The 144179-nt window shown below is 42.8% G+C and overlaps 2 protein-coding genes across 6 annotated transcripts in view; both read right to left on the bottom strand.

The window, feature by feature from the left end:
* Positions 1 to 30389: 30389 nt before the first annotated feature.
* LOC122940960 (cytochrome P450 4V2) lies at positions 30390 to 86577 on the bottom strand. The gene is made up of 11 exons (XM_044297910.1): positions 86248 to 86577; positions 81643 to 81755; positions 68620 to 68705; positions 56182 to 56372; positions 42846 to 42915; positions 41937 to 42063; positions 38855 to 39052; positions 37742 to 37844; positions 34934 to 35068; positions 34532 to 34711; positions 30390 to 31934 (listed from the first exon to the last, which is right to left on the bottom strand). Exons 1-11 carry the CDS (start codon positions 86444 to 86446, stop codon positions 31759 to 31761), a joined length of 1578 nt encoding a protein of 525 aa, XP_044153845.1. The 5' UTR covers positions 86447 to 86577; the 3' UTR covers positions 30390 to 31758.
* A 27515-nt stretch (positions 86578 to 114092) lies between these two features.
* The window catches only part of FAM149A (family with sequence similarity 149 member A), a 201731-nt gene continuing 171644 nt past the window's right edge, over positions 114093 to 144179 (bottom strand). For 3 of the 5 annotated variants that reach the window (XM_044297878.1, XM_044297869.1, XM_044297897.1), the window contains 4 exons: positions 138115 to 138238; positions 136254 to 136382; positions 126116 to 126194; positions 119206 to 120470 (listed from right to left, as the gene is read on the bottom strand). In XM_044297878.1, coding sequence (XP_044153813.1) covers positions 120397 to 120470; positions 126116 to 126194; positions 136254 to 136382; positions 138115 to 138238 — 406 coding nt within the window. In that variant the 3' untranslated portion in view covers positions 119206 to 120396. Of the gene's footprint in view, positions 118324 to 119205; positions 120471 to 126115; positions 126195 to 136253; positions 136383 to 138114; positions 138239 to 144179 lie in introns of those variants that run through there. The other 2 variants (XR_006390399.1, XM_044297889.1) reach the window with 2 other exon arrangements.

The following is a 144179-nucleotide window of genomic DNA, read 5'->3' as shown; positions in this document are numbered from 1 at the left end:
TGGCCAAAAAATGAACAGACTATTGCTGGTTAAATGCACTTGGTGTGACAGCTTCACCCTGATGTAGGCTTTAGCCAAAAAACAACCACACCATTGAGGGTTAAATGCACTTGGTGACAGGCGCAGCTTGCCCCTGATTTTGTATATGGCCAAAAAATGAACAGACTATTGCTGGTTAAATGCACTTGGTGTGACAGCTTCACCCTGATGTAGGCTTTAGCCAGAAAACAACCACACCATTGAGGGTTAAATGCACTTGGTGACAGGCGCAGCTTGCCCCTGATTTTGTATATGGCCAAAAAATGAACAGACTATTGCTGGTTAAATGCACTTGGTGTGACAGCTTCACCCTGATGTAGGCTTTAGCCAAAAAACAACCACACCATTGAGGGTTAAATGCACTTGGTGACAGGCGCAGCTTGCCCCTGATTTTGTATATGGCCAAAAAATGAACAGACTATTGCTGGTTAAATGCACTTGGTGTGACAGCTTCACCCTGATGTAGGCTTTAGCCAAAAAACAACCACACCATTGAGGGTTAAATGCACTTGGTCGCAGCTTGTGCTGGCGCACCACAAGACACAAAATGGCCGCCGATCACCCCAGAAAAATGAGACTGACAAACGGTCTGTGCAGCCTAAAAACAGTGAGCAATTGAGGATCAGCAGCTCAATGATCCACAGCTGCAGATCGATCAGTTAATCAAGTCCTTTGGAGGAGTTAATCTGCCTAATCTCGCCCTACTGTCGCAGCCGCAACCTCTCCCTACGCTAATCAGAGCAGAGTGACGGGCGGCGCTATGTGACTCCAGCTTAAATAGAGGCTGGGTCACATGGTGCTCTGGCCAATCACAGCCATGCCAATAGTAGGCATGGCTGTGATGGCCTCTTGGGGCAAGTAGTATGACGCTTGTTGATTGGCTGCTTTGCAGCCTTTCAAAAAGCGCCAAGAAAGCGTCACAAAAGCGCGAAGAAAGCGACGAACACCGAACCCGAACCCGGACTTTTACGAAAATGTCCGGGTTCGGGTCCGTGTCACGGACACCCCAAAATTCGGTACGAACCCGAACTATACAGTTCGAGTTCGCTCATCCCTAGTTTTCACCTGTTTCTGTTTAAATAGGCCCCTCTCTTAACTTAGGCTACTTTCACACTGGCGTTTCTGGGTCCGCTTGTGAGATCCATTCGGGGGTCTCACAAGCGGACCCAAATGGATCAGTTCAGCCCCAATGCATTCTGAATGGATAAGAATCCGCTCAAAATGCATCAGTTTGCCTGCGTTCGGTCTCCGTTCCGCTTTGGAGGCGTACACCAAAACGCTGCATGCATCGTTTTGGTGGCTCCCTGATGGGGAGCACAGGGCTTCACTGTTCCATAGTCTTTCATAACAATAACGTTCAATTTTCTGTGTGCATCAAACAGATGCCTTTTCATATAGGAAACCCCTAACCTTCCATTTATAGAAAACCCATGAGTTTTAATTTATAGGCCTCATAATAAAATGTCTGGAAAACAGAAGTGTGCAAAATGAAAGACCCAAGACTCATCATCCAAGAGTCAGAATTTGGTTAGTCGCGGCAGTAGCAGCACCAGCCATCTGACCAGTATTAGCAGAAGTAGTAGCCCAAAGATCTCCCAGGCTCCTGAAAGACACAACATTATTATTGAGGACAAAGAGGATGCAATTGTGGACTGGATGGCTCATTCCTCCTCTCAGTCACAGCAGGGTGTAGTATAAGCCACTTCTGAGTCTGACACAGTTCCTTAGAGCCAAGTATCATAGCATTTTCCTGCTCCTCCTTCTTGTAAGAAGGAGAAACTTCCCAGTTTCAGTTACATCCTCTCGGTATTCATTGCCACCTCCTAGTGGGACACCTTCTCTTTGCCTAAGAAGACAACAAAAGTCTACTGCATGCTAGTATCATTGTGGCGAAAGCCACTTCGCCACGGTGTTTTGGAGGGGGCTGTTTGCCCGCCTCCTGCCCCTGGATTGCGGGCCCTCTCATCAGCCAGGCCTCATTTGTTCACAAAGGACTTGGACTAACTTGAACCCCTGGTCTAATTTGTGCTATTTTGGGATGTTAAATGTCTATGTGTATTGAAAAGGGTGGGGCATTGTATACAGTACAGACCAAAAGTTTGAACACACCATCTCATTCAAAGAGTTTTCTTTATTTTCATGACTATGAAAATTGTAGATTCACACTGAAGGCATCAAAACTATGAATTAACACATGTGGAATTATATACATAACAAAAAAGTGTGAAACAACTGAAAATATGTCATATTCTAGGTTCTTCAAAGTAGCCACCTATGGCTTTGATTACTGCTTTGGCATTGCTCTTGGCATTCTCTTGATGAGCTTCAAGAGGTAGTCACCTGAAATGGTTTTCACTTCACAGGTGTGCCCTGTCAGGTTTAATAAGTGGGATTTCTTGCCTTATAAATGGGGTTGGGACCATCAGTTGCGTTGTGGAGAAGTCAGGTGGATACACAGCTGATAGTCCTACCGAATAGACTGTTAGAATTTGTATTATGGCAAGAAAAAAGCAGCTAAGTAAAGAAAAACGAGTGGCCATCATTACTTTAAGAAATGAAGGTCAGTCAGTCCGAAAAATTGGGAAAACTTTGAAAGTGTCCCCAAGTGCAGTCACAAAAACCATCAAGCGCTACAAAGAAACTGGCTCACATGCGGACCGCCCCAGGAAAGGAAGACCAAGAATCACCTCTGCTGCGGAGGATAAGTTCATCCGAGTCACCCGCCTCAGAAATCGCAGGTTAACAGCAGCTCAGATTAGAGACCAGGTCAATGCCACACAGAGTTCTAGCAGCAGACACATCTCTAGAACAACTGTTAAGAGGAGACTGTGTGAATCAGGCCTTCATGGTAGAATATCTGCTAGGAAACCACTGCTAAGGACAGGCAACAAGCAGAAGAGACTTGTTTGGGCTAAAGAACACAAGGAATGGACATTAGACCAGTGGAAATCTGTGCTTTGGTCTGATGATTCCAAATTTGAGATCTTTAGTTCCAACCACAGTGTCTTTGTGCGACGCAGAAAAGGTGAACGGATGGACTCTACATGCCTGGTTCCCACCGTGAAGCATTGAGGAGGAGGTGTGATGGTGTGGGGGTGCTTTGCTGGTGACACTGTTGGGGATTTATTCAAAATTTAAGGCATACTGAACCAGCATGGCTACCACAGCATCTTGCAGCAGCATGCTATTCCATCCGGTTTGCGTTTAGTTGGACCATAATTTATTTTTCAACAGGACAATGACCCCAAACACACCTCCAGGCTGTGTAAGGGCTATTTGACCATGAAGGAGAGTGATGGGGTGCTGCGACAGATGACCTGGCCTCCACAGTCACCGGACCTGAACACAATCGAGATGGTTTGGGGTGAGCTGGACCGCAGAGTGAAGGCAAAAGGGCCAACAAGTGCTAAGCATGTCTGGGAACTCCTTCAAGACTGTTGGAAGACCATTTCAGATGACTACCTCTTGAATCTCATTAAGAAAATACCAAGAGTGTGCAAAGCAGTAATCAAAGCAAAAGGTGGCTACTTTGAAGAACCTAGAATATGACATATTTTTAGTAGTTTCACACTTTTTTGTTATGTATATAATTCCACATGTGTTAATTCATAGTTTTGATGCCTTCAGTGTGAATCTACAATTTTCATAGTCATGAAAATAAAGAAAACTCTTTGAATGAGAAGGTGTGTCCAAACTTTTGGTCTGTACTGTACGTTGAGTAGTGAGGTCTGTTCCATTGTCTCTCTGTGTGTATTGGCGATGTCCTTTGACCTGAGAGATAATTGAATTACTTCTCGGTTGTCTCCAGGACAGAGGATATTGTGTATTTGCCTGCCTGTGATGATTACATCAACCCAGTGTGAGGTAATTGTAGCACGGGCAGAGGGGAGGATTTTGTGTGGGAGTGTCTGAGTGTATTGTACGTGGTTATTGGCTGTTTTTACAAAACCCTGTGGGTGGTAGCCTTGTTGGAAGATGTGTATAAACTAAGGCTTGTGTGTTCAAATAAAAAGTTCCTGTTTTACCCTTTACCATGTTGAGGCTGGTGTTTGGGTAACTGATCGACACTGGGGGATTGCTGAAGATTTGCTATACTCCCCTGGCATAACTACTAGCTCTTGTAAGAGCTGTTCCTGCTCTCGGGATTTAAGAGAGGTTCACCCACTGGAGCCTTGTCGTAGGTCCAGGGTGGGTAGGAGACGGCGAGATCTCAACCAAGCTTCGGCGGTTCGTGGGGTCTGCAGCGCTAACGGTGTCAAGTGGAGTGCTTGGAGTCCTCGGGAAGCACTAGGAGCATCTATCGATGGAGGAACCCGGTTGGGGTGCCAGGAGATCCGTTACAATCATAACTTAGTGCTTCCCTTGGTCAGACTACTTCTGCTACATAGTTCTGTTTTCTGCCATTAAAGGACCAAGGCCGTGTGCACAGTCTGACTGGAAGATACCTAGCTAGCATTATTTCTTCAAAAAGCCATTCTGTCCTTGTACTCTGATGTGAAAGAGAAAGTGGGACACTCCTTGCAATTCTTTCTGTGCGCCAATGTGCACACCATGGTGGACACATAGAGCAGGTGTTACAGGCAGGGACATTACAGTTCTTAAAGAGCTCAGTTCAGTTATTGCTGCGCCCTTGTTTATCATTTTTTTATGCAGAAATACTTTAGGTACTGGTACAGTGCCAAGTGATTGGTGCAAGGCAAATGTAGTGCCCATATTCAAAAAAGGATCTAGGTCCTCTACAAGTAAATATAGACCAGTTAGTTTAACTTCTGTTGTGGGAAAAATGTTTGAAGGGCTCTTAAGGGACTATATACAGGACTATGGGACTGTTAATAATATCATAAGTGATAACCAACATGGGTTTACCAAGGACAAAAAGTTGTCAGACTAACCTCATTTGTCTTTATGAGGAGGTAAGTAGAAGCCTGGATAGAGGGGCGACTGTAGATCTAGTGTTTCTGGATTTTGCAAATGCTTTTGATACTGTCCCTCATAGATGTTTAGGTAACATAAGGTGTATAGGCTTGGTAAGTATATTTTGTAATTGGATTGAAAACTGGCTGAAGGGCCGTGTCCAGAGAGTCGTGGACAATGATTCCTATTCAGAATGGTCCCGGGTCATAAGTGGTGTACCCCAATGTTCAGTGCTGGGACTTTTATTATTTAATTTATTTAATAATGATATTGAGGATGGGATTGATAGCGCCATTTCTATTTTTGCAGATGACACTAAGCAATGTAACATAGTAACATAGTATATAAGGCTGAAAAAAGACATCTGTTCATCCAGTTCGGCCTGTTATCCTGCACGTTGATCTAGGGGAAGGCAAAAAAAACTTGTGATGTAGGAGACAATTCCCCCACTTAAGGGGGAAAATATTCCTTCCCGACTCCAATCAGGCAATCAGACTAACTCCCTGGATCAATGACCCCTCTCTAGTAGATATAGCCTATAATATTATTACACTCCAGAAATTCATCTAAGACCCTCTTAAATTCTTTTATTGTACTCACCATCACCACCTCCTCAGGCAAAGAGTTCCATAGTCTCACTGCTCTTACCGTAAAGATCCTCTTCTATGTTTGTGTACAAACCTTCTTTCCTCCAGACGCAGAGGATGTCCCCTTGTCACAGTCACTGTCCTGGGGATAAATAGATGATGGGAGAGATCTCTGTACTGACCCCTGATATATTTATACATAGTCATTTGATCTCCCATCAGTCGTCTTTTTTCTAAAGTGAATAACCCTAATGTTGATAATTTTTCAGGGTATTGTAGTTGCCCTATTCCAGTTATTACTTTAGTTGCCCTCCTCTGAACCCTCTCTAGCTCTGCTATGTCTGCCTTGTTCGCAGGAGTCCAGAACTGTACACAGTACTCCATGTGTGGTCTGACTAGTGATTTGTAAAGTGGTAGTACTATGTTCTTATCATGGGCATCTATGCCCCTTTTGGTGCAACCCATTATCTTATTGGCCTTGGCAGCAGCTGTCTGACACTGGTTTTTACTGCTTAGTTTGCTGTTTATTAAAATTCCTAGGTCCTTTTCCATGTCAGTGTTACCCAGTGTTTTACCATTTAGTATGTACGGGTGACTTGCATTATTCCTTCCCATGTGCATAACCTTACATTTGTCAGTGTTAAACCTCATCTGATACTTCTCTGCCCAAGCCCCCGATCTATCCAGATCCATCTGTAGCTGTATATTGTCCTCTTCAGTGTTAATTACTTTACACAGTTTAGTGTTATCTGCAAAAATGTATATTTTATTGTGCAAGTCTTCTACAAGATCATCAATAAATATATTGAAGAGAATAGGCCCAATGCTGATGCAGTACTGTACAGTCTATGAAATATGTCCATAAACTACAAACTGACTTAAACACTCTGAGTGATTTGGCATCAACTTGGCAAATGAGGTTTAATATATATATATATATATATATATATATATATATAAATATATAAATAATTATGCATTTTGGTAGTAATAATCTCTGTGCATCATATGTCCTAGGGGATGTAACATTGGAAGAGCCACTTATAGAGAAGGATTTGGGTGTCCTTGTAGATCGTAGATTAAATAACAGCATACAATGTCAATGAGCTGCTTCTAAGGCTACCATGATATTGGCATGCATTAAATGAGGCATTGACTCGCGGGGCCGGAATGTCATATTACCACTTTACAAAGCGTTGGTGCGACTTAATCTGGAATATGCAGTTCAGTTCTGGTCACCAGTACATAGAAAGTATGTTTTGGAACTGGAAAAGGTACAAAGGAGAGTGACTAAACTGATAAGGGGCATGGAGGGTCTTGGTTATGAAGAAAGATTAAAGGAATAAAATGTATTTAGTCCTTGAAAAGAGATGTCTAAAGGGGGACATGATTAAACTATACAAATATATAAATGGGCCATACAAAAAGTATGGTGAAAAACTGTTTCATGTAAAGTACCTTCCAAAGATAAGGGGGCACTGCCTCTGACTGGAGAAGAAAAAGGTCCGTCTCCAGAAGCGTCAAAGTTTCTTTACTTTGAGAATGGTGAATCTGGGGAACAGACTTCCTCAGGAAGTGGTCACTTCAGCATGAGCCAAGGACAGTTTTAAAAAGGGTTTAGATGAATTCTTAAAAGTTAATGACATTAATGCTTATGAAAATGTGTAGAAACCTTCCTTCTGGGATTCACGTCCCTACCTATCCCTTGGTTAAACTTGATGGACTTCTTTCAACTGTATTAACTATGTAACTATGACTTTCACGGTCCACTTGAACACCTTTCCACCTCCACACTATACTGCTGCTGTTCCCAATTAAAAGCGAGAATTTTTCTAGGCTTGTTCACAATGAAAAAAACTATTTAAAGGGGACAGTAGACTACGATAAAATATCACTTTTAATTCAACAGGAGATAAAAAAAAAAGCCCCTATAGACAAACAAACATATAATACAAACACACCCTCAGCCTAAGAACATGGCCGATACCATGTGAGGCTGGGATGTCAACGTTGGTACTAGTGGTGGGCTAGGCAAGGATAAAGACGTGAGGGATAGAGTCGGGTATTAACATAATGAATGTACGGACCCTAGTGAAACCCTACGTGTCCTAGTCCGCCCTATTGATATATCCAGAGGACGGGTTCCAAAAAACCCTGCAAGGGGTGGCCCAGACAGGAACTCTGATCCTACGCTGAAAGCCCTAGTAAGGCCCTAATCAGTGTTAAAGATGTGTGAATTTTATTCTATATTTTGTATATCTAGGATTGTAATGAGTTAACTTTTTCTACTTCCAAGTGCCCACCCACCCCCCTCTTTGTTTCAAGACTGGAGAGGAGAGAGAGGGGGGCAAAGACCTGTGCTGTGGGAAGTGTCTGATTTATCATCTTTCTTTGAGGTTTCCCATAGAGTGTGGTGGAATGCGTAAGCCAATCATATGGCTTGATAATATGTATATATTATTAACTGCCTATAGAGAAGCACCTCTTTGAAGTGTCACATATGATGTAGGCAGTATTCTTGTTAGAATAAACTCCATTACAAAATGGCGATGGTAACCAGATGTTTACATTAGTTCACATTCCAAAGGAGGACCCAGTGCGCAGAAGCCAGGGTGCTATCTCCTCTCTCTTATCTCTTCTTCCTTTTTGACCAATGAAACAATGTTTTAGCCTCAGTGAGGACTGCCCTCTTCTGAAAATGTATATACGCTTACCCCCATGTATTTAAAGTTAGAGATTGCTTTGACCAACTTCTGTGTCAGTGTTCAGTCTCTCAGCCACGCGTGGATATTAACCCCTGGGGGGGGTACATTGATCTGGAACACCAGAGTGTATCTAAAATACCCTAATTTAGGGTGGTTTTAACAAATGGCACCCCAGATTGGACTCTGAGCGAACGTAGCGTCAAACAGCTGACAAGACGGGCCCCTGAGCTTGACGAACGGCAGAGGAGAGAGGATTGCAACCTCAAAGAAAGGTGAGAAAACTTTTTATCTCATCTGCCTTTCTGCTATTTACTTCGTCATGCTCAGATAGCTCGGTCTGCTGTGAGGTGGTACCGATGTAAGTATAGTAGTTGGCTGTAATGCTGAAAGCTTAGAGTCTATTGAACCAATACTCTGAAATCATAGATCACTCTGGTGTGTATATGTTTTGTGTGTGTCTGTGATTTATGTGAGGAGTGAGTTGAGCACAGATGGTAAAACCACAGACAAAGGGAGGGGACAGTAACCTCCTGGTTTGGAAGGAGGCGCTGTAGCGCCGAGGTGTGGGACAAAGGAACTCCGGCTGACCTGACCAGGGAGATGCATAGAGCCGTATGACCTTTTGATCTAATGGAAGACTGCGGAGACTACCTGACCTGACCCTAGGAAGATGGTAGAACCTCTCATGACCTTTTGATCTAGGGGAAGACTGCGGTGATATTCTCTACCTGACCTGACCCCAGGAAGACGCGACGGAGCCCGCCTGACCCCTGGTTTTGGGGAAGACGTGCGGGAAGTCCCGACTGACTAGTCAGACGTGATAGTCAGATTTGAGAAAACCAGAGGGGAGGGTTAATCCTTTGTCTGCGGAAGAAAGGGCTAAAGGTGCTGATCACTCCTCTGTTTTGTGTGTGTGACAGTCTGAAATACTGTTTTGATATGGGTCAGTCCCAGCATTATGAAGAAGGAGAAAATACAGCCCCTAGCTAGTAGCGCGGGAAGAATTGAAAGTTAAAATGTGAAAAAGAATATTAGAGAAAGTATAGACTCGGACAGAGGTTGCCCCCTGGCAACAGGGATGAAGATCTGTAAGAATCTGTGAAGTTAGAGCTTACAGACTGTGGGCATCAGAACTCCCGTGATTTTGAGGGGGGGGGAGTTCTAATGAGTGAGAAACAGAGCAGTGTCAGGATGTTAATTGATGGCATTAACAAGAAAGAAAGAAAGTGCCCCAGTGTCTGCAATCAGAATGGCGCTTGTGTTAAATGTTCCGAAACGAACCGGTTAAGTTTTGTTACCCTAATAATATGTGTGTGTTTAACTAGGGAATATCCTAGAGATTACAGCAGTAAAAGATGGTCAGTTAATGGATAGGTGTTGTATCCAGTGTGAGCTACAGAGACTCACTTCCCCCACCTTAACAGAAACATTCCTGAGATAAGGGGAGCAGGCGAAGAAAAAAGGGAGGAGGGAATGAGGGAATGATGCAGACTAAGTGATGTGTAATATATTATACAAGACAAAGAATTGTTCAATAATTTTCTTTCTTCTTTCTTCTTTCCCAAGCAGTGTACTGTGGGAATCCAGCTTTTAACAAAATGACTGTATGATTATAACATGTATATTGTCTTACAGTGACAGACCATCAGCAATTCTGGGTGTGGTGTGGCTATCTGTTTCCAGGAAAGCTGTGTTTGTCTGTGCTGCAAGTTTTGGGATGAAACAATGTGGGTTGGAAGATATAAATGATTCAGTGGAATGTGAATGGGTGTGGCTTTGAGTTGTGATTGAGGCGAATATGTGTAAAGACTGATTATGAGCTGTTAATGAAAATGAGTACATGAAAATGTATATGAATGCGTATGGAGTACGATATTTGTTTTTTTAAATAATATGCGCATTGAGGATTTTATTTTATTTTTCTTGGAAGCTTTTGGTTTTTATTGGTGCCAACAGCATTTATCAAGCTGTACATTTTTTATTTATTTATTTATTTTATTTTTAAATTGAAGTCAATGAAAAGTTTCTTATGGGCCCTTTGTGTGTTCACGTCTGTATTGTCAGATCTGTTTGTTTCAATGTTTGAAGTTATGTGTTACATGTTAAGTGTTGTGCTAAACATCAGAGCTCTGTTCTTATGGACAGCTGGCATACTAATAACAGAAAGAAGGAGGACCAGAGCGTCCGACTGAAAGGGGTGGACGTTACAGACAACGACAGCCCTTGTGCCCATCCCCTAGTTATAAGACACTCCCACGGAAGATGAGAAGTCCTGTTTTCCAGTCTATTAATTCCGTGTTAGAAAAAGTTGGATACTTCTGTAAGCCAAAATGCAGAGTAACATCAAGCGGCATTGGGTGGTTCAGTGGTGCCAACCATAGGTAGTGTTTCTTTGGCATTGCTTCAGTCCTGATGTCAAACGCCTCATTGAAGTGAGGGAAAAGTAAGTCTGCCACCCTATGGTGGGCCTGCAGAGTCTGTGGGACCCAGATCCCAGAAGAGAGAGTGTTGTGGTGTGTGTGGTACTCCTCGTCCACACCACACGAGAGGATTGTATTCTATGTTGACCATGCCCGGATCACTGTCCGTCCCCACAGACACCCATGTTTTTTTTTGTCATAAGGAGAACACAAAGACAGGAGAGGGGGGGGAGTTAGATCAAGATTAGGAAACAGGAAATCCAGTATCGGCTCTACTTTTTTTTTTTTTTTTGGTCAGATTCAGTCTGGCCCAATGATATCCCTCACTCTGGGTGATAAAGAAGTAGTCCCGTCTTTGATTGATACTGGAGCAGCCAAGACAGTTGTACACAGCAAACATGGCCTCCCCTGATTTACTCTCCAAGGACACCAGCCTTTGGGTAGAAGTGGATGGGAAAGTAGTACGCTCCCTTTTTTTCAACAGGAACCATCCATATTAGATTTGCCCCTAACCAAGATGCGCTTGCCCGTTTGCTGGTCAGTGGTAACGCCCCTTGTTGTCTCCTAGGTGCAGATTTGTTTGCAAAAGTACATGCTGGTATCTCATATCAGGAGGACGGCACTGTGAAGCTTACAGGTGCCCTCAACGACCAAGAACTTTGTTTGTTGGCCATTGGTGATAAAATTCCCTGGTCCATGTTTGTATCAGTACTCCCAGAAGCTGAGAAAAACAAACCACTCACCATTGGATGGTACATGACCTACATGCCGTTAATGAAGCCACAGTTTCTAACACCCACATCGTGCCCAACACACACAGACACCTTGTCGGCTCAGGTTCCCATTACCTCTACTCACTCCACTGTGATTGATTTGTCCTTTAGTCCCTACCGCCTCACAGATGAGGTGGTAGATGCTTTTTATGCCAAGAACTGGCAATTTTGTGTTCCCCCACACTGAGCCTATCAGATTATTACATTTAGATTGTATTGTTAATGAAGTGAGTGGCCATGACTCAGCAATCCTCACCCAACTGCATGGCCAGCAATAACGCCCAATAGCATAATATTCAGTCAGACTTGATCCCGTGGCCAGAGGGGCCCCTTTCTGCATCAGAGCTGTATAGATAGTTCTGGACCACAAAGTGATGGTGATATTACATCTATCCTCATGAACGTACAATCCAAATGATTGTTTTGTTGCCCATTATTGTTCCATTTTGTTGCCTGACAATGTTGCTCTCCAAAGGTGTAATACTTTGGACCCAGCCACCCTGTTGCCTCTGGACCAAGGGGGGGGGGGGGGAAGAGTTAGGGCACCGCACTTTAAACTTTTCTTCCAGATTCAAAGGAAGAGGCTCCGGACTGTTTGCAGATGATGTCAGAAGAGGTAGTGGGATTTGGTAAATCAGCCATTAGGTAATCTAGATCATGTGCTCTTTGTGGATGGATCGAGGTATGGCCAGTATGGCAGGTACTACACAGGTTGGGCAGTGGTGATTAAACGTGAACTACCACACATGTCTGCTCAAGAAGTGGAGCTAAAAGACTCTGAAGATGGCTTGCAGATATGCAGATGGAAAAACAGCCACCATTTACACTGATTCCAGGTGTGCTTTGGGATAGCCCATGACTATGGGCCCATATGGAAAGCCAGAGACTCCTTGATCGCTTCAGGTAAACCCATTGAAAATGGGGAAGCAGTGAGGTCTCTGATGGAAGCCCTCTTGTCACTAACATGAGGGGTGATGATAGCAACGAAAGGCCACTGTAAACAGATGCAGAGGAGGCAAAGGGGAAAGCCACGGCAATACAGGCGGCAAAAATGGCTGACAAATTACCTAAGCAGACCCCTGTCTTAAGTGGCCACAGTTCAGGTCCCTGAAATAACTCCTCCTGTCTCCCGAAAGTTCTTAAGACCTTACAGAACCAGATGGGGAAGGAGGAAAGGGACTGGTGGATGAAAAAGGGGGGACTACAAATAAGAAGGGAAACTTTACCTTCCCAGGTCCCTCTACTCCACGATGGCACAGGCAACCCATGGAGTGATGCACCAGACAAAAACTGCTATGTGTGATTTAGTACGTAGCATATGGTACGCCCCAGGGTTCAGCACTGTAACAGTCAGACATACTCAAGGATAAATGACTTGTGCCCAGAACAACGTGGGCAAGGTGGTTAAGGTACCAAAGAAACACGTCTTGCTTTTTGTATCTGTTTCAATGTTTGCAGACTACCTTCAAATACCCAAGGTGGGCATGTATGAGTATGTATTGATATGTGATGACTTGTTTTCAGGATGGCTAAAACCGTACCCAAAGAAGTAAAGAAGATTATGGCCGAAGTTGTGTGCAAGTATGGGGTACCTTAGATCATTGAAAGTGACACAGGTGTTCACTTCACAGGTGAAGTGATGCAGGAGATGACGAAGGTTTTGGGTGTAGGACAGGCCTTACATGCTTCATACCATCCACAAAGCAGCAGTAGGGTAGGAAAAAGGAACTGAATGGGACACTAAGTTAAAGATTCAAAGCCTTAATAGAGTGCCTGCTGGTAGCCCTCTTTTAGTAAGGTATACACCTAACCGTGAGACAGGCCTTTGTCCCTATAAGGTCCTTTTTGGGTCAGCCCCTAGAATAGGATTTTATTTCCCACAGCAGCTCCAGATGCAACATGGTTGTCTGACAGATTATGTGATCAGTTTTGTATAAGCATTTGACTAAAGTACATTTTCGAGTTTTTGCTTCACTTCCAGGTTTTGATAAAGTACCAGGAACCCACCCACTTGTGTCTGGAGATTGGGTGGTAGAAAAAGACACGTTAGAAAAGTACCAAAACCCTGGTTTGATGGTCCATTCCGAGTGTTGTTGACCACAAGCACAGTGAAGCTCAAAGAAAAGCATAATTGGATTGATTTCAAGGAAGTGTTGGGACTGGTTTTCCCTTGTGTGACTGTTGATCATGACTCAAAAGAATATGCAAAAATTGTATAAAAACTTCGATCCAGAAAATCAGGAGCACTGATGACCTCCAGTCCCCCCATATAATGTCAAAGCCAGTTAGGGAAAGATCATCTGACTTCCCCTTGCTCAAATCCAGTGTCACGGGAGGCTGTTCGCTAGGTATGGCTTGTCATGGAATCTGGTGAAGAGGAGCATTGGGACAGATGTTTAGGTTTAGGGAGAGAATTAAATTCAAGGGGGGACTGTTAAAGATGTGTGAATTTTATTCTATATTTTGTATATCTAGGATTGTAATGAGTTAACTTTTTCTACTTCCAAGTGCCCACCTACCCCCCTCTTTGTTTCAAGACTGGAGAGGAGAGAGAGGCGGGGTCAAAGAGCTGTGCTGTGGGAAGTGTCTGATTTCTCATCTTTCTTTAAGGTTTCCCATAGAGTGTGGTGGAATGCGTAAGCCAATCATATGGCTTGATGATATGTATATATTATTCACTGCCTATAGAGAAGCACCTCTTTGAAGTGTCACATATGACGAAGGCAGTATTCTTGTTAGAATAAACTCCATTACAAAATGGCGATGGTAACAAGATGTTTACATTAGTTCACTTTCCAAAGTAGGACCCAGTGCGCAGAAGCCAGGGTGCTATCTCCTCTCTCTTATCTCTTCTTCCTTTTTGACCAATGAAACAATGTTTTAGCCTCAGTGAGGAGTGCCCTCTTCTGAAAATGTATATACGCTTACCCCCATGTAATTAAAGTTAGAGATTGCTTTGACCAACTTCTGTGTCAGTGTTCAGTCTCTCAGCCACGCTTGGATATTAACCCCTGGGGGGGGGTACATTGATCTGGAACACCAGAGTGTATCTAAAATACCCTAATTTAGGGTGGTTTTAACATCAGCGACAAACCAAGTATCTGATGGATAATATCAAATTGTAACCACACATTGAATAGGACTGAAGGATAGATAACACAGTCAGGCCCAAACAAGTGAAAGAAAGACAAATATTCAAGTGTCCCGTTTCTTCAACATAAGCCCCAAGATTCTTCAGGGGACACGGGGCGTAGTTGCTCCAACTGGCGTATGGCCCAGCGGCTGGGGGATAGCTGTATAATGGCTACAGTCAGTATGTGGCTGAGCCTGAAACACAACAACAAAAGACAAAAAAACACTTAAGTATAGTAACCAATCAATCACCACCAAACATCCAAAATAGGACGGTGGGGGAATAGTGACTTACTGTTTTGGTGGCTGCAGTCAGCGTATGGCTGTAGACCCTAATGCAGAGAGGACCCACAGTAATGGTGTCCGCCAGGGTAGATGGAGCGGCAGCATATGGGGCTGAACTGCCCCATTATAAAGGCTGAGGAGCCAGGTGAGACGCATCACCAGCAATTTCCATCAGCTGACAGACGTCTGTTAATGATGTCAGAAGATGCGCCTCTACCTAGCGGTCATGTGATCAAGACAACAAAGATCACGTGGCCGCGCATGCGCATATAGATCCGGCCCCTTGTATTGCACTGGGGCCTAGGTGGAACGCAAAGCCAGAGAGAATTTCCGCATCACGTGATCGCACAGGAGGCGTCCACGTCACAGCGGCGTCATACTCCCAGTCACGTGATCGGAGCTAGGCCGGCCACGCCTGCGCATTAATGCGCTTACAGACAAGTAATGTACCAACAGCCCTGTCAGGGCGATACCTGTTTAATACGTCCAGCTGTAGCGCACATGATGCCATGCATATCATCTCCTCAGACTCACAGGGCATCATATATGGGTGTCCCCTACTCGTCGCACTGATGGAGATAGGACCACGGGGCAACAAACAAACCCAGTGTAGATTTAGATAGATGTAGGAGGAGGAAACAAGGAGGAGAAACATTCTCATTGGTCCGAGAATACCATAACCCCCAAATACTCTTCTCCAAACATACTGAGGGATATAACAGTATGTGTAATATATCCCTCTATGTAGACTAAAGTTAAAGGGAAGTATTTTTTAACAGGGCAAAAGACCACAGGACCGGCAAGGAACAGATGGGGCTCACAAAAAGCAACCAAAATTCAATTGCTCGTTGAGGTCAAGGGGAGTAACTGTATTCAGAGTAAATGTCCACCAACACTCCCTTTGAAGAATGTGTCTGTTCCAGTCGCCACCTCGCACAGGTTTCTTAATATGTTCGATGGCCATAAAACTGATGGAAGAGACACGTCCATTATGGGAAGTCTGTACATGGCGCGCTACAGGAGTATCCCTACTGTTTCGAATATCACTGATGTGTTCACCCATACGCTTGCGCAATTCCCTAAAGGTCTTGCCAATGTAGCGCAGTCCACAGACACAAGTTATTAGGTAAATTACACCAGTGGTGAGACAATTTATGAAATCTTGCACGTGGTAGACAGTGTTCTGGCAAAACGGATCCGGTATTGCAGTCTGGGCATGCTCAGACCGCAAAAAAATTTGAATGCCAGATCCGTAATTGTTGTTTGAGAATAGTGTTTTCATGGCCACACATTCCATTATGGAGCAGAGCACATGGAGGATTCTTTGCAGAAGAAGAAGGTGATAATGATGACAAGGACACTTTAGTGCTTGGGAATGTGGGTTGGTTACCCAAAGAGCACCAGGAGAAGGAGGACAAACTTTTTCTGATTGGGAATACTGGCCAGTTGTATTTTCCTAAAGGATCCTCTGATGCCACCTCATGTGCTGCAGTAGAGCTGTGGTACCTATGTTTGAACACCCAAGGCTAATTTTAATCTTTCAGATATTGCACACGGCTGTGGCTCTGTGTACCGGCCTTGTGGACATAAAAAACACCATACAGATGTTGCTTGCACAGTGCTAGCGGAAGTTGAACTTGGCATAGGTCTGGCATGTTTTGCGCCTGCACCTACAGTATTAGCAGTTCACCTCCCCTGCCAGTTCTTTGGGAGGTACTTTGTCTCCACAATATAATGCCATGGCAGCCACCATCCTTCTCCTCAGATTTCTCCTCCCAATCTTCGGCACCCCAATCTATTTCCTGTCCAACACAAAGTCATCGGGGTCCTTCCCCTCCTTGCCATTTTTATCAGACTGTGTTGTATCCTAATTCCATGCTCTGTATTTGCCCCGACTTCCACTGTCGCTGCTCCCGCCACCAATACCACGGGTGCCACTATTACCACCAACAACACAGCTATGCATAGCGTCCACTGGCTCCTCGGACACCTTCTCCTCGGGGGAGTCAAAACGGTGATTGCTCTCACACAATTTATCAACAGGGAGACTCTCTTGACTGTCTGCCATATGGAGTTATGGAGTTTTGTTGCCTCTTAGAAAAAAAGAAGGTGCCCCACTAGAAAAGGGCAGTTAAGACAGAAAGCACTCCACTAAAAGGCTTCACTATGGCTGCAAGAATGAGGAGCAGGAGGAATGCTGTGACGCCTGGCTCCAAGGCACGGTGTCAGACTCAGAAGTAACCTCTACATCATCCTGCTGTGACTGAGAGGAGTCAGCCATCCAATCCACAATCTCATCCTCCTTCTCCTGAATGATAATGTTGTGCCTTACCAATGCCAGGGATTGTGGCTTACTACCACTACTACTATTTCTGGCCGTACAGCTGGTAATGTTACTACCCACATTCTGGTTCTGGGAGGACAAGGCCTGGCCCTGAGTCTTTCATTTGGAATGCTACCATATTCCTGACATTTGTCCTAATGTACACAGTCACACAAAGTATGGAACTGTTTGCAAGTCTGTTTTTTGGAACTTAAAGACAAAGAGGCCAAACAAAATATCCTTCCCTTTCCACAAAAAACACTGAAGACACTGCTACTGACACTGAAACTTGAACTGTCTGGAGATGCCCTGACACAGATTTCAGACTAGTATTTCATATTTTCACTCAGAGAATTCAAAGGCTACCCTCTATATTATACTTTATTGAATTACAATTGTACATACATAAAAGACGTTGTAATTAAAAAAAGGTAGCAGCAAAGAAAAACACCATCCCAGTGGGACACTGGCTACATATTGTATTATAATAAACAGCAATTTGTAAACATATATCTGTGTGTATATCTGAGTCTCATATATTACAGCAATATATGCATAAGGGACAAAAAGTCTCCAAAAAATTTCCCAGCAGTCCTAAAAAAGAGTATTACGACAAGATGTACTGCCTATAAAACAGGGACAAGAAATATATAGACTGCTAACAACAAAAAGATAATAACCAGGAACCAAGACTCACCTACAGAGCTCAGTGTACCTAAACCAGGATGGAGCTACCCTGACGCGTGTTTAGGCGTGCCTTCGTCAGAGGATATTATAATACAATATGTAGCCAGTGTCCCACTGGGATGGTGTTTTTCTTTGCTGCTACCTTTTTTAATTAGAACGTCTTTTATGTATGTACAATTGTAATTCAATAAAGTATATTTTTGTATTGCTACCCGTGAGCTTCAATTTTTGTAGGTTCTGTTTTGTTGTAGGAGCTGGTACTCTTATATTTTTTCAATTTGTTGGGCCCCTGAATTTGGCACAATATGTATTGCATATACTAACTGTAGTTTTGGCATGTGGCCCAGCTTTGGTCTTGCGTTTTGTATTACCCTCTATATTATAAGACTCACATTGCACGCTACTATTCTACTATTTCTATATTTCGCAAAAAAAAAATAAAAAATTGTGCCCTGACACAGATTTCAGTCTATTATTTCATGTTTTCACTCAGAGATTTAAAACGCTACCCTCTGTATTGTAAGAGACACGTTGCACACATATATTGGTCTTTTCCCACACCAAAAAAATTGAGCTGTCTGGAGATGCCCTGGCACATATTTTGGTCTAGTATTTCAACTGCTTTCACTGACATTTTGAACGCTATTTATGCTCTGTATGCTAAAACACATGTACAGTTTTGGGATTCCCCCCCGCACACACACAATTGTATTTCTCCTCAAATGGGAAAAAAAAGAAATGTTCTTGCAGGTAGCTGCTTTTGAGGTTCTGCAGCAGTGCTAGGAGGAGCAACAAGCCTCAGCCCCTTACTTCTCACTCCCTGATTGAAAGCTTTCCATCCCTATTCTAACCAATTCTTCTTCTTTCTAGCCTTTCCCTTCACTGTCCTTGAAACTAGGATAGAAGCTTGATTGTGTCCATACACAGCCCCTAAGATCATTTTCTGTCTCTCCTTATTTACAGCCAAACACAGAATAGCGTTCTGCTCGTTCTGCTAGAGCACCTTCTTGCCTGCTGCAGCTCTGATTGTCTCACAGGCTGGAAGAAAGCCTGGATGAGCCAATCAAGGCGAGCCCTCTCCCCTTCACTTCCTCTCTGGATCATGAGAGCAACCTGCTTCTTCCTCCCTCCTTTCCACCAACATGTGCAGTAAAAAGGCTCTGTGCTCCATTTTACTGGATTCATCCGGAGCCAACCTGAAAAGTTTTGGGTTCGTCTGGCAGACGAAATTTTGAGAAGTTTGTAAAGAACCTTGTTTTGTTACAAACTGATTCACTCATGTCTAGTGGTTAGGGTACTTTCACACTAGTGTTTTTCTTTTCCGGCATTGAGTTCCATCCTAGGGGCTCTATACCGGCAAAGAACTGATCAGTTTTATCCTGATGCATTCTGAATGGAGAGCAATCGTTTCAGGATGCATCAGGATGTCTTCGGTTCAGTATTTTTTACTTTTCAGGACAGAGATAATACTGCAGCATGCTGCCCCGAGTGTTCCAGCAAAACGGATCCAGTATTGCAGTCTGGGCGTGCTCAGACCGCAAAAGCAATTTAATGCCAGATCCGATTTTCCGGATGACACCTGAGAGACGGATCCAGCATTTCAATGCATTTGTTTATTTACAGATGCCTATACAGGCGTTGAACCTATCTTTGCTGCCCAAATCCCCTGAAGAAGCCAGTTATCTGGTGAAACATGTTGGGGGGCAGATTTAGTTTTTAAATCAGCAACTCACTCCACTGTCAGTTAGTTAGCAGTAGTCCGGCTGGCCTACTAATCAAAGCTAGAGTAGTTTAGCAGTGAGATACGGTATCAAAACCGTGAATGTTCCGAACGAACAGTGCACCATTAAAGGGATAGGTGAAGATCAGTTAGCATATGGTATTACCCATGTGCTGTATTAGAAGTGGAAAGAGTTAATTCAGCTCCCACAATTCAGCCTGGATGAAGGTGTCACTGCAAGCGACATGAAGGCAGCTAACTGCCTATAAGTGACAGAGGTGAGAGATAGCGCACGTGCTCTCCCTCCTGACTCACTGAGCATTATTTGACCACACAGTGGAGTGTTTACTGTATTTTTAACCTTTTTCTATTTATTGGTTCATTAAGTAAAATAAAATAAAGGTATAAAGCATTTTTTTTTACTCAAATAATAATAAAAGTGAAGTATTAAATTTTCACCTGGGACAAGATAGGTTCAACGCCTGCATAGGCATCTGTAAATAAACTATTTCATAAACCTTACCCGGGGTATGTCTCAAATATCAATGCATCTGTCATACGGATCAGGATCCTGATAAGTCTGATAAATGCCATCAGTTTGCAAACGTTTTGACGGATCCGGCAGGGAGTCTGCTGAATCCTCTGCCACAAGTGTGAAAGTACCCTTAGTTAGACTCTTTACCATGTTGCTAATGAAAATTTCAAGAATATCTCATCTTTTCTAGTCTTCCACTGCTAGAGTCTAGAGAAGATAATAATCTAAACCACTTGGCTTTTGCATACTCTATATTTTGCCACATTTTGCTTTTTCATATCATGTTTACCTCACTGACTCCAAAAGTGTAATATAGTGTACTCTCATAAAGAGGCAGATAGCTCAACTTATATAGTCACTATAGCAATTAGAAATAAGGAAGGATGTGGAATAATGTGGAACTTACCAGCCTTGGGCTTCTAGCGATAAGTTACAGCTAAGTTAAGTATGTCCTTTTGGCATATTTCTGATTGGTTGACATCATTATCCCCTTTTTAGAGTCAATGTCAATGGTGCCTCTTTTTTTCAAAAGCATAGCTGACAACACTTTTCAGTACACTTAAAGGGAGTCTGTCACCTAATTTTCACAAATATAACTAAGAGCACTGCCCCACACAAAATTGCAGACACATTCCAGACATACCTGTGTGCACTTTGTGCCTTTATTCCATGTCCACGAAAAGCACTTTTATTCTGCTGGAAAACAGCTCCCAAGTGCCCACCCAGCTGAAAGTGAAAGTAAAAACAACTCCCAAGTGCCCACCCAGCTGAAAGTGAAAGTAAAAACAGCTTCCAAGTGCCCACCCAGCTGAAAGTGAAAGTAAAAACAGCTCCCAAGTGCCCACCCAGCTGAAAGTGAAAGTAAAAACAGCTTCCAAGTGCCCACCCAGCTGAAAGTGAAAGTAAAAACAGCTTCCAAGTGCCCACCCAGCTGAAAGTGAAAGTAAAAACAGCTTCCACTCCTGCTATAGCTTCTGATATAGTGCATATAATGCTATGATTCTGGTATCGTTTGAAAGGTTGGAATGCCAGATTTCAAACAAGGATTATATTTCTAGTGGCTACCAATCCAATGATATGAGCAACTAAAGCAGCCCTCTCCTCTTCAGTCTGGTTTGCTTTGGCACTTGGAGCAGCAGAGCTGGGCACTTAGGAGCTGTTTTCCAGCAGAATAAAAGTGTTTTTCCTAGACATGGAATAAATGCAAAAAGTGCACACAGGTATGTTTAGGATGAGTATGCAATCTTCTATGGGCAGTGATCTTAGTTAAATTTGTGAAAAACAGGTGACAGACTCCCTTTAACCACTTCAGCCCCGCTAGGTGAAACCCCCTTCATGACCAGAGCACTTTTTACACTTCGGCACTACACTACTTTCACCGTTTATCGCTCGGTCATGCAACTTACCATACAAATGAATTTTACCTCCTTTTCCTCTCACTAATAGAGCTTTCATTTGGTGGTATTTCATTGCTGCTGGCATTTTTACTTTTTTTGTTATTAATCAAAATGTAACGATTTTTTTGCAAAAAAAATGAAATTTTTCACTTTCAGCTGTAAAATTTTGCAAAAAAAAACGACATCCATATATAAATTTTTCGCCAAATTTATTGTTCTACATGTCTTTGATAAAAAAAATGTTTGGGCAAAAAAAAAATGGTTTGGGTAAAAGTTATAGCATTTACAAACTATGGTACAAAAATGTGAATTACCGCTTTTTGAAACAGCTCTGACTTTCTGAGCACCTGTCATGATTCCTGAGGTTCTACAATGCCCAAACAGTAGAAAACCCCCACAAATGACCCCATTTCGGAAAGTAGACACCCTAAGGTATTCGCTGATGGGCATAGTGAGTTCATAGAACTTTTTATTTTTTGTCACAAGTTAGCGGAAAATGATGATAATTTTATTTTTATATTTTTTTCTTACAAAGTCTCATATTCCACTAACTTGCGACAAAAAATAAAAAATTCTAGGAACTCACCATGCCCCTCACAGAATACCTTGGGGTGTCTTCTTTCCAAAATGGGGTCACTTGTGGGGTAGTTATACTGCCCTGGCAATTTAGGGGCCCAAATGTGTGAGAAGAACTTTGCAATCAAAATGTGTAAAAAATGACCGGTGAAATCCAAAAGGTGCACTTTGGAATATGTGCCCCTTTGCCCACCTTGGCAGCAAAAAAGTGTGACACATCTGGTATCGCCGTACTCAGGAGAAGTTGGGGAATGTGTTTTGGGGTGTCATTTTACATATACCCATGCTGGGTGAGAAAAATATCTTGGTCAAATGCCAACTTTGTATAAAAAAATGGGAAAAGTTGTCTTTTGCCAAGATATTTCTCTCATCCAGCATGGGTATATGTAAAATGACACCGCAAAACACATTCCCCAACTTCTCCTGAGTACGGCGATACCAGATGTGTCACACTTTTTTGCTGCCAAGGTGGGCAAAGGGGCACATATTCCAAAGTGCACCTTTCAGATTTTGCAGGCCATTTTTTACACATTTTGATTGCAAGGTACTTCTCACACATTTGGGCCCCTAAATTGCCAGGGCAGTATAACTACGCCACAAGTGACCCCATTTTGGAAAGAAGACACCCCAAGGTATTCCGTGAGGGGCATGGCGAGTTCCTAGAATTTTTTATTTTTTGTCACAAGTTAGCGGAAAATGATGATTTTTTTTTTTTTCTCTTTTTTCCTTACAAAGTCTCATATTCCACTAACTTGCGACAAAAAATAAAAAATTCTAGGAACTCGCCATGCCCCTCACGGAATACCTTGGGGTGTCTTCTTTCCAAAATGGGGTCACTTGTGGCGTAGTTATACTGCCCTGGCAATTTAGGGGCCCATATGTGTGAGAAGTACTTTGCAATCAAAATCTGTAAAAAATGACCGGTGAAATCCGAAAGGTGCACTTTGGAATATGTGCCCCTTTGCCCACCTTGGCAGCAAAAAAGTGTCACACATCTGGTATCGCCGTACTCAGGAGAAGTTGGGGAATGTGTTTTGCGGTGTCATTTTACATATACCCATGCTGGATGAGAGAAATATCTTGGCAAAAGACAACTTTTCCCATTTTTTTATACAAAGTTGGCATTTGACCAAGATATTTTTCTCACCCAGCATGGGTATATGTAAAATGACACCCCGAAACACATTCCCCAACTTCTCCTGAGTACGGCGATACCAGATGTGTTGCACTTTTTTGCTGCCAAGGTGGGCAAAGGGGCACATATTCCAAAGTGCACCTTTCGGATTTTGCAGGCCATTTTTTACACATTTTGATTGCAAGGTACTTCTCACACATTTGGGCCCCTAAATTGCCAGGGCAGTATAACTACGCCACAAGTGACCCCATTTTGGAAAGAAGACACCCCAAGGTATTCCGTGAGGGGCACTGCGAGTTCCTAGAATTTTTTTTTTTGTCACAAGTTAGCGGAAAATGATGATTTTTTTTTTTTCTCTTTTTTCCTTACAAAGTCTCATATTCCACTAACTTGCGACAAAAAATAAAAAATTCTAGGAACTCGCCATGCCCCTCACGGAATACCTTGGGGTGTCTTCTTTCCAAAATGGGGTCACTTGTGGGGTAGTTATACTGCCCTGGCAATTTAGGGGCCCAAATGTGTGAGAAGTACTTTGCAATCAAAATGTGTAAAAAATGGCCTGCGAAATCCGAAAGGTGCACTTTGGAATATGTGCCCCTTTGCCCACCTTGTCTGCAAAAAAGTGTCACACATCTGGTATCGCCGTACTCAAGAGAAGTTGGGGAATGTGTTTTGGGGTGTCATTTTACATATACCCATGCTGGGTGAGAGAAATATCCTGGCAAAAGACAACTTTTCCAATTTTTTTATACAAAGTTGGCATTTGATCAAGATGTTTATCTCACCCAGCATGGGTATATGTAAAATGACACCGCAAAACACATTGCCCAACTTCTCCTGAGTACGGCGATACCAGATGTGTGACACTTTTTTGCAGCCTAGATGCGCAAAGGGGCCCAAATTCCTTTTAGGAGGGCATTTTTAGACATTTGGATCCCAGACTTCTTCTCATGCTTTAGGGCCCCTAAAAAGCCAGGGCAGTATAAATACCCCACATGTGACCCCACTTTGGAAAGAAGACACCCCAAGGTATCCAATGAGGGGCCTGGCAAGTTCATAGAAATTTTTCTTTTTTTGCATAAGTTAGCGGAAATTGATTTTTATTTTATTTTTTCTCACAAAGTCTCACTTTCCGCTAACTTAGGACAAAAATTTAAATCTTTCATGGACTCAATATGCCCCTCAGCAAATACCTTGGGGTGTCTTCTTTCCAAAATGGGGTCAGTTGTGGGGTGTTTGTACTGCCCTGGCATTTGAGGGTCTCCGCAATCATTACATGTATGGCCAGCATTAGGAGTTTCTGCTATTCTCCTTATATTGAGCATACAGGTAATGAGATTTTTTTTTCCGTTCAGCCTCTGGGCTGAAAGAAAAAAATGAACGGCACAGATTTCTTCATTCGCATCGATCAATGTGGATGAAAAAATCTCTGCCAAAAAAAAAAAATGGAGGGGAAAGGCGTCTGCCAGGACATAGGAGCTCCGCCCTACATCCATACCCACTTAGCTCGTATGCCCTGGCAAACCAGATTTCTCCATTCACATCAATCGATGTGGATGAATAAATCATTGCCGGGATTTTTTTTTTTTTATATATATATGCAAAGTGTTTGCCAAAGCATAGGAACGCCGCCTCCTCCTCAGCTCGTATGCCTTGGCAAACGTATCTGTCACTGCAGAGGAGAAAATCCCGTCTTGCAGCGCCGCATACATCGACTTGCGTGTAATCTGACAGCAGCGCAATGCTTCTGTCAGAATGCACATCGGTGCTGCAGCTAGTCAATCGGTTGGTCCACCTGGAAGGTAAAAAAAGAAAAAAAAAAAAAAAAAAAGGAAAAACCAGGCCGCAACGCAATAATTTTATTAACTTTGCAACAGAACATATAAACTTTAACTTTTTTAACTGAACATTAACGTGTTTGCTTACTGGTGTGTTTTTTTTTTTTTTTTTTTTTTACCTTTATAGAACAAACCTCTCCTTCCCCATGGGTCAATGTGCAAAGCGCAAATCGCCCAAAGATGTGGCGAAGTGCGTTATGCACTTTGTCCCATGTGAAAGGAGACGTTTGCAGCAGCAGTGAGTGAATGGGCCCTAATAGCCCTGTGTGCCTGTCCTGGTGAGATGATCCCTATGCTAATAGTGTACCTGTGAGTGGTACTTCCGGAAACCAGCTCCAAAGCATAGGGCAGGGTGGTCCGGACAGTCAGGACAGAAATAGCGGGTGTCACGCCTTATTCCACTCCTGCTACAGACACGACATCTTTTTCGGGGTGACTGTTGGGTTGAGGTACCAGGAACGACATTGGGGAAATGTCGCTCGTGTAGACGGCTAACTACACTGGTGGTTGGGGCCACGGAACCTCCTGGATACAGGAGGTTCTCGATGATCTCTTCCTGAAATTTGAGGAAGGATCCAGTTCTCCCAGCCTTACTGTAGAGAACAAAACTATTGTACAGAGCCAATTGAATTAAATATACAGACACCTTCTTATACCAGCGTCTGGTGCGTCGGGAAACTAAATACGGAGACAACATCTGGTCATTGAAGTCCACCCCTCCCATGTGGAGGTTATAGTCGTGGACTGAGAGGGGCTTTTCAATGACACAGGTTGCTCGCTCAATTTGTATTGTCGTGTCTGCGTGAATGGAGGAGAGCATGTAAACGTCACGCTTGTCTCTCCATTTCACCGCGAGCAGTTCTTCGTTACACAGTGCGGCCCTCTGCCCCCTTGCAAGACGGGTGGTAACGAGCCGTTGGGGGAAGCCCGCGCGACTAGTTCGCGCGGTACCACAGGCGCCAATCCGTTCTAGAAACAAATGCCTAAAGAGGGCCACACTTGTGTAAAAATTGTCCACATAAAGATGGTACCCCTTGCCGAATAAGGGTGACACCAAGTCCCAAACTGTCTTCCCACTGCTCCCCAGGTAGTCAGGGCAACCGACCGGCTCCAGGGTCTGATCTTTTCCCTCATAGACACGAAATTTGTGGGTATAGCCTGTGGCCCTTTCACAGAGCTTATACAATTTGACCCCATACCGGGCGCGCTTGCTTGGGATGTATTGTTTGAAGCCAAGGCGCCCGGTAAAATGTATCAGGGACTCGTCTATGCAGATGTTTTGCTCTGGGGTATAAATATCTGCAAATTTCTGGTTGAAATGGTCTATGAGGGGCCGAATTTTGTGGAGCCGGTCAAAAGCAGGGTGGCCCCTGGGACGGGAGGCGGTGTTGTCACTAAAGTGCAGGAACCGCAGGATGGCCTCAAAACGTGCCCTGGACATGGCAGCAGAGAACATGGGCATGTGATGAATCGGGTTCGTGGACCAATATGACCGCAATTCATGCTTTTTTGTCAGGCCCATGTTGAGGAGGCCCAGAAAAGTTTTAAGTTCGGAAACTTGGACTGGTTTCCACCGGAAAGGCTGGGCATAAAAGCTTACCGGGTTAGCGGTGATAAATTGTGTGGCATACCTGTCTGTTTCGGCCACAACTATGTCTAAAAGCTCTGCAGGCAAGAACAGCTCAAAAAATCCCAGGGCCGAACCGATCTGAGCTGTCTCAACCCGAACTCCAGACTGGGCAGTGAAAGGGAAAACTACAGGTGCGGCTGAAGTTGGGGACTGCCAATCAGGGTTTGCCAGCACCTCTGGGATTCTAGGGGCTCTACGGGCACGTCTTTGCGGTGGCTGCGACGGGGTCACTACTGCACGTGCCACCGTACCAGCTTCAACTGCCCTTCTGGTGCTCGCTACTTCACCAGGTTGTACGGCAGTGCTGGTACTAGGTCCAGGGAGGGCTGGGCTGCTGGTGTATGCCTCACCACGTAATCCGACAGCACCAGCCCCACTCTGCTGCTCTTGAAGCGGATCCTGCGCAACCTGCGGTCTAGCGACACGGGGCCGGGTACGCCTGGTGGTATCAGGGACCTCAGCCTCCTCGTCCGAACTTTGGGTCAGAGAGCCACTGCTTTCTACAGGTTCGTATTCTGACCCGCTGGATTCATCAGATGAGGGTTCCCACTCCTCATCCGACTGGGTCAGAAGCCTGTAGGCCTCTTCAGAAGAATACCCCCTGTTAGACATGTGGGCAACTAAATTTAGGGGTATTCCCTGAGACTACCCAAGAAAAAAAAAGCAAGCCTGTCTTACAAAGGGGAGGCTAGCGAAGTACCGGAGGCCGCTGCGGTTGATAAAAAATATCAAAACTGATTTTTTTATCGCCGCAGTGCGTGTAAAGTGAATGTGCAGTGATCAAAAAAAAAATTTTTTTGTCACTGCGGTGGGGCGGGTGTGGGCGAACGCACGTGTGGGCGACCGATCAGGCCTGATCGGGCAAACACTGCGTTTTGGGTGGAGGGCGAACTAAAGTGACACTAGTACTATTATAGATCTGACCGTGATCAGTTTTGATCACTTCCAGATACTATAAAAGTACAAATGCTGATTAGCGATACGCTAATCAGCGAATAACGGACTGCGGTGCGGTGGGCTGGGCGCTAACTGATCGCTAACTACCTAACCAAGGGACCTAAACTATACCTAAAACCTAACGGTCAATAACAGTGAAAAAAAAAAGTGACAGTTTGCACTGATCACTTTTTTCTTTTCACTTGTCATTGACAGGGGTGATCAAAGGGGTGATCAAAGGGTTAATTGGGGTTCAGGGGGGTGATCAGGGGCTAAAGTGTAGTGTTTGGTGTACTCACTGTGAAGCCTGCTCCTCTGCTGGATCCAACCGACGAAAAGAACCAGCAGAGGAGCAGGCAGCCATATAACAGATCATATTTACTAATATGATCTGATATCTGGCACTTTGATTGGATTTTTTAAAAATCAGCAACCTGCCAGCCACGATCATTGGCTGGCAGGTTGCTGACGAAATACTTCTCGACGAAATGCCGGCGCGAACTGCGCACGCGCGGGCGCATACTCCCGTCATCTCGCGTCTCGTGAGATGACGCGTATATGCGTGACTGTGCGCAGCGCTGCCACCTCCGGACCGCACATCTGCGTTAGGCGGTCCGGAGGTGGTTAAAAACAGTATGCTTATGTGTATAGGCCAGATGTCATCCAAAGGACATTTGTTTTGCTTATGTTAAGCCAATATAGCTCTATGGGCATGTTTGGCATATATGTAGCATTGGGAGCACTGTGAATAGAGTTAAACATACCAACTGTACTATACTTTTTGATGGATATTTTTTTTAAATATATACTTTTATGCCAATCTTGTAGATCTGTGTAGTGGGAACATAGCCTAAAGGTCCATTCACACGTCCATAAGGCCCCTTTCACACGGGCGTTGCGGGAAAATGTGCCGGTGCGTTGCGGGAACACCCGCGATTTTTCCGCGCGAGTGCAAAACATTGTAATGCGTTTTGCACTCACGTGAGAAAAATTGTACGTGTTTGGTACCCAAACCCGAACATCTTCACAGAAGTTCAGGCTTAGGCCTCTTTCACACTACAGTATGTCCATTTCAGTGTTTTGCGGTCCGTTTTTCACGGATCCGTTGTTCCGTTGTGGTTCCGTTTCCGTTCCGTTGTTCCGTTCCGTTTTTCCGTATGACATATACAGTATACAGTAATTACATAGAAAAAATTGGGCTGGGCATAACATTTTCAATAGATGGTTCAGAAAAAACGGAACGGAAACGGAAGACATACGGATGCATTTCCGTATGTGTTCCGTTTTTTTTGCGGACCCATTGACTTGAATGGAGCCACGGACTGTGATTTGCGGCCAAATATAGGACATGTTCTATCTTTCAACGGAACGGAAAAACGGAAATACGGAAACGGAATGCATACGGAACACATTCCATTTTTTTTGCAGGACCATTGAAATGAATGGTTCCGTATACGGACCATATACGGAACGCAAAAAACGGACCGCAAAACGGAAAAAAAAAAACGGTAGTGTGAAAGAGGCCTTAGGATCGATGTTCTGTAGATTGTATTATTTTCCCTTATAACATGGTTATAAGGGAAAATAATAGCATTCTGAATACAGAATGCATAGTAAAATTGCGCTGGAAGGGTTAAAAAATAAATAAAAACATTTTTAACTCACCTTAATCCACTTGCTCGCGTAGCCGGCATCTACTTCTGTCTCCTTTGCTGAACAGGACCTGGGGTGAGCATTAAATACATGAACAGGACCTGTGATGATGTCACTCCGGTCATCACATGATCCATCACATGATCTTTTACCATGGTGATGGATCATGTGATGACTGACATCACCAAAGGTCCTCGTTACTGCACAAAGCTCAGATGAAGACAGAAGGAGATGCCGGGCTACGTGAGCAAGTGGATTAAGGTGAGTTAAATTTTTTTTATTTTTTTTAACCCTTCTAGCACAATTTTACTATGCATTCTGTATTCAGAATGCTATTATTTTTCCTTATAACCATGTTATAAGGGAAAATAATAATGATCGGGTCTCCATCCTGATCGTCTCCTAGCAACCGTGCGTGAAAATCGCACCGCAATCGCACTTGCTTGCGGATGCTTGCGATTTTCACGCAACCCCATTCACTTCTATGGGGCCTGTGTTGCGTGGATTATCGCACAGCAACGCACAAAGAGGAGCATGCTGCGATTTTCACGCAACGCATAAGTGATGCGTGAAAATCACCGCTCATGCGAACAGCCCCATAGAAATGAATAGGTTGGTATTCAGTGCGGGTGCAATGCGTTCAACTCACGCATCGCATCCGCTCGGAATACTCGCCCGTGTGAAAGGGGCCTAAGTGTTTTGCAGATCCACAAATTGAGGATCTGCAAAACACGGACATCGGCAATGTGCATTCCGCAATTTCCAGACCGCACATCGCCAGCACTATAGAAAATGCCTAATCTTGTCCGCAATTGTGGGCAAGAATAGGACACGTTCTATTTTTGGGGGCGGAAACGAAAGCAGGGATGCGGAAGTGCGGATCCGCAAATGCGGATGCGGACAGCACATTCCGGCCCCATTGAAAATTGCGGAACGGATAAGGACCCATTTTGAGGACGTGTGAATGGACCCTAACAAAGGTTACATCATGATGGCTAGCGCAAACCATAGTCCCCAATTAAAAACTAGCTCTCATTTCAAACTTTATTCTGTATCTATTTGTTGGTGTGAAGCTTGGCCATTCATATGTAACAACAGACAATGTAAGAATTAAAAGATAGTACCAACCTTTATTGGAATTTTTGTAATTTAACATGGGATAATACATTTACTCTATAGACAGTATAAGCAAGATTCTAGAACGCATCTCATAGGCAATTGGCTGTATTGAAAGACACATTTTCAGGTGAATGGAAAGGCAATACTTGAATATAGTAGTTTTATAGTCTGCACTAGAATACAGTATTTCAGGGTTAGGCCAGTAATTGTGCCCCACCCCAAATGCATTTTAAAGATTTTCATGTTATCTTAATTCACATACAGTATCTTAGCTCCTTTTTTAAAAAAAAAAAAAAAAAAAAACGTAAAAACAATAGGGGGGTTTATTTATGAAAATGTCTGAAACAAAACCAGGCTTTGTTGCCCATAGGAACCAATCAAAGCTCAGCTTTCAATTCATATTATGCACCCGAAAAATGAAAGCTTGGTTTGCGTTTACACTTGAATAGAAACAAGCTGTCCCATTAAAGTGAATGGGACGGCTTGTAATTACACCTGCTCACTGCTGCAATGTCGATGAAGGGAAGGCTGCACTTACACAGAGCTCGGTCTTCTCTTCAACCTGCTGATCGACAGGGCTCCCGGGTGTTAGACGCCCGCCGATCTGATATTGATGACCTATCCTGAGTATAGGCCATTAATAGTGTTGAGCCAACTTGCGATTTGCACGTTTGGCATTCGGGTTATCTAAAAATTCCGTAATGGATTCCGTTACTGTGGAACATAACAGAATTCTATGACAACATGCACCACGGAAGCCTATAAAAGGCATTCCGTAATGTATTCCGTCGTAATAGAAGTCTATGGCCAGCACAGAATTGTATTATGACGGAATGCAATATGGAATGCCTCTTATAGGCTTCCGTGGTGCATGCCGTCATAGAATTTCATTATGGTTCATGGTAACGGAATTCTTAGATAACCTGAACCCAAACGCTCAACTTGCAAATCGCAAGTTCGCTCAACACTAGTCATCAATATTAAAATCCCGAAGGACCCCTTTAACAAAATGGTCTACCATAAAAAGTGGATTGTAGCCCAACCAAAGTTCAGCTTTTGTTTTTTGTAAATGGTCTGGAAAAATAAAAGTTGCATTGCGATGGGTTTCAATGGGAGCAATGACAATTTTTCTTTTAGACAAATTGAGTGAGCGAGGCCCAATGATTTTTGTGGACTTCCTTGCAAATATTAAATGTCCTGAATAGCACATACAGAAAATGAAAAAAATCCCAAATTTTATAGCAGGTACTAATGAAATAGTTTCAAGCCAGTGTATTCCCAGACACACACCAAACTATTTACAATAATAAACATTTGAGATAAAATTGTCTACACACAGAGGTTGTTCCAAGGTTTATAAAGTAGAGTTAGGTGTTCTTTTCTGCAGTTCAATCCATATGCCATTCTCTGGACGAAGAATGAGCTCTCCTACCAGACAGATTTCTTCACGGTCCTGGCTTGCTTTTACATTAAACTTTCTTAAAATAGACGATAACACCACTTTTTCCTCCATTAGAGCAAAGCGTTGGCCTGTTTGTGACAAGAGATGAGCGTTATGACCCCTTTACAACACAAAATAAATTACATTTCTCAGCTGAAAACACTTAGGCCTCTTTCCCACGGGCATCGTGTGTGAGGGCCGGATAGGATGCGGGTGCGTTGCGGGAAAATGCACGATTTTTCCACGTGAGTGCAAAGCGTTTTAATGCGTTTTGCACGCGCGTGAGAAAAATCAGCATGTTTGGTTCCCAGACCTGAACCCGGACTTCTACACAGAAGTTCGGGTTTGGGTTAGGCGTTGTGTAGATTTTATTATTTAGCATTCTTAATACAGAATGCTTAGTAAAATATCCATTGAGGGGTTAAAAATAATAAACAAATTTAACTCACCCCATCCACTTGGTCGCGTAGCGGATCTCCTCTTCTTTCTTCAGGACCTGGGTAAAGGACCTTTGATGATGTCACTGCGCTCATCACATGATGGATCATGAGATGGACCATGTGATGAGCGCAATTTCCTGAAGAAAGAAGAGGAGATCTGCTACGCAACCAAGTGGATGGGGTGAGTTAAATTTGTTTATTATTTTTTTAACCCCTCCATCCCTAATCTACTTAGCATTCTGTATTAAGAATGCTATTATTTTCCCTTATAACATATAACTATGTTATAAGGAAAAATAATAAAGATCGGGTACCCATCCTGATCGTCTCCTTAGCAACCATGCGTGAAAATCGCACCGCATCCGCACTTGCTTGCGGATGCTTGTGATTTTCACGCAGCCCCAACAAGTGCCTGAAAATCACTGCTCATGTGCACAGCCCCATAGAAATGAATGGATCCAGATTCAGTGCGGGTGCAATGCGTTCACCTCGCGCATTGTACCCGGGTGGAAAACTCGCCCTTGTGAAAGAGGCTTTAGAGGGTCATTTATTAAGACTAGCGTTTTAGACACCGGTCTTAATAACCCCTATAGCAGGCGGTGGACCCGCCAAAGTTATGAAGAGGTGCCGGCCTCTCAATAACTTTGGCGCATCCTACTCTAGTCTAAATGTAAGCCAGCTTCCTAGCTGTCTTACATTTAGACAATTTTCTACGCATAAACCAGGTGTAGAAAATGATGAATGAGACGGGCCTGCCAGCCCATCCCCTCCCCCGCCCATGTTGCACCCATAATTTCAGACCTGGCGTGAGCGGGGGAGAAGTTGCAGATTGTGCCTGAAATACACCTAATATAGATGTATTTCAGTGTAATAAATGACCCCCTTAGTATCCTCTACTGAATTAATGGACACTTGCACCTTCTTTACATATTCTTTATGCCAGGTTCTGCATAGCATTTTGATGGCAAAAATGAACTCACTGAGATTGTCATGAAAAATGGTTGCAATCTGGGAGTTCAGATGCAATATCTAGCGCATGCCTGTCTACAATTTGGTGACACGGCTGTGTTACAACTGTACATTGAGTTGTATTATGTGTTTCATGGAGCTGCATGTACCAAGGCCTACTGAGAATTTTTCTGTCAGATACTAAATGAATCAGAAAAAAACATAATAATAATAAAAAAGAAGAAAAACAAAGGATGGGGCTCCATAGATAGAAACGTTATAAAACAAAAGTATAAATGAAATGTGGTCGTGTAATTCAGGAACATCACTAGGAAGAGCTCGTCATAGTAGCAATTGGTGTCAGCTACAGCATCCTCCTGGTCCAGACTTGTATACAGTGCAGCCACAATATGGAACCAGAGAAAAGAGAAACAATCCAAAGTATTCATGGAAACTGTTCTCACTTGAACGTTGTTTGGCTCATGGATGCTAAAATAAAGTGAAGGTGGTAGCAGCTCACATATCCTTTGGATTTTTTTTCTCTTTGTTCTAGAAAAAAATGGTGCCATTTTCCATCATACCCCATATGTATTCTACTATTTAATTCTAGGGGAAAATATATCCATACACAGATTGCCCAACATAGAGCATTGAGGCTTTATGGCTCTGAACCTAAAGGAACACTGTCGTCAGAAAAGGTAATTTTTTTAAACTCAATATTCATAGAAAAATGTTTTTAGAAATTTTGTTTGTTTTACTTTTTCATTTCAGGTTTTTTTTTACCAGTAAAAATGAGTTCCAAAATATTATCCTTCTCCAGCAGTAAAAACAAATAAAAGATTATACGTTGTCATTTTACTGCTGCTGTAAGAGCATGATGTTATCTGATAAGGTAATCCTTATGATAGTAGGTGTAGAATTTGGATAATGGTATGACAGCTCTACTGTACTCTTGATAGGCTGAAAAAAGATCTTTACTGAAGAGCATTGCACAGATGAAGGTAATGTGTGATGCTCTAATTGAGTCACTATAGGGGGCTCTATCTGGTCACAATGATGGTCTGACTGTCCTAACTTTTTGAAGTGGAAGTTAAGAGCCAGGAAAAGAAGTTGAATAAATGAAAAATACATATAGGTTGTTAGTAGGTGATAAAGAAAAACATGTTGATAGAAATGTCCCTTTGAAAAGCCATACAGTTTCTGTGCCAGTGTACATAAACCACTAAAACTATTTATAACATTAACTGAACTGTATACACACACACATGTATGCTAGTATTATCAATTTCACCACTTACCAATGCAGTTCCTGAGACCTGCAGAAAAAGGTATATAAGCATATGGATTGCGCCCGCTTGCATTCTCAGGAAGAAACCTTTCCGGCTTAAATTCCTCAGGTTCAGGAAAATATTCTGGATCTCGGTGAAGGGCAAAGGGCAAAATGACTACATTCACACCTTTCGGTACAGTATAACCTCCTGTAATATTAAACATAAGCTTAAAAGCCATACACAGCTATATTATAGGTACTGTATATGTGGCTATGCACATAACACAAAATTGCAGCATTGTACTTTCTCTCATGTCTTACTAATTTTCCAACACATAATATCAGGTTCAAATGTATGCAAATACAAAAATAATTTAATTTTCCCTAGATGTCAGACATTCCCATTGAAATGACTGATAAAATGTCTTACTTATGCTGCAATCTTCAGTAATGGTGCGTGCGAAGAATGGCACTGAAGGGTAAAGTCGAAGAGCTTCTTTAACAACTGCTTCGAGATATCGTAGCTTCTTCATGTCATCCATTGTCACTGGCCGGTCAGATTGACCTAAGGAGAATAAAACAGTGGATATAGTTTTAGGACATGAGTAAAAATTATGTACTGACTATTAGCAAATCAAAAGTTGTTACCTTCATAATCTACTTCAGGAGTTTGTACTGTTTAATAGCCATGAGAATCGAGACTAAAAATTATGTGTTACTCGTACATTGCACAATGTGGAATAATAGGGTATTAATTGCCTTAGGGCAAATTGTTGATATAAGAAAATTGTTACCATCCTGCAGGGTTCTTTTGTTAGTTTAGACCATTTACAGCTGCTGAGAGTTTTTATTAAACTTGGACAATCCCTATAATTTGTCTACAACATAACTTTATGTTATTTCTACATTACACATAAATAATCCATGCCTAACAGGCTAAACTGTTTAACCCCCTTAGTGACTAGGGCTTAATGACCAAGCAATTGTTCTCATTTTTCAAATGACACATTCCAAGAGCTATATTTGTTTATATTTTTCAGCAAAGTAACTGTATGAGGGCTTGTTTTATTTGCACCATTTTGGGGTATACAAACACTCAATATATACAGTACAGACCAAAAGTTTGGACACACCTTCTCATTCAAAGAGTTTTCTTTATTTTCATGACTATGAAAATTGTAGATTCACACTGAAGGCATCAAAACTATGAATTAACACATGTGGAATTATATACATAACAAAAAAGTGTGAAACAACTGAAAATATGTCATATTATAGGTTCTTCAAAGTAGCCATCTTTTGCTTTGATTACTGCTTTGCACACTCTTGGCATTCTCTTGATGAGCTTCAAGAGGTAGTCACCTGAAATGGTCGTCCAACAGTCTTGAAGGAGTTCCCAGAGATGCTTAGCACTTGTTGGCCTTTTTGCCTTCACTCTGCGGTCCAGCTCACCCCAAACCATCTCGATTGGGTTCAGGTCCGGTGACTGTGGAGGCCAGGTCATCTGGCGCAGCACCCCATCACTCTGCTTCATGGTCAAATAGCCCTTACACAGCCTGGAGGTGTGTTTGGGGTCATTGTCCTGTTGAAAAATAAATGATGGTCCAACTAAACGCAAACTGGATGGAATAGCATGCCGCTGCAAGATGCTGTGGTAGCCATGCTGGTTCAGTATGCCTTCAATTTTGAATAAATGCCCAACAGTGTCACCAGCAAAGCACCCCCACACCATCACACCTCCTCCTCCATGCTTCACGGTGGGAACCAGGCATGTAGAGTCCATCCGTTCACCTTTTCTGCGTCGCACAAAGACACGGTGGTTGGAACCAAAGATCTCAAATTTGGACTCATCAGACCAAAGCACAGATTTCCACAGGTCTAATGTCCATTCCTTGTGTTCTTTAGCCCAAACAAGTCTCTTCTGCTTGTGCCTGTCCTTAGCAGTGGTTTCCTAGCAGATATTCTACCATGAAGGTAGATTCACACAGTCTCCTCTTAACAGTTGTTCTAGAGATGTGTCTGCTGCTAGAACTCTGTGTGGCATTGACCTGGTCTCTAATCTGAGCAGCTGTTAACCTGCGATTTCTGAGGCTGGTGACTCGGATGAACTTATCCTCCGCAGCAGAGGTGACTCTTGGTCTTCCTTTCCTGGGGCAGTCCGTATGTAAGCCAGTTTCTTTGTAGCGCTTGATGGTTTTTGTGACTGCACTTGGGGACACTTTCAAAGTTTTCCCAATTTTTCTGACTGACTGACCTTCATTTCTTAAAGTACTCGTTTTTCTTTACTTAGCTGCTTTTTTCTTGCCATAATACAAATTCTAACAGTCTATTCAGTAGGACTATCAGCTGTGTATCCACCTGACTTCTCCACAACGCAACTGATGGTCCCAACCCCATTTATAAGGCAAGAAATCCCACTTATTAAACCTGACAGGGCACACCTGTGAAGTGAAAACCATTTCAGGTGACTACCTCTTGAAGCTCATCAAGAGAATGCCAAGAGTGTAAAGCAGTAATCAAAGCAAAAGGTGGCTACTTTGAAGAACCTAGAATATTACATATTTTCAGTTGTTTCACACTTTTTTGTTATGTATATAATTCCACATGTGTTAATTCATAGTTGTGATGCCTTCAGTGTGAATCTACAATTTTCATAGTCATGAAAAAAAAAAACTATGGGGAGTACATTTAATTTTTTCCTAAATCTTTTCATTTAAAACCTTTTTTCAGGGATTAAAAAAAAAAAAAAACTTTATGTAATTCCTATTTTTACCTCCTATTAGTACCACAATGAGACTTGCCATCATTCAATCGCCTTGATAAAACACTGTACTAATTATATATGTACACAATCTATTAGGCCGTGTCTCTGGCATGACCTAATAGGCATTTGCAGAAGGCAGACTTGGGCGCCTCTATTACACCCCTGACTGCCATACTGTATAAAGCATCAGCACCCTGTGATCCCGTTTGCAAGGGGCCCACTGAGTGATGTAGGAGGCCTCCTTCCTCTGAAACCACTTGGATGCTGCAGTTGCTATTTAACATGGCATCTAAGTGGTTAAATCACCAGGAATGGAGGTCTTCCATTGTTGTTAGAGCAAAACACCTGCGTTGGGTTAAAAACAAATCTGCACCTCTGTAAAAAGGAGTAGTGACTGCTGTAAAACATGTGTGGGTGGTCACTAATGTGTTCATGTGTATGACATAGCAGATAATAATATGGTTAAGGTCTTACCAAATACGTCATCTAGCTCTTTGTGAACCTTTTCCTGAACATCAGGATGAGATCCCAATAAAAACATGGACCAGTTAAGTCCAGCAGCTGTGGTATCATGACCCTAAACATAAAAAAAATGTGAACTGTAGAACAAATATGAATTTTAATATTTTATTGTATCATAATATCAGTGAATGGATGATTTGGGGGTTATCTGATATCTAAAATATTCCCCCCCAATGCCCGGGCAACTTGTGAGCATTATACTTACCTGCTCCGGCACCCATGTCGCTCCGGATCCCAGCGCGGCTGCGGCTGCAACCCCCTTGAGGCTGGTCCCCCCCCCTTGAGGCCTGCTATTGACTGTTCCCCCATCGCTGGATGTTTTGATCCAAGTGAAGGGCAAATGTAGCTGCAGATGTGCTGGGATCAGGAGTGACAAGGGTGCAGGAGAGCAGGTAAGTATAATCTATACAAGAGGCCCAGGCATGTGGGGGAGGGGATATTTTAGCTAATGGATAACACCTTTAAATTAAAATTTCAAAATATTTAGCATACAGTATTTCATTGTATAAACTAACCAACTAGCCTTAATGCCCCTGGACATATAAAATACTGAAGAAAGCGGAAAAGATGCCATGGATGAACACAGCTAACTTGTTTTTTTCTTTCTGTCATTTGTCACTAGTTTTTACTAAACAGTTCCCTCATGGCTTGGATCTTACTAATTAATGAAAAAGTAAGCAAGCTAAAAGTAAAGAAAAAGAACCCCAAAAATTCTAATAAAATACAAATTCAACTATAATAACATAATGAATCCTACAATCTCTTGATACAGTTTACCAGAAAAGTACCCTGCTGGCTCATTGAGTCAATGTAAAGGGGTTATTAGCTTTAGATAACCATTTGCAATATGTCTTAGTGCACTTTTTAAGATAATCGGGTGCCCTTAATCACCCACAAATAAGATTGTCATTCTTAAAAGGGTCTACGTATATTATGATTAACATTTTTAAATGTACCTTGGGTATGAAATATATACTCCCTTTCACCCTCTCATTGTGGTGTGGGTATCTGATGACATTTTAACAGAGAGTAAAGCAGTAACTACATAACATGCATACACAGTACCTCAAACATGAATGTATCTACTTCTTCACGGATGTCCTTATAGCTCAATGTATTGCCTGCTTCATCGGTTACTTTCAGAAGCATATCTAAGAAGGCACTCCTTTTTTTGGTTTTCTTAGTTTCTTCACTGACATTATCATCATCTTGCTCAACATTGGCTTTGGCATTCTTCAGTTCTTGTGCTTTTTCTAAAATTGTCTAAAACAAAAAATGAATTATCGTGATTACTGTAGTTTAACGATACTATATTAACAAAATATGACGTGAGTGTTCTTGGAACAGAGGGTATTAGAGTGGAATACCTCTAGCTACATCCCAATATTTAATGCAATGAAACCAAGGAACTACAGTATACAGCAAGAAATACAGTATATCCAGCACAGACCCAGAGAGGTAGCTCCACAACCCAGATTTACATGGCGCTTACATCTAAACTTATGGCACACCTAAGGTATATGCAATTCTTCTTAATAATCAAAGAAGAAGTGTTCACATCACTTATTATCCCATACAGTATTATTCATATCCAGGATGTATGCATCCAGAATAGCACCTTCCCTCCTGCCACCAATGAGATCCCGCTGATAAAGGTCTAATTCAGACCGAAACGTTACGGGGAATACAATGTGGCTAACACTTTTTTCTACTCTTGGATATGAATAATACTGTATGGAATAATAAGTGATGTGAACATGTCTTTGATTATTAAAACGAATTGCATATACCTTAACTGGAGTGCCGTGGATATACCTACTCGCAAAATACATTTCTCTCACAAACACCCAAACTCCTAAATTGGAGTGCAGATCACATATCTATATAATTGTACATTACTAGAGTGATTTTAAATTTCCCATCTCTGGACTACTTGTATTCCGGTCCAAAGGGGCGCCGAGTCCCTGGACCTATCAGGTTCTTATGCGGGGACTTGGCGTTCTATTTATATCCCTTGCTGGCAATACACTCTTGTGAGTTATAGGTTGTCCCTTGCTGTGCTCTGGTTGTTTCTATGCGTGTTGTGGATTGTTGCTTTGTATTTGACTTTGGCTTGCCTTTGACCTCCCTCTGTCTAGAGATTTTGTACCTTGATACCTGTCTGGTTTTGACCACCCTCTGTCCTGCGTTTTTGTACCGTATTGTCCTCCTGGCTTTGACCCATTTCTGTACAACCGCGGGAGCTTGGACTTGCTCCCTGCACTTAACCAGCATAGGGTCAATCGACCAGTTGCAAACTTGCCGCTTAGGGCTTGGTAGGTTGGGTTCCAGTTAGGGCTCACCGCGTGTGTGTTTCCCTGTCTACAGTCATGACAAATAAACACAAAATGCAGCTTCTAACTGCTCGTTGCATTTATTGGAGAGAAAGATTTACTATATCACCTATTTGAAAAAGTAATTACCCCTAAACCTAATAACTGGTTGTGCTACCCTTGGCAGTAACAATTGCAATCAAATACGGTATTTACGATAACTTGCAATACATCTTTTATATCATTGTGGAAGAATTTTGACACACTTTTCTTATTTTAATTTAGCTCTAATCTAGTTTTTTTTAGCATGAATTGTCTGTAAAGGGGTTGTGTCACTTCAGCAAGTGGCATTTATCATATAGAGAAAGTTAGTACGAGGTGCTTACTAATGTATTGCGATTGTCCATACTGCTTCCTTTGCTGGCTTGATTCATTTTTCCATCACATTATACACAGCTCGTTTTCATGGTTGCAACCACCCTGCAATCTATCAGTGGTGGTCGTGCTTGCACACTATAGGAAAAAAAGCCGGCCTTACTGGTGGCGGGGACTGTGGGAGCTCACATAGGCTGGGACTTTTTATATAGTATGCAAGCATGACCACCACATCTGGATTGCAAGGTGGTCATGACCATGGAAACTAGCAGTGTATAATATGTTGAAAAAAAAGTCTTTTGCATTAACTTTCTCTAAATGATAAATGCCATTTGTTGAAGTGAGACAACTCCATTGAGGTCTTGTCACATCACCTCAATGGGATTCAAATCACTAAAAACCTTACAAATTTTTTTAATATTTTTTTTAGCCACTTAGAGGTGGATTTGATTTTGTGATCATTATACTGCTGCATGCTCAACTGCTCTTGAGCTTTAAGTCGCAAGCTGATGGGTGGACATTCTCCTTCAGGATTTTCAAATAAAGATCAGAATTCATGGTTCCATCAATTATTACAAATTGCCCAGGTCCTTCAGAAGCAAAACAGCCCAAGACCATCATACTACCACAAACATGTTTGACTGCTTGATGAGATGTTCTAATGGTGGAATGTAATATTAGCTTTTGACCAGATGTCACAGGACTCATATCTTCCAAAAAGTTCCAACTTTCACTCATATGTCAACAGAATATTATCCCAAAACTCAGGAAGTCATCTAGAGTTTTTTTTTTTGCCAAACACTGTGACTGTGTTTTGCGTCTGTATTTGAATCTTATTACAACGTGGCATCATGTACTGCGTTTTGAGACCTTCTAGTCTGCTTCACATTGCCAGACAGGTTCTATTTAAGTGATTTTTAGATTTAACAGGCCTGTTAGTAATCATATCTGGGTGTGGCTAGTGAAATTAAACTCCATTGTCAATTGAATTTGGTTAATAGGTTGAGTTCATAGCTAAGGGGGGCAGATACTTTTACACATAAGTCCAAGTATGGTTGAACATAATTGTTCTTCAATAAATAAAATCACCATATAAAAAAAGTATTTTGCATTTACTTCGGTTACCTATATCTAACGTTATCTTAGTTAAAAGTAGATTGATGATGAAACAATCTAGTGTGACAAACATAAAAAAAAAAAAAAGGAGAAATTCGGAAAGGGCAAATTTTTCACAGCACTGCAAAGTATCCTCTACATGGCTGAACCTGGAATTGATATGACTCTTCCAGAATGGTGAGGGTATTTGTGTCCATTCATCCACAAGAGTACTACTACTACTTTATTGCGGACAGACAGTAATTTTGGGGCACCAAACTTGTAGTTGGTCTTACGATTCAACCTGAAAGCAGTGTTACATTCTAAAGCTCTGTAACGTGATAAAGCATGATAACATCACTAACCTGGTCAGTAAATGAATGGAGAATTTTTAAGTTTTTGTCATGTCTCTTTCCAATATTTAAACGAGAAAAAATAAAATCTGGCCACAGCCAGGGCATCTTCTGACGACGATGTATTAAATCACTCATTCTAAGAAAAAAAAAAATATATGGTTGGTATTATGAATGGTTTAAAGCATGAGATTAATAAGGTAGCAGTTCATGAGTTGAAATAATTGTGCATCAACAAGAATGAACAAAGATGATGCCTGTTAATAGATACTACAAGAATACAGCCGCACTCCCTGTGCCCCTTCATGGACTCTGTGTACAGGCAGATACACATTGCCTTCAAATCATTGGTCAAGGAGGCAGGAGCGGAAGGGGAAAATGCAGGGCTCCTAAATATTTTGCAGTCAATCAACCTAAGCTGCTGTCTGGCTTCTTTTACCACTGGTATGAAATGTTACAACTTTTAATATTAACCTTAAAGGGGTCTTACAAGACTTTTTTTAACTGATGACCTATCCTCTGGATAGATCATCATTTTCTGATCGGTGGGGGTCTGACACCCGAGACCCTACCAATCAGCTGTTTGAGAAGGCACTGGCACACGCAGTAGTGTTGCGGCCTTCTCCCTAGCGTTGTGGCCTTCTCTCTCAAGCGTCCTACATTTGATATCGGCTGTGCTTGGTAATCATTTTAATGGGGCTAAGCTGCGTCTGGGCTATGTGACTGATGAACGTGATGTCACATGGTCTAGGCAGAGCTGCTAGAATGCTACTGTGAGTGCTGGTGACTTCTCAAATAGCTAACCAGCGGGGGTCCCTGATGTCAGACCCTCACCAATCAGATACTGATGATCTATACAGAGAATAGGTCATCAGCGTAAAAATCTCAGAAAACCTGTTTAATTACAGAAATAATACTCACTCATAAATAGCTTTGATATATTCAGAATCACTGTTGCTCTGTGCTTGAATTTTTCTTCCCATGGCTGTCTCTGTAAAAGCAGAAAAATCATGTATAAAGAAAATATTGCATTTATAAAAAAGTATATTTTTAACCCCTTCAGCACTTTGGACAAAGCAATTTTTCAGTTTTCCCATTGTCAGTGAAAACATATTGGGAAAAACTGTAATTCTGCTTTGCTGCATTTACTGTGGCACAGATAAAGTATTACCCTTATTCTGTGGAATATATATCCTATATAATAAAAGCGCAATGTGAGTGCGCTGTGTCTGTGTGTGTCAACAGTTTTGCACTGGGCATGCGCAGCGGGGCAACCAATCAGGAAACAGCACTCCACACGCGGCCACACCGCCCACAGCATCGCACCGACCAGTCAGGACATGGCGCTGACACTCTGCTTCAAATAACTGTTTAACCTCTTCCATGCCGCGGTCCTTAGGGACCGCTGTCTGGAAGGGGCTAACCATCGGGCTGCTGTTCTACCCTGGCAGCGGCCCGATGCTTGAAGGGTTAATGCCCCCCCGCACACAACACTCCTGTCCCCCCTTTTTAAGATGCAGAGCGTGCAGCACCCCTGCCCCCTCTTTCAAGATGGCAGAGTGCGCAGCGGGGTAGAGTGTTAGCTGTAATGTACAGCTAACAATCTGCTTGAAAGGGCCGACATCGGTGCTGGCACCAATAGTGGCAATTTAACCCCTTCCAGGCCATGGTCCTTAGGGACCGCTGTATGGAGGGGCTAACCATCGGGCCGCTGCTCTGCTGTGGCAGCAGCCGATGCTTGAAGGGTAAACTGAGGGAGGGAGCTCCCTCCCCCATCGGGCCGCTGTGCTGTGGCAGCGTCCCGATGGTTACTATGGCAACCGGACACCTTCACAAGCATCCGGCTTGCCGTGGGATTCTGATCAGGCTCCTGCTAAAGACAGGAGCCTGATCAGGCTTAGTGTGAGTTCAATACACTGCCGTACACTATATAGTGTACTGCAGTGTATTGTAAGCCACCAGACCCACTGGATCTTTAAGAACCAAGTGGGTCTGGGTCCAAAAAATTTAAAACAAAAGTGGAAAAAGTAAAAAAAGTAAAAATAAATAAAAAAACTTATATCCACACATAATTGGTTAAAAATGTAAAAAACACTAAGCATGTTTGGTATCGACACGTCCGTAAGGACCTGATCTATAAAAAGATCATGTTACTTTTACCGCATGGTAAACACCATAAAAAAAAATGAAAAACTATGATGGAATTGCAATTTTTCCCACTGCAGTAATCTCAGCCACAGCCACCAGTCTCAGCCACCAGCCACAGCCACCAGTCTCAGCCACCAGTCAGTGCCAGCAGTCTCAGCTGAAGCCACCAGTCAGTGCCAGCAGTCTCAGTCACAGCCTGCAGTCTCAGTCACAGCCACCAGTCAGTGCCAGCAGTCTCAGCCACCAGCCGCAGTTTAGCAGTCTCAGCCACAGCCAGCACTCAGTGCCAGCAGTCTCAGCCACAGCCACCAGTCTCAGCCACCAGCCACAGCCAGCAGTCAGTGCCAGCAGTCTCAGCCACAGCCAGCAGTCAGTGCCAGCAGTCCCAGCCACAGCCACCAATCAGTGTGGTCAAGTTCCCTTGCCATTTAATATAGAATGTTCCTACTAATGTTTATGCACTACTGTTCTAGTGCCCGTTGTTGTGTATATATATATATATATATATATATATAGCAAAGAAAATCCGCAGCACTCCTTGAAGTATAAAAAATGTGTAGTTTTATTCACACATGTCAAAAATAAGACCCTTTTCTATGGATATATATATATATATATATATATATATATATATATATATAAATTATCTTATACTACTATAGCACAAAAAATGCATTTTTGTTTTTGTGTCACCATTAGTGATTAGCAAAGTTCTAAAAAATTTGATTCGGCTGCTTGAGAGTAGCAGCCACAATGACGGGGAACGGCGATAGTGCTGCCCCCTGTCATTGAACCCCTCAGATGCCTTTTTCATCGTTGATCACAGCATCAGAGATGACCATTGAGGGCTGTAAGGGGTTAATCAGTAAAAAAAAAAAAATGTTATACTAACCTAATTCATTTGATCGTAAAGAGTCCACGGCGGCCATCTTAATTGGAGATCCAGCACAAAATCTCACACGGTGTGTGATGATGTCATACATCACTGTGCACGAGATTTTGCGTGGGATCTTCAATCAAGATAGCAACGGCGGACTCTTCGCTTGCAAACTATGAGGTTAGTATGAATTTTTTTTAACGCCATTTTAGGGAAAATTTATTCGTTCCCACGAAGCACAAGGAAATTCTGCTTCGGGTGAATAGAATTTTCCATTAAATTAGGATTAAAGTCCACTTTGTGAACTTCAATTCGCTCAACACTAGTCACCTTATTCTAAATGCCATACATTTTTTATTTTTCAGCCAACTTACTTGTGTGAGGTTTTGGTTTTGAGAAGCTTTTGCATTAATTTATACCATTTTAGAGTGTACCTTTTTTTTTTTTCTATTAATATATTTTTTTTTTTCCAAAAGATAGAAATCAACAGTCTTCCATTTCAATGTCACACAACAATAGAATAGGAATACAATAGTAAATTCATCTCATCTTATACTAAATTTCCCTTTTTTTTTTAACCCCCCTATCCCTCCCTCCACCCCCCTTTTCTTTCCGCGGAGCTGCTGTGTCTACACCGACTGTCATAGTTTCCAGTTTCCCCAAAATCCGCAACCAGGCTGCCTTTTTCCCCGCTGTTTGAGCTAAAATATATTCATACTGCCTAACCCTATTCATCTGCTCCATCCACTCCTGAAAATTAGGGTGTTTTATGGTGCCCCAGTGTTTAACGATTATTATTTTGGCCAATGCGGTGCCCCGAAACCAAAGTATCTGCTCAGTTTTATTTTTATCTGTCTCTGGGAATATGCCCAGGATAGCATAATCAATGCATGCTTGGTACTTCATAGGGGAGCTATCCTGCAATTTCCGAAATATTTTAATCCAATATTCATTTATCCCTGGGCATTCCCACAGCAGATGTTTATAATCTCCTCTATCTTTATTACATTTATAGCAGTTCTGTTTCCTGTCTTTATAAATGATATGCAGTAGTGCTGGTGTATAATAGAGACGGTGTATGATTTTCAAAAGAATCCATGCATGGGCGGGTCAAACAGTCGATCTTTTGATATTTCTGTACACAATATTCCACGAAATGGGTTCCCCCTTTTGTAGGTCTCTTTCCCATTTAACCTCACCCCTAAATGTGATCATTTTTGTGTGTTCATGTTTTAACTTAACATAAATGTGTGATATAGAAGTATTAACTGTCATATCTTGACAAAAGTCTAAAAAAGTGTTCTTTACAATATTTAAATAATTCTTATTCTCCGTGTAATATATAGCATGACGAAGTTGTTCGTATCGAAATTTATCAATAAATCCTAATTTAATGTCTGGTAAAATTTCATTTAAGGGCTTAATCTGTCCTTTATGAAAAACTTGTGCAATTAAATATATCCCATATTTTTCCCAATATTCAGCATCACCCAGTTGCATAACTTGTGGTAAGTGTGCATTCCCCCACAATGGGGTGTACTGAACTGCTTCAGATACGCCCACCATATCTCTAACTTGTTGCCAGATATACCCAAGCATTCTACTAAACGGGTTTATTATTGTTTTCTTCTTAAGAATACCAGCTTCGAGAATGTGAAAAAGATCCTCGCAGGGTCTACATTGCTCCCCAAAAAGGGGCCGAATGCATTTATTCTTTCGATTCCTCACACACCATCTCAATTGGGCAGCTAGATAGTATCCTTTTAGAAAAGGGATGGACATTCCACCCTCCTCTTTATACAAATATTGTATCTTAATTCTAACTCGTTTGCGGCCCCATATCAGTTTGTTGAAGAGGGTCTCTAACTTATTAAAAAACTTATCTTCTATCGTAATTGGGCTAGCATTGAATACATATAGTAACATTGGTAGTAGTGTCATTTTTATAAGTGCTATGCGGTTGATTTGTGACAAGGGGAGTTTTAGCCATATTCAAATTTTTTCCTTAACTCTATCTATTATTGGGAGAATATTCAATTTCGTATAATGTTCCAGTTTGGTCCCTATCTGGATACCTAGATATAGTAAGGAGTCTGCTGGGGTCAATACGCTAACCCAAAAGTTATGGCCCAGTGGGACCGGACGTCTTAATGGGAGAAATTTTGATTTCTCCCAGTTTATCTCATATCCAGATAGGCATCCAAACTCATCCAGACTTTCCATAACCCTGGGCAAATTCTTATACCCCTTCCCCAGAAAAAGCAGCATATCATCCGCATATAGACTTATTTTGTCAGCTTCTCCCTCAAACCCAAAGCCCGATATTTCCCCGTCTGCTCTAATTTTGTATGCAATTGGCTCCAGAAACAGCGAGAAGAGCAAGGGGGAGAGGGGGCAGCCCTGGTGTGTTCCTCGGGTCAGGGGGAAGGGGACAGAGTATTCACCATTAATTCGGACCCTGGATACCGGGTTTTGATACAGTTTTGGGGGTTTTGAGCCCCCTCCCGCCCCCCCAAACCCCAGTCCCATTCTGACCTGCGAGACGCAAACTGCGGCTCATAGGTCTCTAACTATAGACTATCCCCCCCCCGACGACGACCCCCCCCCCCAGCTCCCCCCCACCGCAACCGTGAGCAAATTATTTAATGCCCTGAGAGTCCATCCAATCAGCTACATCACTTGGGTTGGAGAAGAATTGAACGGTTTCTTTGTAGATAACCCGTAGTTTTGCAGGGTACATCATGGAGTATTTTAATTGGGCTTGTATCAGTCTCTTTTTAACGTCTTTATATTCTCTTCTTTTATCTTGCGTAACTTTAGAAAAGTCCGGGTATATCTCTATATTAGCATCGTTGTATTTCACCATTTGTATCTCTCTTTTCCACCTAAGGATATTATCCCGATCCCTTGAGGAGGTCATTTTAATTAACAAAGGCCTTGGTGCTAGCCCTGGTAGAGGTTTTCTTGTTGGGATGCGGTGTGCTCTTTCCACTGTGAGTGTTACGGCCACTCCTGTGACTGTTACATTATTTGACAGCCATTTTTGTATGAAGCTTATGGGGTCATCTTTTTCTGCTCCTTCCGGGAAGCCCACTAATTTAAGATTATCTCTCCGGGATCTGTCCTCCAAATCCGCAATTTTTTCCTTCAGTGCCTTATTATCACTCTCTACTGTTGCCATCCTTTTTTTTATCTGACTGGATACTTTTTGCAGTTCTGTAGTCAGAGTTTCGTACTCTTTAACACGTTGCCTCATTTTATTTAGATCGTCCCGGATTACCGAGATGTCGGTCTGCACTGCTGCCACCGTTATCGTCAAAGTACTTAATGATTGATTGGTTCTTTAACTGCTTCCAATATACCCGCTAATTTGTGGTCTATATTACTCATCTGGTTGTCTGCTTCTGCTGCCCGGTTTTCTCCCACCTTCTTAAGAGGGTTTTCGTTCTCTTCATAGTCCCCCATCTGTGGTGTTTGTTTCTGATTGCCCCTTGTCTTGGTTAATGGAGGTGGGGATTTAAGGTATTTATCAAGCTGCGTCCTTACAGCACCCCCTTTGGGTGAGGAGGTTCCTATGGACTTTCTGTTTTGTGGTTTGGGGGCCATATTTTTTATTTTATTTTTATTTATTTTTTATTTGTTTATTTTTTCCCCCCTTCCCCTTTCCCCCTTTTATTCCCTTCCCCTTTCCCCCTCTTACACGGTTACTTCAGGATTAATATTGTACGGATCTCAATATTTCTATACACACAGTCATGGATATCTTGTGGCACCCAGAGAGGGTAAATGAATCAGAGAATCTTGCATATAGGCCCCCCGGCATCCTGAATCACGGAAAGCTCCAAAGTGTGATTGCCCCGGTTCTGGGGCTCATAAGTTCCGGGATCTGGAGCTCAGAGGGGTAATGGAGCAGTTTTCACCCCGGAGCAGTGCAGTGTCCAGCAACGGGATAGAGGCAGTGCTAATATGCACTGGTATAGCTGGTGTAGCGCCCAAAAAAAGGCTGTTTAATCCTAACTACTGTCACAGCAGCCCCACAGGTAGATCAAGTAGAACAGCTAGCGAGTGAAGCAGCGTATAGTGCACCGGACAATGCAGCGTCAGCTGATAAGGAAGGGGGAGACAGCCTCTCCCAGCCAGACAGCCCCCCTCTCTTCAGGACCACCCAGAAAACAGGGCAACAAGGCAGATGAGGCACAGGGAACGGCACTCAAACGACTGCTCCTAGCGGGCAGCACCAGGCAAACGGGGCTCCCCAGAATGGCAACACACAGGGGGACGTCTACTCACACCACACCGCGACTCCCAGACTCCAGACACCGCGTGGAACCTCCAGCCTTGAGCAGCTCAGAGCAGGCACAGACGGAACAGCCTAAGACAGCAAGGACCCCTGATGAGGACCCCGGACATCCAGCCTCCGAAGCCGACTCAAGGGGGGGAACGGCGGCGCTCCACAGTTAGGGGATGGACCAGCTAGGGGATGGACCAGAGGAGGCGCTGCGGCGTGACGTGAGCAGACGGGCGTGCAGCGGTCCTCCCCCTCCCGCAATGCCGGCTCCGGCTCCCGCTCTCGCTGCGGCATGGGCGATGATGCCGCTGATGAGCTACCCGACCCCCTGCTGAGAGACTGACTTACCTGCTGATGTATCCGTTAGAGTGTACCTTTTAGATCACTTTTTATTGCACTATGAATAAATAAATACATTCTGGATTTTTTTTCATAGTGTTCACCATGAAATATAATTGACATATTAAATGTATTCTCTGGGTCGATACAATTATTCTGATGTCAAATGTATATACTGTTTAAAAATACTGTTTTTGTGTTGGCATATTCTGAGAGCTATAACTTTTTTACTTGTTCTTCTATGAAGCTCCGTGAATGCTTATTTTTTGTGGGACGACCTGTAGTTTGCACTTGGCATTATTTTGGGACATACACGACTTTGTGATAACTTTTTATTGTTTTTTTTTTTTTTTTTTGCAAGTGGCATGAACAAAAACAGCAATTATGGAATTGTGTTTCTTTTTTGTTATGTTCATTGTGCGATATAATTGACATGTTAACTATAAGTGGATTATGGAGATACCAAATGTAATAAAAAAAAATCACTAAACAGTAATTATAGCCTTTACATCATTCAACAAACAGGTTAAATAACTGGATAATAATCCTGAGTGTTTGTAATGAGAATCCATCTTCAGTGTGCATTGTACACTGAAGACAGCTAACTGTAAGAAGCAGAGGCAAGCTTCTTAACCTGCATCTGCTTTCCCTGCCTCATCTCCTGTCTCCTTAAACCTAAGTTACTAGGAATTTTACTACCTTTATTACTAATAATCCCTATCTATTCTAAAAGTCCCTGCTTATTTCATCAACTACCAGAGCTCAGTTACGGTGTTGCTAACGGGATATTTTCAAGGCTTTTAAAAATAAATAAAAGTTTACATACTTCTCTAATAAATTAGTACAACCTACTTAACCATCTATGAGATGGAAACAATGCGTGACTGCAATAATAATACAGGCCCCTTGAGAAAGCGGTAGCCAAACGTGCGTCGGGGTGTGTTCCCTGCTGTCCAGAGGTCCGATCCCTTTACTGGCTGATTACCAATGTATTTTCTCAATATAACACTATATCCTCTGTTTATTTACTTATTTATATACCCACAGTTGGGGCCTATGTATGAGCTCTATGGTGGAGTATTACATATAGGATATTTAGGCAGATTTTTGAATCACCATGGGATACCACAGCCATTAGTGCCTCTTCACTTAATATTGAAGTGAGCATTTTATAGGCTGTGGGGATCTGTTTCTTTCTGGTACAGCAGGTGAGCTTCTTGTCGCAGCGCTTACTTGCATTGCTGCTATATTTTATTAATTAATGTATTATTTGTTTGTAATCAATTATTGTCTAATAAAGCTATTATATGTAATGTGTGTCCCCTTTGTGGGGGGTTTTCGGTAATAAAGTATATTACAAAATGACTTAAAAACACTGGGGGTTATTTATCAAACTGGTGTAAAGTACAACTGGCTTAGTTGCCCACAGCAACCAATCAGATTCCTCCTTTTATTTTCCAGAGGAACTATCCAAAATGAAAGGTGGAATCTGATTGGCTGCTATGGGCAACTCCTGAATATTAACCACCTCCGGACCGCCTAACGCAGATGTGCGGTCCGGAGGTGGCAGCCCTGCGCAGAGTCACGCATATATGCGTCATCTCGCAAGGGCCGGGATTTCCTGTGAACGCGCGCACACAGGCGCGTGCGCTCACAGGAACGGAAGGTAAGCGAGTGGATCTCCAGCCTGCCAGCGGCGATCGCTCGCTGGCAGGCTGGAGATCTGATTTTTTTAACCCCTAACAGGTATATTAGACGCTGTTTTGATAACAGCGTCTAATATTCCTGCTACCTGGTCCTCTGGTGGTCCCTTTTGTTAGGATCGACCACCAGAGGACACAGGCAGCTCAGTACAGTCGCACCAAACAATACACTACACCCCCCCCCGTCACTTATTAACCCCTTATAAACCCCTGATCACCCATGATCACCCCATATAAACTCCCTGATCACCCCCCTGTCATTGATCACCCCCCTGTCATTGATCACCCCCCTGTCAGGCTCCGTTCAGACGTCCGTATGATTTTTACGGATCCACGGATACATGGATCGGATCCGCAAAACACATGCGGACGTCTGAATGGAGCCTTACAGGGGGGTGATCAATGACAGGCGGGTGATCACCCATATACACTCCCTGATCACCCCCTGTCATTGATCACCCCCCTGTCATTGATCACCCCCCTGTAAGGCTCCATTCAGACGTCCGCATGTGTTTTGCGGATCCGATCCATGTATCCATGGATCCGTAAAAATCATACGGACGTCTGAATGGAGCCTTACAGGGGGGGGTGATCAGTGACAGGGGGGTGATCACCCTAATCACCCCCTGTCATTGATAACCCCCCTGTAAGGCTCCATTCAGACGTCCGCATGTGTTTTGCGGATCCGATCCATGTATCCATGGATCCGTAAAAATCATACGGACGTCTGAATGGAGCCTTACAGGGGGGGTGATCAGTGACAGGGGGGTGATCACCCATATACACTCCCTGATCACCCCCCTGTCATTGATCACCCCCCTGTCATTGATCACCCCCCTGTAAGGCTCCATTCAGACGTCCGCATGTGTTTTGCAGATCCGATCCATGTATCCATGGATCCGTAAAAATCATACGGACGTCTGAATGGAGCCTTACAGGGGGGGTGATCAGTGACAGGGCGGTGATCACCCATATACACTCCCTGATCACCCCCCTGTCATTGATCACCCCTCTGTAAGGCTCCATTCAGACGTCCGCATGTGTTTTGCGGATCCGATCCATGGATCCGTAAAAATCATACGGAAGTCTGAATGGAGCCTTACCAGGGGGGTGATCAATGACAAGGGGGTGATCAGGGAGTCTATATGGGTGATCACCCCCCTGTCATTGATCACCCCCCTGTCATTGATCACCCCCCCCCCCCCCTGTAAGGCTCCATTCAGACATTTTTTTGGCCCAAGTTAGCGGAAATTTTTTTTTGTTTTTGTTTTTTCTTACTAAGTCTCATATTCCACTAACTTGTGTCAAAAAATAAAATCTCCCATGAACTCACCATACCCCTCACGGAATCCAAATGCGTAAACATTTTTAGACATTTATATTCCAGACTTCTTCTCACGCTTTAGGGCCCCTAAAAAGCCAGGGCAGTATAAATACCCAACATGTGACCCCATTTCGGAAAGAAGACACCCCAAGGTATTCCGTGAGGGGCATATTGAGTCCATGAAAGATTTAAATTTTTGTCCTAAGTTAGCGGAAAGTGAGACTTTGTGAGAAAAAAACAAAAAAAATCAATTTCCGCTAACTTATGCAAAAAAAAAAAAATTCTATGAACTCGCCAGGCCCCTCATTGAATACCTTGGGGTGTCTTCTTTCCAAAGTGGGGTCACATGTGGGGTATTTATACTGCCCTGGCTTTTTAGGGGCCCGAAAGTGTGAGAAGAAGTCTGGGATCCAAATGTCTAAAAATGCCCTCCTAAAAGGAATTTGGGCACCTTTGCGCATCTAGGCTGCAAAAAAGTGTCACACATCTGGTATCGCCGTACTCAGGAGAAGTTGGGCAATGTGTTTTGGGGTGTCATTTTACATATACCCATGCTGGGTGAGAAAAATATCTTGTCAAATGCCAACTTTGTATAAAAAAATGGGAAAAGTTGTCTTTTGCCAAGATATTTCTCTCACCCAGCATGGTTATATGTAAAATGACACCCCAAAACACATTCCCCAACTTCTCCTGAGTACGGCGATACCAGATGTGTGACACTTTTTTGCAGCCAAGGTGGGCAAAGGGGCACACATTCCAAAGTGCACCTTTCGGATTTCGCAGGCCATTTTTTACAGATTTTGATTGCAAGGTACTTCTCACACATTTGGGCCCCTAAATTGCCAGGGCAGTATAACTACGCCACAAGTGACCCCATTTTGGAAAGAAGACACCCCAAGGTATTCCGTGAGGGGCACGGCGAGTTCCTAGAATTTTTTATTTTTTGTCACAAGTTAGCGGAAAATGATGATTTTTCTTTTTTTTTCTTTTTTCCTTACAAAGTCTCATATTCCACTAACTTGCGACAAAAAATAAAAAATTCTAGGAACTCGCCGTGCCCCTCACGGAATACCTTGGGGTGTCTTCTTTCCAAAATGGGGTCACTTGTGGCGTAGTTATACTGCCCTGGCAATTTAGGGGCCCAAATGTGTGAGAAGAACTTTGCAATCAAAATGTGTAAAAAATGACCGGTGAAATCCGAAAGGTGCACTTTGGAATATGTGCCCCTTTGCCCACCTAGGCTGCAAAAAAGTGTGACACATCTGGTATCGCCGTACTCAGGAGAAGTTGGGGAATGTGTTTTGGGGTGTCATTTTACATATACCCATGCTGGGTGAGAAAAATATCTTGGTCAAATGCCAACTTTGTATAAAAAAATTGGAAAAGTTGTCTTTTGCCAAGATATTTCTCTCACCCAGCATGGGTATATGTAAAATGACACCCCAAAACACATTCCTCAACTTCTCCTGAGTACGGCGATACCAGATGTTTCACACTTTTTTGCAGCCTAGGTGGGCAAAGGGGCACATATTCCAAAGTGCACCTTTCGGATTTCACCGGTCATTTTTTACACATTTTGATTGCAAAAGTTCTTCTCACACATTTGGGCCCCTAAATTGCCAGGGCAGTATAACTACCCCACAAGTGACCCCATTTTGGAAAGAAGACACCCCAAGGTATTCCGTGAGGGGCATGGCGAGTTCCTAGAATTTTTTATTTTTTGTCGCAAGTTAGTGGAATATGAGACTTTGTAAGAAAAAAATAAAAATAAAAAATCATCATCATTTTCCGCTAACTTGTGACAAAAAATAAAAAGTTCTATGAACTCACTATGCCCATCAGCGAATACCTTAGGGTGTCTACTTTCCGAAATGGGGTCATTTGTGGGGTTTTTCTACTGTTTGGGCATTGTAGAACCTCAGGAAACATGACAGGTGCTCAGAAAGTCAGAGCTGCTTCAAAAAGCGGAAATTCACATTTTTGTACCATAGTTTGTAAACGCTATAACTTTTACCCAAACCATTTTTTTTTTTTGCCCAAACATTTTTTTTTATCAAAGACATGTAGAACTATAAATTTAGCGAAAAATTTATATATGGATGTCGTTTTTTTTGCAAAATTTTACAGCTGAAAGTGAAAAATGTCATTTTTTTGCAAAAAAATCGTTACATTTCGATTAATAACAAAAAAAGTAAAAATGTCAGCAGCAATAAAATACAACCCAATGAAAGCTCTATTAGTGAGAAGAACGGTGAAAGTAGTGTAGTGCCGAAGTGTAAAAAGTGCTCTGGTCATGAAGGGGGTTTCAGCTAGCGGGGCTGAAGTGGTTAAACATAAAAAAATTGAATGGGAGTTACAATTTTAAGTATTTTCTAATCTAGTTTTCTCTGGTGTTTTTACTTTTATATTTTTATTGTTTATAGCAATAAAAATTTGCCATAAAGATAGGAAAACAGATTGTTTTATTAAATATGAATAATTGTCACAAAAGGTTCTTGTGATACTGTTAGAGTACATTCACATGGATTTCAGCACTTCTCCATCACTGAAATATACATTCAATCCCAATCTTAAGCATGTAAGTAGGCTTTCCACAACACTTTTCACATGCACAAGGGTCTACTCCTTGTGCAAATCTGTGTCAATGTAAACTGCATATCTGAGGGTCTGCATTGAATTTCTACCATGGAAAATACACATTGGATAATATCTTTTAGGAAAAAAAATAACTGATCCTTATGTCTAAAACTAACATTGTTCAGTTGGGAGAACCAGCAAGTGAATTCCATTTGGCTTGTCAGGAATGTGTGACATCTTAGGGTACTTTCACACTTGCGTTTTTCTTTTCCGGCATATTGTTCCGTCACAGGGTCTCTATACCGGAAAAGAACTGATCAGTTTTATCCCCATGCATTCTGAATGGAGAGTAATCCGTTCAGTTTGCATCAGGATGTCTTCAGTTCAGTCGTTTTAACTGATCAGGCAAAAGAGAAAACCGCAGCATGCTACGGTTTTATCTCCGGTGAAAAAAACTGAAGACTTGCCTGAACGCCGGATCTGGCATTTTTTTCCCATAGGAATGTATTAGTGCCGGATCCGGCGTTCAGAATACCGGAATGCCGGATCCGTCGTTCCGTTATGCGCATGCGCAGACTGAAAAAAAGGTGAAAAAAATAAATGCCGGATCCGTTTTGCCGGATGACACCGGAACGACGGATCCGGCATTTCAATGCATTTTTTCGACTGATTCAGGCATTTTTAAGACTGATCAGGATCCTGATCAGTCTTACTAATGCCATCAGTTAGCATACATTTTGCCTGATCCGGCAGGCAGTTCCAGCGACGGAACTGCTTGCCGGATCTCTCTGCCGCAAGTGTGAAAGTAGCCTAAGTAAAAATATGAAGAAGCGGGGACAGGCAAGTCCATATAATAAGCGTAGATTCTTCCTAGGCATGTGGTCAGCCTAATGCGTAACCACATAATACATAAAAATGCTCTATAGGTGCCTATCTTTATGAAGTCAAACATGTTTCAAACCAGAAAACTCCTTTAATGTGTCAACCAGGCTCTCACTTACCACATATTATATCCAAAGCACAAAGAGTAATGTCCATAAAGCAATTAAAAGATCCTTTGCCAGCTCGAGTATTGAGCTTCTCCACCAATACTTTGGATTGCTCATTCATAACTTCCAAAAAATCGGAAAGAATAGCAAAGTGGAATGATGGTGTTATCATCTTTCTTCTGGAACGCCACTTTTCCCCAGTAGCTGTAAATTTACAATAGGCAAAATAAATTATAACATCATGAAAAAAATCCTTGAAAACACGCCTAGAAACATGTGTTACATAATCAAAAAGTTCGATTTTTAAAAAGGACAAACCAGAAAAACATGAAGATCCTTAATTGTACATTAGTAATGTGAAAATTCTGTTGACAAAACATCCAACTTCAGATTATGGAGATCTTGTGAGGATTCAAGATCACAATCGCTATATCTACTTCCTTAAATGTGTGGGAATATCAAAGTATTTGAATCACCACAAAGTCATATCAAAATTTTGCTTAATGGGTATGGTCTTCTAATCTCTTTTGATTATAAATGATAGATGGTTCACTGTTGACAAAAGCTATGTAAGAATACTGTGATGTTAAAACCAGGAGTAGATCTTCTACTATCCTTTGCATGTTATGAAGACTTGTCTGAGTTATAATTAGAGATGAGCAAAATTTAGAAAAATTTGAATCGGTAACTTCGCTGAAACTTGACAAGAAATTTGAATCGTTACGAATTAATTTGTCACAAATCACTATGTTAAAACCCCATTCAACCTATCAATTAATAGGACTGTTTTTAACAGCTGCTTAGACAGAAGTGCACCTGTCTAACGTCCGTTAAAAACGGTAATACACTAGTGCAATATGGCTTTTTGGGTTTAGAAAAAAATCACTCACCTCCTCCCCTTGCTCATGCAGAGACAGTCCGCTCCTCTCTTGATTGATAAAGATCTGCCGAAGGACCTGCGTGAAGCATGATGTCACCGGGCACGGCCAAGTGTGATCACATGATGCGTCATCGTCACCACATGAACATGCTGGGAGAGCGCTGTGATGTCATCACGCTCAGCGCAGGTCTTTATCAATCAAGTGAGGAGCGGAGTGCCTCTGCGCGAGCAAGTGGATGAGGTGAGTAATTTTTTTATTTATTTCTGTTCTTTCTAAAACCACTCCTGCCACCATTTTAGGAAAAATGATTTGTTACCATGAAGCGAAAGGAAGTTCGGCTTCGTTTAGAATCAAATTTTTCCTTAAATTCAGACTGAATTCCATTTTGGATCCTTCACTTTGCTTAACACTAGTTATAATTATTCCAAGGGTAAGCAGGGTTAAATTAAAACATACAATACTAGTTTTAAGAATTTTTGCAATTAAGAGTCCCAATCTACTGAAGAGGCTTAAGGGGAACCTGTCATCACCTTTATGCTGCCCATACTAAAGTAGAGACAGGTGAGTTGATTTCAGCGGTCTGTCATTTAAAAGTAAGTGGTTGCCGAGAACCAACTTCACAATCATTGCAGACTGGGCCTGGAAAAGAGTGCCCGGCCTCCTGAGAAGAGTCATGGTTATTCATGAATTCCTGCTCTCCTGCTGATGACTGACAGTCTTCTACCGAGTTTTCTCGCTTTCTCTCCAGGAGAGAACTGCCAATCATCAGCAGATGGGTGAGGAGAGCAGGAGATTATGAATAACCAGGACTCTTCTCAGGTAGATTTGACTCTTCTCAAGGCCTGGGCTGCAATGATTATGATGCTGGTTCTTAGGCAACCACTGACTTTTAGCTGATGAGTGACACACCGCTGACATCAGCATTTCTGTCACTATTTTATGCTGCCCTCAGTGAGGTCAGCATAAAGTTGATGACAGGTTCCCAGTAAAGCACAAGTTAGCCTGTCTTATATAAAGAATCAGCTATGAAGGATCCAGTAGGAACGATAGTATATTACTATGACCAAATTCTCCATGTCTTTTGTAATTTTTTGAAAGACTTCATAATTCTTAAAAGTTGAGATTTGCCAGGCAAAAGATATCAGTATATCCGAATGGTCATTCTAAACATTTTGATGGAAAATTACGATCACAAGGCTTATATCAAGGTACTGAATTACAGGAGACAGTTGCTTGCCAATAATGGCCAATCATAAATGGAACTGTATAAAAAATTACGTTACTTCAGCTGTTGTTCAGGAAACTGTTGTGGAATGGATATTATAAAGATCTATGCAAGAAGAAAACTAGTCCTATAAAATCCTGAAAATAACCACTTTTCTCCTGAGCCATATAAGCTTAGACCAGAATTATTATAAATTCTAGCCCTTAAAGGGGGCCTTTCATGTTGAACATAGTGTCTGAGTTGAAGGCAGCACGTTATAGAGCAGGAGGAGTTGAGCAGATTGATATATAGTCTTATTGGAAAAGATTCAGCATAACCTGTATTTCATAAATTTACATTTCTGCACATTCTGGGCTGTGAAGTCCAGTAGGAGGTCCTATCAGTGACTGACAGCCTTCCCTTTATGACTGTGTGTACAGAGATAGCTGTCAGACAGTGGTAGAAAGAACCATTTATCAAATAGCAGTAGCTGTTTTTGTCTACCAACATCTTCTGTTACATCTTTTGTCCACCAGGTGTCGCTGCTGTTCCAAATTTCTATCTTTTTGTGTGGTACTTTTTAGGCTACTTTCACACTCGCGTTTGGTGCGGATCCGTCATGGATCTGCACAGACGGATCCGTTCAGATAATACAAACGTCTGCATCCGTTCAGAACTGATCCGTTTGTATTATTTTTAACATAGCCAAGACGGATCCGTCTTGAACACCATTGAAAGTCAATGGAGGACGGATCCGTTTTCTATTGTGCCAGATTGTGTCAGTGAAAACTGATCCGTCCCCATTGACTTACATTGTGTGCCAGGACGGATCCGTTTGGCTCAGTTTCATCAGACGGACACCAAAGCGGAATGGAGACGGAACAAGAGGCAAACTGATGTAGTCTGAGCGCATCCTTTTCCATTCAGAATGCATTAGGGGAAAACTGATCCGTTTTGGACCGCGTGTGAGAGCCCTGAATGGATATCACAAATGGAAAGCCAAAACGCCAGTGTGAAAGTAGCCTTATTGTGCTTTAGCAATTAATAAAGATTTTGCCCATTTTTTTTATTTATAATTGGTCTATGTGATCTCTTTGGCTTTCTGTGGGGAGATATTTTTGCACAGGGCTGTGTTATTAGAATTTGAATATCTGGGTATAATTATTTCTGACTCTTTTCTGGATTATGAATGACTGAATATTAATCCAACTATTACTAGATTCAATAAGAGTTTAGGTCATGTATGCTTCAGATGGTAATGAGAACATACCTTATCAATTTTTTTTGGATGTCTCGATATACAATATATGCTGCATAATTCGCCCATATGGATAACTTTGAGTTATTTAACCCTTTCATGACCAAGGGTCATTGATGCCCCAATGTCCAGGTCAAAATTTACTAATCTGACATGCGTCACTTTATGTGGTAATAGCTTTGGAACACTTTTACTTATCCACGCCATTCTGAGATTGTTTTCTCGTGACACATTGTACTTCATGACAGTCATAAATTTGAGTCAATATATATCACCTTTATTTATCAAAAAATCCCATATTTACCAAAAAATTGTAAAAATTTGCAATTTTCTAAACTTCAATTTCTCTGCTTCGAAAACAGAAAGTGATACCTCATAAAATATTTATTACATAACATTCCCCAAATGTCTACTTTATGTTGGCATCATTTTGGAAATGTTATTTATTTTTTTAGGACATTACAAGGCTTAGAAGTTTAGAAGCAATTCTTAAAATTTTTAAGAAAATTTCCAAAACCCACTTTTTAAGGACTAGTTCAGGTCTGAAGTCACTTTGTGGGGCTTACATAGTGTATACCCCCATAAATGACCCCATTATGGAAACTACACCCCTCAAGTTAATTAAAACCAATTTTACAAACGTTATTAACCCTTTAGGTGTTCCACAAGAATTAAAGGAAAATGGAGATGAAATTTCTAGATTTCACTTTTTTAGCAGATTTTCTATTTTATAAAAAAAAATTCTTTAACACATTAAGGGTTAACAGCCAAACAAAACTTAATATTTATTACTCTGATTCTGCGGTTTACAGAAACACCCCACATGTGGTCGTAAACTGCTGTACGGGCACACGGCAGGGCGCAGAAGGAAAGGAATGCCATACGGTTTTTGGAAGGCAGATTTTGCTGGATTGGTTTTCTGAACGCCATATGTTTTTTATTTTTCTACCGATCGTCTTGTGCAGGGGCTCATTTTTTGCAGAAAGAGTTGAGGTTTTTATTGGTACCATTTTTGGGTACATAGGATTTTTTGATCATTCATTATTACACTTTATGGGACAAGGTGGCCAAAAATTGGCTGTTTTGGAACATTATTATTATTTTTTTTTACAGCGTTCATCTGAGGGGTTAGGTCATGTGACAGTTTTATAGAGCAGATCGTTACGGACGTGGCAATACCCAATATGTATTCCTTTTCTTATTTATTTAAGTTTTACACAATAATAGCATTTCTGAAACCAAAAAAATCATGTTTTAGTGTCTCCATAGTCTGAGAGCCATAGCTTTTTATTTTTTGGGTGATTGTCTTAAATATGGGCTAATTTTTTGCGGGATTAGGTAACGGTTTGATTGGTACTATTTTGGGGTATATACGCCTTTTTTGATCGCTTGGTGTTGCACTTTTTGTGATGTAAGGTGACAAAAATGGCTTATTTTTTTACACCGTTTTTATTTTTTATGGTGTTTATTGGACGGTGTTGATGATGTGATATATTTATAGAGATGGTCGTTACGGACGCGGTGACACCTAATATGTGTGTTTTTTTTTTTTTTTTTTTTTTTTTATAGGAAAAGGAAATTTATTTTTTACATTTTTATTTATTTATTTTTACTTTTATTATTTTCACTTTTTTTTTTTATCAGTTCCCTCTTGGATCTTGAAGATCCAGTGGGGCTGATGGTTGTACTATACTTTGCAATGCTCTTGCATTGCAAAGTATAATACAATCAGATGCCTGTAGGTGGCAGCACTGGACGCCTATACCATGGCAACCGGACGCCTTTGCAAAGCGTCCGGTTGCCATGGCAACCATCGGGCGCTGCGATCGCAGCAGCCCTGATGGTTGAGAGAGAGGGAGCCCTCTCCCTCTATTAACCCTATGGATGCCCCTACTGCGGCATCTATGGGGTTACAGCAGTGTCAGCATAGAGCTGACACACGCTGCTGATGGCGGCGGCTCAGGAATGGAGGCAGGGGACGGGGCATCGCTGGAAACTGGGGAGAGGGGGGAAGCATTTCACTACTTACAGGAAGGGGCTGCAGGAAGGGGCGGACCGCATCGGGAGGAAGTAGCAGGAGAAGATGATGGACAAGAAGGGGGCGCAGGTCGGGGCAGGAGGGGGCGGACCGCATCGGGGGGCAGGACAAGAACGGGGCACAGATCGGGGGCTTCAAGGGGGCACGGGGGCTTCAGGACACATTACCGATTTCAGGCTCTGATCTGCAGACCGCAGATCAGAGCCTGAAACCGGCATTTTTTTCACACCGCGATCCGATTAGTTAGTCTGCACAGACTAACCAATCGGATCGATTGCCGGCAAGGGGCCACTCTGATTGGTCCCTTGCCGGCATTACTGCACTGTATGCTGTCCGTGACAGCATACAGGGCAGGGGCAGAAGCTTTAATCCAAGCGCTTTGCAGCGCTTGGATTAAAGAGCTGCCAGAACGTATATATACGTGGTAGCTGCACGGGGTATGTGCAGCTATCACGTATATATACAGATTGCAGTCGTGAAGGGGTTAATAAAATCAGTGGGACGTATTGGTGTAGAGGAGTCACACATCTTCAGTTGGGGAGGTTGCAGGTGGGATGGTGGCCTGGTTGTGAAATAACTTGTAGTATTCTGCAGGCCAGTCAATAAGAATTAACTTAACAGAAAGCTTCTTCTCACCAATGCTGAACACATTAACTCAAGTTTTTGAGAAAAAGGAGCATTTTTTAATGGTTCCAACTAAGGATGAGCGAACCAGTTCGGTCCGAACTTTGCTATTTTTCAGACAGCAGACGAACCCGAATGTTTCCAGGTTTGTTTCAGATGAATCCACTAAAATGGCCTGTTTTAGCGCACATGTCAGTGGGGAAAAAAGCACTACAGAGGAAGGAGAAGAGTTCTCATATAACCCTGAGAGGAAATGGGGGGAGGGCTTGCCCTGATTGGCTCCCAGCCTGACATAAAGCCTGCATGAGCCAATCAATGCTGCAGCAGGGAGGTGCCCTAGCGGAACATCATTCTGTGCTTGGATGTCAGAGAAGGTGGTTGAGTGTGACGATGTCTGCCTGCAAAATGATCTTAGGAAATGAGGGACAGTGAAAAGTCAGTCAGGGACAGTCAGAAACGAATCAAGCGTGCTGCCTGTCTAGGATTCCGAAGAAGAATTGTGTGTGTTGTGTACAATAGAGAAAAGCAGGGCAGCTGACAGAACCTGTGGCTATGCCTGCTATCAGAAGTGTAGGTGCACCTCAAAAGCAGCTACCCTCAAGCAAATACTTTCATTTTGTTTACCCGTTTTTACAGAAATCATTTTTTTTGTGGGGTTCAATGTAATTAAGATATATATATATATATATATATATATATAGTGGACTTTTCTATTTAGCTCACTGGGCCAAGCAAGTCCAATGCTATAGAGACCCAGACAGACTTTAACCCTTTTGCTACCAGCGCCGTACATGTACGGCGCTGATAGCGATGTGCAAGCATGACGCCCGCTCTCGCGTGCAGCGGGTGTCATGTCCGGCAAGTCTCTGCTGTTTAAAACAGCAGAGACCTGCGGCTAATTACCGCAACCGGCAATAATGCCAATCGTGGTAATTAAATGCTTTAGATGCCGTGATCAAGTGAGATCACGGCACCTGAATGCTCACGCTTCCGGGTTTAGTACTAAAGCCCCGTGGGGCCAATCGGGACTTCCCCTATATAGTAATTTACCCCACACTGCCCTATATAGTAATTTACCCCACACTGCCTTACCCCACACTGCCCCATATAGTAATTTCCCCCGCAATGCCCCATATGGTAGTTTCTCCTACACTGCCCCATATAGTAATTTCCCCCACACTGCCCCATATAGTAATTTCCCCCACACTGCCCCATATAGTAATTTCCCCAACACTGCCCCATATAGTAATTTCCCCCACACTGCCTCATATGGTAATTTCCCCCACACTGCCCCCCATATAGTAATTTCCCCCGCAATGCCCCATATGGTAGTTTCTACCACACTGCCCCATATAGTAATTTCCCCCACACTACCCCCATATAGTAATTTCCCCCACACTACCCCCATATAGTAATTTCCCCCACACTTCCCCATATAGTAATTTCCCCCACACTGCCCCATATAGTAATTTCCCCCACACTGCCCCATATAGTAATTTCCCCCACACATCCCCATATAGTAATTTCCCCCACTCTGCCCCATATAGTAATTTCCCCCACACTGCCCCATATAGTAATTTCCCCCACACTGCCCCATATAGTAATTTCCCCCACACTGCCCCATATAGTAATTTCCCCCACACTGCCCCATATAGTAATTTCCCCCACACTGCCCCATATAGTAATTCCCCCCACACTGCCCCATATAGTAATTTCCCCCACACTGCCCCATATAGTAATTTCCCCCACACTGCCCCATATAGTAATTTCCCCCACTCTGCCCCATATAGTAATTTCCCCCACACTGCCCCTATGAAATAATTTGCCCCCACACTGCCCCCATGAATTAATTTTCCCCCAAACTGCCCCCTATGAAGTAATTTGCCCCATGTAATAATCTCCCCCCACACTGCCCTCCTGAAGTCATTTGCCCCACACTGTCCCCATGTCCTCCTCTGCCCCCCAAAGTTTACACACACAGAAAAAAGCAAAAAAAAAAAAAAAAAAAAAGCTAATGCTTACCTGTGTCTAGGGGTGGTGAGGCAGAACGCAAGCGCGCAATCTTCATTGTCCTGCGTCCCCGCACAGGCACGCGATGATGTAATCACGCATGTCTGCGGCAGGATTATACTACCACATAGTCCTCAGGCCCACTAGGCCTGAAGCCTTAGGTGGTGATCGGCGGCAGAGAACTATGCGCTCCCGTGCTCCACTGCAGTATGCGGGCGTTCGGGTTGGCGTTGGGCCCCACAGCAATGCAGGGCCCGGGGCTGCTGACCCGAACGCCCCTATGTTTATCCGCCATTGGGTACAGCATAAATGTACGTGATTACTGCCTGAATACCGACATTTTCTCATAGTCCAGGCAATGCTGAGGTCTGCATCATAGCACTAACGGGTTCAACTGGATCGACACAGCCTGTTATCAACAGGAATGTACCACTTATATAAATATCAACTAAAGAGAAATCGGTACCATATAATATCCCTTAAAATTGTTTTTTTATTATTATTAAATGACATAAAAGACATATACAAAAAAACACACATGAATGCAGAGATCATACAGAGTGCCATACATAACAGTCCACATTAATATCACTTATTTGCAATTGGTATTTGCTATATATACAATTATATTGCTGTTGGATGGCTGTGCAGAGACGCTCAGGTCAGCATATAATATCAATTAGCTGGCTCTGGCTATGCTTATAGCCATCCCAACTCGCAATATATTTGACTTAGTTATTGGTCAGATGGTGTTTCTGATGTGGCAACCGACACCATGTAGCTTCTAAGTAATATCATCTAGTGCTGCAGTGTATCAAATCAGGCCGATCAAAGTTTCTATTTCTTACCCTATGTTCAGCGCTGTACAAATGTGGGCTGGTTCGGTATGGCATGCGCTCCTCGACGCGCGTTTCGCTTTATTGCTTCATCAGGAGGGGCATCAGGAGCCCCTCCTGATAAAGCAATAAAGCGAAACGCGCGTCGAGGAGCGCATGCCATACCGAACCAGCCCACATTTTTACAGCGCTGAACATAGGGTAAGAAATAGAAACTTTGATCGGCCTGATTTGATACACTGCAGCACTAGATGATATTACTTAGAAGCTACATGGTGTCGGTTGCCACATCAGAAACACCATCTGACCAATAACTAAGTCAAATATATTGCGAGTTGGGATGGCTATAAGCATAGCCAGAGCCAGCTAATTGATATTATATGCTGACCTGAGCGTCTCTGCACAGCCATCCAACAGCAATATAATTGTATATATAGCAAATACCAATTGCAAATAAGTGATATTAATGTGGACTGTTATGTATGGCACTCTGTATGATCTCTGCATTCATGTGTGTTTTTTTGTATATGTCTTTTATGTCATTTAATAATAATAAAAAAAACTATTTCAAGGGATATTATATGGTACCGATTTCTCTTTAGTTGATATTTAATCATAGCACTAACACCTGAGGGTCAGTTTCCGTGTACTCATTTTCCACACGGTTGAAAATAAACAAAAAATGATAACTATTTTTTCTAAAAATTACTAGGAGGCTAGAGGGGATTATATATCCAACTTTCAAGGCAATTGGAGCAACTTCGTCCTGAATCGATTCAGATCTAAACTGAACTTTTTCAAATATTTGGCAAACTGGACCAGAAACAAATCTCATTTGGTTCGCTCATCTCTAGTTCTAACTGAAAAATGTTCTATTTATTCATGGGACAATGACATAAAAACTATTCTTATTTCATCTTGCAGTTTACAATGCAGCCACTAGATGTCCTCAATAATCCTTCTTAATAGCTTGAATTCTCTGCTGTGTATATGCAGTTTACTCACTATGGCTATCAAGAATGCCCATATAATATACAGTACAGTATTTAAAGACATAGTACCAACCTTAATGCCTCAATTCCAAGAATATTTTAGCAGAGTGCCAGAAGTGTACATGGTAAGTCAAAAGCCATAGGATATTTTTGCTTGAAAAAAGCCCCAACAAGTGAACTGAAACGTTGCATAGGTCAATATAGGACACATTTTCTTCACCATACGGAGGTGCCACGGAATTTCCTTTCATATATATATATATATATATATATATATATATATATACACAGTACAGACCAAAAGTTTGGACACACCTTCTCATTCAAAGAGTTTTCTTTATTTTCATGACTATGAAAATTGTAGATTCACACTGAAGGCATCAAAACTATGAATTAACACATGTGGAATTATATACATAACATAAAAGTGTGAAAAAACTGAAAATATGTCATATTCTAGGTTCTTCAAAGTAGCCACCTTTTGCTTTGATTACTGCTTTGCACACTCTTGGCATTCTCTTGATGAGCTTCAAGAGGTAGTCACCTGAAATGGTCTTCCAACAGTCTTGAAGGAGTTCCCAGAGATGCTTAGCACTTGTTGGCCCTTTTGCCTTCACTCTGCGGTCCAGCGCACCCCAAACCATCTTGATTGGGTTCAGGTCCAGTGACTGTGGAGGCCAGGTCATCTGGCGCAGCACCCCATCACTCTCCTTCATGGTCAAATAGCCCTTACACAACCTTTGGGGTCATTGTCCTGTTGAAAAATAAATGATGGTCCAACTAAACGCAAACTGGATGGAATAGCATGCCGCTGCAAGATGCTGTGGTAGCCATGCTGGTTCAGTGTCACCAGCAAAACACCCCCACACCATCACACCTCCTCCTCCATGCTTCACGGTGGGAACCAGGCATGTAGAGTCCATCCGTTCACCTTTTCTGCGTCGCACAAAGACACGGTGGTTGGAACCAAAGATCTCAAATTTGGACTCATCAGACCAAAGCACAGATTTCCACTGGTCTAATGTCCATTCCTTGTGTTCTTTAGCCCAAACAAGTCTCTTCTGCTTGTTGCCTGTCCTTAGCAGTGGTTTCCTAGCAGATATTCTACCATGAAGGCCTGATTCACACAGTCTCCTCTTAACAGTTGTTCTAGAGATGTGTCTGCTGCTAGAACTCTGTGTGGCATTGACCTGGTCTCTAATCTGAGCTGCTGTTAACCTGCGATTTCTGAGGCTGGTGACTCGGATGAACTTATCCTCCGCAGCAGAGGTGACTCTTGGTCTTCCTTTCCTGGGGCGGTCCGCATGTGAGCCAGTTTCTTTGTAGTGCTTGATGGTTTTTGTGACTGCACTTGGGGACACTTTCAAAGTTTTCCCAATTTTTCGGACTGACTGACCTTCATTTCTTAAAGTAATGATGGCCACTCGTTTTTCTTTACTTAGCTGCTTTTTTCTTGCCATAATACAAATTCTAACAGTCTATTCAGTAGGACTATCAACTGTGTATCCACCTGACTTCTCCACAAGGCAACTGATGGTCCCAACCCCATTTATAAGGCAAGGAATACCACTTATTAAACCTGACAGGGCACACCTGTGAAGTGAAAACCATTTCAGGTGACTACCTCTCGAAGCTCATCAAGAGAATGTCAAGAGTGTGCAAAGCAGTAATCAAAGCAAAAGGTGGCTACTTTGAAGAACCTAGAATATGACATATTTTCAGTTGTTTCACACTTTTTTGTTATGTACATAATTCCACATGTGTTAATTCATAGTTTTGATGCCTTCAGTGTGAATCTACAATATTCATAGTCATGAAAATAAAGAAAACTTTTTAAATGAGAAGGTGTGTCCAAACTTTTGGTCTGTACTGTATATATATATATATATATATTTATTTTTGTGATTACGTGGCCGGACTTGCGATCACGTGACTGGTTTAACCGGAAGCGTGATGGGCAATTCGCTTTGGTGAAGACATGGGTATTGAGGATTACTATACGCCAATTCCATGTGGACTGGATCCTTGCCGACTGTGTGATTCTCTCCTCTAATGTTTTTTTTATTAATTACACCTGCACTAAGGTATGATTTTAGATCTTGCACATATGTTTTTAATATCAATTAGGATACCACTTATACATTTAGTTGGATTATACTTTGTATGTACATGGAATATCAATTTATGATATATATATATATATAGTGTCACTTGATTATGCACTAGCACTTTCATATGAGATTTTGTGAAAAAGGTTTTGTTATTTGAGAAAATATGTATTTGAGATGGTTAATTATAGGATTGGATTGTGAATGATGTTAACCTGTATAAATAAGCACAATGCACTACTGCACTTTGTAACTGCTTGAGAAAGGTCCCAGCAAGTAGACCGAAACGTCGCTGTCTGGTGAATAAAGCTTCTACATGGATTTTATGCCTTGGATGTGCCGTGGAATTTTTTTCTTTATTTGGATATTTTTGGGGGTGGATTGTCCTCACAGCCGCTGGCACTCTATACATACAAGCTTTATTGCAGTCCTGCCCAGTTTTTGTTTTTTTTTCTATATATATATATATATATATATATATAAACAACATTTTTTTTACCTTGTGAGAAGACCCAATCCGAGCCAAGGATGAAGGAACTTATAAGCAAATGATTTTTCCATGTGTTTTGAAGTGCTCAGTAAAGGCTAAAAAACAGAGAAAAAAATTGTTTAAACAGATGTATGACGGTTTTATCCCAGTGGCTAAAAACCGGTTCAGACCTAATACTTCTCGCAGCTGAGAAATTCCTGCAATGTATCCAGCCTATGCAAATCTCTGCGAACTAATCTGAACTTTTGGTATCTTGTATGACAATACACTAGTATTGCAATTTTTTTTTATTATTGCATTGTACTCATTCTGAGCTAAAAATCATTGTTTAAATTGGTCTTTATTGCAAATAGAGAAGCTTTTTTTCTGTACAGAGCTGAGATGCTGTAATAGAGGGATCTGAATTTTCTCTCTGCTCCTTCAGCCGGCTAATCTGACGGGCTCCTTATCTCTGCTCTCTGACATTATCAATGCTTATTATAGCTCAGTTCTTATCTTACTGATTACTGTTTATGACCTCTTAGTAGATTAGAAATAAAGTTTATTAGATGACCGGCACAAAGTGAACCAGTTAATCCTTTAAGACTGAACAGCTCAATATTTTTAATAAAGACCAACTGAAAAAAATGCATGAGTAAAATGCAATAATAAAAAAAAATTGCCGCCGAAAGTGTACATAGCCTTTAAGGATAGTAGAGAAATTTATCAAGCCCTGCAATCTGGTATTCTGTTCTTAAAAAAATGTAAGGGCTCTTGTAACTTTTTGTGTTCATTTGTGCTAAAGTTAGGAAGAGACTTTTACAGGTCCTTAGATGATTCCCTGATAAATCTATGACTTTTCTATTCAGTCCCTAGACTTTTCCCTGCTGGTGCAGCTGTGTTTCTAACAAGTTCTAGCGTGGCAATGTATACCCGGGGGAAATTATAGTTTTTCTGTTGCCACAGGAAAGCAGTGTAAAGTGTTAGGCAGGTGACAACAAGGAAAACAAAATATGTTTCTAAGACTAGTTTTACAGGATTTTAGGAAATAAAAAAAAACATTATAAAAACCACATCAGAAAAAACTGCCTGCATGAATATATATATACATATATATATATATGGATGTAGCAGGGTTAACACACATGCTTTATGAGACATGTTATCTAAACTAAAGGCAACTAAATGCATTAAGCAATTGCTTTTCAATGGCTTTTGTTTCAAGATAACGCGATGAGTTAAGAATGTGCGTGTTACCCCTGCTACATATATGTATATATATATATTTGTGGTAGGAGCTGAGCGAGGAACAGAATAGGCATGCCTATGTACTGCCTTGACCTATCTGGCTGGAGTGTGCCCGGAGCCAGAGACGAGGTAAGGCCTAAATATGTGGGCCACCCAGGAGGAGTGAATGAGAAAAGGGACGGGAGGGAGGGACAAGGAACGGGCGCCCTCCTGCTTGTACCAGGGGGTTTAAATAGGGAAGGGAGCTCCTCCCACAATTACAGGCTGCACGCAGCCTTAACTATTTGTGGTAGGAGCTGAGCGAGGAACAGAATAGGCATGCCTATGTACTGCCCTGACCTATCTGGCTGGAGTGTGCCCGGAGCCAGAGACGAGGTAAGGCCTAAATATGTGGGCAAAAATGAGAACTGGCACAGTGTAGGGTGCAACGTATTTATTGGAGCATCATGAGACCTATAAGGCCAATGAACAAAAGGCTCTGGAGATTTCGACCTACGGATTGGGAATGTACCTCGCATAGCAAGACGACCGCCAACAACCCATCTTGCGGATGACGTGTGCCGGCACCTGATGACTAGATGCTGCGGAAGCGGCCCCTATGTGGAAGGAGTGCCCGGATATCGTGCTAGGGTTGTACCCCAACCCTGATGCCACGGTGCGGATGTTGGAGACGAACAGGGCAGAATAAAGGGGCCTACCGTTTATCGGGAGCAACGGGTCATCTAACGCGGGTGACTGAAGTGAGGCCAGAAGCTCCTTGAGCACCTTGATAGGACACCAACAGTTGGACATAGGGAAGAACTCTACCTCGGTGGGAGGACCTGCCTGATTTGTCTTGGTGGATGGGATGGACAGAATGAAGTGGTCCGAATGCCAGGCAAGATGCCGCCTGAGCAGGGTCGCTCAGTTGACTGCGCAGCAGGTGAACTCCCCAGGCCTAAGAAACCCATAGAACCCCAGGTACATGGCCGCTTAGGTGATGATGCTTGCTGAGTGCCCAAAAGGGAGACCGTCTAGGGCTACGGACAATCTGCGGAAAAGCTCGCCTGACACTGGTTGCCTGCGCACCTGGACCGCCGTGCTGACTTTCTGAATGCCCCTGAGGGTGGCTTTGATGGCCTGATTTGAAAAAATGGATTTGGCAGAGGGGTCGCCGAGCATCCGATGGTGCTGAATGCCGGCCAAATGCAGCTTGATGGTGTTAAATGACAGGTGGCGGTGGGCGTGGCAATGGGCTATAAAAGCCATGATGAGCGTGACCTCATCCACCTTCCCCCGAGGATGGGTGTCAATGAACTGCCTATAAATTCTGAACCCGGCGTCGTAATTCCTGGTGGTGTAGGCGGCTAGAGAATGCTGGACTAAAGACCGAGCGGATGATATCAGGGGCCCTAGTCCAACAGCTCGATGTTAATGTCGGCCAGTCATAAATTCTTGTGCTGTCTCTTCGGGCAGCTGGGGCGGGGATGGGCCCTGAAACAGAGGGAGCAGATGTGCAATGCTCGGCAGCTATTGAAACCGCAACCCCCCGCGTTGAAGTTATTGCACACCTGACTCTGCCCCAAATACATGATGGGCCTACCCAGCTTATCGGTAGAAGCCTGGAACCACTGTTCGCCGGAGGGGCCTGGCAGGGAACCCTCCCGGGCCGGGGTGGGCAGGTTGGGACACCAGTCAGCAGTAACTACCGAGACTTACCCACAATTGATTACCTTTTTCTCTGACACGTCCTGAGACGCGATGAGAATGGACGCCAAGTTGACATCCCTCCCTGCCAGAATGTCCCTTTTTAAATTCTCCAGGATGAAGTGCGAGGGAGCAATCTGGGGGCTGGCACGGACCGTACCTGGTGCCGTGTCCTGGGAAGTAGAAGTAAAGGCAGGAGGGGCTGGGGAAGGCGTTGCCGCCGGAGGCTGGGACTCCAATTCCCCCATCCTGGTTTGAATATTCGCCACTGAACCCGCCCACTGCCGATCGTAGACTGCAACTGCAGCAGGGACAGCTGGATTAAAGAGAGAGAGGGCTGGTCGCTGGAACCCTCCGGCTCTGTCATCAGGAGACGGTAGAGCTCCGCCTTCCTTGCAGAAGCGGGATGACAGATTCCCCTCCTGTTGAGCTCTGCAACGAGTTTCGGGATGGTCCAGCTACGCAGAGAGGGGTTACTGGCGCGCCCCGACACAGAAGACCCGGGTAAGGACAGGCTATCATCTGATTCCGGAGCCTGAGACATCTTACACCTTACACTGTATTGAGAAGGTATGAAAATACACAGATGAATAACATTTCCCCCCCCCCCCCCCGGAAAACAAGAAACGAGAGCCGCGGGAGGACGGAACTGAACATGGAGTGAGGATCGCCACTTACCCGAATCAAACGGACCACGCTACCAATTTCTGTGGTGAAGCTGAAGACCTATGAATGGAAGCTTGTGAAGAAGCATACTTAACACTGGGACAGGGTGCAACAGCAGCCACTCGGCTGGACCTTACCTGAGTTTGCACAATGGAGCTACCGGACACGGAGGAGCCCGGCGACACGATAGCGGCTGGCTCGAAGTTCTGGTGGCCTGAGGCCCTGTTTACATGGAGAAATAAGCTGTGTTGGAACGAGACCCGTCGATAGGTGTGAACAACAGATCCCACATGGAGCGACGGAGGAATCTGAGAGACCCAGACCGAACGCCATCTTTGGGAAGATAACCTGAGTAAAATGGGGAACCCTGAAACCTGGGCGAATCCAGGGAATACCTGAACCTGAGCGATCCAGGGAATACATAACACCTCAGCGATATCAGGGACAGCATGACGCCTGAGCAAATCAGGAAATACACGACACCTGAGCGATTCAGGAACTACATAACACCTGAGCGATTCCGGGAACCCATCGCCCCTAAGCGATTCAGGAAATACATAGCCCCTGAGCGATTCAGGGAACACATAGAACCTGAGCGATTCAGGGAACACATAGCACCTGAGCGATTCAGGGAACACATAGCACCTGAGCGATTCAGGGAATATACAGCACCTGAGCGATTCCGGGAATACATGACACCTGAGCGATTCAGGAAATACCTAGCACCTGAGCGATTCAGGGTATACATAACACCTGAGCGATTCAGGAAAGACATAACACCTGAGTGATTCAAGGAATACTGCACACCTAAATGAACCAGGGGACAATAAAAAAAATAAAAAAAACACGTAACATTTGAGCGATTTGGAGAATACATAACGCCTGAGCGATTCAGGGACACCTAAACCAGGACACCTAAACTAGGGAAAAGCAAAAAATAAAAACCTGTGACATCTGTGCGAATCAGTGCATGGACCTGAGCGATTCAGGGAATATGTGGACCCGCGGCTCGGGGAGATATGGCACCTGAGCGATTCAGGGGATGCCAGCCACCTTGTAACTAGAACCAAGATGCACGTGGCGAACAGGGAACATGCCACCAGCGTGACACCGTGAAAACGCCAGACCTATGACCATAACACATGGGTAACCAGATCCTTACAAACAAAACCTCAATAAATGTATATTTAATTTTTATTTTTTTTATTTTTTTCTTCCCTTTTTCCAGCAGTGCGGGGTTAAGGGCAGCAGGCTAACAGGCAGACAACCAGCCGCCGACCCGCAGGAGCGGAGAAGCGGCGCCCGCAGTAGCTGGCTGACAGGACTGAGGCTGGCTGTGCTGCTAGCCCTGCTGCCCTGAGGCCCCCGCAACCAGCCTGATCCCACCCCCCTGCACTGACCCCTGCGGCGATGAAAAACAGCCGGGATGCGGGCTGCTGGTCTAAGAAACAACAGGCCGCCGTTGAGGCCCCCCCGCCCCCCCTCCTCTCTCTGGAGGACCGGCGGTGGACAGGACCCTGAGGGCCGGGACAGGCAGCAAGAATCCCGATCCTCGCGTGAGACGCCGCCCCTCCGACGGCCGAGCCGTGCCTCGTCTGTGGTGCATGCGCCGGAGGAGCCCAGTACCTGGAGGGGGAGGCGACTGTGGCTGACATGGGACCCTGCAGCCGGGACCTCAGCGCGAGGCCGGGAGCCTGCATGGAGCGACCGGACCGGGGTAGGCGAAGCAGGGGCAGAAGCGTTTGCGGCCGCCGGCAGACCTCGTCCGCCTGGCCATAGCGCAGCAACACCTACCAAAGGCGTTGCGCCCTGGAACTACAGGGACCCGGACCGGAAGTGGCGTCACGAAGGAAGCGACCGGAAGTGGCGTCACAGCACAGGTACTGAGCAAGCAAGGAACGGGCGCCCTCCTGCTTGTACCGGGAGGTTTAAATAGGGAAGGGCGCTCCTCCCACAATTACAGGCTGCACGCAGCCTTAACTATATATATATAGTTATACTGCTGTTTTTATCTTCCCCAAGTTTTCTGGTGTAAAAAAAATCCCTGAATTTACTACTTTTTAAACACCTTTGTCCCATTAAATCTAGGCACAAGTAGCGCATTTATGTCGCCTTTACCAGGAGGTGTAAATAATGCAAAAAAATAAAAAATAAAATACAACATTGAAACCCAATGCAGTTCCTGATGTGTTTTTTCCGATGGTATCTTGTTGCTCAAAAATATAACAAATACCAATCAACTACACCTTGTGTGAACTCAGCATTAGGGCTCATGCACACGCCTGTTGCCTGTTTTATGGTCCGCAAATTGCGTATATCTGCAAGACACGGATACCGGCCATGTGCGTTCTGCATTTTACAGAACGGGACGTCCAGCCCATAATAGGACAGTCCTACCCTTGTTCCTAATACAGACAAGAATAGTACATGTTCTTTATTTTTGCGGATGCCATGGAATGGACAGTACACTGTGTGCTATCAGCATCTGTTGCTGCCCCATTGAAGATCGGGTGCAGACTCAAACCACAGTTGTGTGCGTTAACCCTTAAGTGTATAAAAACTTCCAGAAGTAGCTGCATCAGGTTATTACTTGATGTTATCAGTGCAGTTTGGTTGAAATTATCCCAAACATTCAAGGGAGGGGAACTTATCACCAGTGATGGCCAGTTCGCCATGTTCGCCCGCGAACACATGCAAGCTGCCATCTTAACTCACAAGTCTGGCGAGGCACAGGTAAGTCCTTACCAGTGCCTGTGCGCGAGCCGGTCTGAAATGAAATGCGGTCGCCGGACTTGTGAGTTAAGATGGCAGCTCACATGTGTTTGCGGGCGAACACAGCGAACTGGCCATCACTGCTTATCACACCCTGCACTGCACTGCAGAATTTTGTCTTCAAAAAGTTGCAAAATAGGGCTTTTATTTACTTGCAGAAAAATCTTGTGACTTTTTGTTTTTTATACCACCTACTCCAGTTTTCAAAAGTTTGTGTGGCTAGCTATGTAAATGAGTTTCACAACAGATTTATGACTGGAACATAAAAAAAAAAAGCCACAAAACCACTCCAAACTGGAGTAGCATTTCTAGACATTTCAGCATCGTTTCTTAAATTTGGAGCAAAGTATGCCAATACAGACCCAAGGAAAACTGATTCTTCCCCTCACAATAAATTCCCCCCCAATATCTTTCGCACATTTCGCTTCCGCTTCTTTATCACCTCCTGATGAAGTGGAAGCAAAATTCATGTTGAGGTTCTGGGGCGTGTATGTCACTGGTGTACATGGGTGAGTACTACATATCTACATATCTTTGGGAATACTTTAGTTACGGTATGTGGTAGCTGATAAGAGTGTTTAGGCCTAATGGGTAATTATGAAAGGGAATCTGTCAGCTTCGAAACACCCCCCAAACTAGAATATACGGTATAAGTGACGCAGGGTCTGAATATGTAATTGTTATTTCCTACTCACTTGCATTCTGACGCTGTGCTCTGAACAGCAGTAAAATGCATTGAGAGGACTCCCGAGCTCATGCACATAGTGCAGAGGACTGAAGGAGGAGTCCTCTCATTGCATTTTACAGCTGGTTTGGGGGAGCACTGCATGGGCTAGAAGTCAGAATGAAGATAAAAATTACATAACCAGATCCGGCGTCACTTACACTATACACCACTTATTCTAGTTTGGGGGGTATTTCTGAGCTGACGGACTCCCTTTACGGATAGGTCAGATGAATTCAAGACATGTGGATGATGTAACGGCGCACCAAGTGCCATGTTCCCATAGCCCTGTTATATAAATTATAGTGGACCAGATTTTATTGTGCTTTTAATAATAACTGAGAGATACACTCACCTAAAGAATTATTAGGAACACCTGTTCTATTTCTCATTAATGCGATTATCTAGTCAACCAATCACATGGCAGTTGCTTCAATGCATGTAGGGTTGTGGTCCTGGTCAAGACAATCTCCTGAACTCCAAACTGAATGTCAGAATGGGAAAGAAAGGTGATTTAAGCAATTCTGAGCGTGGCATGATTGTTGGTGCTAGACGGGCCGGTCTGAGTATTTCACAATCTGCTCAGTTACTGGGATTTTCACGCACAACCATTCCTAGGGTTTACAAAGAATGGTGTGAAAAGGGAAAGACATCCAGTATGCGGCAGTCCTGTGGGCGAAAATGCCTTGTTGATGCTAGAGGTCAGAGGAGAATGGGCCGACTGATTCAAGCTGATAGAAGAGCAACGTTGACTGAAATAACCACTTGTTACAACCGAGGTATGCAGAAAAGCATTTGTGAAGCCACAACACGCACAACCTTGAGGCGGATGGGCTACAACAGCAGAAGACCCCACCGGGTATCACTCATCTCCACTACAAATAGGAAAAAGAGGCTACAATTTGCACGAGCTCACCAAAATTGGACTGTTGAAGACTAGAAAAATGTTGCCTGGTCTGATGAGTCTCAATTTCTGTTGAGACATTCAAATGGTAGAGTCCGAATTTGGCGTAAACAGAATGAGAACATGTATCCATCATGCCTTGTTACCACTGTGCAGGCTGGTGGTGGTGGTGTAATGGTGTGGGGGATGTTTTCTGGGCAAACTTTAGGCCCCTTAGTGCCAATTGGCCATCGTTTAAATGCCACGGGCTACCTGAGTATTGTTTCTGACCATGTCCATCCATTCATGACCACCATGTACCCATCCTCTGATGGCTAGTTCCAGCAGGATAATGCACCATGTCACAAAGCTCGAATCATTTCAAATTGGTTTCTTGAACATGACAATGAGTTCACTGTACTAAAATTGCCCCCACAGTCACCAGATCTCAACCCAATAGAGCATCTTTGGGATATGGTGGAACAGAAGCTTCGTGCCCTGGATGTGCATCCCTCAAATCTCCATCAAATGCAAGATGCTATCGTATCAATATGGGCCAACATTTCTAAAGAATGCTATCAGCACCTTGTTGAATCAATGCTCACGTAGAATTAAGGCAGTTCTGAACGCAAAAGGGGGTCCAACACCGTATTAGTATGGTGTTCCTAATAATTCTTTAGGTGAGTGTAATAGATATTTGTAATTAATGGAATCGGATATGCTGGGTCTAATTGTTTGTAGGACGTATTTAAGAGAGATTCTAGTTACAAATGCCATGGTGAGTTTTCGGTTATTTTTAGGAAACAAAATATATTAGTAGCCATTTTTAAATGTTAATTTGTATATAGAAACATTAGATAAATAGAGAACCATGCCATCGGAATATATGACATAGTTACCGGTAATAGGGCAGTAAGATTAAACCTACATATTCCCCATATCACTGATAAACAAGTAGTTATGCTCAGATTACTAGTATCAGTAACAAAGAGCATATTACAGCATGTAACTAGTTCCACATATAGTTTATAATAGTGGACCCCTCTACCTAAGCTCATTACATGAGAGTACTAGCTGCTGGAAACCACTATTACCAGCTGTATGTAGCTATTTGTAAAGCCTTGCTGATTGTTTAGAAGCCTGAAATCAAATTTTCTAATTTTTGTGAGTACAGATTGGCCCACAAAAAACGTAGCCCGCCTCCAATGTCTCCAAATCAAACTGCCTAATAGTAAATCCGTCTTAGTTGTCCATAGCAACTAATCAGAGCTTTTGGTTCCTTTTTTTCAGGGCTCTGAAAAAATGAAAGCTGAGCTCTGATTGGTTGCTATGGGTTACTAAGACATTTACTATTAGGCAGTTTGATTTGGAGATGCTGGAGGATGGTTACTTGTTCTTGGACCACCCTGTATTATGAATAATGTGACTCATAGAGGTCTCTGGTACAGAATTTATATCCGTTTCGTGTTAGAAACGTTTATGTGGCGATATAGGAAATGTGTCACTGAATTTTTTATCTGCCAGTTAAAATCAGATGGTAACACATCTTTTGTTCTAATCTGTTTTAGTTTCTGATTCCAGATTTTTTATTCTATTCCCTGAACATGATTATGGGGGCGATCATCTTGCCTGAGCTAACAGCATTTAGAAAGTGTTTACAGAATTGCTTTACGGCAATTTGACTTTGTTTTCCATCTTGCATAACAGGAACCAGACGGATCCGTTATGATTACCGTAGACTTCTATTATGACGGAAAGCAAAACTAAATTACTTTTAACCTCTTCAGGACACATGACGTACCAGTCATGTAAAAAAAGTCATTTTTCCCAAATAAAGTAAAAAATAAATTGGTAAAATATAGGGGGGAAAAAAGTATACATATCAGGCATCGCCGCGTCCGTATCGACCGGCTCTATGGCTCTATAAATATATTACATGACCTAACCCCTCAGATGAACACCATTAAAAAAAAAAAAAAAAAAAATGTGCTAAATAAACCATTTCTTTATCACCTTACATCACAAAAAGTACAACAGCAAGCGATCGTAAAGGCGTTTGCCCACCAAAATAATACCAATATAACCGTCACCTCATCCCGCAAAAAATGAGCCCCTAACTGAGACAATCGCCTAAAAAATAAAAAAACTATGGCTCAGAATATGGAGACACTAAAACATCATTGTTTTTGTTTTTAAAAAAACTGTTATTGTGTAAAACTTACATAAATAAAAAGTATACATATTAGGTATCGCCGCGTCCGTATCAACTGGCTCTATAAAAATATCACATGTCCTAACCCCTCAGATTAACACCATAAAAATAAAAACTGTGCTAAATAAACAATTTTTTTTGTCACCTTACATCACAAAAAGTGTAATAGCAAGCGATCAAAAAGTCATATGCCAATCAAACCGTCATCTCATTCCACAAAAAATTAGACCCTACCTAAGATAATCGCTCAAAAAATGAAAAAATATGGCTCTCAGAATATGGAGACACTAAAAAATGTTTTTTTTTTTTGTTTCATAAATGATATTATTGTGTAAAACTTACATAAATAAAAAAAAGTATACATATTAGGCATCTCCGAGTCCGTATCGACCGGCTCTATAAAAATATCACATGACCTAACCCCTCAAATGAACACCGTAAAAAATGTAAAATAAAAACTGTGCTAAATAAACCATTTTTTGTCACCTTACATCACAAAAAGTGTAATAGCAAGCGATCAAAAAGTCACACGCACACCAAAATAGTGCCAATCAAACCATCATCTCATCCCGCAAAAATCATACCCTACCCAAGATAATCTCCCAAAAACGGAAAAAAATTATGGCTCTCAGACTATGGAAATACTGAAACACGATTTTTTTTGCTTCAAAAATGAAATGTGTGTAAAATTTACATAAATAAAAAAAAGTATACATATTAGGTATCGCCGCATCCCTGACAACCTAGTCTATAAAAATACCACATGATCTAACCTGTCAGATGAATGTTGTAAATAACAAAAAATAAAAACGGTGCCAAAACAGCTATTTCTTGTTACCTTGCCTCACAAAAAGTGTAATATAGAGCAACCAAAAATCATATGTATCCTAAACTAGTACCAACAATACTGCCACCCTATCCCGTAGTTTCTAAAATGGGGTCACTTTTTTGGAGTTTCTACTCTAGGGGTGCATCAGGGGGGCTTCAAATGGGACATTGTGTCAAAAAAAACTGTCCAGCAAAATCTGCCTTCCAAAAACCGTATGGCATTCCTTTCCTTCTGCACCCTGCCGTGTGCCTGTACAGCGGTTTATGACCACATTTGGGGTGTTTCTGTAAACTACAGAATCAGGGCCATAAATATTGAGTTTTGTTTGGCTATTAACCCTTGCTTTGTTACTGGAAAAAATGGATTCAAATGGAAAATTTGCCCAAAAATTTTAATTCTGAAATGTTATCTCCATTTGCCAATAACTCTTGTGGAACACCTAAAGGGATAACAACGTTTTTAAAATCAGTTTTGAATGCCTTGAGGGGTGTAGTTTCTTAGATGGGGTCACTTTTATGGAGTTTCTACTCTAGGGGTGCATCAGGGGGGCCTGAAATGGGACATGGTGTCAAAAAAAAACAGTCCAGCAAAACCTGCCTTCCAAAAACCGTATGGCATTCCTTTCCTTCTGCGCCCTGCCGTGTGCCCGTACAGCGGTTTACGACCACATATGGTGTGTTTCTGTAAACTACAGAATCAGGGCCATAAATATTGAGTTTGGTTTGGCTGTTAACCCTTGCTTTGTAACTGGAATAAAACTCTTAAAATGGAAAATCTGCCAAAAAAGTAAAATTTTGACATTGTATCTCTATTTTCCATTAATTCTTGTGGAACACCTAAAGGGTTAACAAAGTTTATAAAATCAGTTTTGAATACCTTGAGGGGTGTAGTTTCTAGAATGGGGTCATTTTTGGGTGGTTTCTATTATGTAAGCCTCACAAAGTGACTTCAGACCTGAACTGGTCCCTAAAAATTGGGTTTTTGAAAATTTCTGAAAAACTTCTAAGCCTTGTAACATCGCCCAAAAACAAAATATCATTCCCAAAATGATACAAACATGAAGTAGACATATTGGAAATGTAAAGAAATAACTATGTTTGGAGGTATTACTATGTATTATAGAAGTAGAGAAATTGAAACTTGGAAATTTGCAATTTTTAAATATTTTGGGTAAATTTGGAATTTTTTTCTAAATAAAAATTATTATTTTTTAACTTCATTTTACCAGGGTCATGAAGTACAATATGTGATGAAAAAACAGTCTCAGAATGGCCTAATTAAGTCAAAGCGTTTTAAAGTTATCAGCACTTAAAGTGACACTGGTCAGATTTGCAAAAAATAGCCTGGTCCTTAAGGTGAAATAAGGTTGTGTCCCAAAGTGGTTAAAGGGAACCTGTCACTGGGATTTTGTGCATAGAGCTGAGGACATGGGTTGCTAGATGGCCGCTAGCACATCCGCAATACCCGGTCCCCATAGCTCTGTGTGCTTTTATTGTGTCAAAAAAACGATTTGATACATATGCAAATTAACCTGAGATGAGTCCTGTCCCTGACTCATCTCACGTACAGGACTCATCTCAGGTTAATTTGCATATGTATCAAATCGGTTTTTTGACACAATAAAAGCACACAGAGCTATGGGGACCGGGTATTGCGGGTGTGCTCGCGGCCATCTAGCAACCCATGTCCTCAGCTCTATACACAAAATCCCGGTGACAGGTTCCCTTTAAAGGCTTCCGTTTTGCATTCCATCATAATACAAGTCTATGGGCAGCATAACGGATCCATCCTGGTTTATGTTATGCAAGACTGGACTCCTGCATAATGGAAACCAGGATAGATCCGTTATGCTGCCCATAGGCCTCTTTCACGCGACCGTGACGGATTAGCTCAGTGAAACTCGCACCATTTTGCAAGCAAATTCAGTCAGTTTTGTCTGCAATTGCGTTCAGTTGTTAATTTTTCCATTTATAACTTTTGTTAACTATTTTAGAAGGGAAATCAAATGCATTTGTACCCAATATGTTACTCACCTCTATGGTTTCTGCATGATACAAGATCAAGAAAGGTACAGGACCAATCCAAAGTTTAATCAGTGGAAGGTGTCTCAGCGCCTCGGAGAATTCAATAATTTGTTTAAAGAAATCTGGAAAAACAAAGAAGCAGAATAAAAAAAAAACTTTAAATGATATAAACTTAGGGGTAATATATATGAAATGCACTGCACTAGAGAGTTGGAGTGAGTTTGGCTGTTTTATCGGTGGAGTAGTTATTTTGTGCCTTTTTTAGAGGAGGGAGGTTGCGCCATGCCCAGCAAATTGCATTTACTAAGGGTCAGACAGATGTTTTGTGGACAGGGTTTAGGGGGTCATTTATCAAAGTGGTGTAAAGTAGAACTGGCTTAGTTTGACCATACTAACCAATCAGATTCCACCTATTATTTAGGACAGCTCCTTTGGATAATGAAAGGTGGAATCTGATTGGTTGCTATGGGCAACTAAGCCATTCCCACTTTACACCAGTTTGATAAATAACCCCCTTTAGTTTTTAGCCAGATTTATCATTGTAACTTTCTGACCAAAAAGTTGCAAGTTATCCCAAAATTGCACCTGTACTCCAGTCCGCTGAAGACGTACAGTTAAAAACCTCTGTAATAAATGAGGTTAGAATTTAAACTGAAGCATGCAGGTATGCCATATGACAGATATAACAAATGGTCTGCAATATTTCGAAAATTTGTAAAAAAACAAACAAAAACAAACAAGTGCAACCGTTGACACACACTCCAAAAATGACACCAAAAAGTCACAGGTTAATATGTTACCTCCTTAGACTGGCAATTAGACAAGTACCACATTGCGTCATGAGTCTAACTTTAGAAAATTGCAATAGAATATCATGCTTTCTTCCAGTTCTACTTTGGGAATGTCATCTCCGAAACACCATCCAAACTAGAGTAAGTGGTGTGTAGTATAAGTGATGCTGAGTCTGATTAGGCAATCTTTATCTTCATAGTCCCTTGCATTCCGACACTGTGCTCCCACAAACCAGCAGTAAACACCTTTTTGAGTCCTCTCCACTATGTGCATGAGCTCAGGAGTTCTCTCAATGCATTTTACTGCTGGTTTGTGGGAGCACAGCGTCCCAAAAATGATCTAATCGGACTCTGCATCATTTACACTATACACCGCTTATTCTAGTTTGGAAGGTGTTTCGGAGCTGACATTCCCTTTAAGACAAAATTAACCAAAAAAAAAACAAAACAAAAAGAAAACACTAATAAATGGAATCATTCAGAAGTTGCGTAGATTTCCCTTGCTTCTTATATGTGCCCACATTCACATGAAGCTAATTTTATAGTGTTTTTTTTAACATGTCTATTCTAAATGCATTTACAGAATACAAAGCTCAATGGTATGCTCTCCAGATGACAAAAATTCAGTCTGCAAACACTCCACTTGTTGAATTTGTACTGCCAAAAGCGTGGAAGCAAACACTCAGGGGTGCACCTAGCCGTTCTTCTGCCTGAGGCGAAAACTGAAACAGCCCCCCTCCCCCCCATGCCAAATTCTTAACCTAACCCCTTCCATTTAGCTTATGACCTTTGGGCTGCCCCCCTCTTGCCCCTACCTGGTGCTGTCTGAGGCGATCGCCTCACCTGGCCTCATTGGTGGTGCACCCCTACAAACACTTCAAATGATACAATCCCAAAGTCACTATCAACAGTATTTTACCACTACAGTACAAAACCCATTGTCTACATCAGGCATCCTCAAACTGCGGCCCTCCAGCTGTTGTACAACTACAACTCCCACAATGCCCTGCTGTAGGCTGAGACCTGTAGGCTGCTCAGGCATGCTGGGAGTTGTAGTTTTGCAACAGCTGGAGGGCCGCAGTTTGAGGATGCCTGGTCTACATGAAATCTGACGACAGCCTGGATAAGGCTATAGAATGGCAGACATATGGCCATCACAAGGACCGTGTATCACGGACAGCACATGGTCATGTGAATGCAGCCTTACGGTACATTCGTATGGGCAGATTTTTTAAAAAGAGATCTGTTTCATACATATGTTTCCGTTAAAATTTCTGGAGCAAATTTACTGCATGTTAGTACAGCCATTATACATTCAATTATTTAGTGATTTATAATAATATAATAAAAATCCTGATCATATTCCCTGCAATTCAATGTTACTGCACAATAAGGCCTCTTTCACACATATTTTTCCCGTTTTGCGGGCCGTTTTTTGCGTTCCGCATACGGTCCGTATACGGAACCATTCATTTCAATGGTTCCGCAAAAAACCGGAATGTACTCCGCATGCATTCCGTTTCCGTATTTCCGTTCCGTTTAAAGATAGAACATGTCCTATTATTGCCCGCAAATCACGTTCCGTGGCTCCATTCAAGTCAATGGGTCCGCAAAAAAACGGAACACATACGGAAATGCATCCGTATGTCTTCCATATTCGTTCCGTTTTTTGCAGAGCCATCTATTGAAAATGTTATGCCCAGACCAATTTTTTCTATGAAATTACTGTATACTGTATATGCCATACGGAAAAACGGAACGGAAAAACGGAATGGAAACGGAAACACAACGGAAACAAAAAACGGAACAACGGATCTGTGAAAAACGGACCGCAAAACACTGAAATAGCCATACGGTAGTGTGAAAGAGGCCTAAAAATGAAAAGGTCCACGGCTGTGAATGCCCATACAGTGAGCTTATTTGCTAATATACTATATACTGTGTAGTATCTACAATCTTGTCAAAAAAAAGTGATGGAAGAATTTAAATCTCCACAACTTTGCAAAATCGAGCAATTCTAGGGTAGCAGGATAGGATTCTGGTCCCATTGCCTGAAGGGCACATAAGAAAACATCACATGGCAGCCTGGGGGCCCGTTACACATTCTGCATTGAGCCCCAGAATCTTTATGCTATACCTTTAAGTAAAATTGTATAGAAGCAGAAACTCTTTGTATATAACAACTTTAGTTCTCATTCATGGTCATACTGCTGGGGTTATGAGCAGAAGTACTGTACATGACCACAGCATGACATATTCTAATAACTATACTGCAAGCAAGTAAATAGTAAAGGGAACTCCGACTCCAGGTGAGAGTACAGATTGCACAATGGAAAATGTCAATATAGCGCACGACCTGATTTGAATTTGCTGAAGGTTACAGTGAAGTTCACGAGACCAACTCTACAATTCTTCTGATATTTAGTATTAATAGAAACATCCTTTTCATCAGCCAATATACAGTATACAGTGCTGTCCTGCACAGTACAGGAGAAGAGCTAAGTTTGCCAAATGAATTCTTTTTTTGTGAATCACCTTTTTATGGTTTTAACCAGGACAGTGGGTTAAAACGAATACCAAGTTTTACCAACTTTCCGCTCAGCGCCGGATATTACGTCACTGTCTGTAAGCACAGAGCTATGATGGTGTGGGCCCAGGTGTTGGGCAGCATTTTTATGGACAGTCCATAAAAAAAGGCAATTTTTTTCCTGTGTCCGAGAAAAATAAAAATAAATCGACGTTTCCATGATGGTGGTACCTGACTAGACTACTTTAGTGGTAATTATAATCCATCTACCGGTCACAGTAAATGCTGGTAGTGAGTTTTTAGCAGTATATATTGAGCTATAGCCATATGTTACTTATAATCTTTAGCACTTAATATGGTTTTCCAATTTGTCCGTAATTTTTTTTGGCTGTCCGTGATTTTGGGAGAAGTTATCCAGAAAAAAGAAAAATTCTGGTTGCCAACCCTGGTGTTGGGCCTGTGCCACCGCTTGCGGGTGCCAACTATATTGTGTATTATACTGTATGATACAGGTGGCACCCTGCCCTGACTGCCGAGATCATATGAACTATGAAAACAGGCAGTTTAACCCTTCAGATGCCACGGCAACCACAGCATCTAAGTGGTTAGACAAAGGGATAGAGCTCACTGAGTACTTGTCATAGAAGCCAGGGGGCTTTCTGAAGGTCTCCAGTGCTGCCATGTTAATCTCGCTGTAATAGATGGCCTGTAAAACGTTACTACAGGAGATCAAATGATCATGGGATCGAGAAAAATTTAAAAAAATAAATTATCCTGATTTACCATGTGCCAAAATATCGAATAAAATACTTCCAAAAGGCATGTGTATCCCTAAACGAGCCCTCACACAGCTCAATCAGCAGAAATATAAAACGTTATGGGTGTCAGAATATTTTGATGCAAAGCAATCATTTTTTAAGAACATAACTAAAACAGTGTGGTCTCTCTATAATAGGACTGCCTGCAGAGTTAGATTACAGTCATTTTTACAATGAAAACCTAAAAATCATGGTGGAATTGCATCGTTACTTCACACCATCACCTCCCTAACATTAGATAAACCCCAAATGGTGCCATTAAAAATACTTGTCCCACAGAAAACAAGCCCCCATGCAGAAAAATATAAAGTTCTGACTTTTGAAATACGAAGATCAAAAAATATAAAAAATTGCCACATCTTAAGTATCAAACTAGGCTGTGTCCTTAACAGGTTAAAAGAAATGTAAGCAGCTTCAAGGAGTATTTCAGCTCTGCCTGTAAACTCCCTGCAGCAATGTCTCTCTGCATATACTTTACCTCCGCCATTTGGCTTCAGCAACAGTGCATCCCCCACCAGTGGGTAATTGGGGCCCACTCCTGGAATGGGCTTCATTATTTTCCATTTGTTGAAGTAGTCAACGAAGAAAGGGACAGTAGAGAAGAGTATGAGGGTGATCAGCCCAACAGCTGCAGTAACCCAGACCAGCAGATGCACGTCTGCCCTCAGCAGCTCCATGTTGTATTCCTGCGCTGCAATGCCAGGGGTGGGGGGTTACAGAGTGATGTTGGTTATGATGGTAGAGAACGTGTGTCCTTGTGTTTATAAGTTCTCCAGCTTCCTCAATGCTGCTTCCCCTTGTTGTACAATCAGCCAGTCAGCAATCAGCCTGTGCTTCCTCACAGTGACTGGAGGGGCGGGATGATACATTGCTGGAAGACAGTGTACTTTACACTGCAGGCCTCCACGCCTGTCTCACTCACAGCTCTTTAATCCAGGGGAAATCTGGCTGGTTAGTAGAATGGGAACTGTATCGTAATAGTATATAGTATATAGTATACAATTATTATAGTACAGTAATAGTATAGTAACCGTACAGTAAAAATAATATAGCATAGTAGGAATAGCATAATAGTATTGTGATAATACAGTTGTAGTCTAGTAGTATGGTAATAGTGTAGTAAAATTGTAATAGTATAGTAATACAGTAGTATGGCAATAGTATAGTAATTTAGTCATAGTATAGTCACATAGTAATAGTATAGTAATAATAATATATTAGTATTGCAATAGTAGCAATATTGTTAGTATAGTGGTGTAGGGATATTTTAGAAGTAATAGTAGTAACAGTGCAGTATAGTAATACAGTAGTAACATTTATTTTGAGGCAGCTACTGTATATAGAGCTGACATATTTCGCTGTGCTCTACAGAAATTAGCATCAAAATGTACCTAATGGAGCTCACAGTCTAAGGTCCCTGTCAATATGTCTTTGGAGTGGGGAGAAAACCAAAGAACCCTGAGGAACCCCACGCAAACACGGGGAGAACATACTTTGTGCAGATGTTGTCCTTGGTCAGATTTGAACCCAGGCAGTGGCGTAGGGATCGCCATAGCAACCATAGCAGTGGCTATGGGGCCCTACGCCACTGGGGGCCCGTCCGGACTGCATTAATTTTTTTTTATTATTAACACAGACAGGCAGCCAGGCCCGCCCGCCCAGTGCAGTGGGCGGGGCTTGGGCGGTCCGCGGCTCGGGCCTTACTGAGGGGAGTAGTCACTGTCAGGACAGGAGGCGGGGGGCCCGGGGCGCACTGCCTCACAAGCAGATGAGGAGGTAGGCGGTGGAAAGGGGGCAGCAACGGGGGCGTACCTGTGGGTTAGCCACTCTGTGAGCTGGTCTGCTGTAGACTAGTTACTAGTATGAAGGACCTGCGATGAGGTCACAGTCATGTGATCCATTACAAGAGGGGCGGAGTTTAGTGTGGAGGCGGAGCCCGGAGAGGATAGTAAAGACTGAGTGGAGGACCTGTGGTGATGTCACTTGGAGGCGGAGCCAGGCACCAGCACCACAGGGCAGGAAAGATTATTTCCTCCTATGCCTCCTCACACAGCCAGGGAAAAGCTGGCCTGTCTTCAAACTAGTAAGCTCCTTTTTTCTTTTTTTTTTTCTCCTTCTTTTGTCCAGTTGTTTAATTTTAACCCCTTGAGGCTCATCCATGTGACAGTGACTGAGCTTTTTCCATTAGCCAAATAGTGAGTCTCAGCCAGCACCACTCCACTCCCATGATGTCCCATTTACTTATAATTAGGACACGTTGTAAGATTTAGCATGGAGAAGTAGTACCTGTCATGCTAAATCTTTAGAGCGTGTCCTTAGTAGTTACTGTCACTCAGCGCTGCTGTCACCACCAAGTATCGCTGATGACCCACCTTTAAGGTCCAGTCACACGACCGTAATTCTGGGTCCGCCTCCGTGCCACAATTTTGCGTAATGCTTGCGGACCCATTCATTTCAATCGGGCTGCAAAGGATGCGGACCGCAACAGTTGTCAGTGTTCCCTGTACAGAGAGAGAAGGGGGCCCGTATAGAAAGGATCAATATGAGGCTTCGTTCACATCACCGTTCAGCCATTCCGTTCTCCTGCTCAGTTTAGGAGCAGGAGAATGGAAAGGACAGATTCGGAACATAACGGAGCCTACGGACCCCATAGACTATAATAAAGTCTGTTAGGTTTCTGCTCAGAACATGATTTTGGAGCAGAAACAAAAGTAGTGCATGCAAGACTTTTGTCTCCGCTTCAAAAATCTTCTTCTGAGCGAACACCTAATGGACCCCATTATAGTCTATGGGGTCCTTAGGATCGGTTAGGCTCAGTTATGTGCCGAATCCGTCCTTTCCGTTCTCCTGCTCCTAAATGGAGCAGGAGAGCGGAAAGGCTGAACGGTGATGTGAAAGAAGCCTGAGTTGTCACTGGGCTTTCACCGCTGTCTCAGGCGGCTGCCTGCATGGCCCAGCTGATGATAAGCCGGGCCTATAATAAGCCGGGCCATGCAGGCAGTGTTGTGCTCCACTCACTATGCGGTGCTGAGACAATGTGTGGAGCGGACTGCGGCGGTGATCCTGCCCCATACACAGCAGGTGCTGTGACGATCTCACCATCGTATAAGTGTCTGTCCATATGTATGTGTCTGTCCCTGTGTGTGTGTGTCTGTCACCTGTGTGTCTGTCCCTGTGTGTCTCTCCCTGTGTGTGTCACCATCACTATGCCCACAGTGTTCCTATGTCTTGACGCAGCTGCATCAGACGTTCTGTGCGGGGCAAGAAGAAGATGGAAGAGGAGGCAGCGCCGCCAGCATGGAGTCCCATGGGAGAGGCACAGGGAGGCACATTAAGGACGTAGGTAACACTACCACACGATCTACACTAGTGTTATCTGTGGTTTTACATAGGACTGCAGGTAACACTACCACATTATCAGCTCTAGCGTTATCTGTGGTTTTTACATAGGACTGCAGGTAACACTACCACATTATCAGCTCTAGTGTTATCTGTAGTTTTACATAGGACTGCAGGTAACACTACTACATTTTCTGTACTTAGATAGCCAGTACTGTGTTATCTGTGTTGTTACATAGGGCTGCAGGTGATATCTACTACATTATCTATACTCAGAGAGTTATCACTATGTAAGGGGGCCCACTGAGACTTTATTGCCCAAGGGCCCACAAGGACGGATCCGGCATTTTTCCCCATAGGAATGTATTAGTGTCGGATCTGTCCTTCCGGCCTGCGCATGTGCAGACCGGTAAAAATGTGAAAATAACGGATCCGTTCTTGCAATGCATTTGTGAGATGGATCCGCATCTGGATCCGTCTCACAAATGCTTTCAGTCACATTAAAATCAGCGGATCCGGCGGGCAGTTCCGATGACGGAACTGCCCGCCGGATCACACTGCCGCAAGTGTGAAAGTAGCCGAGGTGGCTGTTTCTTCGCCAAAATGCCATTAACCATTACCACACCACACTATTAAATAATGCAGCTGCGCCTGCCAGGCTTGGTACAGCCAGATCTCAGTATCTTCCCTAATCCATATTCACACATATACCTGCTCAAGCCTGGCAGGCGCAGCTGCATTATTTAAAGGGGGGGGGGGGGGGGCCCATAAATTTTTTTGCTATGGGGCCCAGTCATTTCTAGCTACGCCCCTGAACCCAGGACTCCAGCACTGCAAGGCACCAGTGCTAACCACTGAGCCACCATGTAACAGTGCATTAGTAAAGCAATAGTAGTGTAGTAATATTATAGTAGTAATATTATTAGTATAGTGGTGTAGGGATATATTAGTAGTAATAGTGCAGTATTAGTAGGGTATCGCATAGTAATGGTATAGTAGTAATAGTATAGTCGCATAGTAATGGTATAGTAATAGTATAGTAGTGATAATATATTAGTATAGCAATAGTAGTATAGTAATAGTAGTAATATTAGTAATATAGTGTTGTAGTGATATTTTAGTAGTAATAGTGCGGTAATAGTATAGCAAGATAAAGTAGGATAGTAACAGTATACTGATACAGTAGTATAGTATAGTAGTAATAGAATATAATACAAACAATAGCATATAAGTAGTAGAGTAACAATATAGTAATAATAGTAATGGTATAGTAATACTGACTTTTCCTTGTATATCGTCAATCATGTTTATTCTAACAGCCACTAAGTAGGTTTCCATGCATAAACTTCAAGTTTTAGGCTGGGGCTACATGTTGATCTTGGTCACAATACTCGTTACTTGACCAAAGATCACTGTATAGCAGTGCAGCAATTGGCAGCGCCATTACTGTCATCCCATAATTACAAAGAAAATGGGGGTGATGCTAGGGAGGCCAGAAGCGGTGTGGCGAGCCAGGTAAGTATATTCATTGTGAGGGGCCCGGGCATATGGGGGAGCATTTTATAGTCTTGGATAACCCCTTTAAGACTGATGTTTCAAACCCCAGTCCTTAGTGAATGGGCCCCAGTTTTGTAGGAGTCTGCATTGCTATAACGAGTGCCAAAGTTATCAAATGTTGCACCATTTTTGACAAGTCTAACATGTCTTGAGATATTACTCCACTTTCTCTGTCACCCTTTTGCAATTGCGACAATTTGTGCAACTGTTTAAAAAGTCGCTATACAAAAAGTCACAAAGCCCTATATTGTTAAAGTCTGAATTCTGGAGTGCAATGCTTGATTACTCCCACTGAACACACACAGAGTGTTATAGAATAGATGATAGGTGGAGAATCATAAGGTTCCTTTATTCTGTATACAGTAGATGAAGCACCATGCCAGCTGTCATCTGATAGAACTGCTTGGTCCACCATGAAACCAGCATATCTCGAACTATGACATTATTATGAATGCTTCCAGATCTAATACATGAATGAATAGGCAGCTCTTAATACTGGGCAAAATATATAGGGGGTCGTGTACTATCAGATATATTGTACTGCAGTTTTCTGGCAAACATCTGTCACAGATTGTGGCGCGAAGGCTATTTGCGCAGCAATCTGCGACTTTTCCCCACTCTTACCAAAACAGGGGGCGTGGTGCGGGCGGGTAGCAGAAGGGGCCGGCAGACCCGTCCCATTTATCATTTTCAAAGCCTGTTTTAGACATAGAAAATGGTCTAAATTTAGACCAGCAAGGAAGTTGGCTTACATTTAGACCGCCGATGGATGTGCGAACTTATGTAGAGGCCAACGCCTATTCATAACTTCAGCAGTTCCACCAACAGCACAGGGGTTAATAAGACTGGTGTCAAAAACAGCGGTCTTAAAAAATTACCCCCATAGTGTATACAAATAGTAATAATGGCTCAAATTTACTATTTTTTGCACCATTTTTCTTTAAGACTAGAGGGTTTATTTAGTGCCAAATTCAAGATCCACTGTCTCATGGCAATGAGCCCAGGAGGGGAGAGAGTAGAGGACAGGAGTGGTCATAATATTGGTCCTCACTGTGACGCTCCTTGGGCCATGCAATAATGGTAGGGGCACATCCCTTTTTTCCCCTCAGGGCACACTTGAGTTTGTGGTCTCCTGCCTGGTGGTAGATTGTGAGCCCTTTGGTGTTAGTGAGAACAAGGCTTGGCTCCCTTGGTATACTGGAGAGGAGAGACACTGTGCCTGAGCATGGTCACAGTGCAATGTATTGATGAGACTGGGTTTAGAGGTAACAAGTCCAGTGTTCTTTACTGACGCAATTTAGAGAGATGATACATACACAGGTATTTGCAGAGTAAGCTCAGTCTCTTCAGATTACATGCACAGTTCTCCCAAAACTAGATACAGGGGTCCATACCAACAGGCAAATACAGGTGAAACTGTAAAAAAATTTGAATATTGTGCAAAGTTCATTTATATCAGTAATGCAACGTAAAAGGTGAAACTAACATATGAGAGACTCATTACATGCAAAACGAGATATTTCAAGCCTTTATTTGTTATAATTTGGATGATTATGGCTTACAGCTTATGAAACCCCAAAGTCACAATTTTGAGGTCCCCTTTGCTCAGGGGATATGGATTAATTAGCTGACTAGAGTCTGACACTTTGATACTAGAATATTGAACCTTTTCACAATATTTTAATTTTAAGCTGGATTAATGCAATTCCTTTTAAGTTGCATTACTGAAATAAATGGAATTTTGTATGATATTCAAATTTTTCAAGTTTCACCTGTATCTCTCTGAATCACTTTCCCTCTAAATCCATCTGTCACATGCCGGAGGCCTAAGGCAGACCTCCGGGACGTCAAGCAAACAGGACACAGGCAAAACAGACCAAGGACCCACAAATAACTTTTTTACAAGTGTAATAAAAGCACAGAGAGCGGAGAGCCAGTGAGGCCCGTTCTTCACAGAGCCCCTGGTGGTGGGGATCAACTGGGCCAAGGGCTCACTGGTCGCGCCTCCAGGAAGGTCCTGGTACACTTGGCCCCTACCTGCAGAACACCAGGCTGGTGAAACCACCAGCAGAAAGACAACATAACTGGAACCCAAGCAAACACAGGACATGGAACATACAACAAGACGAATGGGAACCAGCAAAGACCTAGACCCCATGCGGAATGGAAGCATGGCGGTCTTAGCCAGCGCTGCACACAGACTAGAGATTCACACAGACTAGAGATCCAAACAGACTAGAGATCCTTCCTACGGAGAACCCATGGACTCTCTCACGAAGGCAGGACAAACATGGGACAGGAACAGAAGCAGAAAGGAACTATAGGCAGACAAGAACAGACAGGGATCAGAAGCAGTATAGCGCTGCCAGGCTATCAGATGCAGTATAGCACTGCTAGGCTACCAAGGAACAGACAAGGATAACAAAAACATTATAAAGGCCAGGTACAGATCAGACAAGGATATAACATCAAACACTATCACAGAACAGGTACCAACAACATCAGACAAAGCAGCAACAAAGCATTACCAAGTGACACCACAAACAAGGGCAGATAGTAAAAACCCCCAGGGTCAGCAGCAAGGGGCTATACCCAGTAAGGCACTGGGCAGAGATAGACTGATCCCAAACCCCACAGCTCACTGGTAGATATAGCTGCATAATGAGGGCACCTGATAAGCCACACTCAGGCACAGATCAGGGAAAGTTAATGTGACAGACTGAACCGTCTGCGGGGCTGCTGGAGAAGGCTGAGGGCCAGCTTCCTTCCTAGCGACTACAGACATAGGATTTTGGAGATCCCCCTTGTTTGGTTGAACCGGGTGTTCGGGGCACATGGACGGCTGTTGCAGTGGAGCCTGTCCCTACAGCCGTTCACTTTCACAATCTAATACTGACCTGGGAAACACAATGCGAATGCTGATGGACTATCTCACCAAACAGAACTGGAAGGGTGACTAACAGGGACATCCCCAAGTGGACCCATAGAGGGTCCCATCGGGTCTGCCATACTTAAACTTGGAGGAGCTATGTGATGACATGGTGAAGAGCTATATGTGTATTGGTGTTGGGTGTAATAATCAGCCCCCCCTTCGTTATCTCCCTTTGTACTCTGAAAGAGCTCAGGACAATAACATTTTGGCCAGGCTCCCTGCTAGGGCTGTCTGGAGCTATTTTAGCAGGTGGACCCCTGTGGTGTGATGCGACAGTATGTCTGGGGAGGGGAAGGGGGATGTGATGGGAATACAGTTTTATCTGATTACTTTCTGTATATAAGTTTGTGCAGTTGCTCAATAAAGGAGACTTTCTTTCACCTACACTGAGTCTCAACCAGTGACTGGGGAAACTGGGAGCTCTACAGATCAGCGGTTTGCAATATCTCCTGAGTAAGGAAGAATACAGAGGCGGACATCGTCTTCCTGAGAACTGGAGGTTTGTCACAGTTAACCCCATCAGAACAGGAGTACCGGAACCACAAACAGAGGACACAGTTTACACACTACATCGCAGCCAGCATGCAGTCCCAAGCAACCGGCATACACAGTTGTCAGTCTGCAGCCAGTACGCAAGGGAGTCTGCAGCTAGCCTGCACGGCAACTGTAGAAACGGGGAGAGCAAAAATTCACAGGCAGCAGTTCCACAAAACACCACAGCCAGCACGCAGCCCCATGCAACTAGCATACACAGGATACAGCCTGCAGCCAGTATGCGAGAGGTCATGCAGCCAGCCTACACAGCCAAAACTGTCACAGTGAACCGCATCGTGACACCATCAGACTTTCCAACTCGGCCAAAGGATGCAACGTCTCTCTCACCATGAATTCTCTCCTTCAAGGTACCGCTACAATGACCAACTGAGGGCTGTACTTTAACAGATAGCCAGTCTTTCTCAGAAATATAGTAGGGCAACCTGAGGCTTTTTCCCCCAACCAAATTAAAGGAAGTGCCCAGCCTACATTCATGCCATAATTCACTGACATGTACAGGTCCTTCTAAAAAAATTAGCATATTGTGATAAAGTTCATTATTTTCTGTAATGTACTGATAAACATTAGACTTTCATATATTTTAGATTCATTACACACCAACTGAAGTAGTTCAAGCTTTTTATTGTTTTAATATTGATGATTTTGGCATACAGCTCATGAAAACCCAAATTTCCTATCTCAAAAAATTTGCATATTTCATCCAACCAATAAAAGAGAAGTGTTTTTAATACAAAAAAAGTCAACCTTCAAATAATTATGTTCAGTTATGCACTCAATACTTGGTCGGGAATCCTTTTGCAGAAATGACTGCTTCAATGCGGCGTGGCATGGAGGCAATCAGCCTGTGGCACTGCTGAGGTGTTATGGAGGCCCAGGATGCTTCGATAGCGGCCTTAAGCTCATCCAGAGTGTTGGGTCTTGCGTCTCTCAACTTTCTCTTCCCAATATCCCGCAGATTCTCTATGGGGTTCAGGTCAGGAGAGTTGGCAGGCCAATTGAGCACAGTAATACCATGGTCAGTAAACCATTTACCAGTGGTTTTGGCACTGTGAGCAGGAGCCAGGTCGTGCTGAAAAATGACATCTTCATCTCCATAAAGCTTTTCAGCAGAAGGAAGCATGAAGTGCTCCAAAATCTCCTGATAGCTAGCTGCATTGACCCTGCCCTTGATAAAACACAGTGGACCAACACCAGCAGCTGACATGGCACCCCAGACCATCACTGACTGTTTGGTACTTGACACTGGACTTCAGGCATTTTGGCATTTCCCTCTCCCCAGTCTTCCTCCAGACTCTGGCACCTTGATTTCCGAATGACATGCAAAATTTGCTTTCATCCGAAAAAAGTACTTTGGACCACTGAGCAACAGGTCAGGCGCTTCTGTCGCTGTTTCTAGTTCAAAAGTGGCTTGACCTGGGGAATGCGGCACCTGTAGCCCATTTCCTGCACACACCTGTACACGGTGGCTCTGGATGTTTCTACTCCAGACTCAGTCCACTGCTTCCGCATGTCCCCCAAGGTCTGGAATCGGTCCTTCTCCACAATCTTCCTCAGGGTCCGGTCACCTCTTCTCGTTGTGCAGCGTTTTCTGCCACACTTTTTCCTTCCCACAGACTTCCCACTGAGGTGCCTTGATACAGCACTCTGGGAACAGCCTATTCGTTCAGAAATCTCTTTCTGTGTCTTACCCTCTTGCTTGAGGGTGTCAATGATGGCCTTCTGGACAGCAGTCAGGTCGGCAGTCTTACCCATGATTGCGGTTTTGAGTAATGAACCAGGCTGGGAGATTTTAAAAGCCTCAGGAATCTTTTGCAGGTGTTTAGAGTTAATTAGTTGATTCAGATGATTAGGTTAATAGCTTGTTTAGAGAACCTTTTCATGATATGCTAATTTTTTGAGATAGGAATTTTGGGTTTTCATGAGCTGTATGCCAAAATCATCAATATTAAAACAATAAAAGGCTTGAACTACTTCAGTTGGTGTGTAGTGAATCTAAAATATATGAAAATCTAATGTTTATCAGTACATTACAGAAAATAATGAACTTTATCACAATATGCAAATTTTTTGAGAAGGACCTGTATATCCATCCACTGTCCCTTTTGTAACGGCCCTCAATCTTCTGTAAAGCTTAATGCATTTTCACTCAGAGGCTGACTCTGGTTTTCGGCTTCTATTCAGGTGATATAGCTCTCGGGGTAAGTGTATCCCTGTCAACTGCTTCTAGTCCAAGGGGAAGGATCTGCCCACACTCCGACTATTTTTAAGAGGCCAGGATATTAACCCTCATAGTTACATAGTTAATACGGTTGAAAAAAGACATGCGTCCATCAAGTTCAACCAATGGATAGGTGGAGACACGAATCCCAGAAGGAAATGAGATTTCTACACATTTTCAAAAGCATTAATGTCATTTACTTTTAAGAATTCATCTAAACCCTTTTTAAAACTGTCCACTGTTCCTGCTGTGACCTTGTCCTGAGGAAGTCTATTCCACAGATTCACAGTTCTTACAGCAAAGAACCATTGACGATTCTGGAGACTGAACTTTTTATTCTACAGTCGGAGGCATTACCCTCTTGTCCTTTTGAAGGTATTTTAAATGTAACAGTTTTGCACCGTGCTTTTTGTATGGCCCATTGATATATTTGTATAGGTTAATCATGTCCCCCTTTAGACATCTCTTCTCAAGACTAAATAAACTAAGACCCTCCATGCCCATTATCAGTTTAGTCGCTCTACTTTGTACTTTTACCAGTTCCAAAACATCCTTTCTATGGTCTGCTGCCCAGAACTGAACTGCATATTCTAGATGAGGCCGTACCAACGCTTTGTAAAGTGGCAATATTACATCCCTGCACTGCGAGTCCATGCCTCGTTTAATGCATGCAAACATCCTGGTGACCTTAGAAGCTGCTGATTGACATTGTATGCTGTTATCCAATCTATGATCTACAAGGACACCCAAATACTTCTCTATAAGTGACTCCTCCAGTGTTACATCCTCTAGGACTAGTGATGGTCGAGCATGCTCGGCCGAACACCTCGGCTGAACATCTCGATGATCAGCACATGGCAGTACTCCGCCAAGTACGGCATGTGCTCGAGCGCCATGCTTGAGTCTCCTCCCTGCACGTTTCTTGCCTGCTACGCAGCCAATAAACATGCATGTAGGTACTGCCCTCACTGTAATGCCAGTAGCCATGTTGCCTATTGGCATTACAGTGATTGGCTGTCCGGAAATCGTCATCTGGTGCTATATAGATATCTAGAGTCCACAAAGCGGCAGCAAGCCCTCGCCCATGTTTTAGATGGTCAGATCAGCAGGCCCTTGCTTCAAATGTTTTTGAGGGTCACCAGCAGGCCATCAATCATAATTTTTCAAGGGTGTGTATGATGCCCTCCTTTATGTGTAACAAGGGGTGTATTGGAGTGCCGGTTCTATGTATTTTTTGGCAGCCCTTTCAATTAGTGCATAGACTTTATGAGTGTAGGAGTCCCACTACCTGAACAATTGTACCACAATGTGAATGAGGCCCTCCTTTATGTGATATACAAGTTGTATCAGAGTGCCTCTTCCTTGTAATTTTTGGCAGCACTTGCACTTTATATACAAGTAAATATACATGAAAGAATGTTTCCTAACAATGTTTCCTCTAAAATCGATTTTATCTTCGGTTTTGAGCATATTATTGGCAGTCTGTAAAAGTTGCGTACTACTTGGACAACATCGTTCCCAGCGGCGACCTGGGAGTTCAAGATGCATCCAGAAATCCTCCCCATGCTGTTCCCGAAACATTTTGGTGGTGTTTCCATCAATTTCTGACCTTTTCCTATGAACTAGGCACCCTCCCCTCTTCAGAGTAGGGGGTGCCTGGTTTAATGCTTGTGTCCTCCCATTGACTTCCATTGAGCTCGGGTGCTCGGTAGAGCGCCAAAACATCCTGATGTGTTCGGCCCGAGCACCCGAGCACTATGGTGCTCGATCAACACTACCTAGGACATATGAAGCACAGAGATTATTACTACCAGGATGCATAACTTTACATTTATCCACATTAAACCTCATTTGTTGCCTAATCAATGTTCAGGTCAGCTTGTAGTTTATGGAGATCTTCCATAGATTGCACAGTACTACACAGCTTAGTGTCATCTGCAACAATAGAAATGGTGCTATTAATCCTGTCCTCGATATCATTATTAAATAAATTAAATAATAGAGGGCCCAGCACTGAATCTTGGGGTACACCACTTATAACCCGGGACCATTCTGAATAGGAATCATTGACCACAACTCTCTGGATACGGTCCTTCAACTAGTTTCAACGCTATGGGGAGGTAAAGGGGACGGGGCGCTTGACTTCAGGCGAGAAAGCTGCTGCCCCCTTGACTTCACGACTATTGTTTACATAGAGTGACCCGTTGAATAAAAGTCTTTTTACAGACTTTTGCACAGAAAAGACACAGACACCTTTATAATCATGCTATAGGCTGCAATAGGGTACTGCTGGCGGTTTAATATGCATTTTCTAGGTGACAGGTTCCCTTTAAGCCCTTTGTAAACTTCAAAGGCTACATCTGACCCTACAGATTTGTATTTTTAAATGCCCTTTTTTGTCATTTATTGCCCTTTTTATAGTAGCTGTAAGCTACGGGGGGTTTAAGTTTAGCTGTTTATACTTGTTACCTGAAGGAATACATTTTTTTGTGCAATTATTCATTGTGGATTTAAAGCTCTCCCATTTATCCTCAGTATTATTATGTAACCCTCAACTCTTGTATTCAGTCCTTTACGATACAAGCATTGTATACAGCACAAGTCACTGCATTATCTCTTAGGCTAGTTGTGGTGTGAATTCCAGCAGGCTGTTTTGCCATAGAACAGTCTGCCAGAATTCTCCGCATCCGGCACTGCCAGATACAAGCAGAATGCCAGCTGGCCCCATAAAGTATAATGAGGTCCGACAGAGATCTGTCGCATTGTCTGCCGGTACAGCTATGTGAACTAGTGATGAGCGGCATAGGCAATAATCGAATTTGCGAAATTTGCCGAATATTTGCCATAAATTCGCAAATTCGAGATCTCCAGACATTATTTTCTTGATTGTGAGAATCGGCAATGTAATATATTCGCAATAAAATATGTGATTAAAATATTCGCGATCAACACTAAGGGGTAGGCAACTTTCCTAATGGTTGCTAGGGATGTTGCTAAGTGCCAATATTCGCAATAAATTTGCAATACATGTGCGATTACAATATTCGTGATCAACACTAAGGAGTAGGCAACTTTCCTATTGGTTGCTAGGGATGTTGCTAAGTGCCTATATTCGCAATAAACTATTGCAATTAGAATATTCGCAATCAACACTATTCGCGAATACAAATATATAGCACTATATTTCAAATATTCACAAATTATCAAAGTGACGATATTTGCGATCAAAATTCACGATTCGAATATTCGCGCTCAACACTAATGTTAACATTTAGACTAACTCTGGCTGTTCAAACATTTGAATTGGGTCATTTGGGGACACTTCCTTTTTCAAAAGGAGAAGGATGAGCCATTTAAATGCAGTGGTTTGGAAGCTGTATTATTTGATCTCTCCAAATCACTTTACCTAATATTATCTTAGATTTTGAATCAGTATTAGAAACCATTCACTATAACAATTTTGGATACACTGCTTCCCATGACTTGACATTGAGATCCTGTATACTTGCACCTACGAATAGGACTTCATATTCCGTTTTCTACTTGGTTATTCCCCTATTATGTCTTTATCTATTATGACCCCCTTAGGTACCTGATTGTCATGAGTTACCGGTATATTTAGCCATATGAATATAAGGTATCTGTACACATTTCTATCCCATGATATATATTCCTTATTTGTAGGCCTAAAAAAATCTTATTCATGATAATATTATAAAGTTAATAGAGCAGTGTATTGTTATTACCTATTTAAAAGGATATTGACTGATTACCATGCCACGCACAAAAACACTGCTTGCCAGAATAGGAATGCAACAAACCGGAAAGGAATGCATTCTGGTGCACTTCATTCAGTTTTTATTTTTTTTTCCCATTTGATCATGAATGGGGACAAAACTGAAGGGTTTTCCTCCGTTTTTGAGATCCTCTGCTGGATATCAAAACCGGAAAGGAAAACACAGATGTGAAAGTGGTGTGCTGACATGGTGTACAGTAAATATGCATTGGAAAAATCTAAAACCCCTTGTGAATATATTCTTAGGGGATGTTCACAGAACAGATTTGGAAAACACGCTGAAAAATCTAGTGTTGTTTCTGGCACATATTTTTTTCAACTTCCCATTCATTTCAATGAGAGAATCAGTGCGGATTCCATTCCAAGATAGAGTATGCTGCTCCTTTTTTTCGTGCGTTTTTTTTTTCAGCATAAAAAGATATATAAAGCAAATTCTACCTACCATTGAAGTAAATGGGAGGCTTTTTGAAGTTGTATTTTGGCATGGATTCCACATGGAAAACATGTGATAAACATCACCAAAAACCTTGTGTGAAAGGGCCCTAACTCCTGATTCAAGCTAAAGCTGAGAGCAGTTTCCTCAAGGGCCCTCTTTTTTGGACTCAAAATACGTTACCCCCTTCCAATGCTTTGCAAGGGCACATCGACTCCTCGACTGACACCGGGTTGTCTCAGATGGATTGGATTGAACAAACTGTACACATCTAATATCACGATTACATCAAGAAAACAATGGAATCATTCCCAGTCAAACTATTTGAAAATTACAAGAAATTATCACCAATTCTGTTGATTCTAAGTGAATTCTGAATATAACGTCTTCACTTGTGACTCACTGTCAGGTTAGAGAAGCATTATGAAGAACTAGGAGATGAATAAAGAGGAAATTACAAAATCTATTTATTTTATTTAGATCTTACACAAAGGAAATGTACACCATATTTATATCATATTACTATGACTCATGGCCACACATGATATTTCAATTACGGCTGTATCTTGCTTTTTTATGCTCCCCATGACCAGAATTCACCTTCTCAAGAACAAGAAGGTCAGGGTCCGACATAGGGACACTGCCCACATATTTCTGTGCCTCTTCAGGCAAGTCTCCATGTTCCTTAGGGATACTTTATACTGATAACAAGGAAAAGGCTTCATTATTCATATAAATTATGAGTAGAGTTCTCAGAGTGTTCCGGATAAAATGAATATTCCAATTATTTGGTTATTTTATCCAGGACTTATTTGTACAGCCATTTTAATCCAATTTTGATCGTGTTCATTGCTACAAATACATAATCTATATATATAAAAAAGGGCGTACAGTACAGACCAAAAGTTTGGACACACATTCTCATGCAAAGAGTTTTCTTTATTTTCATGACTATGAAAATTGTAGATTCACACTGAAGGCATCAAAACTATGAATTAACACATGTGGAATTATATACATAACAAAAAAGTGTGAAATAACTGAAAATATGTCATATTCTAGGTTCTTCAAAGTAGCCATCTTTTGCTTTGATTACTGCTTTGCACACTCTTGGCATTCTCTTGATGAGCTTCAAGAGGTAGTCACCTGAAATGGTTTTCACTTCACAGGTGTGCCCTGTCAGGTTTAATAAGTGGGATTTCTTGCCTTATAAATGGGGTTGGGACCATCAGTTGCTTTGTGGAGAAGTCAGGTGGATACACAGCTGATAGTCCTACTGAATAGACTGTTAGAATTTGTATTATGGCAAGAAAAAAGCAGCAAGCAAAGAAAAACGAGTGGCCATCATTACTTTAAGAAATGAAGGTCAGTCAGTCCGAAAAATTGGGAAAACTTTGAAAGTCTCCCCAAGTGCAGTCACAAAAACCATCAGGCGGTACAAAGAAACTGGCTCACATGCGGACCGCCCAAGGAAAACCAAGAGTCACCTCTGCTACGGAGGATATGTTCATCCGAGTCACCAGCCTCAGAAATCGCAGGTTAACAGCAGCTCAGATTAGAGACGAGGTCAATGCCACACAGAGTTCTAGCAGCAGACACATCTCTAGAACAACTGTTAAGAGGAGACTGTGTGAATCAGGCCTTCATGGTAGAATATCTGCTAGGAAACCACTGCTAAGGACAGGCAACAAGCAGAAGTGACTTGTTTGGGCTAAAGAACACAAGGAATGGACATTAGACCAGTGGAAATCTGTGCTTTGGTCTGATGAGTCCAAATTTGAGATCTTTGGTTCCAACCACCGTGTCTTTGTGCGACGCAGAAAAGGTGAACGGATGGACTCTACATGGTTCTACACCTGGTTCCCACCGTGAAGCATGGAGGAGGAGGTGTGATGGTGTGGGGGTGCTTTGCTGGTGACACTTTTGGGGATTTATTCAAAATTGAAGGCATACTGAACCAGCATGGCTACCACAGCATCTTGCAGCGGCATGCTATTCCATCCCGTTTGCGTTTAGTTGGACCATCATTTATTTTTCAACAGGACAATGACCCCAAACACACCTCCAGGCTGTGTAAGGGCTATTTGACTATGAAGGAGAGTGATGGGGTGCAGTGGCGTCGCCGGGGGGGGGGCCAGAGGGGGCCACGGCCCCCCCTACATCATGCTGGGCCCCCTCATTTGCCCTCCCCCAACTAAAATGCACCCCCCCCCCAAAGTGAGCCGCCGGGCACAGGGAGATGAGCGCTTCCATTGCGCTTATCTCCTTACTACTGCCTGTGCCAGCGGCGGTGCAGGGGAGGGAGAGGCGTGTCCCTTCCCCTTGCTCTGATAGGCTGCAGGCACTAGGCCGGCGCAGGCGGCGCGATGACGTCATCACGCCGCCTGAGCCATACAGCGTGGGACACGCTTTTTTTTTTTTTTACAATAGTGATAATATATTGTGGCACATGATGGGGGGGGCTTACTTAATAATGGCACATGATGGGGGGGGGGGCTTACTTAATAATGGCACATGATGGGGACGACGACTTAATAATGGCACATGATAGGGGGGACTTAATAATGGCACATGATGGGGGGGACTTAATAATGGCACATGATGGGGGGGGACTTAATAATGGCACATGATGGGGGGGACTTAATAATGGCACATGATGGGGGGACTTAATAATGGCACATGATGGGGGGGACTTAATAATGGCACATGATGGGGGGGACTTAATAATGGCACATGATGGGGGGGACTTAATAATGGCACATAATGGGGGGGGACATACTTAATAATGGCACATGATGGGGGGGACTTAATAATGGCACATGATGGGGGGGTCTTAATACTGGCACATGATGGGGGGGCTTATTACTGGCACGTAATGAAGGGCTTATTACTGGCACGTAATGGGGGGCTTATTACTGGCACATTATTGGTGGGCACTATAGGGGCATCTACATGGAGGGGCTCTGTACAGTAGCATTTTATACTACATTTATTATGGTGGGTACTATGGGGAAGGGGGGAGAGGAGTACTATGGAGTCATCTACGGGGGCACTAAGAAGGGGTAATTTATACTTGCAAAATTATGGGGGACACTGAGGGCATCTACTGGGGCATTTTATACTGGTACATTATGGGGGGCACTAGGAGGAAGGGGCAGAAGAGCACTATGGGGGCATTTACTGGGGGCACTATATAGGGGTATTTTATACTGGCACATTATGGGGGACATTAGCTCAACTGGGGGCATTACAAGGGGGTATTTTTGCACTGTCATATTAAAAGGAGAATTATTTCTACTGGGGGGACATTATGGTGGGCTTTATTACTCCCCCATGGTATGAGCCCCCTAGTACCAGCACCAGCCTCTCCCTGCTCTGCTATCCCTCTGCCACTTCTCCAAATCCTTATTATGAAATCTTTCTCATTAGGATAAAACACAACATCAGCTCCGCCGAGCCCCCGGACAAAGTGTGGAAGTGGCGACCGAGACCCCCAAGGGCCAAGCCAAGTAACTGTGAGTGTTCATGTGAAATATGTTTATGTTATAGACATATAGCCTACACTGTGCCACACAATATACAGTATACCGCTACACTGTGCCCCACAATATACAGTATACCGCTACACTGTGCCCCACAATATACAGTATAACTTTACACTGTGCCCCACAATATACAGTATACCTCTACACTGTGCCACACAATATACAGTATACCGCTACACTGTGCCCCACAATATACAGTATACCTCTACACTGTGCCACACAGTATACCTCTACACTGTGCCACACAGTATACCTCTACACTGTGCCACACAGTATACCTCTACACTGTGCCACACAGTATACAGTATACCTTGTTCTGTGGCGGCGGACAGAAAATAATCTGGAAGTGCCTCTCCCGAGACCAGGCTCTGGATCCGCCACTGGTCTGGACCGCTCACAGGAGTGTACATTTCTTCTAAACTGTAATCCGTATCCTCTGACCTGCAGAAATCAGCGCTTGCTTGATAACTAACAGGCAGGACCTGTAGGCTGTAGCCTGGCCCTGTTACCGAAGCTAGCCGAGTGGTGTAAGGTTTAGGTACTAGTAGAGATGAGCGGCCGCTGAATCCTGATTTAAAGTTAAAGTTACTGCAGGATATGGATTACGGTTTAGAAATGTCAAATGTACACTCCTGTGAGAGGCGGGGAGGGAGATCTGTGGATGACACTGTTATGGAGGGGGAAATGGGGATGACACTGTCATGGGGTGGATCTGTGGATGACACATATAGCATAAGATGCTATACACGGTATGTGGCATCCACAGATCCCCCCCCCCCCCATAGCAGTGTCATCCACAGATCCCCCTCTCTATAAAAGTGTCATCCACAGACAGCTGGACTTTTCTTCCCTGTTGCGGTTTTAGGTATTGGGTAAAGTATTGCAGCATTTCTAAGCATACTTGTGTAAATGTATCGTTGTTATAGCTGCCCCCCCTACTGTTGTCCTGGCCCCCAGTGTGCCCCCCCAAAATTTGAAAGCTAGAGATGCCACTGATGGGGTGCTGCGCCAGATGACCTGGCCTCCACAGTCACCGGACCTGAACCCAATCGAGATGGTTTGGGGTAAGCTGGACCGCAGAGTGAAGGCAAAAGGGCCAACAAGTGCTAAGCATCTCTGGGAACTCCTTCAAGACTGTTGGAAGACCATTTCAGGTGACTACTGTGGCAATGTGAACATTGAAGTGTTGTTATCCCCAGGTTCCAGTCCGGGACTTAGGGCATGCTCATGTCCAGGGATCCTATTTAATCCTGCTACTGGATCTTGGGTGTGTCTCGCTCTGGAGAGTGTGCAGACAGAGGCCTGGTGAGGCTCTGTCAGTGTGGTCTCAGATAGGCCAGGCTGAGGGGCCACGAGGCTATGCAATAGCCTGGACTTTGGGGGACTTGCACACAGAAGGCTGGAGTGGCTCTGTGTGGTCTGATTCAGGAGGGCTGAGAGACCACTATCCCCCAAGAGACACTGGTGTGAGAGCAGCCTGGAGGCTGCTGAAGGTTGGGCTGGGAAAGCCGCATCTCATCACGGGTGTGAACTGTGGTACGCTTTAGGTGAGTCAGGGAAACCTATGTGTTTAGATAGGGCCCAGACGGGCAAGGTATTTTATTTTGGCTTTGTGTGTTTTTCTTTATGCCGTGTGCCACAATAAAGCACAGTTTGGCCCCTAAATCCTGGTGTCTGTGAAGAAGCGTGTGTTTGCAACCCCTGGAAAAGAGCTAATCCCCTACAATTGTGTCGGATGCGGGCACATGTCCGTGCTGAAAAGTAAAAAAACAACGTGGTTGCTAAGGGCAACGACCTGACGGAAAAGAGCAGGTGCTGCTGAATGTTGCCAAGGGATTGCTGGTGTTAATCTGGACATTTATAAATTTTTTCTGTGGTGCAAACAGTGCAGGACTTAAAGGGCCAGTAGCCGAGCAGAAGAGACTGACTTGTGGCATTTCTGGTCAAAATGGCTGCAGCTTGTTATTATCCATGGGAGAAGTACTCCGAGCTAGTGATTGGGGGAATCCCGCTGGGGGTCACTCTAGATGCCCGCCAGCAGGTGTCTCGCGTCAGGCCTGAAGTGCTGGACTTTTTGGAGAGAGGGCCAGAGACAGATGTCACCGTGTCTCTGACCTTTATAACAGACTATGGCCCTGTGCAATGGGAGCTCTTAAAATGTGAGACCCTGGAAGTGGAGTTTGTGCTTGGCAAAGACTTCCCATTATTTTGGCAGCTGTGGAGCGGAGAAAATGCTACGAATTGTGTGCCTGGAGAATCCGATGAACAGCAGATGTGCCGTTGCCAAGGGCAACTGTCGGGAAGACAAAGAGGTGGAGAGCGGTGCGGTTCTCAGGAGTGCATATCTTCCCTGCGACTGTGCCCGGAGTCCTAGAGAGGAAGTGCGGAGATGCGGTAAAGCTGTTGCTAGGAACAACCACAACCTTGATGAGTCCGCGGGAGAGAATGTCACTGCTTTACCAGAATGGTTGATAACAAAGGGTAAGACTGTTCCTGTTATTAACCATGTGGCAGTTGATACCTGCTGGGCCGGTAGGTAATAAGTCACACAAAGAAAAAACTGTGTCTGAACAGGCGGATAAGCCTGCTGTGATTGCTCCCTCGCAGAAACCTGCAGGGGAGAAGGTTTCTGGGTTAGCTCAGTTGCCCATGACCAAAGCTAGTTTTGGGATGACAAGGATCCGGGATCCCATGCTAGCCCGGGTAAGAGGTAGCACAATATTGAAATCTGAGACTGGTAAAATAATAAAGGTGCTGGACACTCGTGCGCATAAGGACTATCCGCTGATTTTCACTGAGTGTGAGACTCCAATGAGAACAGAGACTGATGAACTTGATGTTACAGATAAGCTTATGCATGAGGGAGTGTTGGGGTGTAATTTTCCCTTATGCTGGGAGTTGTGGAGTGATGGAGACACTTCTGCAGAGAGTGCAAAAACTCCTGCAGAACTTGCACCTGTACCTTTAAGTGAACATGTAAGGGAAAGGACCATTGAAAACAGTGATGGTACCATGTTTGCCGAAATGCATAATGGAAATGTGAAATATGTGATAATAATGACAAGCCTTTTCCTTTGCAGGCTGTGATTGGGGAAAGCTCCCCCTGTTGGTAAACATGTGTCTGATATAAAAGTGTTGATAAATGTTGAAGAAACACCGCTATGAGACCCCATTGTAGACAATGTGGCGGGGCTAGAGGGTGTACCACACGGACCAGAGGTGGATGTGCAGTCTCAACAGGTTTCTATGATTAATAAAATGTCCCAGGTGGGGATTGACTCAGGGGTGCCCCTAGAGGCCAGGGTTAATAATGACACAAGCAGTATAAGTGGCCTATGTGCCGTGACAGTTAGCAACTCTGAGAGTGAGGCTACCATGTCAAGACCCAGCAAAACTAAAGTGGTTACTAGTAGCGAGTCTAGCGACCAGATGACAGTTATATCTGACGAGACGAGAGTTCAGTCGGGTGACAGCCTAGTGTCTGAAGCTCATATCCTGACAGTTGTAGATGACCTGACAGGACAGTACAGCTACAAACTTGAAGATGTTTTCGCTCGCTCTGCACAGTCCCTAGATACACTAGAGATGGGGCTAGCGGTTCTCGCAGAGCAACTGCAGGAATCTCCAGAGGAGTCACAGAAAGAGATGAATGAACTGAAGGAACTAGAGTCACTAATAGAAGCGGAAATTCTCCAACTTCAAGAGGAACTTGCAGCTTCTGAGCGATCCAGACTTCATGCAGAGCAGGAAAGAGATGAGCTGGCTGATGAGGTTGTAAACAGTGCCTCAGAAAAATCTGCTCTCTTGGAGGAGAAAACACATTGGAAGCCAGGATGGCTCAACTTGATCAAGAGTTATGTGATCGCATGGTGGACCTGGACCACCAGAGACAAACTGTATCTAGATTGGAGAAGAAACAAAAGAAGTTTGACCAGCTCTTGGTTGAAGAGAAATACATATCGGCTCGATATGCCGAAGAACGTGACCGAGCGGAGGCTGATGCTCGGGAGAAAGAGTCCAAGGCCCTCTCCTTGGCTAGAGCCCTTGAAGAAGTGCTTGAGGAGCGAAATGAATTAGAGAGGCTGAACAAACAACTCAGAGCAGAGATGGAAGCTCTCATGAGCTCAAAAGATGCCATCTATGAGGTGGAGAAGCCTAAGCGTGCTCCTGCACAGCAGGTGGAAGAAAGTGAGAAACCGGAAGAGGAAGATCCTCTGGAAGGTGCCAAGAAGTCAGAGCCTGGTAAGAGTGGGTCTGGAGATGGTGGTGCCAGGGTGCTGGCCAAGGCAGAGAAGGTGGAAAAGGTATCGGCTGAACCAGTTCATGGGGCTGATGTCGATGCAGAGGCCAAGAGTCTCATGACAGTGTGTAACCAGGACCAGGTCGCAAAATACGTCCCCTCCGCCTGCAAGGCTTCCAAGTAGCCAGCTGCCTGCTGGGGAAGAAATATGAGGAGATGGATGACCAGTATGCAGATCCGGGCTATTACGATGGGCTGTCTCTCCTGACTCCTCCCCAAAAGGAGACCAGTGTCCTGGGTGAGCCTCTGGAGAAAACGCCAGAAGACAAGAAGTATGCTGAAGACCCCAGTGCCTCCAACCTTGATGCGAAAGGGAATGAGGAATTAAGAAAGCAAGGATATGATGCCATGTCCCTGAATGGTGAGAAGGCTAATAAAGTAAAGGCCAAAGAGACAGAGGCCAAGGAAGTTAAGGCTGAGCTCTTGAAGTGGGAGAAATCCTTGGATGTTCCAGAGATCAAGGGTAAAGCCGAAGTGGGGAGAGGCAGTGAAGAGGCAGAAGACCCTGAAACTGAGGCACCATCTGAGAAAACCACTGCTGGAAAAGAAGCGAGCGGGGGCAAGCCAGCTCTGCTGACGGAGCTTCGCAAAGACAAGAAGAAAAGGCCTAAGCGTCTGCAAAAGCCAGCGAAGTCAAACAGAGAGTCTGTCGTTTGCATAAAAATATATTCTGAAGGGAGTTCCAGAAGCCGAGATCGAAATTCTAAGAGTAAAGAAAAAAGAAATGTACGATCTGCTGTTAAAATAAAACGACAAAAAGAGGCGAGTCATAAAAAGCATGCTCGGCTGAAGCAGCTGTGTAAGTCAAAGAGAGAGAAAGATAAAAAAAATAAAAAGAGAGGGTCTGCCTGTCACATGGACATGGGAACATTGCAGACAATGTCTCTTGGGCAAGATGTCAGTGTGGGTAACAAACCAAGCACTGATGGCATGGGTCTGGCAAAATAAAGGGAAGCCTCTGACGCTGACCACATCTTCCAGGGGGAAGGTTGAGCCAGGTGATGGCAAGAAAATGCGGATGCCCTGTCACGAGCATCCAGTTTGTACATGTGTTCACCCCCACAGGTTTGAACAGAGGGGGGTGGATATGTGGCAATGTGAACATTGAAGTGTTGTTTTCCCCAGGTTCCAGTCCGGGACTTAGGGCATGCTCATGTCCAGGGATCCTATTTAATCCTGCTACTGGATCTTGGGTGTGTCTCACTCTGGAGAGTGTGCAAACAGAGGCCTGGTCTGATTCAGGAGGGCTGAGAGATCACTATTCCCCAAGAGACACTGGTGTGAGAGCAGCCTGGAGGCTGCTGAAGGTTGGGCTGGGAAAGCCGCATCTCATCACGGGTGTGAACTGTGGTACGCTTTAGGTGAGTCAGGGAAACCTATGTGTTTAGATAGGGCCCAGACGGGCAAGGTATTTTATTTTGGCTTTGTGTGTTTTTCTTTATGCCGTGTGCCACAATAAAGCACAGTTTGGCCCCTAAATCCTGGTGTCTGTGAAGAAGCGTGTGTTTGCAACCCCTGGAAAAAAGCTAATACCCTACACTACCTCTTGAAGCTCATCAAGAGAATGCCAAGAGTGTGCAAAGCAGTAATCAAAGCAAAAGGTGGCTACTTTGAAGAACCTAGAATATGACATATTTTCAGTTGTTTCACACTTTTTTGTTATGTATATAATTCCACATGTGTTAATTCATAGTTTTGATGCCTTCAGTGTGAATCTACAATTGTACTGTATGTATGTTCCGCGATCACTCCTCAAAAATGCAACCATCGATTTCAACGAAACTTGGTATACACATCCCTTGCTACCTGGAAAGAAATCTTGTGGGAGTCACAGCTCTCTAGGGCGTACTGTTCCTGAGATATTCCTAAAAAATTACCTGCATTAGCCGATACAAGCCTGCAAGTCTTTCTATTCATATCCCAACTGCCATACACATGGTCACATGTCCCTTATCAGCCAATAGAAGCTCGCAGGTCTTTAGTCTCCGCATACACACAGTTTTACTCCAGGTTTCCATAACAACCCAGCCATTTTTCTTCACTGCTGTAGGTTTTAAGGCTAGGGCTGCACGACACATAGCGTACAACTACACTACTACAATTATCCATCTTGGATGGATTTTTTTGTGTCTGTCGTGTGGCAGTAGCAGCATGTCACATGTCGTAGTGCGACACCATAGCCTATCATTATAAAAATTGTTGAGACAAAATGTTGCACAACACGTCATCGTGTAGCGCTAGCCTTAAAGGGACAGGGCCCTGTGGAGATCACTGTTAAAGGGCAGACACTGTGGAGGTCACTGTTAGAGAGGCGGGCACTCTGGAGGTGACTGTTAAAGGGGAGGGCATTGTGGAGGTCACTGTTAAAGGGATCAGCACTGTGAATGTCACTGTTAAGGGAGCGGGCACTGTGGAGGTCACTTAAAGGGGCAGGCACTGTGGAGGTCACTGAGAAAGGGATGGGCACTGGGGAGGTCACTGTTAAAGGGCCAGACACTGTGGAGGTCACTGTTAAAAGGGCAGGGTGCTGTATAGGTCATGGTTAAGGGGGCATGCCCGTGAGAAGGTCAATGTCAAGGGAGTGAGGTGCTGTGAAACTCACTGTGAAGGGGACTGGCTGCTGTAGATGTCCCATTGTAAGAAGGCAGGGCAATGTGGGTGGGGGGGTCAGTGTTAAGGCGTGAGGGGCAGTGGAGTTCACTGTTAAGGGGGCAGGGTGCTGTAGAGTTCACAGTTATGGGGGATACTGTGGATATCTTTTAACGACACACAGAAACATTAGATGAAATATACCTTCTGCTAGTCTAAAATAAAGTAATACAGTTAGTATTTAAATGTGAGATTGAATACAGTAAAGTCCCATGCATTGACGATGGCACATAATTTGACTACAAACCCATAGTCACTCTATGCTTCTTCCGTATGGCACTGCATTCTTGTAACGGTCACGTCCACACACACACACAAGGGGAAGGATAGTGACAACTGTGCTCAACCCTCACCCCTGGCCCTGCCTACTTGCCTCACGAGTCCTGATGACAGGGGACAACTGGACGACAGTCCCTTACTTAGGATATGTGCAGGGAAGACAGACAAGACAAAATACGGAACGTGAACGGACCGACAGACAGACAAGTCGAGTACCGAGTGATCAGCTCAGCGCTCAAGGCAGACCTAGGAGCAGGGAGCCTCCCAGCTAGCAAAGCCGCCCTGGGAACAGATCCTCGCTCCCGAAGCTAAGCAGCTGGTCTGCGGCTGATGGGAGATAGAGTGCGCCTTTGGCGCCCCCGTGACAATTATGCCCTAAAATCTGAGTTTCTAGAGTAGGATACCTACCTAATATGGCAAGCATTGAAACATGCAACAATTTTGTATGTCACAAATTCATATGGACAAAAAACCCTTATGTAAGATCAGGGCCTGGCCCTACCATCTGCGTCTGTATCTAGGGTGACTTTACCTAGCTTGTAGGAATTGGTCTGGGTCGCCCTCGTCAGGATGGGGCTCCATTAACCAGTTGATCCAGGTTAGGGTCCGCTGATTATAGACAGTATCCCACCTCCGCCCTGTCTCATTTTGGATTTTTGAATGGTATCTATCTACAAATCTGCATCTTTTAGAGTGTTAAGACCATTATTTTTATGTGCACAGGCAATTTATTTAACTTCTTTGTATTTATTGGGGTTTTCCCATTTTGCAGTAACCTAACTTATATCCGGTTGTTCTGATATATTTTAATTTACTTTTTAAAAGTTAAGTTTTATACTTTTCTTTTTTGAGCTGGTACTCTGGTATCCATTCAGCTAGGAAATGAAATCACACATCTGTTCCACGTTCTTATGTGCCTAGTTGGCCTATGGACAGGGGTGTAATTACCATAGCGCCGGGCCATGTGACTGCGATGGGGCCCAGGGCAAGAGGGGGCCCAGTCTTAGTTGGGATTATCTCCTCTTCTACTTGGGGTGAAAACTTGGTCAGGACTCTACCCTCTAAAGCAGGGGTGTCAAACTCAAATTTATCGGGGGCCGCATCAGCAGTTTGGTCATCCTCAAAGGGCCGGTTGTATCGGACTTATGGGGGATCTGTGGGTGACACTTATGGGGGATCTGTGGGTGACACTTATGGGGGATCTGCCCACCCCTAGGACCGCCCCCTAAAACCGCCCCTTTAGAGAACAGGGATGCAAGTAAAATTTGGGGGGGGCTATAAAAGTCCAGCCCAGCAAAGAAACCCCCCAGATGGGGATGGCACTGTTAATGGGGGATCTGGGGATGGCATCCACAGATCCCCCATCCTATAACAGTGCCATCCACAGACCCCCCCCCATCCTATAACAGTGCCATCCACAGACCCCCCCCCACCCCATAACAGTGCCATCCACAGACCCCCCACCCATAACAGTGCCATCCACAGACCCCCCCACCCCATAACAGTGCCATCCACAGACCCCCCCACCCCATAACAGTGCCATCCACAGACCCCCCCACCCCATAACAGTGCCATCCACAGACCCCCCACCCCATAACAGTGCCATCCACAGACCCCCCCACACCATAACAGTGCCATCCACAGACCCCCCCACCTCATAACAGTGCCATCCACAGACCCCCACCCACCCCATAACAGTGCCATCCACAGACCCCCTCCATTGCAGCTCCAGTACAGACTAGTTATAAAATGTGTACAATTAATAAGGATTCTATTCATGAGGCCCCCTCTGCAGTAGAACATTCAATATAGCCACATCCTACTCACAGGGCTGTTATCTTAATGCTGGCCGGCCGGGCAGACGAGCGGCAGCGTCACGACTGACGTCACATGCCTGCGCCGCCTCCTTCATTCAGAAAGTAGGCACATGACGTCAGTCGTGATGCTGCCGCTCGTCTGCCCGGCCGGCCAGCATTAAGATAACAGCCCTGTGAGTAGGATGTGGCTATATTGAATGTTCTACTGCAGAGGGGGCCCCATGAATAGAATCCTTATTAATTGTACACATTTTATAACTACTGGAGCTGGGGGCCGGAGCACAGTGAACGCCCCCGCCCCCAGCTCTTCCTCCCAGTCCCTCCCCGCTGATACATCGCAGCCTGCGATGCTGGAGCATGGCAGGCTGCGATGTCAAAAGGTGGCGGAACGCCGTTCCGGTGCGTTCCGCCAGAAAAAAAGCCCTGCCGCTCATTATGCGATTTATTATCACTTCCTGCAGGGGCCGCCTGCAGGAAGTGATAATAAAAGGTGAAAGCTGGCGGCCGGCGGCGGCTACGCGGGCCACATGACGAGGTCTGGCGGGCCGGATTCGGCCCGCGGGCCTTGTGTTTGACACCCGTGCTCTAAAGGAACAACTTTCAGCAAATGAAGCAGTGGAAAAATGCCCTAGGGTCATTGAAAAGGGTTTAAGCGGAAACCCTTCTGTCCTGTGTGGTGGGCCTGGTTGAATCCTTGCTATGGGGCCCTTACTTCTCTATGTACGCCACTACCTATGGATCTTCCAGTTTTCGGTATCTGGTTGCAATAACTAGTGAATGAAATTCCATTTTTCACTTTTGTGACAGGGCAAAAAAATATCTTTGCCAATAAAAATAAACAAATGACAAGTACAAAATAAGAAAACCCAAGAATTTATTTCCATTTTACACAGTTATACAGAGTAGTAGTTTCTGAAAAAATTCTGAAAAAACGAAATACAACTAAATGACAATAATGTATAATATAAAAATGCAAATACATTCCAAACTTGGGTATAAAAATATCATTTGGCAATTAAATACGAGCATATACATTTTGTATGGACACACACTGATTAGGTAGTAAGAATAAAGGTATGATAAAGATTTCATCATTACATAGTGTACATTATTGCAAGGTAAGGGTTTTAGGAGAATGGTTATACTGCACTGAGTGAATACTGCTAATATTGTGTTCATGTAACATCTATCGGCATGTATCAATGCATGATTACTCAAAGAAGAAGCACATAGAAGACACATAGGAGGTGGTGGACCCACAGGCACACAATGCCCAATCTGGGTCAGCTTAACATTTGGGATGATGTGTGGCTATGGATTTTCCATATGGTGGCGTGTAATGTCATTATTATGTGTGCATTACGCTGTATATAGCTGAAATGCCCTTACTGAGGGTCTGTATATTTTGGTTCATTTTTCTTTTTTTAAATGTTGGATAAGCTTTATGTGTTTTTATTAGGTTTGTGATTAAAAGTTTTTTCTGGGAGTTAAATACTGATGGCCTGTGCTCAGAACAGGTATTCAATAAATGATCAGTGGGTGTCCGACTCCCAGCACCCCTGTCTATCAGCAGTTTGAAAAGGCTGTTGCGCTTTGGTCTCCTCACAGCATACCAAACACAGCTCCAAGGTCATGTGACCACTGGTCTAGGAAGATGCTGCGGCAGGGGTGCCAGGGGTCAAGCCCCCAATGATCGTATATAGATGGCCTATCCTGAGCATAGGCCATCAATATTAAATTCTCAGAAAATAACTATATTAAATAAAACAATGGTAATAATATGTCCTTATTATGTATTCAAAATATGGTCCCTGACCCACAAAATCACAGACTCTGTAACATACTATCCCTATGTTCTGGATTGTTATTGGATACCTATTCAGTTCATTTTTACAAGAAGTGCTCAACTTACAGAGTACAGTGTTCTAGGTTTCTATTAGAGACTATAATAAAATTCCATCTCTGAAGGCGAGGCAGAGTCACAATAGCAGTAGGGAAGAATTGTTTCATGTTCAGTTTTATCACCATTTTCAACATACTGTACCTGCATGTCATCAGTAAATGGAAATGCCCACACACTGAAAAGCTGTACAGGCCTAGTTCAGTTCTCAGCTAAGGGTAGGCTAAATTGTATCTATTGAAGGCTAAAGGTCTAAACTTTACTCTAAAATTATTTATCCTATGAATTTAATTTAGGCTAAGTTCATGCTTCAGTTATTTGGTCAGTTATTTCCATCAGTTAGGGCACATGCACCCAATCGCAGGGTTTTGTGGTCCGTAAATTGAGGATCCTGGCCGTGTGCATTACTCATTTTGCAGAACGGGAAGGGCTGACCCCTAATAGAACAGTTCTATCCTTGTCTGTAATGCGAACAATAATAGGACATGTACTATTTTTTTGCGGAATGGCCATGCGGACATACGGACACGAAACGCACACTCCTTTCCGTTTTTTTAAACCCCAATTCAAGTGAATGGTTTGGCATACAGGCCGCAAAAAAACGTAGTGGACGAGGGAAAATTTGTGCAGCCTTGCTGGCTATAGCTGGGGCACTCCTGCTGCAAAAACTGCAGACATATCCAGCAGCCTTGGTTTCTTACAAAAGACGGGAACTCACTTCTATATGATGGCAGTCAAAAGTCAGACACCACCTATCTTTCTATAAAATTCTTAAAGGGGATGTCTAAGATTTTGATATTGATAGCCTATTCTCAGGATAGACCATCAGTAACAGATTGGCAGGGTCTGACAACCTACATTCCCAACGATTTGCAGTTTTGTTCAGAAGTCATCACCAGAACTACACAGCTCTGTCCATTATGTAGTGGATGGAGGTGGTAACTGGAGCACTGTTCCCACTGATGTGAATTGGAGCAACACTCTGCAGTTACCAACTTCATCCACTACTCTATAAACAGAGCTGTACATTTCCAGTCCCAACATCTGGCATTGGAGCCACCTCAAAACAGCTGATTAGCTGGGGTGCGAGACCTCCACCGATCTGATATTGATGACTTCTCCTGAAGAAAGACCATCAATATCAAAATCCTGGACAACCCCTTTAATGTTGGATTGATCACAGCATTTCAATTAAAACTTATTCCCTAAGCCCAGGATAGAGGATAAGCGTTTGACTGTCCAACTGCTGTGGGCCCCCCCTATGATCTCAAGAACAGTGCCCCTGTTTGAATGCAGTACTGAAGAAAGAAGAAAAGTCCAGAAACCAGCGCTTTCCACAAACGATGGCGTTTATTCAAGATCATACAGTAAAATCAGTCCAATAACAAAAACAATCCCTTCTTCAGATACCGATATATCATATGTCCTTTTCTGAAGGGTTTGTTTCCTCAAAACGTGTACTTAGACTGATTTTACTGTATGATCTTACAGTCTTAGTTCATGGAAAGCGCTGGTCCCTGGATTCTTCTTCTTTCTTTATTGCAGTCTACACGTCTGGCTATCCAACTGGTTTTCATCCCTGGTGTTGGTCCTTGAATTCCAGCAGCAAACCTACAGAAGGCTCTCATCTTCTTACACGTGTGTTCAGTTGTTGTGGCTTACCTCATGACACTTTTTTCATCCAGTGTCCCTCTCTCCTCCTTCCGCTTATTACAGGTGTTTAAATGGAGTAGTGGACACGCCTGAGCACTGTCACTTCATTCAACTTTATTAGGTCGCGAAAGATTTCCAAGTGCTTGTACTTCATCATCTCTAGCAGTCCCATGCAGGTGAATGAAGCGGTGGACATGCATGTGTGTCTGCTGCTCAGTTCAGAGGAACACAGGCCCATTCTAGTACTTGATGGGCCCCCGTGGTCAGACGCCCGCCTATCAGACACATCCCTTATCCTATGGAAAGAGGATAAGTTCTTGTGATGGGACAACCCCTTTAAGTGTCTAAGATTACCTTTCCTAACCCTGAAAACTGGCATATTAGTTATATCTTAACATTTCCTAAATTATCTAACAATTAAATGGTTCCTGGACTCATTTGTGTCAGAAACACATTAGCAAGTGTGATTGCATGAGACAATTTCTACAATAATGTCACAATTACGGTATAGTTGGGTACATTACATCAGTGTGCTGATATAAAAATAGAATCCGATTATACACATTATAAATTAAAACTGTATATAACACTATAATACATTGCGTGTATGTTTGTGCTTTCTACAACATTTTAAAGTGCATTCCATGTAATATGCATTACTTTACATTATTATTCAGGGTCCATTCAAATACAAGCAAAACATTTCCATTACCGTTTTTCATTACAGTCACCGACGATTTCATCATTGCCTGTATTAGTGTTGAGTGAATTGAAGCCAAATTAATTGACTTTGATCCAAATGTCAGGAAAAATTTGATTCGCCATGAAGCCGTATTTCCTCATGCTTCGTTGGTAATGGCAGTGAAAAAAAATAAAAAACATACTCACCTCATTAATTGGCTTGCAGAGAGGCCGTTGCGGCCATCTTGATTGAAAATACAGAGTGAAATCTCACGCGGGGTGAATTGTGACGTCACAGATTTTGTCCGGTGTATTCAGTCAAGATGGCCGCGACGGCTTCTCCACGAGCGAATGGATTAGGTGAGTAGGTTTGTTTAGTTTTTTTTACCGGATTAACCCCTGAAAGCCCAAAATTGTAGCATCATATGCCTCGATCAGCGATGAAATCTCCATTTAAAGGGTTTAATGATAGGAGGGGTGGCGCGATCGCCTTTCCCCGTCATTGCGCCTACTACATACAAAGGAATGCATTTTGTGACTGACAAAGTAATTTGGCACAAATCAAATTTCCTTGTGAAATTTTGCGCAGCAGCCGAATGGAATTTCTCATAAGTTCGCTCAACACTAATCATTATTAATGGCTGCACTTTAACCTGTAAAACACATTTATAGAACAAAACAGTGCCATTGTCGTGCCAGTTCTCCGAGTGTAAGGCACTCATGTCAGAAAATGAATTATTATAAGACATGTCCGCATGAGCTACTCCTAGATCATGTTCAGACAAGGCATCCATATTCCTTATAAATCAGTGGGATATGTAATGTAAAATTCATTATGACCCGATCCCCTCATTCAGCTCCCATTTTTGCTGTGATGCACTGATTGACGGTCATTTTCCCCTATATTTCATAATTTAAGGATAGTTGAAAAATGTTAAAGGTGTTTGAGTATCTTGTAAGTGCTGCTCTTAAAGGAGATTCAGGTTATAGAAAGTTACTCCCTATCCACAGGATAGAGAATAACTATCAAATCACTGGGATCCCTACTGTTCACGAGAATGGAGGCCCCGTACTTCATGGAGCTCCCTGAAATGGACAGAGTGACTGGTCAGAAAACGCTCGCTTCCACTCTATTCATTTCTATGGGAACCCTGGGGATAGCCGAGCACTGTACGCGGCTATCTCTGGTGGTCCCATACTAATAAATGGAAGCACCTTTTTCCGACCAGCAGCTCTGTCCATTTCAGCGGGGCTCCATGGACCCCATTCTCATGATTGGTGGAGGTCCCAGCAGTAGATCCCCTTACTGATCTGTTGATAGGGAATAACTTTATTTTTATTTTTTAAACATTGAGTTTTTATTAAAGTTTTCAGCAGGTTTACAGTCATAAGAGAAAATAACTTTCCATAACCTGAATATCCCTTTAAGGCTTCTTTCACACGACCATATGGCTTTTTCAATGTTTAGCATTCCGTTTTTCACGGATCCGTTGTTCCATTGTTTGTTTGTTTTCCGTTCTGTTTCCATTTCTGTACCGTTTTTCCGTATGGCATATACAGTATACAGTAATTACATAGAAAAGATTGGGCTGGAGATAACATTTTCAATGGATGGTTCCCCAAAAACGAAACGGTTACAGAAGACATACGGATGTATTTCCGTATGGGTTCCGTTTTTTTGTTGCAGACCGATTGACTTAAATGGAGCCACGGAACGTGATTTGCAGGTAATAATAGGATATACGGAAATACGGAAATGGAATGCATACGAAGTACATTCCGTTTTTCTTTTTGTGGAACCATTGAAATGAATGGTTCCGTATACGGACTGTATACTGAACGCAAAAAACGTCCCCTAAACGGAAAAAAAACAATGTTTGTGTGAAAGAGCCCTAACTTTGATGGTCAGTATCAGCCTGTTCAAATAGTAGGCCTGCAAAGTATATACCTACATTTGAGGGAATCTTTCCATAGCCAGAATTTCAGATCACATGTAATGTATGAAAGATAGGTCTGATCACTCTGGACATGTCTGATTTTGCACACGCTTGCATTCCACCAAGAAATAAGAGTTTTGGAGCACCTTTGCTTATAACTCAGTTGTGCCATTCCTTAGAACTTATGAACAAATTAAGAACTGGATGTTACCCTTCTCCTTGTCAATGGGGTGTGCTGGACACTGGCAGCAATAAACCTCCAACTGGTAACACTCAGCTGTCAATTTATTCATAGGATTTTAGTAGGAATAACCGAGGAACAACTCAGCATAGGATTATGAGAAAAGATTCTCAGGAAAATAAAACTCTTATCTAAAACAGACATGTCAGGAGTGGTGACAGGTCTTCTTTAAATAAATGATCGTTTCTCCAATATCTGAGATGTCTTCAGGCCCAGTGCATCTGGCCATGTTGGACTACATCATTACAAACTGTAGACTGGGCAATTCTGTAGACATAAAAACTGCCCGATGTATTAAAGTCTCCATATAAAACATGTTCTCCATCCCAAGCAATAATTGTCATGCTTTAGGGAGCACTTTGCTATGCACCGTATGACCTCTAAAGCCCTAGAGGTCTCGCTGGACCCACTACCGCATATGCAAGGACAGAAGACTATTGCCTGCTGCTATATTTCGTTTTATGGAGGTAATGAAGCTCCTCTCTCTATCGGTAGGGGCACTCAAGATACTCATCTGGTACTATATGATGTAAATTTGCGTAGAGGGTGAACACAAGCTATAAAACAGGATAAGAAGAGACGTGCTCCATGATATTACAGATATTACAATTTTCGGACTCAGAAGCACTTAATATAGTTGCAAGGAGCAGACATGTATAAATTGTAGGAAGTTTCCTGCAGCGTACTGCAGATTTGCCATGAAATTCATTCAATGCATTGCAAATGGTGAAATCCACTGTGAACATCTGCAAGATGGCTTAAAAGGTACAAAACCACACTTCCTATTGCTCCTTATTAAGACGGCACTGGGAATTTTCTCCGTGAATTCGGTGGATTTCTCTGAAAAGATTTTGGTTGATACTGTGAACCTTTACAGAAGAAAAAAAAAGTTATTAAAGCACCCAATGCAAATAGTCAGTCCTCAGTTCTTCACAATGCTTACAGTATTTTAGATTTGTAGATCAATTAGTTGATTAAAGGGTTATTCCCATCTAGACATGTATGGCCTATGCACTGGATATACCATAAATGTCCAATAGGTGCCTGTCCCATCTCTGAAGAACTGGACCACAACGCAGGATGCAGTGAATGGAGAGAAGGATGTGCATGCATGCTTGTCTCCATTCCCCTCTATAGGCCTTCTGAAAATCGATGCGCAAGCGCGCTTAGCTATTTTTGGAAGTCCCATAGCAGTGTACATGTGCAGCCTGTGACATGATATGAGACCAAAGAACCTAACTCTGGTTCTTCGCTACTATCCAGAATATTTTTTGGAGGTTTGGAACGGCTGCCATTATTACACCTGATGAGCTGAAATCACTGCATCACCTGAACATGCAGATAGCCAGGAGCTTTCCTGATTTCCCAGATGCTTGTCAATCCTTTAATCCTTCAGGAGGTAGTCTACCATACATAATAGGATTTACACTGCAGCCTTTTAATTAAGGACCTGAAATGTGGCTAGTAGTTAAAGCTGTTGTCCCATCTCACCATTTCCATGGCTGAGATAGGACTATGCTCTGGCCAGGGGAGACAACCAAGCGACCCGCACTCCACTGTTTCCATATCTCCCATAGGAGAGTTCCAAGCCATTTCCATAACTCTGGCCACCATGACCGGCGCTTAGTCCAATCTGATCATGGAAATGGCGAGATAGGACAATCCCTTTAATATGAGAAGCCAATACCGCACCAACCAATAGGTGGGATTAGACTCCATGTCACTTGCAGAAGCTATGAACATGGGTTATGTAGATGAGGAACTACTGTAGACTGCTTCTCTGCCCTTTGTGATTGCTTTTTAAGGCTTCACCATAGTGTAAGGTCAGGGTTTCGAAAAAAGTCTCATACTTTTTTTTTTAAGGGTCCCATATGTATGAAAAGTAGATTGGTAAGCACTGACAGAGTGTTCTGGCAATTATATACAAACTATGCTTCGCTGTTTTCCTTTTTGCCAATAGCAGATAAACTTGTACTTTCCAACAGAGAAGCTGTATCCTGCAGTGACATATTCTACAGGTTGGACACAAATTGCTATACAGTGCTGGATACATCATGTTATCCCAAAATGGAATTGTAACCCAACTCATTATAGAAAGATAGGTTCTACCCTGTCAATAAAGCAGAGCTCTTATCAAATCTGCATGAAGGACAAGGACAACAGTATAAAGTCCATGCTGATAATTAACAGTGCAAAATATCATTAACGGGAAAATACATCTCATGTAAATGTGCTGATTGTATGTAACATGGAGCTAAAACACAAGAGAAGCAGACGGTGTGCATTATCATTCTGAATATGACATGCGAGGGCTGCTAGAATTGCGACTAGAGATGGGTGAAGTTCTCTAAAATTTGATTCGGCTGCTTCACCGAATAAAAAAAAAATATTTGCTTTGTCATGAAGCGCATTTCTTTGTAAATTGCGGGTGCAATGACAGGGAACGGCGATTGCACCGCCCCCCAGTCATTGAACCCCTTAGGTGCCGAATTCATTGCTGATCTTGGCATCTGAGATCCATATTAAAGCATTTTAGTGTTTGCTAATTGAGATAAATTATTTTTTATCATATTTACCATTTGAGCACAAAGAGGCCGCCGTGGCCATCTTGCTTGAAGATCCAGCGCGAAATCTCGCACTGCGTGTAATGATGTCATTGTGTCAGCCAGCGTGGTGACATCATACTTCCCACTAGATATCAGGCAGGATCTTCAAGCAAGATGGCCATGGCGGCCTCTTAGTTCTCAAATGGATGAGGAAAGTCAGATTTTTTTTTATATTTTGACTGCAATTTCAGGGAAAATCGATCTGTTACCACGAAGCACGTGGAAATTCAGCTTTGCTGCGAATTGAATTTTTCCTGAAATTCGGATTGAAGTCCATTTTCTCAACACTAATTATTACCCATTAGAAAAATGCTTTGTACGGGCAGCCTGCTTGGTGATCTGCCCAACCTGCGGCCCTCCAGCTGTTGCAAAGCTCCAACTCCCAGCATGCCTGGACGGACTATAGCTATCAGCCTACAGCAGGGCATGGTGGGAGTTGTAGTTTTACAACAGCAGCTGGAGGGCCGCAGGTTGAGCATTATAAGATGTTGAAGACTCGTGAGTTGAAGGAAGGAGGGATGCTCATTATCTCTAATAATTTGTAGGAGTCGCCCCCCAAACAGTGGCTTGTAATCTCTCAGGCTCCCTAGGTTGTTGTTTTTTTCATGCAGATATTATTGTGCGCTAATGACCAGTGATTTCCTGGGTAACTGAAACATTGCACCCAGGGCACATCCATATCACCAGCAATTATGGCTCGGCTAAGGTCCATATCAGTAACAGCTGGCTCCTGGTTCAGGATTGTGTAACATGCACTTTACACTACAGTTAACAATGAAGTATTGGACTTTACACCGGTACAATGTTACATTCTAAATGTGGATTTTTTTCCAGAAAATAAAAACAATTCTTTGGTGTTTGAGTTGTGCTTACAAATAATGCGGCTTTTACATGCAGCAATCAAAGCTTTCCTTCCAGACAACTGCCTGCTCATCAGTGGAGGTAAAGACATGCATTTACATGAGGATGGGTGATGGCTACTGCTCCTCATACAGCTGTTTCTGGGCAAAAAGTGCTTTTTAGACAGTACGATCTGCTGCCCGGGAACAATGATTGTAGGGACCGCATGAGAGATTGTTTCAATAGTTCATCGGGCGATCTGCAGCACCTTCAGACGAGCCTATTATCAGAAACAAGCATTCATAGGAATGCTCGTCCCCGATAATCTGCCCAACAATCAGGCAGTGTAAACCTGCCTTAAAGGGGTTCTGTCACTTCAGCAAGTGGCATTTATCCTGTAGAGAAAGTTTAATGCAAACCATTTACTAATGTACTGTGATTTTCCATATTTCTTCCTTTGCTGGCTGGATTCATTTTTCCATCACATTATACACTGCTCATTTCCATGGTTGTGACCACCCTGCAATTCATTGGCGGTGGCTGTGCTTGCACACTATAAGAAAAAGCACCACCATTTCTGGTGGCAGGGGGGACAGTGGGAGCTCACGTAGGCTGGTGCTTTTTCCTATTGTGTGCAAGCACGACGACCACTGATGGATTGCAGGGTGGTCCTATCCATGGATACGAGCAGTGTATAATGTGATGGAAAAATAAATCAAGCCAGCAAAGGAAGCAGTATGGACAATAACCATACATTAGTAAGTGCCTTGTAGTAACTTTATCTACATGATAAATGCCATTTGCTAAATTAAGACAACCCCTTTAAGGGTTGTATGACACGTGGCATATTGTTTTCCAGTGTTTTGTTACAAGCAGATGTTAATGCAGAACTGGATGCAGATTAACCACAGATTTGCTGCAGATTTTACTCTATGCAACGCGAAGGATGAAATCTGAAATCCAAGTAAGTGGCCGCAAAAAGGTTTCATGGGTCAATCCACTCTGGTTTAAAATGAAATGACTGGTTGAAATACATTCCTGTTCTTCCCATTATGGTCATGTCACTAAAGTGTTAAACCATATGTTCCATAGAATCCTCTTTTGTCTTTAGTGCTTAAAGAGACCTATTGTTTGAATCACATTTTATGCTAAACATTTTTTAATATATCTATATTTTTTTAATATCTCTATATTTATCTACATGAATAAAAACTTACATAATCCCAATTTTCACACTGGCCACTAGGCCTAAAACATGTTAAGACTTCCTGTCTTTTGAGAGCAGCTATATGGGCCATAGACACAATGAACAGGTGGGGAGTGGGGACCCCATTGACTTCTATGAGAGAGTTTTCTAGGCATGCTCTGTGACCTGTGCAGAGGTCAGGAGAGAGCTGATAAGCTGTGATATCACCTATTGTGAGCGGTGGATCCTGTCTTATTTATACAGAGATATTAGGCTCCTTTCACATGACCGTTTCTCCTTTCCGTTCTCCGGCTCCGTTGAGGAGCAGGAGAACAGAAAGGACGGACTCTGCAGATAACTGAGACCTGACTGAGCGTAATGGAGCCTAAAAATTGATGTTCCAGAATTTTATGGGGAATGCAAGTAGTTACTAAAACAGACATGTCAGGATAGGAACTTTTTAGAGAAGTTTTCTGAGATAATAAAAAATCTGAGATTTTGAATTATGTTAGACATTCCCCTTTAAAGGGAATGTATCATCAGGAAATGACCAAGTAAGACTGCATGCAGGACTTTTGTCTCCGCTCAAAAATCATATTCTGAGCGGACACCGAACGGACCCCATTATAGTCTATGGGGTCGTTAGGCTCTGTTACGCTCAGTTAGGTCTCAGTTATCTGCAGAATCCGTCCCTTCCGTTCTCCTGCTCCTCAACGGAGCTTGAGAACGGAAAGGAGAAACGGTGATGTGAAAGGAGCCTTACTTGGTCATTTCCTGATGATACATTCCGTTTAAAGGGGAATGTCTTACATAATTTAAAAATCTTGGACAAGCCCTGCAATTGGTTAAAATAAAAATACTCACTCCTTTCATCCAGCACCACTCAGATTTTTAATTATCTCAGAAAACCTCTCTAAAAAGTTCCTGTCCTGACATGTCTGTTTTAGTAACTACTTGCATTCCCCATAAAATAATGGAACATCAATTCTTATGACATCGTTTTGAACCATTTCTCTATTATTACCGCGTAAAATTATGAATGAATTACTAGCAGTTTGTGTAACGGATCTCCTGGCACGCCGACTGGGTACCTCCGTTGATGGATGCTCCTAGCGCTTCCCGAAGACTCCTTGTCTTTGATGCAATCAACAAAATACAATTACCAAAACACAATAGGCTCTGCCTGTGATACAATTACCAAACATAATGGGCTAACTTAATCACTCACAGGCAGATTACACAAATTTTTCCCCAAAACACAGAAACCACCTCAAAACCCCACATATCCCCATAATTTATACATCCATGGATAGCACTGATCTGGGTGAACAACATATACAAAAATCACACAGATCCGAGCAGGGGTTCCCGAATTCCATGGAAGTCACATATGGCCGACCGCAAGCATGGCTTTCCTGCCCAAAACAGTTCCACAGATTTAGGCTGTGCGGCCGGTCTGTCTTCTCCTTCAAAGTTAGTATATGGGCCATAGTCCTGAGGCAAGAGGCTGGCAAACAGGCCCCTCCAAAACCCAGTGGCGAGGTTAGTTTCGCCACAGTTTGCAATAGAGGTCTGAGTGTTACCAGCAGCAGTAACTGAATAATATCAGACTGTGCATAGACACCCCCCCCCCCCCCCCCCCCCTCCACACACACACATTTCCAACTGCTAGCAATTCATTCATATCTTCTAGAAGGATTAAAAGAGGAATGGCATAATTTAGAATTTTGTGAAACAATGTTCTAGAATTATTATTACATTGGGATGCTAATTCTTAAGAGGTGACAGTCTCCTTTAAAAAAAAAGGTTAAAATCAGTTGTGGTCCTCTTTATAATCAAAAGAAGTAAAACATTAATCTGGAGATATGAGATGGTTTCTTACTTGTCAGGAAAGAATGTCCAGTCCATGTGTGATTAGCAAAATCCAATGGAGTAAAAGATCTTCTGTGAGATGTCTCTGACTGATATAAACATAATGGTTATGTAATATCTACTGTAAATACAGACTTATTGGTAATAATCAATAGATAATATTGCTATTTTAACTCACTGCATGTACAGCATGGTTCACCAATTACACACAATATAAACATATCAGAAGACATGGATGATCTAAAAACTAAAGGATACAGTAAAAGCAGGACAGCTTTATGCAGTCACGTAACAATACAGAGGACCTGTTGTATTTTCCACCCCATAAGACGCACTTTTTTTCCTCCAAAGTGGGGGAAAATGTAACTGCATCTTATGGTGCAAATACTAATGAGAGCTTCCTTTATGAAGCGCTCATTAGTACCATAGGACTGGGAAGCGGTGAATGCAGCACTCCCCGGGCTCTGCACTCACCGCTTCCTGGTCCTCTGCCGTCAGCTGTGCTGTGGAAGAAGATAAAGCACTGGAGGTGAGGAGCGGTGGCGTCTGGAGCAGAAGAGGTAAGTGGATTTTTTTTATTTTCTGTCATCTATGGCATGGGGGACTGATCTGATACTGTGGGAAGATATGAGGATGGGGCTGATTTAAGGCTGGGAGGCTGATCTGAGGCAGGTTGCTGATCTAAGGCTGGGGGCTGATCTGAGGCTGGGCGCTGATCTATGGCATGGGGGCTGATCTAAGGCTGGGGAATGATCTGAGGCATGGGGGCTGATCTGAGGCATGGGGGGCTGATCTGAGGTATGGGGGGCTAATCTGAGGTCTAAATAAGAAGACTTATTTATATTAGGGCTCTTATCTGAGGTCTCATTGGGGGTCAGTCACATTGGAATCTGAGCTGAGAGCTGACTGTGGGTCTGATCTGAGGTCTTATTGAGGGTCTGATCTGAGATCTGATTGAGGGTCTTATTACCATTGGGGGTCTGATTGGGGCTGTGAGCTGAGGTCTAATGAAAAATATATTTGTCTTATTGTCCGCCTCTAAAACCTAGGTGCGTCTTATGGGCGAAAAATACGGTACTTGTATTCCCCATGAAATGACAATTCTGCAACAACTTTTCTCATAGCTCTGTATTATGTCATTCACCTATTATTCTTCCTGACTATTTATGAATAAACTGACAACCAATTGTTACCATTCTCACTGTCAAAGTAGCGTGTCCTAACTCTGGCACGGTCATCACTGATTGGACAGTGTCAGAATATGTAGCTACATAATTGGAGAATACATCAAATCATTTTGAGGTTACATTGCCCTGCCTGTCGTGCTCTGCGAGTACAGTCCAGGATGGGCAATGTAACCTCCAAATTATTTGATTAGGGATGCTGAAGTGGTGATTGCTGTGACAATGGCTCGCAGCTTTAATGATAGCAAAGCTGACTAAAATAGCTAGTGTCAATACATCACTGCTTGACAGGCAATGACTGGGACAAGGGTCTGCAGTCCTTTAATAGCATAGCTGAAAAAAATTAGTTGCTGCTAAACTCTTCATATAAAAAGTCTACTTTCACATCTGCCTTTTTGCTGGATCCATCAGGGGTTCAGCAAAAACGCATCTGGTCAATAATCCAACCGTCTGCATCCGTTCAGAACGGATCTGGTTGTATTATCTCCCAAATGAACAAGACGGATACAGCATTAAATCCACTGTAAGTAAATGGGCGGCGAATCAGGTTTTTTTCCGGCATCATTGACTTACATTGTGTTTCATGCCGGATCCATCTTGATCAGAATCCCATGACGCACACAAAAACGCCGCTTGCAGAGGTTTTGTCTCCGTTATGGGAACGCAACAAAACGGCACAGAATGCATTCTGGTGCATTCCATTCCATACAGTTCAGTTTTGTCCCCATTGACAATGAATGGGACAAAACGGAACCATTTTCCTCCTCCCGTTTTGAGATCCTATGACGGATCTCAATACCGATAAGGAAAACGCAAATGTGAAAGTACACTTAGCAACAATAGCTTACAGTGATCACTTCTAGGATACTTCATAAGCAGTTGAATGCAATAACTATAACTAAATTGGATGACTGACAGAGGACATTATTATTAGTGTTGGGCGAGCATTGTGGAGGTTCGGCCAAACACCACGTGTGCTCGAGTGCGATGCTCTAGTCCAGTGTTTCCCAGCCAGTGTGCCTCCAGCTGTTGCAAAACTACAACTCCCAGCATGCCTGGACAGCATTTGGCTGTGCGGGCATGCTGGGAGTTGTAGTTTTGTAACACCTGGAGGCACACTGGTTGGGAAACAACTGCTCTAGTCAGTGTATTTAAATGTAATTTAGCATCTATTTCTGAAAAGTTCCTGCTGGCATTTGAACTCCCAACCCCTTGTAGTATTTATTTTTATTTTTAGTAATGACACATTTATTTTGTGCCATACATTTTTTAAAATACATAAATAAAATCTTCAATTTCTGAAATTCCAACCTTATACATTAGAGGCAAGTATGTTAACCACTACACTATAGAACCACATGTTAACCTGCACATAAAATATAAAATAAGTCTTCTGCTGAATAGGAATACTCAGTACATCAGAAACTACTATGACGTTATTCTGACACAATTTAACATTCAGCTTTATAGCTGAGTTGATAAGGTCCTTGTCTTTAAAGTACAAGGTTGGGAGTTCAAATCCTGGCAGAAACATTTCAGAAATAGAGATTAAATTTCTATATTTTATATATTTTTTTGTAATTGTAAAAAAATTTGGATGAATGCATAATATGTGGGAAACTACTACTGATGTTTTTAGCCATAATATATTTACATATATTATTATAAATGTAGAATATATAATATATTATAATATATGTAAATATATTATGGCTAAAAACATATATATATACAGTATATATATATATCCAAAGGATGGCAGGGCAGCACTCCTGACTTCAAGTGATGCAAATGATTCAGGTGCGAGCGTTTTCCCCTGGGTCCTGGGGTCCAAACAGAATCTAAATAGATGTAACGCAGCACTCCTTAAATAAACACATGTTGATACAGGCAACGTTTCATCTCTCTCACAGAGCCATTATCAAGCCAAGTTGTATTTTTTCACTTTTTATCTAGGGAGTGCTGCGTTACATTTATTTGGATTATATATATATATATATATATATATATATATATATATATATATAATGTGTGTTGCCTTTCCCAGTTGTTTGTCATTAGGCATGAGGGAGACTCCTGTTTGTCCTTCCCTTTGGAGGAACAGGAAGACTCAGTCCTGACATTAGTTCCAGGGTCCTATAGGGTGAGATAGGATTCTAGGTATCCGGTGTATGAAGTTGCCTACCTTTGGGGCCTGTTCATACTGGTATTCTGTCAGGACTGGAGTTAGGGTTTTCTCTAGGAGGTGTCCATCTTCCTTCCCTAGTTTCCAGGCCTTATTCCAGTATCCCCTTTCCCTCTTATGCTCGGTGTGGTGTTTTCCTCCCACACACGAGCGTGGCAACAGCATGCAATTCTACATTTAGTGAATGTGTGACTGCCTAAGGCCCCTCAGCTGTTTAAAAGGTATTGACTTCAGTATTTTATTGCTCTAGTGATTCTAACATTTTATTTTTTTTAATTAAAGAGCTTTGCAAATACTTTTTAAGAGAAATATCAGGACACGCAATTTTTTAAGTACAATTTAAAGAACCATAATGAAAGCTGTTTACTGGAAGAAACGTTTATAGGTAAGAAAAAAAAAAAAGTAAAACTATACAAAAAGGGCAGGTTCTCATTCACGTTATGGAATTCCGTTATAGGATTCCGTTATAACAGAGTTATAGCAGAATATAACAGAATTTTAGGACAGAATGCAAAATGGAACCCATTAAGAGTCATTTCGTTTTTATCTGCCCTAATACATGTCTACCTGGAAAATTAACAGTTCCATTTGGTTCCTTTATACATGACAGAAAAAATAGTCCTGTCCTAAAATTCCGTTATATTCTGTTATAACAGAACTTATAATGGAATTCCATAATGTGAATGTGAACCCGCCCTAAGCTGGTATGACTCACTTTTTCCAGCCCCATTTTGCACTGAGACCACTGCACTGTACACTGCTTAGATGCTAAAAACGTTTACATTGGCCCAGAATCCACCAGATAATCTCTAATGAGCGTTCATAGGAGTGCTCGTTAGTGATTATCTGGTGGTGTAAAGGTACCCAATTTGCATAATTAATGCGGCCACTAAAATAGTCATTTGCCGGAAGCAGATCGTGCTGTGAAGACAGCCTTTGCTGCTGGCAAACAACTTGTCTGTATAGAGAGGAGCGATATCATTAGTGATCACTCCTCCCCATACTGTGGAGGAGATCGCTACATGTATCCTCCACTGACAAGTAGGCGAGTCCCGACAATGGCCTACAAATTTGGCCAGTGTAAATGGGCCTTTAAAATATTAATGTCCTAATCCAAATTAGCTGAACTGATAAATTCAAAAAAGTAAATATCAATATTGCAAAAATATATTTAACCCCTTCAGGACGCTGCCATTTTTCACCTCAAGGACCAGGCCATTTTTTGCAAATCTGACACTGTGTTACTTTATGTGGTGATAACTTTAAAACGCTTTTACTTATCCAAGCCATTCTGAGATTGTTTTCTCATCACATATTGTACTTCATGACAGTGATAAATCTGAGTCAAAATATTTCATTTTTATTTTAGAAAAATTTGCAACTTTACAAATTTAAATTTCTCTACTTTTAAAATAGATATGAATACCTATTAAAATAGTAATTACTTTACATTTCCCATATGTCTACTTCATGTTTGTATCATTTTGTAAATTACATTTTCTTTTTTGGGACGTTAGAAAGCTTAGAAATTTTGAAGCAAATCTTAACATTTTTAGGAAAATTTCCAAAAGCCAATTTTTTAAGGACCAGTTTAGTTATGAAATCAGTTTGTGGGGCTTACATATTAGAAACCACCCATAAATCACCCCATTTTAGAAACTGTCTACACCCCTCAAGCTATTCAAAACTGATTTTACAAACTTAGTTAACCCTTTAGATGCCCCACAAGAATTAATGGATTTCACTTTTTTTTTAGCAGATTTAGCATTTTTATAAATTTTTCCTGCAACACAGCCAAACAAAACTCAAAATCTATTATCCTGATTCTGGAGTTTACAGAAACACCCCAAATGTGCTTAAAAACTGATGTATGGGCGCACAGCAGTCTTCAGAGTGGAAGGAGCACCATATGGCTTTTGGAGAGCGGATTTAGCTGGAATGGTAATTGGGAACTATGTAGCATATGAAGACACCCTGAGGTGGCCCTACAGTGGAAACCCCCAAAAAGTGACCCCATTTTGGAAACCTCACCCCTCAAGGAATCTTTCAAGGTGTGTAGGAAGCACTTTGACCTCAAAGGTATTTCATAGAATTAGGAAACACTTGGCAGTGAAAATGAAAAATTGCAATTTTTTCAAGAAATTTTTTATTTACACCCACATTTTTCACTTTCCCAAAGGGTAACAGGACAAAATGCACCCCACATTTTGCTCCCCATTTCCCCCAAAATATGGCAACACCCCATATGTGCTCAAAAAATGATGTATGGATGCACAGCAAGGCTCTAGAGGCAAACAGCAAAATATTGATTTTGCTGGCTTGAATTAGCAGACATGGATTTTAGGTGCAATATCGCATAAAACAAAATTATGAGGTCCCCAGAAATTAAAAACCCCAAGAAGTGACCCCATTTTGGAAAGTTCACCCCCGTACAAACATTGTAAGTGGTGGAAAGGGTACTTTTCAGCAAACGGGTATCTCACAGAAAGCAGAAACTCATGTCAAGGGATTTAAAAGCACATGGCTGTGAACATGAAAAATTACTAGCAGACTCCAATTTTTCACTTTCACAAGGGGTTAAAGGAGAAAATGCACCCTAGTATGTGTTCCCCCATTTTCTCCCCATTCAGGAAACACCCCATATGTGCTTTTACCCTGCTGTATGGGCGCCACAGCAGGCAAACAGCAAAATATGATTTTGCAGGCAGGCCTGAATTGGCAGACATGGATTTTAGATGCCATGTCGCATTTAAAGGGAACCTGTCACCTCTACTATGCTACCCTCAATGAGCGTTTCTAAATGTTCATTGTGTTACCCTAAACATATAAATTACACTTTTAATTTCATTTGCAGACAAATTCAATAAGTATTATGCATTTTTGTACTTCCCACCTTTTATGCAAATGAACATAAACGAGTCATATCTTACTTGTGTGACCAGAGAAGAGTCATATTTTCAAGCTCTGACTCATCTCAGGGTAATTTGCATACGCATCAAATAGTTTTTTTTACACAATAAAAGCACACAGAGCTATGGGGACTGGGTATTGCGGATGTGCTAGCGGTGATCTAGCAACCCATGTCCTCCGCTCTATACACAAAATCCCGGTGACAGATTCCCTTAAAAAAATTCCTGAGGTCCCAAGAAATTAAAACCCCCCAAAAGTGACCCCATTTTGGAAAGTGCAAACCCGTACGAGCATTTTAAAGGCTGGAAAGGGCACTTTTGACCTAACAGGTGTTTCACAGAAATGAATATGTAGTGGTTGGTGAAAAGTGGATATGTAAGCTATGTGGACTAAATCAGAGATATAAGGTGGTAAAACTACAGGGTACATCATGGATGAAATTAAATGAATACTCCATGGATGTGTGGTAGATTTTAAAACAATCCTGCATGCACAGGCCAGGTTTTCCAGTGCAGGTTTAACAGTGGTAAATGGTCTTTCCTTATCCCCCGATTCCCCCCTGGCGTGCCTCAAGTGCTGTTAACTTAAATTACCTAATGGCACTGGCACTAGTGAGGAGGACGCAGCCGCAGACACATGGGGTCCGAGACCATCTTCATCCCAGCATGCACTGGGACCTTACGTGATGTCAGACACACATCGTTAGCCGGCGTGATGATGATGTATGAGCGCAACTGGGCATTACGCAAAGTCCTGCCTCTCTGGCCTCCGGAGGACACGGAAGCGGTGAGTGAGACGCTTAATTTCACTCCCGCTCTGTGATCATGTGATGTAACGATTACTCGATGCAGGGAAACTGCATCGATGAATTTTTTGACTCTATTTAATCGAGTTATTCGAATAATCATTGCAGCCCTACTGGAAAGGCACCATCAATGCAGAAAAATATATTCAGGTTCTAGAACAACATATGCTCCCATCCAGACGTCATCTCTTTCAGGGAAGACCCTGCATTTTTCAACAAGATAATGCCAGACCACATTCTGCATCAATCACAACATCATGGCTGCGTAGGAGAAGGATCCGGGTACTGAAATGGCCAGTCTGCAGTCCAGATCTTTCACCTATAGAGAACATTTGGCGCATCATAAAGAGGTAGGTGCAACAAAGAAGGCCCAAGACGATTGAACAGTTAGAGGCCTGTATTAGACAAGAATGGGAGAGCATTCCTATTTCTAAACCTGAGAAACTGGTCTCCTCGGTCCCCAGACGTCTGTTGAGTGTTGTAAGAAGAAGGGGAGATGCCACACAGTGGTGAAAATGGCCTTGTTCCAACTTTTTGGGGATTTGTTGACACCATGAAATTCTGATTCAACATATTTTTCCCTTAAAATGGTACATTTTCTCAGTTTAAACTTTTGTTCCGTGATTTATGTTCTATTCTGAATAAAATATTAGAAGTTGGCACCTCCACATCATTGCATTCAGTTGTTATTCACGATTTGTATAGTGTCCCAACTTTTTTGTAATCCGGTTTGTATATATATATATATATATATATATATATATATATTATTTTTTTATATATATTTCTTTATTAAGGTTATAAAATTACATAGTTTTTCATAGCACAATAATTTCCTTATTTCCTTTTCCCCCTTCTTTTCTTTCTTCTCTTTTCCCTTTCCTCCCGCCGCCCCATACATCCGTATACAAATGTATTATTCCATATAGCATGTTTAATTTTTTTCCCTCCCAAACATCCTTGCTTGCTGCTCACCTTCCCCTAGAAGGGGAAAAAAAATAATATAAAAGACGAAGAAAAAAAAAAAAGTTTCTCTCCCTCTCCTCTCCCCCCCTCCGACCATTTCTTATCTCAGCCATTTATGCCAAAACAAAGTTTTTTCTTGTGGGAAATTAGATGGAATTCTTCTATAGCAAGTGACACTCTAGTGGAGGTCACCCAATTCGCAACCGTAGGTGCCGCTCTATCTCCCCAAAGTTGAATGATAGTTTTCCTAGCTTGGAATAGTAGTTTGGCTGCTATGTCTCGCTGTTGGAAATTACCTATTTTATCCGTAGCTCTAAGAATACATATCTCAAAATTTCTGGGGACTTTAAAGGAGTGATACTCCTCTATTCGCATGATCACCTTCTCCCAGTAATCTTGGATAACAGTGCACGTCCAGTAATATATAAATATATCTATATATATCTATATATATATATATATATATAACTATATGAAAAAATATATATATCTGCACAGTAAACTGAGCAGACCGGTCAGAAAAATGTATGATTCTGAACAGCGCTCAGCAGGTGCAGAACGCACGCACACACACAGATATTATGTGTGTGCAAAAATCTACACTAACACTAACTAAAATGTATTTCTATGTAACACTAAATATATTTTTTCACCCAAAAAAAGAAAACAGAGCACAAAAGCGACCAGTAAAAATGTTTTACTTATTGGTGCTCAGAGTTGCAGAACACACACAAGCTGATGTTTGGTCCAGACACTGCAGTATAAAAATTTATTACAGATGCAAAAAAAGAACACTAGCTAAAAATTTACTTATATATAAGCTTTTAACTATTACTTCTTAAAAAAAAAACGGACTAATCAGCGCTTGGCGTTCACAGCTCGCACACAGAAAAAGTGGTGCAGAGCAGGAAAAAAAGAAAAAGCCAGATAAAAGTGACAAAAAAAAGTCACAATTTGTTTGCCGTAGGCAAAATCAGACTTGGGGGGGGGGGGGGGGGGGGGAATAGGGACAGGGATTAGGGCTTGGGGGGGGGGGGGGATTAGGGATCTGGAACTGCTGGAAAAAAATAAGAGAAACCAATGCAGTAGATGTTCCAGATGTTGTTCTTATTTTTACAGGTTGAAGTAAGCTGTGGTGGTGAGCCACAAGTCCCAGCAAGCAGATACAGCACAGAGGGGCACAGGCCCACTCTGAGTGCAGTCTCCAGATAGAATGGCTGCATGCAGAGGGATTATTCCAGTTCCCTCTGCTGCTGTAGCGCTACCATTGGCTGGAGTGTTGTTGCAGCCAATCGCAGCGCTGGCAACGGACGCCAAACACTGGAGTCCCCTGCCTGGTTCAGTAGTGGTCATCTCCACATGACACATGAACCCCCCTGCAGCTCCATACTGCTTTCGGCACTGCGATGTGCCAGTCTTCATTGACCGGCCAATCGCAGCGCTTGGAGCTGCAGTGGGGCAGAAATACGTTGTGCTGCCCTTACCTGGCATGGATGCCTGCTGGTGAAAGCAGCCATCGCGCCCCGGCAGACCTTAAGTCTTGTCCAGCTGCGCCGTACATGTACGGGTTAAAGTGCCTCTGTCATCATGACCAACCCTATTGATCCAGGAATACAGCCTGGTAGGATTGATAATGCTGAAAAACATTAGACCTTTATTATGAATATCTGTGACCCCATTGCTAATAAAAACACAGTTTTATTTATATGCTACAGCAGCAAGGGTCTGGCCAAAGCCCTCCGAGCACTAACTTTTTACACCCATATAAGAAATTTAAGGGATGAAACATTACTTTGAAAAAACATATATATTTGGCAAATAAGTTTTAAAATATTAGGCAACATTGCAGATGGAGGATACAATATTGGAATTATAATATGTTATGACATGTTTTTAGTAGGGTCTTCTGGAAGCTCAGTGAACTTCAGAGAGATACATTGCACTTCACAGATCTTGTGGAAACACAAGATTATGTTACGTATGCAAATAGAGCACTCAGACAATCAACCTAAAATAACATGAAATATTGTAAAAAAAATATATATTCCATTTGCCCTACATTATATGGTCCCTGTAATTCCAAGCTTAAAAGACTTACCCTAAAGGTGTGTGTTGTATTGGGTCTTGAAAACTGTTCTATTACAACTGTTTTCTCCCGCAGGGGTCGGCGTCCTGTGGTATCAGGTACTGCACTAGATACCCGGCTGTGTGGTTGCTTCGTTCTGTTCTGTTGGGTGAGACATACGGAATTAGAGCTGTCCCCTAACAGAAGTGGCTAAACAAGAATAGTATTTCTCAAAGATTAGAAATTGCATTCAGCATGATGACTTTTAATATTGAACATATGCCCCAGCACAATCGCATAAGTCAACCCATTGACTTCCACTGAAAAGAAAAATGTGCCCTGCACGGTATACCTCAACTGGCCTTTATAATCCGTGTGCAAGTCAAATGCAATGACATATTAATATAGGAAGGTCCCAGAGGGTTCATGATGGGCCAAAGAGCCCAAATATTTGTTACACATTGTGGTTATGCAGTGAATCACGGCAAAACCATGACGAAACTGAGAGTGTTGTGAAGGCACAAACATATTGAAGACTGTAGACGGAGAATACTTTTAAAGGGGTTCTGTGTGGTCTCTGTTTTGTGTTAGACCTAGGTTTAGAGTAAGAGTTGTTGGGGTGAGGGACATGAGTTCTGAGGATTGCTTGGGACGTAGCTGGAGTCTCCAAGGCACATACATTCTAGGTACAACCATTACCATACGTGTGCAGTTCCTATTACTTTAGAAAGACCTACACAGATAAGGTCACAAAGCCATATCTGTGCAGGTCCTAAAACCTGAAAGCAAAGGTGCAAGAATCCACTGAGTAAGAGTGGAAGCTGCTGTATGTCAGTGCCTGTGGTGTGTTGTAGTTTAGGAGCTCTGTATTTAAAGGGTCTAAATTTATTTAGGGAGCCAGTGTCTGCATTTATTTTGGGGGTTCTGGTCTGGGAACTATAATTGTTTAGGAGGTTTTGGGTGTGTATTTGCTTGGATGTTCAGTCTGGGGTCTAATTTTATTCTGTAGTCTTATCTGAGGTCTGCATGAATGTAGCATTTTGTTCTGGACTCTGAATTAAGTTAGGATTTGTTCCAGGGCTGAATTCATTTTCGGGTCTAGGTTGTGCTCTAAATTTATTTGTGATGCTGTGGAGGCTAGGGATGGCAGCAGAAGTGAGGAGTCAAATATGTCTTGGCATTGAATTCAGCAGTTTTCAGGAGAAGATGTCAGAGCGATCTGGGCCGGATTGAGAATAAAGTAAAAAGAACATCTACAATCAGTTAAAATGTCAACTATAAAAAAAATATATATACAAAAAGTCTGTGTGTAGCCTAGGATTGATTCACAAATGGGACTACCATTCCCCTAGCAAAGAGGATGTGTCCCCACAGAGTTTGAAAAATTTCAGTAATGATTGGAGAGTGGGAATGGTAACCTACAGAAGTTAATGCTAAAACAGAAAGGAGGCAATTTCTATAGACACGGTATTGCTGGGGAAGGTAGAAGGGCATATTTGAGGAACAGCTCATGGTTTATGGTCTATTTTATGGTCTACTTGGCTAGATGTATACATATATACAGATGTATACAAACAGTGATATTGTGAACCTATCAGGGAGATCACAGACACCCACAGTAATCGATGGACATCTGCTGTGTCAGTGTCTGAGCTCCAGACATCAATATCACTTGTATACAGGCTAATAAATGCTGATTCCACACACTGCAAAGGAATAAGCAAAATGAATGCTCAAAATTGCATTATGACATACTTCATATATACATTTCTATTCCATGTCTGTGTACACTTTTTGTGAAAATCATGGAAAAAACACACATGACCACAATGTGTGAACACAGCCTTAGTGATGTCTGTAAAAGCAATTTAATGAAATAAAACTGTCATCTTACAGCAGAATGTCGAGATCCGGGCACCGATAAGTGCTGCTCCACTGTTTCCACTGAATTAATTGGTGGTAGTTTGTTCCTGCTGGTTTGGATGGATGGTGAAGACAGCCTGTCTAATCCAGTATATCTGTAATAGGAAAGAAAATAAAAGAGTGACTAATGGTACAGAGTTTCTCAACACAAGATCCTGTCACATCCTATGCCTCTGCTGGGCACAGGGTCTGGTACAGTAATGGGCCTCAACAGTCTAAAGTTTGAAGATGACTTTGTGCCAATCACTGATTGGAGCCAACATCATTTACTATATAGCTAAAAACTGACGTGTACATGTTCTATATAGACTTAAAGAAAGTTCCAGGGGTGAGCAGCACTACGTTTACCTCCATAGATGTTATCAGAGAAGAAGTCCTCAAGAGACTAGTGGGTGCAAGCAGTGTCGGACCCTGGCCTATGGTCCCAGACAATGAAGTTCAAAAAGAAAAACTGCAGCACTCCTCCAATTCAAGGCAATGTGGTTATTTATTAATTAGACATTAATACAAGGCAATGTTTTAAGTCTTTTTTAAGCTATAAACTTACGGTACTCAAGTCTGACACTGACAATTGCATATCATCAAGGTGCATGATCCATATACTGTACAGGGTGGCGCAATGCATATGACACACTAAAAGAGTTGTCATTTACTTTAAAGGGGTTTTCCAGGATTACTATGGTTTTTATAAGGTACGATCATGTAGTTGCATACCTCATGTACATCTTCCCCATGCTTTTTTTTGTTTTACAATTTTTACTCTCCTGACCCATTCCCACCATGTAAACCTATCACTCTGCTTTGTTTCCATCCTGTATGTAGCACTTCCTATAGCCAATTAATCCCAAGATGCACCTCTTCTTTCTCTGCTACAGCTTCACCAACCCCCAGCTGGTTACAAAGACACTCCCCTAACACCCAGCTAGTTTATAGCTCCTCCCACCCAGCTAGTTACATAGCCACTCCCCTATCACTGCCCTTAACACCCAGCTAGTTTATAGCTCCTCCCATGCAGCTACTTACATAGACACTCCCCTATCACTGCCCCTAACACCACCCAGCTCATTTATAGCTCCTCCCACCCAGCTAGTTACATAGACACTCCCATATCACTGCCCCTAACAACACCCAGCTCATTTATAGCTCCTCCCACCCAGCTACTTACATAGACACTCCCCTATCCACGCCCCTAACAACACCCAGCTAGTTTATAGCTCCTCCCACCCAGCTAGTTACATAGACACTCCCATATCACTCCCATATCACTGCCCCTAACAACACCCAGCTAGTTTATAGCTCCTCCCACCCAGCTAGTTACATAGACACTCCCATATCACTGCCCCTAACAACCCCCAGCTAGTTTATAGCTCCTCCCACCCAGCTAGTTTATAGCTCCTCCTACCCACCTAGTTACATAGACACTCCCCTTTCACGGTCCCTAACACCCAACTAGCTACAAGTTATAATAGGGCCTATTGTGCTTCCATAATTTTACTGACAAGAATACTGATGCAAGCTCCCCAAATTCCCTGACAGAACTATCAACAGGGGCCCAAAACCAAACCTGAACAGCAGTGTGAACACAGCCTCAAACTGTAATGGCTAACCTCCAGCAGTCCAGCTGTGGTAAAACTACGACTCCCAAGATGTACACTTGCTTGGCTGTTCTCAGAACTCCACAAAAATGAATGGAGCATGCTGGGAGTCGTAGTGTCACCACAGCTGGAGTGCCAGAGGTTAGCCATCACTGGTATAAGGGTACTGTCACACTAGCATTGCTGCCTGCCTGCCAGATCCGGCAATCTGTATGCAAACAGATACTATTAGTAGATGGATCCGGATTCAGATCCGTCTCACAAATGTATTGCAATACCGGATCCGTCTCTCCGGTTGTCATCCGGAAAAACAGATCTGGTATTTATCTTTTTCAAATTTTTAAAGGTCTGCGCATGCGCAGACCGCGAAACCGGATCCGTTTTTCCGGAACACTTAGGGCCAGATGCGGCATTAATGCATTTCAAGTGTTCTGGCATTTTGGATGGAGAAAATACTGCAGCATGCTGCTGTATTTTCTCCGTCCAAAAACCATACAGAGACTGAACTGAAGACATCCTGATGCATACTGAACAGATTGCTCTCCATTCAGAATGCATTGGGATAAAATTGATCAGTTCTTTTCTAGTATAGAGCCCCTAGGAAGGGACTCAATACCGGAAAAGAAAAACGCTAGTGTGAAAGTACCCTAAAACATCAACATTGACACTCCAAATTGAAAAATTCCATTTAATTTCTTTTTACATTTCAGTTTTATGTGCCTGATATACTAGTACATTTTTCTCTGACAAGTTGGCTTCCTCAGTGATCTGTAACCAGTGGCTCTTGGGCCCCCACATGTGGCTCTCCAGCTGGTAGTAGCTGTAAATACTTTTGTGGCCTAGTGGCAACGAGGATGTCATGACATGACTACAACTTGGCCATATCATTCATTACCCTAATAAACCTTTTCCCTTTTAATTCCCAGGATAACTCATCAAAGCCTGTTGAAAGTGGACCTCTCCTGTGCACCTGTGAATGTAAACAAGTGAGAGAGTGGAAAAGCGGTGAGAGTGAACATGTTAGGGACTAACAGTGCCCAAAAATCTTTACCGGTTGCCAGTTGATCCCCGGGTATAGCGCCAATCTCAGTATGAATCACTGCTAAGGATAATACACAGTCCAACAAGTGGATTATAATGGTTAGAAGAATAGATTATTCAGCAAAAAAAAAAAGAATAGATTATTATGCAAAGGGTATTGGATCGTCAAATTAGAACCTATCACCTAAAAGAAAATAGAGATATGTAGATCATCTATAGTAAGGTGAACCAGGATCGGATACAAAAGGAAAATCCTATTGTAGGATTGTGACATCGTGTCTATTTAGGTAACAAGGTCGACACTATTTGTTATCTGTGGCAAAGTGATGGTATCAATCTATATCATGTGGATGGGTATCCCCCAGAAGGTGATGGAGAAAGGCCAAATATTTTGGATTCAATGGTAAATAAATGAGTAGCTGAATATATAAGCAATAAAAGACAGGTGAAACTCCAAAAATGTTTATATCGTGCAAAGTTCATTTATTTCAGTAATGCAACTTAAAAGGTGAAACTAACATATGAGATAGACTCATTACATGCAAAGTGAGATATTTCAAGCCTTTATGTGTTATAATTTGGATGATTATGGCTTACAGCTTATGAGAACCCCAAAGTCACAATCTCGGGTATGGATTAATTAGCTGACTAGAGTGTGACACTTTGAGCCTAAAATTCAAAAATTTTCACAAAAATTCAAATTTTAAGTTGCATTACTGAAATAAATGAACTTTTCCACAATGACATTTTTTTTTGTTTTACCTGTATACAGATTGTGGTTATATAAAACCTAATAAAACCATATAAAAACAAAATATATATACAAAGTATATATAGTATTAACTCACTTCACCAGGGAGTGGTCTGTAGGATAACCTCAATACACCTACAGATCCTAAAACCCCCCTGGCCAGGATCGCCTGTAGAATGATAGATACTTGATGGCAGCCCAAAAGGATGATGGCTTCAGATCGATATCCTTTATTAAAGATTCTGCTCAATGAATTTTGGGGAGTCAGCAGGGTCCCCTTCATCAGGAGCAATACAAAGAAAGCATAAAAACATACCACTGCCTGTACATATTTGTGTGGATGTTCAAAAAGCCACCAGAAAACATGGGGAGGCTTCGTTATCATTCAACTCCAATGATTAGAATTTGAACCTCACGTTAGAATACCACCCTAGAGAAGCCATCTTTCTAGATCTTCATCTGAGCAGTAGCAATTACCGGATTTCCACCAAGACACAGTTCAAAAGTGTCGACGCAATCTCGATTTCAAGAGTTCTCACCATCACAAGTGGAAAACAAACATTCAATTTACTCAAATGAAAAGGATTAGAAGGAACTGCTCAGATGAGGCCACTTTGAAAGAACAGAATAACACCCTGAGTACTAGGTTCATGGGTCTACACCCTCCGATTCTTCTATTCATAGGGACTTCCGCATTGCGTTCCGCGTTGGAACGCACGCAAGACCGGAAGTACGTCAACTGTGGGACCGGAAGTTGTCACTCCCGACCCCACAGTTGACGTACTTCCGGTCTTGCGTGCGTTCCAACGCGGAACGCAATGCGGAAGTCCCTATGAATAGAAGAATCGGAGGGTGTCTTCTCTCTACAAAGCATAGCTAGCGGTATTGTTAGTGAGCGCAACATACAAGATGGGATTTGGGAAGTTGGCTATGTGTGTGGGAGCTTGGTTCCGTGCATGTGTTAACTTTACTGAAGAACGAGCAAAGGGTTGACAGTATTGTTAAATGAACAAAGAAATAAACTAAATATATTATATGCTATATAAACTTTACTGGAGAACGAGCAAAGGGTTGACAGTATTGTTAAATGACAGAAAAAATGCACCACACGGATATGCCACTGACTATACTGGCTAGCCATAAATGCAGATATTAAAAGCTGAGACTTTTGCCAATATATTCCTGTCAGGAAGATATCGGAGCCCCAAGCACCACGTCACGGTTCTCAGCATGGCAAGGGGTCCTACCACTACGCTACCTATGGTGTGAACAAGGTCTGAAGGTGATGTAATCCAGCTCACAGCCAAGCTTCCACACAACTGCCTAGTAGGACAACTAGTGCAATGTGAACAAAGCCAGACTGTAAGCCACACCCATATCAGACCATGTAATGGAGGCTACCAGGTGCAAAGAGTGTTTGAATGCCAGGTGAAGGCACATACACTACATATAAAACAAGACAAAAACACAGAAATATAGTGGCAAATCTGGGGGAGCTGCTCAACCCCTAACACTGTAGCGTGTTTTTCATTGGGGGAACAGCCCCACCGCATGTGGACCGCAGCAAACGACTATCCCCAGCAAAAAATATTTTGCATACGGTGGAGGATGTCGGCGCGGTCCACATGCACCACAAAGGCATCCTACACAAAACGGAGCATTGTGCGGATGAAAATATAATCATAAATCACAGAAAAAATGCACCACACGGATATGCCACTGACTATACTGGCTAGCCATAAATGCAGATATTAAAAGCTGAGACTTTTGCCAATATATTCCTGTCAGGAAGATATCGGAGCCCCAAGCACCACGTCACGGTTCTCAGCATGGCAAGGGGTCCTACCACTACGCTACCTATGGTGTGAACAAGGTCTGAAGGTGATGTAATCCAGCTCACAGCCAAGCTTCCACACAACTGCCTAGTAGGACAACTAGTGCAATGTGAACAAAGCCAGACTGTAAGCCACACCCATATCAGACCATGTAATGGAGGCTACCAGGTGCAAAGAGTGTTTGAATGCCAGGTGAAGGCACATACACTACATATAAAACAAGACAAAAACACAGAAATATAGTGGCAAATCTGGGGGAGCTGCTCAACCCCTAACACTGTAGCGTGTTTTTCATTGGGGGAACAGCCCCACCGCATGTGGACCGCAGCAAACGACTATCCCCAGCAAAAAATATTTTGCATACGGTGGAGGATGTCGGCGCGGTCCACATGCACCACAAAGGCATCCTACACAAAACGGAGCATTGTGCGGATGAAAATATAATCATAAATCACAGAAAAAATGCACCACACGGATATGCCACTGACTATACTGGCTAGCCATAAATGCAGATATTAAAAGCTGCAGCTCCCCCAGATTTGCCACTATATTTCTGTGTTTTTGTCTTGTTTTATATGTAGTGTATGTGCCTTCACCTGGCATTCAAACACTCTTTGCACCTGGTAGCCTCCATTACATGGTCTGATATGGGTGTGGCTTACAGTCTGGCTTTGTTCACATTGCACTAGTTGTCCTACTAGGCAGTTGTGTGGAAGCTTGGCTGTGAGCTGGATTACATCACCTTCAGACCTTGTTCACACCATAGGTAGCGTAGTGGTAGGACCCCTTGCCATGCTGAGAACCGTGACTTGGT

The sequence above is a fragment of the Bufo gargarizans genome, chromosome 1 (assembly GCF_014858855.1).
Source record: "Bufo gargarizans isolate SCDJY-AF-19 chromosome 1, ASM1485885v1, whole genome shotgun sequence".
Taxonomy (NCBI): domain Eukaryota; kingdom Metazoa; phylum Chordata; class Amphibia; order Anura; family Bufonidae; genus Bufo; species Bufo gargarizans.
The sequence above is the reverse complement of the archived record's forward strand: the minus strand, read 5'-3'. Positions and strand labels throughout refer to the sequence as shown.

Coding starts and splice junctions, on each gene's coding strand:
- LOC122940960 (XM_044297910.1), bottom strand. CDS start 86,446: ATGGAGCTGCTGAGGGCAGACGTGCATCTGCTGGTCTGGGTTACTGCA. Junction 35,069..37,741: donor AGAGCTAGATGACGTATTTG/GTAAGACCTTAA, acceptor TATTCTCCTTAG/GTCAATCTGACCGGCCAGTG. Junction 31,935..34,531: donor AGGTCTCAGGAACTGCATTG/GTAAGTGGTGAA, acceptor TGTCACAAACAG/GCCAACGCTTTGCTCTAATG.